Here is a 136,808-nt window from a genome sequence, read left to right on the forward strand (position 1 = left end):
AATTAACTAAACAAGTTGTTACTGTGAAATTCAGCAGATTTACAAGTTGGTTTTGAGGGCCATTCAATTTAACCTTATTAAATGGTTTGCTTCCAACACAGCTGTACTGTGCATTCATGCACACCCACCCACCTTGTGTCTGATGTGTTGCAAGGTGGGGAAGCCACAGAAGTACAGAGCTGAGCGGTCGAAGCGCCTGCTGACATGGTCTAACTGCACTTGCCAAGCATCCATAGGGATGTTTGCTTTCCTGTAACATCCAAACACCACAACACAATAAACCTGCAGTGAACACGAAGCTTCTTGCGCACTGAGAAGGTACAACAGCTGCTTTTCTTTGCCTGTGTTTGGGTGACTCATGGGCAAATAAATAAATAAAGAATCTCAATGTGACATCAATCCAAACACAAAAATAACATGGATCATTTAAGAAAGACAGAGCGATATTACTGTGTGTGTTTCTACAGTACCTGACATGACAGTGAATGATGTCAGGAAACAGCTGAGGCAGGGTGGAGTTGTATGTGAAGTCTAGTTCATGGTCATATGAGTAGACTGCACACTCTGTGTGACGGTTCCTGGCCTTCTCTTCTTTCGTCAGCTTGTCATTGCAGGGGTCCATTGCCGCTAGTAAGCACCTCTGCTCAACACACACAAAACACATACGTATGCACAGGAACAAGGTTATCGAGTGCAACTTTTGTGACACAGCTATTTTGCACCAGGTGTGTGTGAGTGCGTGTACCTCGTCTATGAACGGAATGAGTACCACAGCTTCCCATTCTTGCTGCTTGCCATTGAGGTCAGTTTTGAAGTCAAGAGGATAGTACTCAATAATGGGTGACCTTTCACTGGTCATCAGGTGCTGGAACATTAAAAAACAACATTAACATCTATTATTACAGAGACAATGCACAACTCTTACAAGTTACTACATTTTTTGTCTTTAAATATGTTTCTACATGTAGGCAAGTGTGACAGCTGCCCAAATGCACTCCAAGCACTAAAATTAGTGTTGAAAGAATAAGTAGCTTTTATATCTAGTTAAGGTCTAGTGTAATTTAAACAGATTTGTAATAAATTGCATGTGCACCTATCACAAATCAGTCGTATGTGTGTGGGAGTGTGTATTTGGACATGAGTTTGTTACCCTGTAGCACTCGGGCAGCAGCTCCATGCTGGCAGCAGGCAGGACTGCCAACAGCTGCTGGAAGGGCATGAAGGGTTTTCCAAGGTCAAAGGTCAACTTTAACCCAGCTATATTCCTGATGTCAGACAGGAAGGGAGCGTAGTGGTAGGGGTAGTACCTAGAGAAATGTATTCACAAAAGCATTGTATTGTATTATAACATTCAACTCTTTCCTAGTTTGGTTTGTTATGATTCTAGAACACTGCTTTACTCACTAAAGCTACACATTTCAGACATTATCGCTTCTCAAAAGACTACATTGTATTATCTGGCTTCTCCTTGAACGAAAAGAAACACAGAGCAGTTCGCAAATGATGTGAAAGCGAGAGGGACTCACCAGCTCCAGGACTGAACTCCATGGTAATAGTAGTGCAGAATCCACTGGATACCTTCCACATAACACTTGGCTTGCTTGGCTAGAAACTCGCTGTAAATGGGAGGATGAAAACAGAGTTTAAGGTGCCTTATGAAGTGCAAATTGATGTGATGATGTGGGCAATAATTCTGTGGTGTGGCAGCACTTGGGCAGGATTTTCCTGACTTTGAAATTCACTTTGCCCACCTGTGTGCCGCTTCGGTGCCAGGCAAAGGGTACATGGTGCACAGGTAGGAGGAGAGGAAATGAGTTGTTGCTATTTTTAGTTGTTATTACTGGGTCTTAGAACATACTAAAAATAGGCGGCTCTGAACCATGTCTGTTACTGGCACAATGTCACCTCCAATCTGCCAAATGTGATGATTTTGTGAATAAGATTAAACTAAATACTTTGAATAAATGAATATCCAAAAGGCAATAATGCTTAAAATGTGAATAAAATCGTATTATCATTATTATATTATAACTTCTATAACCTCTCCTGGTTAGTATAATTAACCAGGACAGAGTAGTGTGCCACAGGTGCTACAAATTAGCCACACACACGTCTACACAACAGACAAGTCAACTACAACTGCGTGTTTTACCTTTTGATGCACAAGGAATTGGATTACAGGAGTTGCGTCTCAACAGTTCGTATTCAATTCTTGAAATACATTAAGGAGTAGATGCTGCTGTTCTGATGTATTTGTTTACAATGTGAATTAAAATAATCATTCAACGTTGCATTGATTCGTTACATAAACTGCCTCACCAAACGATTATTTTTTTTTTTTTTTTTGTAATACCTAACGGTTAATTAAACCATCTGCCTCAAGGTGCAGATTTGTTGTCCTGAGTGCTCACGCTGTGGCAACAATACGATTTCCTGGACATGTGTCTTCATTAGCTAAGCTACTGTCCTCATGCATCACTGTGATTGGCTCCGATGTTTCAGAGCTGTACGATCAGTGATGTAAATTGGCTGAAAGTGCGTTTATCACTCACATTGTTAGTTAATTAATCCGATCTATATTCCACTTCACCCAGCTCTTTGGCACTTTGTGCTGCTGCATCTCCATGAAATACAATAGCAGGTGCATTGGAGACACCCACACAATACTTGTGCCAAGACCCACTGCTTTGCCTGATTAAAACAGGGCCAGTAATCTTTCTCTGACCTGCTGAGAGTGAATACACTGAAAAGATACCAGCCAAAGATATTTCTATCAACATTAAAAGTAAAACCATTAATAGAAGTGCCACTTTACTAATTCCAAATATTTCTTAATGTATAAAATGCTGTAGAAAAGTATTGAGGAGCTCCACCACTAACAAAAATGGGAATTTCAATTTGACATGTGCTCAGTCAAATAATGAACCATTTCTGGTTTAGTGAAGGCATTTAGCATCAGTTCAATTGGCTCACTTTGAGAGTCGACGGTTGAGACCATGACTGAATTCCACAAATTCAAGCAAAAGGCTACTTTGGTTACTTCTTGACACGGATGCTGATTCAGAAAAGTGAGGATGCATTTGCAGACTCGTGCATTTTTATGTTCATCCATATGGAGATCTAGAAGCAATTAACTTAAAAGTTTGTGATCTATGCTTCATCCTGTAATTATTATTTTTATGTGCATGTGTGTTTAAGTGTAAATATACTCACTCAGACACCACATCCACACCCATCTTGGTCATGTAGTATGTGCGTTTGTACTGTCTGAACTCAGTTTCAAACATGTCGTCCTCCTCTTCCTCGTCATCTGCCACCGCTCCTTTTCCTTCTCCAATCACTTGTTCTGATGAGGTCAGGGCTGCCAGAGAGAGGGCTGAATCCTACACACGTGGCAAAACATCAGAGTTATCAATTAAAGGAAATACATATTTTATACAAGAAAGGTTAGGAAGAATGGTTTCCTTTAGTCACTGCATCCTTACTTCATTCTTGTTGGTGTCTTTGCTGGCTGCTTCCTTCTCAGCTGCCAGTCCGGCTGCCTCATTCAGATATTTGTTACCAACTTTACTCTCAAACCACTTTAGGTCCACAAACACTTCGCTAAAATGTTCCCGATCAAACTGGAGGTACGGAGGAAAGAAAATATTCACGTTAGAAAATAGAAACAGCAACGATGACTTCCTGAAAACCAATGTGGAACATTTCATGCTGGCCAGTATTGACAGACTTCAGTTTTTTCAAACATATTTTCATACACATAATAAAAATAATGATAATAGCAGATTCATGTAAAATGTATTCATACAAAATGTGACACTTTTATACTTTATGTATGAATGTCTTACCTCAGCAAGCTTCTCCATGTATTTCTCAAAGTTTCTGAGGTTTAGGTTGCCATTCTCATTCAGATAACCTACGTTAGAAAAAATAAAGCATTTAGATATTTTTAAATGGACATATTCATTATAAGTGCAGGACAGATTTCTATATTATAATGATTAACATGACAATTTGACCAGCTGGATAGTACAAGCCTAATACTTGAATCCAAAATCGCACCTTTGAAACCCTATTTTAAAAATGTACACTAAAATACTCTAAAGTACTACGACTGTTTATTTCTGCATGCGTCTGTGTGTGCAGCTCACCTCCCAGGCTGGGTAGAACACTGATATAGGTCTTGTACAGCAACGGCAAAGCATCATGATTGATGTGAAGGTGAGGGAGGTGAGGGATGAAATCATTTCCGACCAGGAAACCCATTAGAATCCAGTCGTCTATTACTCGCTCCAAGTCATAATCAGAACCCATGTGAGTCTGAAAAATACCCACAGATATAATAAGATTACACGATGCATGTCATACATTCAAGTAAACACTTTTTACCAACGCCTCCCCTGACATTAAAATCTTTCATTTGTTCTAATGATTTTTCATGAGAAGACATCAAACATGTGCACGCATCTCACCTTGAGATCAGAGAACTCATAATCTATGTATTCCCTCATCAGTGACAAGTGAAGCAAGTGAAATGTTGTCTCCTCTGGAGCTGTTATCCTGGAAAAGAAGGAGAAAAAAAGCAGGTTTTACAAAAGAAAATGGCAGAACAGACTATGACAGAATAGACAAAAACGATAAGTATTCAAATGATTTGAAGGAAAAGAACCTTTTCTGGGATTTCTTCCCTCCAAAGCGGACTTCCTCCCTGAGCAGGGAGAAATTTGGCTCATGGCTGGTCAAACCCAACATGATCTACAACACAGAGCGAAAGACAGAGTGAGCATCCACAGAGGGTTTGAAAAGTAATGTACATCCATATGTAAGTCTCAACCATACCAGATCAGCATCCAGGCCATACAGACAATGTCGGGTGTTGGGGTCGTGACCCGGCTGGCTGTTCTCAGACCGAATAAACTCCATGATTTTATGTTCTCCTTCCCCTGGTGTCTATTAGGAAACAACATTTCAAACTTAATACAAGCAATACTGACATAGCTGTCACAGAATCCCATTTACTGAACATTGTCAAAAACTGCATGCTATCAATGAAACACAAATGTTCAGTTGCTTTCTATCGATAGCTGTACAGACACACACACACACACACCTCGTGACCAGACAAGTAGACTCTGACATTCTGCCACAACTTGTCATTGGAGATCTTGTTGTGGACAAAATACTTGAGCTGTTCCTGAAGTCTTGCCATGAAATCAGTGCCTGGAAACAGAATATGATATTAAAGAAGATGCTGTTAACTTTCTCAGGAAAGGAATGTTTATAACTGATATGTTAGCATATTGCAAAACACATCCAAGGTAAAAAAAAAAAAAATTATGTAGTTTTACTGACAATGGTTAACAGTTACAGTTAAGAGTTCAGATGGGTTCCTTGAAATTACTGAGTCTGTTTGATTTTGGTGAGAGTGAAAGCCGTCAATCAAACTCACTAAACAAGCAGGCTCGGAGCAGAGATGGGGAGTGTTTTAATAACCCTAATGCCATTCTGTACAACAACATGACGAAGTTGTATGTTCCTATTGCAGTATGTACTTTCTCAGAGCAGCTGCTGTATGTACTTACAGAAAAAAGAAAATGTATGTGATGTGTAGTGCAGGGAGAGTCCAACTGAATGAAGCACAAACGTACTGAAATTCATTCCTCAAGGCAGGATATGTGCAAATGCAAAATACCAATACAACACCAGTGCTTCCTTTCAACACTCAAAATCTGTAAACCTCACTGCAATGAGTTTGGTGAACAGATTTTACACCAACTCAAACAAACAGAACCAAACAGGCAGATGCACTGGGGTTCATTTGTACTACACTCAACACATTTGCATACAAACATGTGAGGATGGAATAATCTGCTCCTGCAATGTGTTGAATAGCTAAAAATAAACTTACATGAAACCAAACAGTTAACATATTTGTCGTAACCTTGTAATGACTGACTGTGTCAAACACACACGAAAAGAAACTAAAGAAAAAACGTAATTCCACTCTAATGTATGATGTTAATTTTGCTTCGCTCCAGATCATCCCTACCAGGAGTGATACAGTTGGAGTCGAAGCGAGCCTCTGTGGGAAGCACCTCTCCTTTATCCAGAGCTTTTTTTATCTTGTCCTCTGCTTCTTTGGCGGACCTAGACACACAGAGACCCACCCACGCACACAGGTAGAAATAAAAGACAGCAGGTCAAACTCACAGTCTCAGACTGGCTGTAAGCTGATTTCTTCAGTCTTTTTGACCAAAGCAGAAAATGTAGGATTCTGGCTCTAGTCCATCTGAGGCTTATTCTACCTTATAAGGAAATCCATACAGAACTTGGACTTCAGATTGTACTACCAGACATTGTATAAATATATTTGCAAACAGAGCTGACACTTTAATCAGATAACTAAAAAGAGAATGTGGTATTATTTACAGTTTGGAATCAACATAATAGTTCAGGCATGTAAATAAAATTCAATTTCTTTATTTGGTCACCTCGAGAAAAACTACTGCCAACATCCTACATAACGTATGTTTTTTTTTTTTTCATCAACAGTTTGGGTTAAAATATTTCTGTAACAATTATTAATACTGATCAAACGAAAACATTTTGATAACAAAGCCAGAGAGAGACAGACTTTTAGCATTAAATGGATCCTTCTCAACCTGAATCTGCGTCCTCTCTGCTGGTTCATCTTTGCTCTCGGCGCCACACCGTCCACAGCCATGAAGAAGACCTTGCGAGGCTTGATGATCCTGAAGAGCACTTCCAGGTAATGGAAGATGTCAGCAAAAATCTTTTCCTCTGAAATGCGAAAGTGGACATCTTCGTCGTTGGGGTGAGAACACTGGTGGATGATGCCATTCATGTCCAGATAGAGATTGTCAAATTCAGGAATCTGAGGTGGGAAAGAAACAAAAAAACAAATGCATTAACTGCGAATAATACACTTTCTCACTGATCTATTAGGCGAAATGGAATGATATCCATTACAGCAATTCTGTCTTTAGTTTTTGTTGACGTCAACAAAGGTGATGAGTCTAATACGTTTAATACAGAGGTCACAGCGGGTGGTTGTGGTGATGTGGTTTAGTAAACACATTCTGTAATATTTCTGTAAAGTGACAAATTTGTGGAATCTGTTATTTCTTAGTTGTTTGAAACACATCTGTTAACAACAGAAACCTCCGTGTGTGGAGTTTTTCGTGGTTAGTGATGAGTGTAAGGATCGACTTGTATATGTTGGTCACCAAAAGCATCCTTGTGTGCTCCTCCAGCCTGATATACAAACACACTCTTATTAAACAACACCAGACATGCAGAAAAGGGGAACCTACAAAGGTTTTTGGTGTTTCTGAAACTGTCCCTGTAAGGTGACTTTAAGGGTCAAAGTCTAGCATACAACATAGCTCCCCATATCCAGTGTGACCTAATTCAAAGCTACTAGCATAAAAGCTCCATTTATTGCTTTCATACACATACCAAAGCTGTCTTACGCAATGAGAGCGACACTGAACAACGTCCAGCTGATGAAACTACCGCTCAAACACTGAAATACGAGCCTCCTTACTACACAAGGAACTAGGTCACTCAAGTCTCCTCCAGAGCCCGTAAATTACCCTAAATTACTGAGTAATACAAGGGTAACTAGAATCAACGACACACTAACCGCATAATCAAAGCATTTTAAACTGCTTCTCAAACATTGTACATCACAGTGTCTGTAAACCAGCTAACAACAAAACATTACCAGCTATCAAAACTATCAACATCACTTGTTAGTATAAAGTTACTGAGCTAGCTGGCTATGAGGGGCTGATTGTAGTTCAAAATGTTCTTGCCCAACAAAGACGTCAACTATCCGGAGGTAACATATTTGCTATTTCACTTTGACCTGTTTAACGTGAAGATGTGCCTGCAGACGACCAAAATAGCCCGCAAGATAGTGGTGGAATCTGGTTAATAAAAACACGTCTATTTCATGTTTATTTAAATTATAAAGTAAAAGGTGTTTGACAACAAGAGAGCTGCCCACTTGCCGGGAAAACGTTGATAAGCTACGTGGAATAAAAGTTCCACGGCCCGCTAGACTTAGCTTGCTGCTAGCAAACAGCTAGCGGCGCTAACGCCGCGGCTATCGGTAACAGTGTTGGTGAAGCTAACGACAGTCAGCGCTGTTTCCTACCTGGTGCTCCTTCACAACTTCACTGAGACACGGATAGCGCTCCGATATCCATCGGTAAAATTTCGGTACTCCCATTTTCACTGCGAAACTTTCAGCCTCCGGAAGAAATTAGCGGACAGTCTAAAATGAAAAGAGATGCTTAGCTATGTGGGTAACCAGATACTGCCGAGGTTTCACTGGGTAACATGAGAACTTGCTTTAGACTCCGGTTTTGTTTCCAGCGGCCGCTAACTAGCTAGTTGTCCGTTGTCCGTCAGCTAAAACAGTCCGCCGCCCCTCTGAGAACAGTGGTTCCATTTTTGCTGGGAAGCGTCCAGATGCTGCCTTGTGTTGGAGTCCTATTGAGTCTGCTGCCGTCCCGATGGAAACCCGTATCCACCAAAGTTAAAAAAAAAAAAAAAAATCATGAGGCCTTTAAAAAAACAAAAAAAACAAACAAACATAATTTAGAGCTCATAGCCACAGCAATGCTTTTACTTATACTATCTTATTGCTTTAATAAGTTCAAGTCCATTATTCTTATTCTTATTCTTATTATTATTGTTGTTGTTGTATATCCATGTTATTAATATTATTCTTATTCAACATGCATTATTGGTATGAATGTGAGGTTAACATTTTATTGAATGGAATAAACAGAAATACAACAACTGGCATTGTAATGTGACTTAACATAAAATAATTATCATTACTTTTGTTTTTGTCAAATTCCCATTTGAAATTAATTCCTCCACATCAGTCTGGATCTGGTCCAGTTACTTTCTTAGCTTTACTCCAGGCTTAATTAATCATACAATCACTTAATCAGACTGAGACACAGTCCTCTCTGTCCTGCTGCACTGTAAAAAGGACTACCTGTAGAATTCTTTTTGACATGTGTTGAACTTGTTGTGCATTTTAAATCTGAGTTATGTCTGTTTTACAAGGAATATAAGAAGAATGGGGCATATGCAGATAATTACAAAAAAAACCCAAAAAACTATAGAATATAAAGCAAAACTTTTCACATTTTAAACAAAAAATCACAAGACAGAACCATTTGTTTATAATATCACTCAGCACACATAATTACAGCATTGTTTTTGTTTACTATCTCATTGGTTTAACAGATACAAGATGTTGAGATTGTTATTTTGAGCTGATGAAAGTCATACATTTATTTTTAGCAAAAAGCACCAGGCTTTGATTTGGTTATTTTTCATTCTTTCTTTATTGTTTACTTAACCAGAAAGTCCCTTGAAAAGAAATTTTTTTTTTTTTTTGAGGGAGATCTGGAAAAAAAAAAGGTACATTGTTATAAAGCTACAAAAGATTATGAAATCAGGCATGACAATAGTTAATATAGGACAAAACTAAGGCACATTATAAAAAAAATAAAATAAAAAAGGGAGGGGGGGGGGATTAAGAGCCACATATTCACAATTGCTGAGGAACACCAACCCCTGCAATGCCCCATGACACATACCTCTGAATTATGATACTTTTTTTTTTTTTGCATGCAAAGATCTCCTTATGAATTAAATTGATGCTATTTTTAAGTCTAAACTATTTATTTCTCAAAATGTGAAATGATCAGCCAGCACAATGACAACATTTCCGCTGTTTCAGATATTTTCTAAAATCTGGATTCCTTTTTCTTAATTTTTAACTCCATTGCAAAGACCCACCTTTCCTTTCTTACGTCATGATATCACCCCTTTAAATGGGCTCTTTTCTATTCAAAACCTATTGAAATATTCTTAGTGCTTAGAAAACATGGTCTTCACGACCAGATTAGACCCAGATTGAGGCTACTGTGATATGAAAAGACTAAACATCCCAACAGAACATATAGTTTGAGCTACTTCCAGCTTGACCTAACAATGTATATACTATAAAACGTGCCCTTCTATAATACGTTATTGGGTTGCTTTAACATTTAGCTCATAATATGTCTGTGTTCATTGTTGTGCAGTTACTTGTACGTTCTGATCTCAAGTGTTTTGACAAACTGATGATATTTTTCAAGCCGCTAACATTTCAGCGTGTCTTAAGTAATCATTTCCAACCACAAAAACTTATTGCAGATAAACATGTTTATTAAATAAGCAAACAGTTTAAGTAGTTTTTGCAACAGGGAGCATGTAAGACAATAAAAGACATTTTAAAAGATGACGTCCGAGTCTGTATATTTCATGTAGCTATGTCCAGGATTTAAAAATGAGATCCATGCAACTTTAAAAACAGTGTTAAAAAAGACATCCATGCATGCATAACATTCCATATGGATCTGCAGTCAGTACAAATTATGGCTTATCATTCCATGGGAGGGTGCGGGGTGCTCTGCAACTTCTGTTGTTGGGTGTCATCTTTAGCCTACAAAAGGAGAAAAAAAAAAAGCAATTAAAAAAAAACAAAAAAAACAACCCAAAAACAAATAAACAAAAAACACTTACAAAAATATAGGTGTCGAGATCCACAGCACATCACTTACTGCTGATTTGAAGTGGTGTTGACACCCCACACAAACGGAGCAGCATTATTGTCAACCTCTGCAAGACAGAATCCTCTGTTACCTTTACAGGCACTGCACTTAAAACAAACGCGTTAGGTCTGGCTAAGGGGACGCTTGGGAAGAAAAGTAATACATAAGAATATTTCTGGTGCATTCAATGTCTCAGTCTCGAGACATAACTGTTACTTTAATGCAGAGGTGGGCAATCATGGTCCTCGAGGGCCACAGTCCTGCATGTTTTAGATGTTTCCCTCTTCCAACACACCTGATTTAAATGATCAGCTCATCATTAAGCTCTGCAGAAGCCCAACAACGATCCTGATCATATGAATCAAGTGTGTTGGAAGAGGGAAACATCTAAAACATGCAGGACTGTGGCCCTTGAGGACCAGGATTGGACACCCCTGCTTTAAGGGAACACTTAAGGCCACAGACTTTTGGTTTCCATGAAGACAGAAGACCAGAAACGGATGTAACATATCCGCACCTTGAGAAGTTACAGCTTGTTTGTTTAATCTGTACAAAAGCTAAACTGTAAAAAACAAAAAGTTGTGGTTGTCAGTCATACCTTCTTCCCAATCCTCAGTCATGTTTGGGTTAACCGAAGTATTGACTGGGACGTGCCATTGACAATTTCTATCTGCGTTTCCAGCTGTAAAAAGGAAATAAATCCACTCATTCACAGTAACGACACACAATTCTAAATCTGCAGATGAAGAAAAAGAAAAAAAAAAAAAAAAGAGAGACAAATGATAATCTCACCGTCCTGAGTGTCCTGGTCCTGAGATATTTTGTTCTCACAGATCTCCATGTGGTACGCCAGCTCTTGCTTGGGGAGCATGTGGCGAGCATTGTAAGGGCAAGTCTTCAGCTCACTGGCCAGTTTTGGATGATTCTGCATCAGTGAGAGACGAGATCAAAAGTTAAACTTACACTCACGTCTTGGTAGGATTTCTAAAAACTAATGCCAATTCATCCCTTTAGGTACAGTGGGTAAGGATCATGGGGTTTAAGTCGGGTAAAAATTCAATTAAATAGCAAGAAGTTAATGCCATTTCTTCTGCTTCGTAATGTTTGTATGAACAGCACTGCACTGAAACTAGTAGTTACACCAGAGCCTACTAAAAGCCACTACCATATACGACTACTGCCCCAATCTAATCAAACAGCTAGAACATTTAGCTAACTAATAATAGAAATATTTCTTATTGGCCCAGAAAACAAAATCACAACTTTAAGGTGACAAAGACTGTTATTCATTTAAAAATTAATTTTAATTTTTTTCTGAAAATTAAATCTGAAAACTTGCATTATATTCTGGAACTAAACAAGTCTACGTTCAAAACAGTAGGTGTCCTTCTGTAAAACCAGATCTTACAGAATGTGTTTGTAGTCTTTAGTTTGCTGGCTTTATGGTTTTCTTCAAGTTTGTTCACAGCTTTCCTTCTTTCTTTTTTTGTTTTATTTAGTTACATTTGTGATCAGTAAAAAAGTTAAAGTTATCACCTTAAACCTTAGCTACAGAAACAACATTTGCATTTTCAGGATTAGGAGCTCGAAACACAAATCGAAGATAAAACAAAATGACACCATTCAAACAGAATTGTTGGATTTTCAACTACTCAGCAGTCTCTAAATGAATCAGGTCCATCAGGAAAACAATAAAATCTAAGCTTAGAATTAGAATATTTCTTTAAACCACTTTATTCTGCAGGTATTGTTTTTGTTTGTTTGTTTTTTTAAATCTGAGTTGTACTAGAACCTGTAAATTTTAAAGTTTGTTGTTCTGTTGAACTGCATTTCACTACACTGAGGTGTTTGACTGATGTGGGCTAAACATGGAGGTAGAAAGCAGAGCTGCTGAATTAGACTACAACTGTTTCAACAAGGTGTACATACATGCACAAAATGCCATTACACACATGTTCCAGCTGCTATACTTTCCCCATTCCTGTTAGCTGTAGTGTTTGACTCACCTTCCTGCACTTTAGAACGTGGTAAGGAAAGCGTTTGCTCCGGATCTGGTGGTTTTTGTCATAAGGGCATTGCACGAGCTTATTTGGATCATTGTCGTCCATCACATCTTTAAGAACAGACCAATCATTTCATTAGTCAACATTGGGAGGAAAAAAAACTGCTTTAGATGTTTAAAATGTAGAAGAATATCTTTAGCTTTACCGCTGTCCTCGTCCACCTCCGGCCGCGCGCTCTCCACAAAGGCCGTCCTGCTGGGACCGCTGGTGGTTCCAAATCTGATCGTCGACATGTTGTAGCTGAAGTTTGCTGTGAAGGGGCCCAACTGCTCAGCTGAGAGGAAATACAACTCGAGTTAGCACAAAAGCCTGAAAAACTAATTTAAAAAAATACGGACAGGTTGCCAGATGCATGTCATCTTCTGTTCCCATGGTCAGCGAGAATAACAGGGCTAAATCGCGTGCATTATTTCCAGCGAGTTGAATCACTTTTATATCACGCGGCTCTGGGCGTCACCATAGCAACGCGCACATCAGCTGGCGCAGATCAGGTGTGTCTGGACATGTGAATGAGAGAAACGCGGTAAAACGTGGATCTCGTGGGTAATACTAATATTTTTGGCCAAATAAAAGCGTATGAAGAATGGGGAGAGGAGGAGAGCAAACGAGAACAGCAAAAGCAACGGACGAGCTGGACAAGATTGAAGACGACAAAGAAGAAGAGAACGCGAATATTGCGACTTGCATAAAATAGTCCCAAAAATGTAGCCATTTTTTGTTAGCAAGTTCTATGAATTAAATAAATATTCTGTGTCTTTGCTCGCTGTGTGGGACCATGGTATAAGCGGATTAAACGACGAGGAGCCGTGCATTATGCGGTTTGAATGCACTTAGCGGAGTAACACCACTCCGCCAGACTACGCTGTGTGCATTCAAACCGTTTAATGCACGCTCCTCGTTGTTTAATCCTTACTAAAGTCAGATTTGTTCTTTTTTTTTTTTTTTTTTTTATTAAAAAAAAAAAGTCAGAACCATTAAGTTTTCTTAGAGGCAGATAAGGTCCAAGTCACCTATTAGTATGTTCTTTAAAATCATGACGTCATAAAACTTAATTAAACTTTTTTTTTCTTTTCTTTTTTTGCAGTCTGGTCTGTAATTAAAGAGAGAGTAATTTAATGTTCATGTAACGTTTATCTGATGTTCAAATTTCGCCTTTTAAAGGTGCTTTGATTTGAACATGTTTTCAGTCGGAGGAGCCCAAACACGGTGCAAAAATACTCCAGAAACTCTGCGCTACATTATTTTCCCGCTGTGCTCTAAACACCTCCCCGCAGTCACAACCTGTTCACAACCATCCTCCACTTAAAAAAAATAAAAACTACCTGGTGTGCTTCATGTGGTCAGTAAGTGAGACAATGATGAGGATGTGCACGCAGAGAAACAAGACTTGGGCGTTGCCCACTTAGTTAAAGAACTTCCATCTAAGTCAACTGGAAGTACAAAACTTCAACATGTATTTTAAAGACTTGAGCATTAACTTTATTTTTGCAAATGGTTTACATACAGTGTAGAAAATGTGTCAGAATACCAAGAAACACATCTTACAGACCTCTCCTCGTGATGCAGCTCCTCCTTGTCACCCACTGATTATTAGTGAGCAGCTCCGCCCCGACGTATTTAACGTTGTTGGAGGTCACGTGACTCACAAATGAACAAAATGAAAACTTTTCTGAAAATGTCTAATGTGGTTTATTCCATCTCCAGTCATCAAGGACCATCTCTGATTTGCTTGAAGCTTTTATTATTGTCATAAACTATGAATATTTAAAATAATGTGTGGAAAAGTTTTGCTTGACATATCAAATATCTTCCAAGTCATCTTTTTCTCTTCCATCCATCCATCATCTATACACCGCTTAATCCTCACTAGCTGACCTAGGGTGAAGGCAGGGGACACCTCTGTTTGAAAGCACTTTGGATCACAAATTAATTATTCACAAATTTTGTCACAAGTCAAATTTGCTTCACTGAAGCACAAAAAAATGTAATCTTGTGGCTTTCCTGTTGCAGAAGGACTCTGTCAAAATTCAACTCAGAGTCCAAACAGAAAACCTGCTTAAACGTAGTACTTTTTGACTCTTAAGGCAAGCCAACCAAAGTTTACACAGAGTTTGACTTGAAAAATATGTCCACCATAGAAAATGCGTCTCACAAGCCCTATCCATAACAAATGTACGATAATTTTATACCCAGAACACAGTTGTAATTTAATTCCGAGTTCCTGACATGAAATAAATACCTAAGAAAAATACACCCAAAGGTGACGAAGTTGTTTCGAAATAATTTATTCAGTTATACAAATACAAAACACCTCTCTCACTCAGTTATCATAAAATAGGCAGGTCTTGGTGGTGTTTCCCAAACCCTCTCGATGCGTCATCATGGATCACCACTCCACAGAAACTGACAGCAGTTTGCCTGAAGTTTACAATGTAGCTCAGTTCAGAAGATACAGTTTAAACCTACAGTATGTGAAGAGTAATTCCATTGCTACTTTAAAAGAACTAAAACTGATTCTGCGAGGTTTTGATTTTTCAACAAGCAACAAACAGCCCACATATGTCCAAAAGAAACAAAAAAAAACAAAACTCCAGTTCCATGTGGCACTGCAGATCAATGCCTTAAGTTACATGAGAATAGCTGTGATTACAGACAAACGTGTCGAGTCTCGCTTTGTTCTAACAGAAATATTAGCACAGAGAGGAGTTTCTCATCATCTCCACAATTCATTGGTCTTCCTTGACTTGCGTACACTACTTCACATTCTGCACTCTTAAGCCAGAAGAGGAACTGACGATACGCATGACAGAATGAAATTCAAGTCATATTTATTAAAACTGGCTTCTCCCAATCTGAAAAACATAAAAACTACACATAAAGAAGGGGAAAAACAGGAGGCTGACAAACAACGAGGGGGTATTAAAAGCTTCATGAGAAGACATCATTTTTGCATGTCATTTTGTCTTGTGCTTTGGCCTTTAAAAGAGAAAATGCATCACACTAGTAGCGTTTGGCTGGATGTACCCTTAAGAGCAACAGCTTAATTAAAAAAAAAAAAGGTACAAGTTTTGATTTGACCTAAAACCATAAAGAGGTGTTCTATTGTAGCCAGTATAACTTTACTGAAAAGGAAACAAAACAGCTTTCTGAAGTCTCTTGTTCCATTTTGTGCCCAAGCTAGGTCCTCATTTTGTTGCTGTAAAATAGCAGCACATCTTTCTCCTTCTATGCGGATGTACTGGTGCGAAGTCTTTGCCGCTGTCCGAAAACTTGTAGCTCGTTAAAAAATAAGACAGATTCAGTTTATGTCCTCCGGTGCTCAGCAGGCGGCCTGGAATCTCCCTGCGTCAGACTGATCCGACCGCGGAACAAACAGAGGCTGATGGTAGTTCCTAACGGCCACTGAAGATGTGGCGGGTCTTCAGACGAGCTCAAGTACCTGTACAGAGACAAAAGATTCACCTGTGATGTTATCTGGAGATCACAGTCACTAGAAACAATGAGCTGTAAGCAATGAGGTCAATGCTTTGTCGTGTATTTAACAATAGAAGCTGAGTTTAATGCTATATTAGGTTGAATAAAGCACAAAAGCATGAAACTACAACATTTTTTCTTTAAAGTGTTGGTACTGTACAAGGCTATATGCTATTTAAAGGTACAGCACTCCTAGATCACAAAAATTGATTCTTTCCCAAAGTAATCTAGTCTAGTGTTGCCAGTATATTGATATACCGTAATGTCCAGACTATAAGCCGCTACTTTCTTCACACGCTTTGAACACAGCGGCTTAAACAATGATGCAGCTAATTTATGGATTTTTACAAGTTTTATGAATTTGCCTCGAGACGAAAGTGACATCGAGAGCGACAACGAAAGAGAGACTGAGGAAGTGTGTGATGAAGTAATTCTGAGGCTGTTCAACTCCGACACTGAAGAAGACGACTTTAGTGGTTTTAGTGCAGGAGGAAGATGAAGATAGCGATCAATGACTTTTCCTGGTAGGCTACTGTATGTTTTATTTTTTTAACCAGCCATGTTACAAGCACTGTTGGGGAAAAAAGCATTTACGTATTTGTGTATGTACCGGTATGTATTTAATTAAAAGTAAAAAAATAATCTTTCCGTGTAAATATCTCATGTTACAACGTGGACACCTGCAGCTTATAGACAAGTGCAGCCTGTATATGCACAATTTTCTTTTTAAAGTTAGTGGGTGCGGCTTATATTCAGGTGCACTCAACAGTCAGAACATTATGGTACTAAAAAAATTATCACAATTCTAAGAGAATAAGACAACTGACAGAAAATTAATAGTTTGATTGTGCTAATTTGGGTTTTCAAAACAAGCAAAACTGTCAGATGTCTTTCATATGATTACTTTTCTGTCAACTGAGCGGCAAACCAGGCAGGACACTAAAATCTATAAAAAAAATCATGTAGAAACTCTGTGATTAGCATCAAATGTAATGTTTCAAAGCACAAACCTTGATTGTTCCTTGACTGTTTGCAGCAATCAGCACATTTGACTCCTGAAACACAAAGTATCACGAACAAAGCATAGGTTACAACAAAATAATACAATTTGACAAGAAAATGCAGTTTCATATTACCCAGTGTGAAAACTCAAGGCATATTTAAAAGAACAGAATTCGTCTTTTCATGGCTCAAAGACCTTTCAAGCTTTCCAAAAGTATTAAGATGTTACGAGGACAAACTAGCTGATGTCGTTTATCATAATCAGTAACAATATAACTGAGCTAAACTCACTCCATCAGGCAGAGCCCTCCAGCAGACAGCGCTGACGAACTCGTTGGTGTCGTCTTCCTTCTTGTCCTTGTCCAGGACACTCTTGACTGTGTCGAACTTGAATGTTAAAAGTGTCTTGGAAAGTCCTTTGTAGTATAGATACAAGGAGTTGTTCTCACTGCCTGTATACACACACACAAAAGGTGATGTTATATTTGCAAGAAATTCACATTTGTATTCAAAAACATGGTCGTTGTAGTCTCATTCAAAGGATGTGCTTACCACAGGCAACATAGTCTCCGTTGGATGCAAGGCCCACGAAGTTCTTCTCATTGATGTGACCCTTGAAGGAGCGAAGGCAGTGAGGTTTGTTGACGTTCCACAGCTTCAGCTGACTGTCTGTCGAACTGTTGATTACAGAACCCGAATACATTATGAGACATGAGCATGTGGTGATCGTACATGTTAACACTCATGGGGCTTGGCAAATGATTTATTCAATAACAATTCTGTACAACAAGATTAGTTTTTTAAAACATGTACACACAAAAGACTTCTGAGGTGTGATTTCAAACTTGCAGTTCAAGGCCCGTATATTTTTCAGGAATTCTAGTTATTTTTCGTTGAAGATAAGTAAAGAAAACAAAAATAGAGCCGAGAACATAGAGTATAGAATATCTTGGTCATGTCTAGTTAAGCAGTTTGTTTAGGGAAAGCATAAATACATAATGCCATACATAGTAAATATAGTTTTATTGGCATGACTATAAATTGTAAATAAAGGTGCCTGGAACATGTAAGATTTCAAAATTACATAAAAAAGCATTTCTGACGTTACGCATTATTGTCTATTGTCACACACTACAGCTGAAGATAAGACTGATTGGACTTACGCAGAAACAATTTCCTCTCCGTTGACAAACTTGGCGTAAGACACAGCTTTCCTGTGGCCTTTGAACACCATGATTGGCTGCTTAGTGTTGCGTAGATCATAGTAGTGAACACAGTGGTCTGTAAGCAAAAGGGAGATGTATTTAGACGACAAGCACTCAAGACAAGGGACTGTTGTATATCCTTCATCGATAAAAAACAACCCAGTGTCAGCTCTATCCAGTAACCACCGAGTTGTGGTAAAAAGATGGTGCAATGTCTTTGTTGGCTTTCGCTGAAATGTGTGACTCTAACAAGAAATGTTTTCCCCATCAGTTCTGTCTTTTAGTAAATGGTACACTGTGCCTGCTTGCTTTTACTTCGAATGTGCTCGCTTTGCTCCAGACAGTAAACCAACAACTCCAAGGTCAAGGAGGGGTTTCTTTTTCCAGGCTTAGTGGACTTGGTCCTTAGAGACATGGGGGAATGGGGTAAATACTCGTAAGCCAGGGCAATTCACCGCTGTTTCTGCTCTGCTAGTTCTGACCTCTGTTAATCCAATGTTAGTTACGGGAAAGGACCGTTTCTGTGTACAACTGAATATTTCTTATAATTCCTCTTTCTCCTTCGGGAGAGCAATAAATGAAGTTTTCAGAAGTTTGTCTGGACCACCAGAGTCTGGGTGACCGCAGAAGAAATTTAGTAGCCTATGAGGAAAATCTGCAGTGGTGCGAGCTGAGCGCATTGATGATAATAATACGTCACAATGAGAGAAAAACAAGGTTCCCTGCCTGTGATTCTGAAGAGAGACAGCGGGGTGCGCTGACAAATTTCTCAACTCCTGTTCAATTTAGTATGGACTTTTAACGGCAGAAAAATAGAATTACTGCAGGCCTAAATCAGACCTCATACTATTACATTTAAACTTGCTCTTAGACTAGGTTTTAATTTAAAGTATAATCTATTTGACTAACTGCCCATTTGTCCACAACTAACACTAAAACAGACTAAGACAAGATTAACAGGACACACAAAACCTTAAAGCAGTCTTGATCTTACCTGCACAGCCGAAGGCCAGATGATATCTGGAGGTTGGGCTGAATTTAACACAGCAGACGTTGGCTTTAGCTTCGATGCTGGCCACTGAGTTGTCAAGATTGGTTGACCACAACTTCACTAAAGAGTGAAAAACAGCACAAAAACAATTGACCATGGATAAAGAATAGGGTGTGGCAGAAGCTGAAATAAAAATCTGATTGATGTCTGTAGTCTTGTGTTACCTTTAGCATCATCAGAACCAGAGGCTAAGAGCTTGGGGTCCATTAGGTTGAAGTCAACACTCCAACACCGTTTTTCATGTTCCTGAAAGCGATTCAGAAGAAATCTTTGAAACCGATGGTGGAATTTAAGCAATCCTTGAAGACCAATTTTAACATACATAGAATTCTAATAGTGAGCCTAAATTAACTCCCTCATCACACCTGGTAAACTTTGGACCTCTGGCCCGTGAATCCATCCCACAGAATGACGGTACCCTCGTAGTCGCTGCTGGCCAGAAGGTTCTTGTGGTAACTGCTCCAGCTGATACAGCTACAACAAACAAACAAGGTCGGCTCACTTTACATGAAGATTCGAGTTCATCATTGCTTGAGAAACTGTACAAGCCATTATGAGGTTTAGTACTGGCCATGAGAGCAGAAGGATGTGCCCAGAAATGTCCTACTGCAATCAATTTGACAGTAATTGCAACATGATTTTAAGACTCCTTCCTGTTCCATCATGTCTGGAGAAAATGGTGTATAGGATGGGGCATCTCCAGTACCATAATGCTTCATTTACAATTTAATGTTGTGACACGTTTTAGCTTTATCAAAAAAACTGAACATCTTGAAATGTGGACATTGCACTTGTCCATGTTGCAATTTCGACAATATTGCAATTAATTGTTCAGCCATTTCAATAACTATTTAACAAATGTACACGACAGAGTGTTAAAGTTTGACGTGCACAGACCTGTACAACACCCAGCCCAGGTCCAATTACACTATTGGGAAATAATTTTTTGTTAAGGTAGGGCTGTAAAATTGGAGGGCATCATGTGATATCTGGTCACACCAAGTAGATTTTGCATTCATAAGCATATCTTCTGAATAAATGTGTGTGCAAAAATGTTCTCACATGGATTACGAGGGATCAGAAATTCGCCCTGTAGGTATTTGGTCACATGGTCTGAGAGGATACGTCCTGTTTCTGTTGGTAGAAGTGATTTCCCTCACCTGATTTTTGAATTGCAGGTCATTTCGTTGACTGGGTAGTGGATGTCCACGGCATCCTGGATCACAGTACCGTACTCAAACACCTTGATCTTCTTGGTCACACCGGCGATGGCAAAGTAGTCACAGTCACGGTCAAACTCAATACTGAAACACAGGTGGGAATAAAGTGGGAGATAGTGAGCAGAGGTTACAAGTACGAAAGATTCTGTGTCTTTATGGGAGGAATGGATGAGATCAAATGCTATAATCTGATAAAATTAAAACTTGCAGGACAACACAGATTTACCAAGACTTATGCTCCCTGTGTAGGATGCCTGAATCATAATTTCTTACAGAAATACAGAAAAATAGTTTGTCTTTGGTCCAACAATTTTGTTCAATTTTATTTATTAGCATTACAGTTTAAATAATACAACAATTTACTATATATTGATTATATGCAGAGTGTACAGTGTATTCTTTGTGTGTGTGGATGCATGTATGTGCTGTGTGTATCTATGTCAGTCACTGTCCCTCAATGTGTTGATACATACTGGGTAGGAAAATTTGCCCTGACTCCTTATCCCTGGGAGAATGTTTTAAGTTAAAAGCTCATAAACCTCTTTAAAGCTGAAAATACAGCGTTGAATTTGTAAAAAAATAAAAATAAATAAAAAGTTTCTTGTTTCAGTGAATGCTTTATGTTGTAAGGGGAACCGGACCTCTGTTTCAGTCTCACCTGTTGACCTACAGCACTGAACATTCACATTGTGCTTTTACACAAAAATGTTGATCACAGCCTGACTCATTACAGAGCTGTACTTCAAAGAGTACACAAGCAATATGCAAGTTCAAGGTTTCTCCTACCTGGAGACAATACTGGAGCCGTTATAGAGGTCGCTGGCGTAGGAGAGGGTGGCCAGCGGCCGCACAGAGTTGTAGCGGGTGAACTTGGACAAACACTCCATGAAATCATCCAGCTGGTTCAGGTTCCTGCCCTCGTCTGAAAACACCAGAAACACAACGTCAGTATACCCACACCTGTCAAATGTATGTTGTGAATAAGAGACAACATACAACCATAATGCATGTTAAAGAAGGTTCATGTCATATCTCAGTATTGGTTTGCTTTGCAGCTCCAAACAAAATAATGCTGTCACTCTTCCAGTGCTATGAGCCGTAATGAGGCCTTAAATCAGAAACATGCATCCTGAGACAGCAAGCAGCAATGGTAAATGTCTAAATGATAAGAAAAAGTTGTGAAAAAGCAGTGTCCTGTTAAGGGTAATATAGTTTTTCCTAACTGTAGTCCAGTGTCTCTAACAGCGTATAACATGAAGACATCTAGATAGCAACCTAAAGATGTTCAAGCAGCCACCATTAACAACCTGTGAAGAGTACCTGTGATGCGCGACATTTTATTGGAGAAGTAGCACTGCTCCAGATCCTCGAAATGAGCGGTCAGCCTCTTTCTTCTTGATGCCAGAGTGCTGTTGTACCAGGTCTGTCGTTTTCCCTGGACAAACAATCCCCAGAGTGCAGCGAAGTCAGTGCTGAGCTCAAACTGACATCTATTCTGTGAAAGTTCATTTATATCTTCCCTCAGAGTATGCCTGATTATTTTTGTGGTAACATTGAAACCTATGTCTAAACTTGACAGGCGCTTTGTTTAACACCTGAAACATGGGAGAATGTGTGCACTGTGCAAAGAGATTTTACAAATAGCTGAGGATCCCACCATCTGTGTTATAAAAAAAAGCATCTTAACAAGCTGAATTTTTACCAAGACTATGAAAATTAAATTATTTATTTTAAAAAAACAGAAAAGAAATGTCTCCTTTACATACCTGGGTTGTTCCACCAAATCCTGGAGGCTGGTTGTAGTCCGTTGGCTCGATAATACTACTACAGCTATCCAACAAAAAAACACACAAGCAGACAAATAGTAAGATGCACTATACAATATGCAGGTTTGTCTATATGTAAGGATTTCTTCTGCTCGCTCACAGTTGCTTTACAAGGATAACTTGGATATTATAAAGCAAAAGATTTTCATCAGTCAGCACACATCTGTGTTTGGAATGACTTTCTATCTCGGTAAACAAGCAACTTGAAAATCCGGGATGATGAATTAATTTCCTGTACAGATATAATTTATTTGGACTCAGAGATCGGCGGTACCTGGGTGCTGGAGAGGGAGCCTCGACGTTAGGCACCGTACACTCTGCCTCCATCATCGGAGAGTACAGCCCGCTCATTTCCTGGAAAATGACACCAAAATAGCTTGTTTGTCCATCTCAAGCTGCGTTGATAAGTGGGTTCAGTCGCTCACAGTGTTATATGGTTTCATGAACGTACATGATGCTCCTCTCTCGCGCTCCCATGAGAACATAATGTGCATCGGGGTTTGGTAATGAGTCTTTAGCCTGTGAAAGGTGAACTTCGTTTACTTACCTCAACGCGCTTAATGTCTTCTTCAAGAAAGTTGAGCTCTTTCTGTAGTTGCTCTAGTTGCTGTTAAAGAAAAAAAAACACCAATAAATGTGCTTGCATGTGGACATTTTGTACATCTTTTTTTCTTTACATACACTAAGCTTTTTCTATTTTTTTTTTTTATCTTGCTTGTACAAAGCTGAGTTTTCTCCTTTACAAATACAAGTACAAGAGCTCTGTATGGCAAACCTTTATATTATGTCTGTAAAAACAGCAGTACCTCTCTCTTGTTTCTCCTGGCTTCTTTAAGGAACTCCATGAGGATCTGTCTCTGAGCTGCTTGGGATTCCTAGCAGAGACACAAACATCAAACACATTGAAATACAAGTACAACTGAAGCCACAGAATACTTTTGTCGATCCGCTGAGAAGATTTTAGGATAGATTTTTTTCGCTCCCTCAGTGGAAAAACAAGTTCAACACTGACATCTTTTTTTTCTAAAAAAAAAAAAGAAAAGAAAAGAAAAGAAAAAAGAAAATGCTTTAAGTAATTCTAAAGATCACAGTTTATGATGTACAATCATTTATTCTCCAAAAGTACCTCCATTAAAACGGAAGAACTGCGAAATAAAGCAATGTTTTGCAGAACGGGGCAGTTGAATTTAATTAAAGTTTCATACCAAAAACAAAAAAACAACACCAGAACAACACCTGAAAATGCTCAATAATCCCAAACCCAAGGGTTTCTGAGTGTGAGGCGACAGCTGTTGACAGCTGTGGTCAGAAGTATCTCGTGCTTTGAATGCCTAGCACAACAAAATGAACCAAAAAAGGCAGAAAAATCTAAGTTTGGACCAAAGCTCACATTTGTTCGTTTCCATTTGGATTTACTTTAAAGCCGCAGTTGTTAATGAAAACCAAAGAGCAGCCCGACCCCTAGAAACTTAAAAGCAGGACTAGAATCTGCTATGATTCCCACACTGACTGACAAGTTGTTTAACACACAGTCTAACACTGGACAACTCAATCTAAGCTGTTAATATATTTTGGATGATGCCAGAGGTTTAGTTTCACAAGGAATGACTGTACATACAGAAGTAGTAACTATACGTGCAATTTATGTGATTAAAAAACATCTGGACAAACATCTGCATTCCTTGACTCAGACGTCAAGTGAAATATCTACATGGGACCAAAAATGAGGAGTTCGCAAATAATTAGGTAAAATGAATGACTGGTGAAACAAATGCATGTCCAATCAGATAAAAACAGCAAAACTAAACATGTTCAGAGCCAAATCATCCAGGAGAAGTGAGAACACACACATTACTGAATGGAGGAATTGGTTGTATGTCCTGTTCATGGATGAAAGCAGCTGTTAAATTCAGCCGCTGGCGAGCAGAACATCTCCAGAAAGATGAAAACTGGGATGACCTGAAACTAAATCAGTGGAGTGGTTGTTTCAGCGATGAGCAGTGGTAGCTACACTTTAGTAAATGGCACTGTCAATCAGATATTTGACCTGGCTTTATTGCTTTAGTAGAAAAACCAAAAATCTGGCCAAATACGAAATGAGGCTGTTATTGGAAGGAGCTATGAGACAGCTGATAAAAGATCTACTGGCAGTTTAGGAAACTTTTGATTGTCAGATTCTAGATCCCAAAGTTACAAGAAAAAAAAGAAAAAAAAAAGATCTCTCTTCATACAAGGACAATTTGACAGCACAACATTTCTATGAAAGCCACGGCCAGGATATCTGATTCAAATGATTTCTCAAGTGCCTCGCTTCAGAAGCATCAGAGGTGGAACCACACACGGCGAGACAGCGAGAGGATGGACACACATGAAGCTACTGTTGTGTCAATTCAGGACACATGTAGAAGTTTGTCCTCATGCTACTTGTTAGCCTCTAATTTGCCTGCAGCACACTTTAATACTGTGGGTGATAGAGTGGCAGTCCTGTATCACAAGGCTGTACCTGGCAAATTACAAGAGCTGCTGCCAAGAAAACCAACATTGACTGTAATTGTGCCACATGATGGCCTCATAAACTCAGCATCAGGACAGCAGTTAAGGCTGGCATGGAAAGATATTCTGGAAAGATTATTCAAGTCAAATAGTCTTTTTTTTAAATTGTCAGTGTGTATTAACATAACATTACAATGGAAAATTATGAATAAAGGGAGTCAAACCCACGAATAAGTTCACTGGACTACAAGTATCCCTGGATAACTGATGGCAGAAGCTAAAATCTGAGCTGGAGTAGATGATAAACTGGGCTAGCCATGTCTCATATTAAGTGTGGCAAGATTTTAAACTACTGCAGGACAAACCTAACGGAGATAAACACTGCATGCAAAAAAATCACTTATCATCCAACACGGCAAATAACTGAACGGTTAAGTTAATGCTAATTGTTTCATCGTGGGCTAAATATTTCATTTCTTTATTCATATGCATATTGTTTTTAATGTTTAATACAGTAAAAAAAAAAAAAATAAAAGGCTATAAGAGGTTTCATTAAACAGAAATACACGTGGGCTGTCTGTCTTATTATTAAATAAACAGCCATGTAGTGACTCAACATTATATGTCAGTAATTCACAACTGCAAAAAAGGCCCCGTTTATTGATTTTTAAACGATTCTATTGAATTAAACGACGTTACCGTGATCACAATCATCCCTGACACTCATTCCTGTACATTTCCAGATATTATGCATCCTGTCTTTATGGTTTCACCCTCCATTTCTTTTATTTTCTTTTTCCTTAATTGGATATGGCATTTATGGTGCTTTTATTATTTTATCTGGTGTTGTTGTAGTGATCTATTTTGTAAATCATTTACTATGTGTCACTATTACTTTACTTCTGCCTCTCTGGTCCTTTTTTCCTTTCTGTTTGGACTGACTGGCCTTCTGTTGTTCAATGATCTTCCTGAGTATCCTTCTGTTTCTGCCCCGTCAGTAAAGCACTTTGCTTCAAATCTGATTAAACTGACAGGATTCTGAGTTGGTACGGCCACTAAAAGCAACCGCACTTGTGGCCTCGTCTAACAAAGATGACATGCAATCTTAAAAATGTTCAGCTCTTCTCGTAGCACAAGATGACAGCGACACCATGACGATGTCGAAATTGGTCCACGGTTGACAGAACGATGACTACTATGACTACTACACCAAAGGCTAAACATACATGACAGTTTGGCATATGTTGGTTGGGCAATTGGCAAAACTGTGTCTGCGAAAAGTGTCTCCCTTCCAACCACAATCATTGGGAAACGATCACTGAGGCTTCATAAGACTGTTTCAAACGTACATGTACTTAATTTAAGGAGGAATTACAGATGAGAGATTTTACTCCCCAAAGAGTCACAAATCAGTTTCGCTGCATTCGTGAAACTTATGTCAAGCCTGTATGCTTAAAAAAAAAAAAAAAAAAGACAGTTAAAGTGAAGCCACCTAGAACCCCCTGATGATTGTGTTTCTATGAGCAATATCATCATTAAAAATGTAGATCTTTGGCTTCAGATCACACAGGTTAACGTCAATGACGGCAACAACAATGTGAACTGCCCCACGCTGGGTTGTGCTCACTCTGCAACAATCAGTACAGTTTTGCCACTACTTTGAAGTCAACACTCTCTAAACTCCGTCAGCAGGGCAACATGTGCTGCAACACCACATAAACTGCTCAGGAAATGCTCGAGGAACACAACCAAGAGCCCAAGGTGTTGACCCAGCCTCGAAACTCTCCAGATCTCAACTTGGATTGTGCACCGGAGAAGGCCTGATCCATTAAGGCCCCACCCCACAGATGGTTTTAAATTTGTTCTGTGTAAAGTTGCCAGTGCTCTCTAGTGGACAAGCAATGCAACGTTGCCAGCATTTCAGAATTACTCCTTTTTTGCACTTTCTCACTAACTTCCATATTGACAGATACCAACATGCAGGCAATAGGCTAATCTCAGCTATTGTATTAGCTTAAGGATTTGACGGCCCTTGTGTGTGTATGTCAGTGTGAAAGCCAAACACAGAAAGTGAGAGAGAGAGACTGTATGTTTTTGTATTCACGTGAAGTACAGAAATAGAAGAAGAGTATGTGTTCCACAGGGAGAAAGCTAAAGGACTTGTGTAGCGCCTCCAGAAAATCCTAACAAAACTGACACACTGTTCCGTACTAATCTTGCAGCGAGCAGGATTGCAACTCAAAGGCAGAGGCTCATGTGATTCCAGTTGAAAAGTGATAGTCTATAACGCATGCTCACTGTAACTCTAAAACAGTGCTGATGTGTCAGAACACAAGTCAACAGGGTAGGCTGTGGTTCTTACTTCTCTTTTCAGACCACACAGACTGACAAAAACAACAAAAAGGGGATGTGTCACAGTGATCGAGGAGATTACTGTGCACCAACTTTCAGTGTCTTTACTCAGCGTCATCCTCTGAACTTCTGACAACCAGAGAGACTGTCTAAGCCATCCATTAGCTGTACACTGCCTAATCCTCACAAGGGTCATGGGGGGCTGGAGTCTATCCCAGCTGACTTAGGGTGAAGACAGGGGACACCCTGGACAGGTCGCCTGTCTATCACAGGGCTACACTTAGAGACAGACAACCAAGCACACTCACATTCACACCTACGGAGAATTTAGAATCACCAGTTAACTTCAACATGTTGTCGGCTGAACCTGGAGAGAACCCGTGCTGCACAGGAAGAACACGCAAACTCCAAGCAGAGAGAACCGGGGATCTTCTAGCTGCGAGGCGACGGTGCTAACCACCGATCCACCATGCAGTCCCTTGTCTAAGCCAGAAAGAATAAATACTGAAGTTCTCAATAAATGTATTTGTTAATATTTCCAGATATAAAGGACTCCTTGTGTTGAGCATTTTTCAATGTAACCTATGAGCATTAATTTATCATAATCGGCACTTCACACAATTCTTTGGTAAATTTTAGAGGTAAACATGAACTGATGTAATGATGAAGTTTTGGTGCCAATGGAAATTACCATTTACCACCATTTACTCATTCATAACAGACAATTTTGTTCATCAGTTGGGTCAGACATAACAGAAGAAGGTTTCTTTTAAGTAAGGTAAAACAGACTCGTTTCCTGAGTGTGTACTTTCAATTTGGTAAGCGATGCTATATATTGTCCTCCTTTACCATGGACCAATACATTATGAATAATCTGTGGCTCAGATAATCATAAATATACCAATTTATCAAGAAATATTCCCCAATCCTAGGTGAAGCTTAAGAGCCAAAAAGCAGCAATGCAAGACAAATTGCAGAAAAAAAATCTATTAATTACAATCCCTTTTATATGATTACTCACTGCTTCCAGTTGCTTCTTCTTCTGAACCAGGAGCTCCAGCATTAGGTTGACATTTGCCAGGTCCAGATTCTCCTGATCAGGACTCAAAACGTCCTGGAAGACCTGCCACCTCGACCCGTTCTGAGGGTTAACAGGCACTGATCAGTTATGAGTGACAGATTTCTAACACTGCGAGAATGAAAACACAAGTGTGCCAGTTTCACATAAAGAGAATAAACAAATTGATTAAAGTACGGTGGTGTTGTACTTACAGGATGATCTAGTTTTAGTCTCTTCTCCTCCGACCTTTGTTTCTGTTTAAGGATCAGTTCATTTACTGGGGAGGTGGGATGGAACAGGTGGTGGAGAAGGGGTAAATGAGAGAGGTGGAAAAGCTATGTAAGTATATGACAGAAACATGACCAGAGTGTGACTTCAACAGTAAAGCAGTGATACATTGGTTGAGCCAGTTTAGTAGTTAATACATGAGAGACAGCAATAACATCTTTACCAGTCTAAAAATCACTGAGGTCTATTCCTTCACAGGATAAACATCATGTCGAAACTGTATTTTACTGACATTAAATAACTGTCAGATAAAAACCATTTCAATAATGTGATTTTAAAATCATAACACAGCACAATATGAAGATAACACAACTGCACCTGAGCATAACAGCCAATGGGAGCAACACTGTGAGGGCAACAAGCTGTTTTTTTGATCACTAGTGAAAGCAGAGAAGAGCAAACTGCAAGCTTCCGATTCCAATGACCTACCGAGAAAATTTGGGTAGAGCTGATCCACATTATCGACGATATAGTTACACTTGGGACATCTGTTGCTGTCCTCCAAGCTCTGGCGGATGCACTTGAAACTGCAAGGAGGGAGAAAACAAATGGATATGTACGTGGAAATAACTGAAACAGTCTAAGGAAATGAGGACAAAAACAACACTGTGACAGTCTGAGCTCCCGGTAATTAAGTTAAGCCGTAGCATAACTGTGTTGACAGTGCCATGCCAAGCACAGACAAGTCGGACTGTTCAATTCTCATACTGCCTGTGCATGTTTTACGCCTTTGAAACTGGCTGGTACTTTTGTTGTTTCAGTTTGCGGACAGCGCGGCTGCGACTAACGATTATTGTCTCGATTAACCGAGTTAGTTGTGCGTTCATTTGTGTAAAATGTGGGAAGATGTTGAAACCTGCCAGTGTTTCCCAAAGCCCAAAATGACATCCTTTTGTTTAGGTCTTGTTTTGTACACAACCAAAAGACACACTTAAGTAGCTAGAATCAGTGAAGATTGACTTTTATCTCTTAAAACTTTACTCAAACCAGTTAACTGATTAGCAAACTAGTTGGAGAATAGATTAGCAGTTGATACCTATCTGATTAATTGTGGTGTACAACTTTTGTTTGACAGACCACCTACATGCAAAGTCTGATCAGTGGCCACAGAACAAATACTGGCAAATAATTTGCAAGGACAATGGCTTTTGGCAATGCAAAAAATGGAATTGGCTTTGCATTGTGGAAAAACTGCAAAATCTAGTTGCTGTTTTAAATATTGTGCATGCATTTTCTTGTACACAACACAAGCTGCTTCTTGCCGTAAACTGCTCTGTTGGGGGGCTAAACAGCTCCTCAACAGGTGAGTCACTGTCAAACTATAAACAACTTCTGTGCAACAACTCTACTACATCTGAACACTTACCAAAAACTGTGGCCACACTTGGTCATGTGTGCCTCCTCAATCATTTCGAAGCAAATGGGACTGAAAAACAAAAACAGAGCTGCGTCAAAGTTTTGCAACACCGACACCACCAGGCTTCCAAAACCCTGCAATGTGCATGACAGGAGAAACTAACCAGACAAAATCGTTGCTTTTATCTTCGTAAGAGTTCAAGAGGCCGTTGTACAAGGGTGCTTGATGGAGGGATTTCTTTCTGCTGCCCGAGGACGCAGACGGTCTGCTCAGGGAGGCAAACCCGCCCCGGGACGACGGCACGGCGGCCAAACTCGGCACCGACAAGCCGCCCTCGCCGGTCGCTGTCGGAGTCCGGGAGGGCACAACATTTCCAGAATTGTTACCATTACTCGTGACGGCGTTGCTGCCGCCGCCACCGTTCGTGTTCCCGGTGCCTCCGGTGCTGCTGCTGCTGCTGCTGCTGCTACTTGTGCTGGGCACTGAACTCGCCCCACCAGCGCTTTGCTGTGGCCGGTTGCTTGACATCATGCGAGGCCGACTAGAAACTCCCCAAAATCCGCTGCGTTGCTGTTCAGAGCATCCGGACAGCGCTGCTATTCGGCTACTTTAGCAGCTTTGCTAGCTAGCTGGCTCGCTTAACTGCTAGCATCCTGGGAGAAAGCAACAGTGGCCGAACATCCAGCTGGTTTAAACTTGTCCGTCGGTGTCCGCCTCGCGTCTGCTCACTGACGGCGTGTTACAGAATCACCGGATTACAACGGGCAGAAAGACACGAACACTGAAGCGGACAATAACATAACCACGACTGCGTTGTCCAGGAGATTAGCCGGCTAGCTACTGTTAGCTACGGAGAAAAAAAATCTCTGGAGTTTCCTCGATTACCCGGGTAGTCGCCGTTCTTCCGGCTTTCACGTAGCGCCCCCTGGCGAGGAGGAGTTTAACAGCAGCAGCTAAAAATACCACAGACGTCCATTTGTCTTTCAGTGTGTTTCTGGTTTCCATGACAGCTAATTAAAGAGGAAATTTTTCTGTTAAATACTCTTTGCTTGTTTAGAATCATTCCTACAACCACTGAACAGAAAAACAAAAATCCCTGTTTATTATTTTATTAATGCAATCCGATACAACAATCGTGCAATAAATACTATCTTTGGTAAATAACTCTTCCCCGGAGAGATTTTTACTACAATCTATGGGGCTTTGTGCTGTTACTTTTTCAGCTTTTTGTACAAAAATCAGTTCCCCCTCCATTTCCATATAAGTAAACTGGATAATGGACTTTTCAGCACTGAGATTACCTTCTTTCTTTCTTTCTTTCTTTCTTTCTTTCTTTCTTTCTTTCCTTCTTTCTTACCTGAGAACCACTGAGCATAAAGCAACAATAACTTTCTTCAACTTCTTAACATTTCTACCACATCTGCCTATGATACTGCGTCAAGCTCCGAAAAAGCAAGTAAAATATTTGAGTTATTATGAAATACAGCCCACAGCCTTCAAAGTGAGCACAAACAACAAAAGCGTTTCAAGTAGGAAAGCACATGTAAAGGCATTTTTACACCGCTGGTGAATCAGTGTATTGACGAGCGTTGTATTCCTGTGAACTAAACCATTTTACTATTCATTCAGCTTCCTTTATTTTGGCTGTATGCACTTGTTGCACCATGAGATTGCATCTATGCACATTTTGTAACATTTAATGTCACTTTTTCGTACTTTAGCTGGATTTCTTTCTGCTTGAACAGTGAGCAGCTCCTGCTTAGGGGAGGTGGCATTGTTTGTGGGTTTTTTTTAACAAAAAGAATAAATCAGCTCTTTTTTTTTTTTCTAAAAGCAAGCAGGCGTACAAGCAGGTAATATTTTTAACCTAATTTCAGGACAGATATGAATTAATACAGACATACGTATAAAGAAATAGATCTGAACTTAATAGGCTGACAAATTAAACCAACAAGCACAAAGCAGAACATTGATGTTTCAAACTTGAAATAAACAATGACACAAGCTACTGTGTAAGGTTAACCAAACACATGCAATTCAGTCCAATACAAAAAAGGAACCCCTTTAAACTGAATGCAGCCCAGTGCATCATCACCGCTCACTATGACCTCAATAATACATGTAAAGTAGAATCATCACTTTTTTGGCAGAGGTGTTTTGGATTGAAGTAGATTTTTACAAGTCTTCCTAATAGAGAGGCCAACATCTGATCGACTTGTCACCCAGTATTTACTAAAAGACCAATATTAGCTCACTGATGACACAAAGATTCAATGGGATAATGTGCAAATATCAGCTTTTAACTCACTCTTGGAAAATTTACAAAGCATGAATTATATCCCAGGGATTAAATATATCTGACCACACACAGACACAAACGCTCCTTTTTCGATATTCTAAGAACATTCTAAGGATTTCAGCCTATGTTCAAAAACACAGACAGCCTCCTCATACTTGTCATGTTTTTCCCAGATGATATTGCCTTTACATCAAAAAAACAAGCAGGTAGGTCACATCCACAAAGTGCAGCCGGCTGCCGAGCCAAGAGAAACAGTGTCATGTCATCCAGGCATCCACCTGCAGCTTCGCAAATAAAACTTAAGGAGCAATAACATATTCGCGCTCACAGTTTATCCAGCCTGCTACTTGCTTTTCCATTTTTACCTCCACGTGGGCAAATAAAGGGGGTCCTCCGCCGTCGGCACGCACAACATGGATTTTCCCATGTTTTTGTTTGCGGAAGAAGTTTATATGTATCATTATGAAGCTCAGTTAGGGCGTGAAATAAGGTTTTCAGCAAGAGGAAAGTTACTGGATACATCCAAGAGTAAATTAATTTCACTGGAAGGGACCACCGTGTTGTAAAAGGTCTTCCTCTGTGCTGCATGAAGTCAGCGTGTTTACAGCACTGAATACATACAAATAATAGAGATGCTTTTCGTGACTATAAATTTAAGATAATTGTATTTTTCTCACATTTTGAAACTGCTATTCAGATTGTTAAACATGACCTTTCCAGTGCAGAGAGCAAGAAGAGATAAGAAACCGCATCTCGTGTCAGACATAAATATCAGCTTTATCTTAAATACTCCAGATACTCAGCATCTGAAAACACCTGCAGTACAGTACTGTATATACACCATGTTGCATTTGTCCCCCTCCCTCCCTCTCCCTCCTTTCTATTTTATACCAGTGGTGTTGAAAAGCTTGCCTTCTTTCTTTATCCCCTTTTCTTCTTTCCTCCCCTCCTCATTTGTCTTGCACATCAGCCTGGATTTTCTCCTATTGGGTCCCCCTCTTTTGCATGAGGATCCAGGTTGTGTGTGTGTGTGTGTGTGCGTTCGGGGAATGTGTGTGGTGTCGGCGGGGTGGAGCTGGAGGGTCAGCGGATGATGGTGTGTTGGATGTTGGCGAGCGGCACGGAGGTAAGACAGAAAGAAAGAAAGAAAGAGTGAGTGACACGGGGGAAACAATGAGGGTGTGTGTGGATAAACAATCAAATAACATTTTAAAAAATGAGCGATCGAGGTAAAGAGTCTGTGTGACAAAGAAAGAAAGAAAGAGAGAGAGAGAGGGAAGGACATGGAGCGGGCCTCAGGGTCGGTGGGGTCAAGACGGACAAGCTCAGATGAAGGATAATCTGTGGAGGTCCCTTCCAGTGGGGGGTGAGGCCCCGGTGGTGCACGCCCATTCAGACGCTCTCACACACTCCAGCAGACACCGCACACCCTTCTGTTGCCCTCTTCCTCTCTTTCTCTTCTGTCTCTTCTCCTTCATCGTCTCTTTCTATCCCGTTTTTGTTGCATTCTCTGAAACACCCCCCCTCCTATTTCTCTTGTTTCTTTCTCTTTTTTTTTTTTTTTTTTTCTCCCCCCCCCCCCCAAACACAGTTGCAGCTGGATTTCAAAGGGCACTTTGCCAGCAGAAAAAACTGAATGTTTAGCAGGCAGATCCCTCAGTCAGGCAGGCTGGGATTGTGGAATTCCTGCCTCCCACTCTTTAGGAACCGTTTTTTGCCCCTTCGGGGGCCCCTGCCATAACTGCCAGTGGCCTCCTCCTCCATCTCCATCTCCAGCCTCGAGCGAGGGCCGTGTTTGCAAATTGAGCCTGACAAAAAATAGCGGGGTCTGGCAGGGGGGAAGAAGAAGAAGGGGCAACATTTCAGAAGGTGTGGAACAACAGCTGCCTGCAGTAGCCAGTTTTTTAAAAAATTTAATCACCACTTAGGGAGTGAATAATGAGCGAACGCATGAACTCGGCTACGTCTCTAAATCATAAAAACTGCTGCGCAAATCACAAGGGTGGAAGCTTTGAAATCATCAAGTGGTGAAACATAAAAGTCTACAGGCAGCTGACAGTGTAATGCAGTTACAAAGGTTTATTGCGTTGTCAGAATCAGTATAGATTTTGCTCGCAGGGTCTGGAAACATCACAGTAAGTACACCTGTCTTTTGAGTTAGAGGGCCTGCACAAGTTGCCAAAAGCCATTTTTCCATTTTTCAGGGTATTTCTCATTTGTCAAAATATTCATGCATATATGATCAGCTGCTGTTGGCCTGAAGAGACAAAAACAAAGATAAGAAATGAGTATGTTAGGATATGCTGCAACACTAAACGCATGCCTTTTACCAAACAAAATAAAGGATAACATTGGACTCTGCAAAACTCAGTGTAAGGTATCACTGAGATTCACTTGCACTCTTCTGCAGCAGGTAATATTTATATTTATACTTTTACACATACAGAAAAGTTAATTTAACCAAAAGAAAAGGTTCTCTTATTTGCTTTTTTGAGAGATTTCAGCCCTATCGCTCAGTTTTCCTCAGAGGAGGATGTTTACTTTCTTATGTGTTTAAAAGCTACAGAAGAAGTAAGTGGACCTCGGGCAATTATATATATATATATGTATATTTTTTGTCAAACAATACAAAATACAGAGACTAATATGATTAGGGCAAATAATCATGAGCATAAACAGTCTTTTTTGATGTATTTTATGATGCATTATTCACACATTTGCATCTCTGTTTGCAGACGCACATAGAAAATACTGCATTTTTCTGTGATTTCTTCATTAAAGCAATTTGTATTCTGTTGTGTTTTCATTTTCACTCGTGCCCCATTTCTACCAAAACTTCCCTCGCTCTTATTCCTCCCTCTCGCTCGATGTTTCCTCTCCCTGTTCAACCCTTTTTCTCAGCCCCTGCTTGGCCCACGCAAGCACAAGAGAGTTCGGCACAAAGCAGGTAGCATATTTGGATGATAAAAAACCCGCAAAAAAAAAAAAAAACCTTTTCATGTGCAAGACAGATGTTGTGCCTGTCCGTGTTGTACCACTGAAGAGAGCCAGAGCGTGAGTGAGTGAGATGGATAGATCAAGAGAATAGGGCAGGGAGGGAAGGAGGGAGAGGAGGGAGGGTAAAAGGAAGAGAAAGGGTAGAGAGGGTTACTCAAACCTCACCTCATTCACTTGGGGTAGTGTGTGTGTGTGTATATGTGTGTGTGTGTGGGAGGGGAAAAAAAAGTGAGGGGTAGCAAGGGAGAGATCAAACACACTTATGTTACTGTAGCAGGAGCAAACACCCCTCCACCCCTATCGCGGCCACATCCACCATCATTCATCCACTGCCAGGTTGACAGTAGAGCCTCCCATTAAGAAGACATGGACAGTAGTGGAAAATAAGTATATTTTCTCAAGCAATGTACTTTAGGTTGAGTTATTGTCATTGAATTCCAATTTATACTTCACTATGTTTGAGAAATGTTGTATTTTTCTCTCTATTTGAAGACAGTTTACATTGTAAATCAAGACTTTTCACACGAACTAATGATGAAGATGCACAATATGATGCATTGTTATGGTTCCACCAGTTTCACCGTCACAGCAAAGTAAAGCAGTAAAATGCTGCTCATACAAACTGCAAGCACAAGGGGAAATTTTCCGGATGAAATCTTAAACTTTTAGCATTCAGAATATACTTGCAATTTTGATTTACAGCTTTTTACAGAAATGGAAGACGTGTTCAGATTGTCACTCAAGTAAAAGTTGAAATACTGTAACATAAAGACGACTCCTTAAGAAGCAAAAAACACCTGATTTTAAAATGTACTCAAAGCAGCAAAGCAAACTGATGCACAAGTGCTCATTCAATGCTAGCTTGAAAGATGTGGTTCTGGTTTGACTATTCGGTTGTCGGTTTGTTCCGTAACAGATCACACATCTTGCAAAGCTGCATCATATCTAACTCCGAATTTGCAAAGCAACAGGTAAGAAAATATGTCAAATCTGACACGCAGCGCATCAACATGACATGACAACACACCTCTTGCACACAAGAGCTGTTCTGACACTTCTTGAGATGCACTTGGTCACATTTCATCCCTGCAGTTTCTGTTTATTTTTTTTGCTGGTGAACGCACAACCGATTTGCAAATGAACATTTTTACACTCTTGTATTGCCATGTTGACTCAAGTGAAGGATCTGGATACTTCTTCCCCTGCCAGTGATGGATGGATGGGTGGATGGATGAGGTCAGGACAAGAATAATAAATACATAAATATACTTTACAACCCTTTTCCTGTCTCCACTCTGGATCAGAGGGATGCACAGCGCAGGACTGGGCAGGAGACAGAGAGAGAGAGAGAGAGAGAGAGAGAGAGAGAGAGAGAGAGAGAGAGAGAGAGAGAGAGAGAAGAGGATTTCCCTTGTAAAACTCAAGTGTGAGGCAAGGGGTAGGACGCCTCCTCCTCCTCCTCCTCCTCCTCCACCACACTTCCCCTACCGGTGATGTCAGGGCGGGCAGGGGCTCCCTGATAAAAACCTTTGGACTCGGGAGAATGAGAGAGAGAGAGAGTGAGAGAGAGAGAGAGAGAGAGAGAGAGAGAGATGAAGGAGTGAATGGAGGAGGATAGTATATTACTACTACTGCATGGACCGGTGCACAGGAGCAGCAGCAGCAGCAGCAGCAAGTCTGAGGCGCACAGAGACGCACAACAAAACCCAAAAAGAGGAGCTGACGCACAACTCTGATTTAATGGACTAATAATTTTTCGTCCTCTCTCAGAAATTACAGGACAGCTCAACACGTAGAGTAGCCTTTATTTTAGTTCAGGCACTTTGCACTGCGTTTCATTTTTGCCTTTGGAGTTGGTTCTCTGATTCACCTTGCAGTCATATTTTTTTTTTTTTTGGATCAGGACGCACTAAATGATGCCGCAATGGTCAGGTAATAAAAGAACACAGGAGGTCTTGTGCAAAGTCAGAGTGGAGTGAAATCAGACTTTGAATGATTTATTAATTAAAATAAAAAAAAATCTGCCGTATAGCATCCAGTAATAAAACACTCGTGTTTATGATCATTTTAATCTAAATCAGTGCGTAAACGCTTCAAAAGTGTTTCTTTACCTCGTGGGTTCACTGAAAGGCTGGTGGAAGTAGTTCTTTCTTCTACCTGTGAACAGAAACAAAGTGTCAGAGATATTTTTGCAGACTGTAAACATGAATGGAAAAGAAGCAAAGCGTCGCCTCTGAACGTCCGCGCAAAGTGCAGCAGGAGTGTAGAGACGAACTGCACATCCAAGAAAGGATTTGGGCGAACTTAGGAGAGATTTATGTTTGCTGTGAACCTTCAAAATTAACTTCACCTACCAAGAACCTCAATTTGCAATAAGTGAGAACTTTGGATGCGTTTTTGCTTTTTTAATTTGACCTCTTTGGAATGCACTGATGGTTTATTGCCTATTTAATTAGGCTCTTTTCCTAATTTGTTTACTGAAATAGATTAATTTTTAAGACCAAAAAAAGAGACAACCTTAACAGCACTTTCTTTATTGCTTGGGGAAATATGCGCAAATAAATCTTGAACTAAAACACAGTCTGTGTGGGACTTCTTGCTGCTGACCTGGAAAAAGACTAAAATCTTTTTTTCCCCTTCTTTATTCTCAACAAATCCCCGCCAAATACCTTCCCTGACGTGAGAAAATGTTGTTGATCAGACTACTGGCTATCTTCCTCGTCCTCATCACTAACACGTGGCTGCTGAACCCGGTTCGCTCCGATGCATTCAGCCGGTACAAACGTGCCTTGGCCCGGCGGGCAGACAGTGAGCTCTCCAGGCTAGCAGGTGAACCCTGCACCGTCTCCGGCGCCTGGAGGTCCCGGCGGCAGCCCCGCTCCCTCTCCCCGTCCCAACACCGCCCTCCAGCGGCACGTCCGAGGACGCACACGAGCCGGAGAGAGCTGTACACTGTCAAGAGCGCTCCTGCGGTTTGCGCAGGAGGCTGCAGGTTCGACACCGGGGCGCAGCGGGTCGCTCCGGCGGGGGAGGAGAAGTTCGTCTGGGGAGACGCTGAAGATGTGGCGGTGGGAGCCGGGGATGGATTTGTTACGTTGCCCGGACGGTTCTACGAGAAACGCTCCAGAGACGACGACCCAGATTATGCGCGAAAAGACGCCTCGCAGCAGCCCGGGAAGTCTCTCCCGAAAGACGCCGGGCAGAGCGGCTCCTCAGCGGCGCGCACGGGGCCAGACCACCGCTCCAGGTTCGCCCGCAGCCTCGGCACGACGTTTCCTTACGACGACGACAGCAACTCCACCTGGGAGAAAGTTTCATCTGACAGCTCCACAGATTCCAGGGGGCTCCAGATCCTCCACAGACTGCAGCAGGGAAACGGAGACCCCCAGTCCTCCACGGGCGCACCGGAGGACGTGACGGTGGACTACTCCGGGGAGCTGGAGGACCGGGATCCTCCCGGGAGCTTACCCGGAGGCAGCTGGGGGAGCCCCATGCCGAGAGTGCCCCCCTCCTGGATGACCGCCCTGTACTTCAACGGACGCCGGGAGCAGCTGAAGGTGAAGCTGGCAGCAGGAGTGGAGCTGCCTCGGGCCACGTTCAGCCTGGAGCTGTGGGTGAAGCCAGAGGGAGGGCAGAGCAACCCTGCGGTCATTGCAGGTGGGTGTAAACGGGTCATTCTTGCATCAAAAGCACCGATGAGTGTAGAATCTATTTCTGGCATGTCACACAAGTTTTCCTCCTGAGAGTTGGACGTACAGGCTCATGGCCACATTCTGGGGATAGACTCTTCCATAGATTTATTTTATTCACTCATTCTGGCCCAGTCTGTAGATATGAAGGGATGTTTTTCTTTTTATTGCAAACAGCTTCAAACTTGTGTTTGTGCATTTGCATATTTACATCAAAACTATACTGAAGAGTTCATTTGCAAAAACAGATAACTCCATCTTCACAAACCTTCAGAAAAACCACTTTCCCATCATCTACCTGAGACAATATCAAACTTAAGTTGTCTCTATATCTGTCATGCCATTTCTGAGTCACATCCACTTAACTTCAGTTTGATTGATGTTATCTCATGCAAACAACAAAAATATAAGTTTTCTGGAAATCTACAAAAATGGAGTTATCTGTTTTTGCAAACGAACGCTTCATATTTAAATCTTAATTTCCTCAGCTTCCAGCCTCTTTCCTCTGCAAGCCTGCCTGCTCACTTTCACGCCGCTCTCTCCCAACTTGTTTGATTCTGAAGAAATTCTGATACATAACGCCTGTGGTTCCATGCAGCTTGTGTCCAGTAATCCTTAACAACATTTGGGTTTACCCTTTTCAACAACAGGCTCTTGTGTTGTGTAAAATCCTCTTGTTAAATGGTTTCTAAGAAAAAGAAACTGGCCCCAGGAGGCCGGTTTTCACACAGAGGTCACTCAGGGTTTAGTCTGTTTGGTGCAGACGTGGTGACAGTGACGGCTGAAATCACAGTTATTATAGGAAGTGGCATTTTATCAGTGATAACATTTAGTGCTGAAGCCACGAGATGAGTAATCAACTGACTGAAATGTGGTAATGAGTCCAGCAACACGACCGGTCATTCTTCAGCATCTCAAATGTGAGGATTTGCTCAGTTTATATTTCTAATCCATATTATTGATTTCTATGAGACTGGCAGCTACTAGCGCTGGCACGGAGGTCATGTTGGACTATCAAACGCAAGACGGGTTCACTTCCGAGTACTGCCAGACTCATAAAGCGGCTCGGCTGATGATATACAGGCTTATATTAGCTCACTGCAGGTATGTTTAGGTTTTTGTGTGTTGGAAAATGAGCAATTGCATTACAGAAATAGGTTTGAGGTAAATTAGAATAAGTGCAATCATTTCAAAGTTTGTTCATAGTTTCTTTCCAAGCGTGAAATGTGCAGCTCTGTATGTATTTTGGTAACAAAAAAACATGAAAGCGTTAATATAAAGACTGATTTATTAGGTCTTTAAGTTTGTAAAAAAAATCAATATGACCAAATATTGACAAATTCCAGCATCACTATTTTACATCTCGGTGCATACTTTGCTAAAATGACAGCACACGCACACAAATATGCACTTATGAACTCCAAAAAAAACCACGGTTCAGTGTGGTTACATAAGTTAATACCGCCGCTGCACGCACTGTAACAATTGTTTATTTTCTATAAAAAGGAGGAGAATGACATTCCTCTGCTGCTTTGATTGAGGCTTGTTTGCCAAAACGTGTCAGCGTGAGATATGAAATGGTAAACTGAGTATGCTTTAACACTGAGATATTTTTGTGTCATCCCCTCTGCGAGTTTGTGTAATTTATTCTCGGTAAATTCCATTTTTTTCCACTCATGAATAACAATGAGTGGTGTTTTTCTGGAATTTAGGCCTGACCTTAATTCATATATACATTTATCACATCCCCCCCCCCAAAAAAAATGCAAGTGCAGTCGAAATATAAAGACACAAAATATCCCAACATAAGCTAACCTAACCTAAACGCGCACCCCTACCGTAAACCAGTGTGACCTCTTGACCTTGGCATTTTTTAGGGTCTGGTTACACCCCTGCTGACAACAATGATAATTATGATGACTATAATTGGATAATGACAGCGACAAAGATGCAATTATGATGAGTGTGGTCGGATAATGTTACTGACAGTGATAATGTGATTATAATGACAATGATAATTCCTGGGGCTGAGGGCTGCTATTGATGATGATGAAGATGATGGTCGATCACGATGGCCACAGTAAGGCTTAATGCTTTGTTTCACTCTTTATAAAAGCACTGCTTCCTTTAAAAACCAGAGCTGTGCAAATCATATGACCATTAAACCAAGAGGCAGGTACTAAATTCAGGTGACTTAAGCGTCTACATGAAGCTAAAAATCTCCCCAATATTGTCTGAGTTATCTAATGACGAAAAAAAATAATTGTTTTTAAGGCATCTTTCGTCAAAACAAACTAAATGGCATTTTCATTCAAAACACAGCCTCTACATCTACAAGCACGTGGTTACATAACCGTGAAAATTCCCAGGGTGTGTTTCATTGAGTCTCACTCCTCATAGTTAACTCGCCTGTGGCTTCCCATTGATTCTGAGCGGTGGCTGCAGACACATTGATCCAATGAAACCTTCATTTTTGCAGGCTCCTCACATGAAGACAAACATCACTGTTTTTCCAACATCAAAAATGTTGCATTTGAAACGCTGCACACTTGACAGAACAACACATACATCAAACAAATTGAAGAGGATAAAAGCGCTATGGTGCAGCACCACAGCTGTCCAGATAGTGAGGGAGACCACAAACTGTTACGTCCGCTCACATTTACTCTGATCAAAGATCCGACTCCATTACTCAACTTTTTTCCCCTCATTGCTTCCTTATGTGCAGGGCGGCATTTTGTGGCATGGGCCTTTCTCTTTGTAGTGTCCTGAAGGAATTTGACAAATACAGTGAAAAACAAACTCCTATTGTTTCTGCTAGACATGACATTGACATTGGTTTGACTTCTAATGGTTACTGATGATCTTATAAATCTATTTGTTTGTACATTTCACCCTTTATTGCCGTGTTGCTGTATGTGTAACAGTCACAGAATGTCGTAAACAGTACAGTCCGGACTGGGCTGCTGGACAAACAATGTAATCATGACACTGGTTATACATTTTCATAAGTCCAGAATTGTTATAAATTCTTAATTATAGGTATTTTACTGGATTTTGGATTATGGAAATACTAGTATGTTATCATATAATACTGGCTGGTTATGATGACCAGTATTGCCCCATATAATGGCACAGCACTATCAAATTCAACAAGAGTGCATTGATGAGTGACCATCTAATGGTTTTTGTCTTTAAAATTCAAATGCGTTTTACATATTTTTTTTTTAAAAAACAGAATTTTTTTTTTAAAGTTTGGGTTTGACAAGAATCTCTGTCTTAGATTCTTACTGTGATACAATGCAATCTTTGAGAACAGGAAACAACTACTTAGGCGCATATCACGGTCAGTTACAAAATTGATTACATTTAGATTGTATCTCATTTATGAAGAAATGTTGAATATTACATCATTTAAACCTAAGACAGACAGTTTTTTGGCATAATTGAACACAAACCTTTCAACATATTGTAGTTTAAATAGTCTGAGAGGAAACTAGACGTCTGCACCTCCTCTTGGCTCCATTTACAGGCTTTAAAAAATATAGCCTGAATCCAAACACTATATATAAAATACTGACATAGCCACTGGGACTGAAAATAAAGCCAATGTGGAAGTGCCTTAAACCTGCATTTTTTTCTATCAACCAGCAGGGGGCGACTCCTTTGGCTGCAAAAAGAAATCTGATTGCATAGAAGTCTATGAGAATATGGATCTACTTCTTACTTGAACTGTTTCCTCACTAAACATTTTTCTAATGAGTTTAAGGTCTCCAGTGCAAGTTTGAAGGCTTTTTGAAGACAGCATAATGTCTTGTAAGTTATGGTCACATTAAAAGGAAAATAAATAATAAAGTGTAGTATATTTTAGGGTTGCGCTATCTTATGATTGACAGGTCACTGCTTTGTTGCCATTGTGTCCTCGAGTTTTCTGTTTGTTCTCAGTCAGATCCACCCCTGGTTTGTTCAGCCCTAGTTGAAAGGACCAAGATGAATCAAAATTCCAACTTTGACACTTGAAAACAGTAGTCCACAAACCAACGGGTCATGTCACAGCTGCTATGTCCATCTTTTTTTTGGTTTTGTTTTACAGTCCGTGCCATAGCAAGACCAACAAACTCACAGCAGACGGACACAGTTAGCAGAACATAATGAACCATTTAGCAGCCAAAGAACCAAATTGTCCTCCAGAGTTGTTTGAAAGTGAGTTTTGAATTTGCCATAAACATGATTCCCAGTAAGCACTTACGCTACTCGCACTGTGAAATATGTAAATAGCCAATTATTGCAAACATGTTCTTATTTGCAACATTAAAGATCCCTTTCATCCAAAATTGAATTCCTATACAACTAAACCGCACGAAACTGTAATCGTGTTTTGAGAAGAACATATTTTGTCCTGGATTACGTTTCCAGTCAACAAATCTTCCCCATTTATTGTATTGCTTTCCAACTGCTGTTCTTCTTCAGCCAACTAATCACATATTAGAAAATGGACGAGAAACATTGAAGATGTTGTGAAAGGGTCGTATTTCAAACCCAAACCGTGATATTTTCCAAGTAGTTTTGGTGCCTCAACCTAACCGCACAGTGAGTGAATGTGAAAGTAAAACAACAACTTAAGTGTTGAAATAATGCTACCACAAGGGGCATGAACGCCAGTCTCCATAGACAAGGTCCTACTTCAGACACCTTTTTTAACCTTCTAACTTCATGGATCTTTGAAAGTGGAAATGTTTCCCACTGTGTCATTCTGGTGCATTACTGGGAGAAAGTCAGTTCCTTTCAAAATGTAATTCAATATGCAGTTTAGTTGTACTGGAACATATATTTTGGGAGACGGGTTGCAAAAAAAGGTCATGTTATGTTAATGTTGTGATCATGGCCGGTTCTGCTGCCCCCCAGTGGCCAATCAGATACAGCTTGAAAACATCAGCAACTCATTTAATTCAACAATAATCATGTTAAGCAGACAAGACCGCAGTGAAGATGAATGGTAGCCTTGAACTAATATGTGGTAGTGCAAAATGCATCACAAAATAAAGACCACATTTGTCATAAACCTCATTGTTTTTCAAGCAAAATGTTGTCAACTGCTGTTGCACGACACGCTAAAAAACAACACCCTTTTCCTGTTGTTACCATTAAATAACGTAGCCACAGCGTAATGTAAACAACAGATTTTGGGTAGTGCAGTGTGAAGGCAGATTGACTCAAAACGGCTTGATAATTTACAATCGCTACACAAGCACAGACTGATACCGATGTATTCATGTTGCTGCATTTGGTAGTGCAGTAGAGCTACATACGGCTTAATTGAAATCGCTTGGCAGATCTATAGCCTCCTAACCGCTGCTTTCTTTAACTGAATTAAATGCTTAACCATGAAACTGGCTTACCTCCATGGGGATATTTTGCTACAGCTGCCCACTTTACACACACGCACACATGTAAGCGTACACTCATGCACGCACACATACAGCACCGAGGAGGGTGAAGGGGTTCCCTGACCCTTCGCTGTCCCAGTGTTCGACATCTGGGGAGCAGATGTGGGTCTGTGTGTGTCTGTTGCAACAGCAGATGGAAACATCAGGGCCTTGCCTTGGCTTAGTGAAATACCTCCTTCTTCTCTGTTCTCTCCCGGTGTCTCTGTGTATTCTCTCTATCTCTGTTTAACTCTCTCTGTCTGTGTCTCAGCCACTATCTTCCTCCTGTAACCACAAGTGGATAATCACTTGCTTGTTTGTGTCTTTAAACTTGATTTCCTAGAGAGAGAATATTCCCCCTGTTTCTCCTCCTTTTTTGCCACTGGTGTTGTTTCGCAAAATTCATTTTTACTTTCCGCCCTTCGCTCTGTGCCCCAGGTGTGTTCGACAACTGTTCCCATTCGCTAAGTGAGAAGGGCTGGTCCGTGGGCATCCGCACTGTGGAACCTGCGGGCACCAAAGACGCCCGCTTCTACTTCACGCTTCGTACAGACCGAGCCGTGAAATCCACCACCGTCTACAGCCACCAGCGGTACAGAGCCAATGTCTGGACTCACCTGATGGCCACTTACAACGGCCACAACATGACCCTGTATGTTGATGGAGCTAAGGTGTGTGGTATGGGTGCATGGATGAACTTTGGTTCAGTTTGGTTATTTATTTAAGCCTTGCAGTCAGCTTCAGAATCCCTGAAAGACAATGAGGATACTTCCATAAAAATAATACCAACTAAGGGTCCACTTACTAGCAGCCTTTTCACAAAAATCACTTTAATATTCATTTATGTCTAAGGTCATGAATGGTCGTGATCTTTCGCCAAACATGGACAAAAAGCCCTAAAAATGCTATGAATGATATCACAACAGCAACTGAGATCATATCTTCATGTTAACTGAAATCTGGGAGTGGCTGAACAGACTGTTTTGCTCATTAAGTTCCTAACCTGTTAAATGTCCTGGAAGTACGTAAGTGACGTTCTATGCGCTGGTTGAATTTTCTAAATACTAAGAATGGGAGCATGAATGAATCCTTATTAAAATGTCCTTTAGCAAAGGATACATTGGTTCATACTTTTTAGAAAGAAAGGCGATAATGCAGCATTCAAGGTGACGCACCGTCCAAAGCAGAACCTTGTCAACAGAGTTTACCATTGCATGATTTTGTAGCCTAGTGTCTTACTGCTGCGGTTTTCTTTTCCTAAGTCCTCATAATTCTCCTTCACATTCTTTCACCTCATAACGTTTTCCATCAACGTCAAGGAAAAGTGTTTAGGAAAATACATAGGATCTAGCTTTTTTTTTTTGCTGATTCAACTGCAACCAACATATGATTAAGACTGTGCGTCTCATTACTCCTTCTACCCCTGCGGTGTCTGCTAAATGACAAATTTCAGTCCAAGTTTGTTTAATTGTTGTTTCATGGGGTTAGAATCTGCTGAAGGATGTCCACCCCGTTGTGTATGTGATCATTTTTAGTTGAGATTGTTAAATTTTTGTGTACATCAGCTCCTCAATCAGGTGAATCATAGTGAAAAAAGTTTGACAGCATCAGTCTGTCCTCTTAGCAGCCACTCGCTGCAGCTTGAGCACACCAGCTCAGCAGCAAATCTGCTCCAATGCTGTAAAACTACTCTGTGCTACACAATGGCAGGTTGCAATATTGGAATAATTCAGCCATATTGGTTTGAATCAGAAACCAATTCCCAAGGATATTGATAAAGAAAGCACCAACCTGCAAGTGTACAGGATTGGTTCCGTAGGATTGTCACATATGAATGCCCGGAAGTCAGAATTTTTTGAGACTGCCATCAGTAAACTGCAGTTCCAAGGCAAAAATACTTATTCATGCTCATTCTTTTGCTTGCTTTATCCATGAAAAGCACCATATGGACATGTTAGGTCTTTAAGATTTGGTGTGGACACAACCTAATTGGTATGCAGATATGCCCACAGGTAAACAGTTTTATCAGCAGGAACTGAGATATCCGCTATCAGTGTCTGTTTTATTGTTTGGATGCCTTGCCACTGTTAAGCTACATTTTCCCGAGTAGATGGCAGGTAGCAGATTGGTAAGGACATCTGGGATTTTTCTGCGTGGATTTTCCATGTTCTCCCCATGCAGCGTGGGTTCTCTCCAGGTTCCCCGGCTTCCTCCCACAGTTCAAAAACATGCTGAGGTTAATTGGCGATTCTAAATTGTATAAAACTGTATTCTTAAAAATAATCATTAGACCATTAATCTTCATTTATACTGACAACATAATGAAATGAAGAGAAATGAGTTCATGCCCCTCTTGTTACTTGGTGTTTCTCTTCTTTTTTTCCTCTCAGGTGGGAGAGAGCAGTCTCCAGTCGGGGAATCTCTACAGTCCCTTCATGAAGACCTGCAGAACCCTTTTCCTAGGCAGCAACCAATCGGATCAGGGACACAGCTTCAGAGGCCACATGGGAGGAGTGGTCTTTTGGGGTTATGCCCGCTCCCATGAGGACTTGCTGAAACGGCCACTTCAAATTGACAAGAGCGAGCCCGTCCTGGCGATGTGGGCTGACTTCACTAATGTAACTGACTGGATTTCATTTCTACACTGTCAGTTGTTGAGTCATTGTAGAGATGAGTTGTTTTAGCTGTCATCAAATTAGGCAAATTCTGTATTTGGTAGTTTTTATTTTGGTTTCCTGCATTGTTATACACAGTCTATTGGAATTGGATTGGAAGTAGTAATAAAGGTATTTGAAATATCGCTTCTGCTTGCTTTAAGGTGGAACAGCTTTGGATGCCATATAAAGCTGGCCTTCATCCAGCCATCATCACCACTCCTGTTCCTGAACAAGAACTCGTCTCTGCTTTTTTGCCACCACCCTGCGGCTTGACGCCCTGCGACAACACAGACATCATCTTCGGCTACAACAACAACTGGCAGCTCCGTACCACCAAGCGAGTTCGCTACCGGATCGTCAACCTCTCCAATGATGATGGCGGGAACCCAACTGTGACGCAAGCCCAGATCCAGCTCCAGCACCAGGCCCTGACTGATGCCTTTCGCCCTTACAACATCACCCTGGATTTGAGTGTCTACAGCGTCAGAAACTCCAGCCTCCGACAGAGGTTCATCCTCAGCAACTGTCGAATTGGCAAGATTGGGAACCGGCAGTGTGACCCTGAGTGTGACCACCCAAGGACGGGCCACGATGGAGGGGACTGCCTCAGGCTGGGGCCCTGCTACAACTGGAAGAGACAGGATGGGGTTTGTAACATGGAGTGCAACAGTATACACTATGACTATGATGATGGAGACTGCTGCGATCCGGAAATCACCGACGTCCTCAAGACCTGCTTCGATCCTGAATCTCCTGACAGGTGAGGTTAATCATTTTCTCTATCATTGTTCTTAATGTCTCTTTCCTTTCGAACAAAAATACAAGATTGTAGCACTAATTGATATCTACTGCTTCCATTGTTGGATCGCTGCTAAGCTACTGTGAATGAAGCCTCCCACTTTATGTGCTTTTCTCACTGTAAACGGCTACCACTAAAGAGGTTAAATTGAGCTTCTGGAAGATTTTTAATGTGAAACATTTAGGAGGTGTTGATTTCAGGTTTACGGTGACCCAAAAAAACTGTGAAGTAGAAGCAAATGGAAATATTTAGTGAATGAAAACTGCTTCAGAAGAGAAGCTTAGAGCAACAGAGCTGTGAGTATGACATTACAGTGCTGCTGTGCTAATAGAAGTAGTGCTGTGGAAGGTATTTTAATGTGAATTGATCAATATTACAGCTGAGTTTGTATTCATCAGTTGACAGGAAAAATTAGATGTATGTTTTTAGGAGGAGGACAATGGTCAGACCAACTATGTCCTGCATTATTAGTTTATGTTAAGGCAGCAGAGACATCTAAAAGGGATGCATTATTGCAGAGACACAGCAGACAGAAAACCAGCAGCATTGGGCTTTAGGTCGGTAAGGACAAAATATTTTCCAGAGAGAAGAATTCTTTGGGTATAAATGGGCACTACTAGGAACCTACGTCAGCATACTGCAGTGCTTCAGCAGGGCTGTGCAATGAACAGCTCAACATGCTACATGTACAAATTGGTACTCTCACTTTCCCCAGTGGTTTTAGAGAGAGCTCTGTGAAGTGGGGATGATGGGTTAAGAGGCCAAAGTACACACTTATTTTTACTAAACAACTTGAGCGGCAGCCCGCTGCCTTCCATTTGGTCTGACAGACAGGCTCATGCAGAGTTCCAAATAGCTTGCATGAAGTCTCGCCATGAGGTCGTCGGCCCAGGTTCTTAAAGACCTGATGCTTTGTCCAAACTGTGACCACAAGCTTTACACTGCGCCACTGGGAAACAGAACATGGGAGCTGAAGTTGTTTTTTAAAATGACAGAGTTTGCATTTGATGTCTGGAGCTGACAGAGTGTGACAGCTTAACACCAGAATTAATAAATGTTTTTTTTACAGCAGTAAAATGTGGATTTTTTTTTTTTTTTGCCATTTATGCTTCAGTGGGCCTCTCTTTACCAATACAGAGGATAGGGAGCTAAAGCAAAGTTACTACCTCCGTATTATGAGAGACTTGTTGTATTCTTGTATTAATAGTTCTGTGCATTATCTCAGTATTCACGTAAAACATATATTTAGCTGACAGAGTTTGGAGGCAAGGCTGTAGCAAGAAATTTCCAAACACTGAAGTAATAAGTCTCCAACATGTTCCACCATGCAAATATTTGTTTAATTCTTTTTGAATTGTGTAATTGCAGCTATCCAAAACCTGATAAATCAATTTTCTGATTTATTTTTACTGATTCTTTCTTCATTCTAGAAAATACCCATTGTGAGTTAGGTTTTTTCAAGCTGTAGAATATAACCCAAATTCACATAAAAAAATACAGAAGACATCATCCTACTATCCTCAGTGGTAACTACTGTCTTGTTTAAAAAGTGGTTCTTTAAGATAACCCTTTGTGCGACGTGCTTTTTTGTTCACATCATCACATCTGACTTTGTGGCGAGCCTTTGTGTCCCACCTCAAAGCTTAAAGATGTTTCCAGTAGATATTGGATTTGGGGATTTTTTTTGTGTCTCCGAGCCTGTTTCTGATGTTGATTGGCAGGGTCTCAACGGGGTGAGGAGGGTGTCTGGTCTGGGAACCCCTGAGTTGCAACTCTTTTTTTTGCAGATGAGGTGGTTGTGTTGGGTTCATCCGACTACAACCTTCAATTTGTACTCGGTAGGTCTGCAAAGTCATCACCTCGAAGTCTGAACCCATGACAGAAATGAATGGATTGCTCCCTCCAAGTTTAGGGTGGGCTACTGATCCAAGCAAAGTAGTTGAAGGAAAATGGACAGTTGGCATTGCAGGTATTCTGTCAGACCATCGTGTTGAAGAGGGAGCTGAGTCAGAAGGCAAAACTTTAAATTTACCAGTCAATAAATGTTCCAACACTTACCTATGGTCATGAGCTCTGGGTGATGACCGAAAGAATGAGATCACGGATACAAGATCCTGAAATGGGTTCCCTCCTTAAGGCATGCTGGGCTCAGTCTCAGAGATAAGGTGAGGCGCTCAGACATCCACAAGGAGCTCAAAGTAGTCATTTTTCTGGCCCTGTTCAACTGAGAGAAGTCCGCGGGGTAAACCAGAACTTGCCGGAGGGATCGTACACCTCATCTCCAGCGATGTCTTTCTAGTGGAAGAAAATAGTTGAATGGATCATCTTTAAGAAATGACTGACCAGGATGTTGATAGTTGTTGCACTGTGAAAAAAAGTTAGACAGAACTGGTGGATGGCCATATCCACAGACAAATGCTGATTGAAGAAACTATCAAATACTATATGAGTCTAATTATCCAGTACCTGAGAAGCTTTATAAATGATGCCATTTCTCTCATTCTTGAAGTTTTGAAGATTTCTATCTTGTGCCAAAACAACAGCTTATGGAATAAAGCCAGTGAGTTTGCGAGTAGTTTTGCTTGTCGCTGTTTACAAAAATTTAATCTCATTTATTTTCGTTGAGGACAATCAGATCTGGCACCAGTCTGAGATTAGTTCTTGATTCTGTGTCCAAATTAGAATTTTTATGTTAGGTGAATGTAATGTAAATTTGAACAAGCAGAAATACAATTTTGCTATCCTGTTCCAGCACTGTGGAGCAACCATAGCTACATTTAACAACATTTTCCAGCAGTGTCTGAGTGGCTTCGCTATTGTCAGAACGTTTCCAGTAGCAAGCTCTTCTCTACATCGAGTAGCATAGTCACACAACCAAACTGGAAGATGTAATAGGAACTTGAATCATCTGTCATTTCTCGCAACTGTGATCTCTAAAATGTGTTTCTTCTTTGTGCTGAGGTGGTATCAGTAGCCCTGCTTCTTTAGTAACTGGAGAAATCTTGACTTTCTTTACCTGAAGCACAAGGTGCTCTTGAGCAAGCAGCAGCGTCTCAGTGGCCAGCAGAGGAAGACAAGTTTAACTGGACAGCTCCCAATGGCCAACAGATGGAGACTGTGGCTGTACTGTGCAGCTCCCAGGTGTGAATTTGTGCAGCTGTACGAATGTGAAACAGGCTGTTGCTGGAAAAGAACACAGTGCTTGGTTTACTTTCCCTGGAAGACGCAGGTTAATGTTAGGTAGAAGTGAAAAAAAAAAAAAGTATGTGTGTGGTCTCATTGCTTGACCATATGCAGGAAGTCCTTCAGGTGTGTCATAAGTAAATGTTAATTTATGTTGTCCTGTCATAAGCTTGGTGGGATAGACACAGGGAGACAGACAGGAAAAAAATGTGGCTGGTAGTTGTTATGGTCAGATGTTCCCTATCTCAGCCGGAGCTCTCTACCCTGCAGAGAGAGTTCTCTACCCTGCAGAGAGGAGATGGACACTAATGAAAAAAGTTGGACAGCAGACAGCACTCTGCTCTGTTGTTTTGCACAAATACACTGTTATTCAGGGGTCTGTTCCTTGGCCTCGGTTATATAAATTGCTCTTTGATTTATTCAAGATTTAATTTGACGCTTATTGCAAAGAATATTTCAAAGACAAAATGAAAAAAATGTCCACTGCACTTAACTTTGGGTAAGAATTGGAATCTGTTATCGTTTGATATATGACAGAATTGGAGAGATCAGCGTAACTTGTTGACTTTGATGTTAACACGCTTTTATGAATTGTGTCTCTGGATCTGATCTGCTTTTGTGCAGATTTATTTATTTTATTTTTTTTGCATGAGGCTTATGTAAATAAAGACTTCTGTTGTTCAGATACTGAAAACAAAATTCTGAAGTCACAGCATGTGTGTACTTCAATGCAGAGAGGTAACTCCTGAGTGAATTTTGCCAGAGTTCCTGTCTATAAGCTCCTGACCCTCCACTAAAAACAACATGAACAGTCAATACACAGGAGGCTGGAGTGTCGTAAAAACTGGGCCCAGCGGACTAACAGTAGTGTAGGTCTTCTGGAAAGGTCCTGACCTCGGCTTGTTGAAAATGCTTGTGTGAGTGAGCGCTTTGACATGCCGGCATGCATGTGTGCATCTGCGTACCTGGATCCCAACTCGCAGCGTTCTCAGGCAGAGAGAGAATTAATGTGAGGATGACATTTCGCTGGCATTTGTGGAGCACTGAAGCATTTTTATGTTTGGGATCTGGGTTTTTGATATTCCCCTTTCCCCCGTCTCTCCCAGCTCTTGGCCAGGTATTCAGATTGTGGGACCCTATATGTGTGCAGCTGCTGCTGCTGCTGGCCAGTACGGGGCCAGAGGTTTCTGAAGCCAGCTGCTGTCACGACACAAATTTGTTGTCGAGAGCCAGTTCTGGAGCGATGGCCAGGTACACTGCAGATTCTGGCATCACAATAAAGAAATGGGAGCGGGAAGGGGGAAGATGGAGAGGGAGCGAGAAAGGCGAGGGTGGAGAGGGAGTGATGGGGTGCAGGGGGACATCATGTCCATTTATCCTCAGACACATGTCCAGGATTTGCTAACATTTTTTGGTTAGTTAATCCTGGACAGTACACTCGTGTGCAAAGAGCTCCAGGCAACTCCCTGAAAGAACTATTCCGTTCCAGCCTTGTTTGATGCTTAATGCACCGTGTGCATGCGAATCTCATGCATGGTGTTGTTATTTTAGATCAAGTTTTATTGTGTTCATGTTTTACTCACCAATAAAGACTCTGCTGCAATGTTTCCCAGAACAGTGAATGTGGATCTACATCTGAATGGGGCCGATTTGAAATCCGTCTCACGATGATCCACTGATGTTGCCAACCTTATGCCTGCCTTATGCTTCCTATACTTTTGAATGTGTGCCAGAGCATGCATGCTCATTTGCTAAGCCCTTAGTCACTGTTGCCTCACCTGTCAAGCTTTCCATTCTTGCACAGCAAATCGCGTGTGCAGTTTAGAAAGATCCCCATGGTGGATTTATCAGAATTCTTAGTAATTTTTAAATCAGTGGATGCTTGATTTCCAGCTGCGGTTGACAAAAGCAGCTTCTTTATTTCAGCCCATGACAGGTGATTTTTGCAGCTGAAACGCCAGGTGTCAAAAGCAGCCCTCTAACTAACTTTATGTTGTGATCAGAGGTCTTGTTAAACATTTGAAAAGGTTTTGCGGAAAACAAACCCTCCTATATTAGCGAGTGTTGCTCTGACTCATAAATGCATATAAAGGTGGATAAACCCACCTGTCAGCTTAGTTATGCCTAATTTTAAGCTCGAATACAAATTATTTGGGTAAATTATACAAAACTTCACCTCCCCATACAGTCATGATTTGGGATCGTAGACACAAAGGCCAAAACCGTTTTTTGTTTGGAGATCTGTGGGGATTGACTCGCCTTTGCAGCCAGCATCAAGTGACCATTCAAGGAACTGCAGGACAGTTTGTGGCACGTCCGTGATGACTTCACTTTTCAGCCTTGGAGGTTGCTTCTGGCTCTTGCTATAGCTGCATGCACATTGCCTTAACATTGCTTGACAGACATTTAATACCTAGATACAGTTGCTAAGCTATGATTATACTATTGCTGTTCAGGGAAATAGCTGTCCAAATAGTCAGATCAGTCAAGGTACTAACCCGGCAGACGCATGCTTCTCCAAATTGAATTTTTGAAGTAGATGTATTTGCCATATGCAAATACATCTACTTGGAGTTTTGTTGCGGGTGACTGGTCAGCAGCGTGTCCTCGTATGCTCCTGCACCAAAGCAATTAAAGTGACTTTCGTGAGGGCAGGTATCCACTCTTAACACTGCATCCATCAAAATCTGAACAACTGTTTAGATTGTAAATGATTTGTATTTACTTTATTTCAACATGCAACATTGTTCAGAAAATATTAGCGGGTTCAAAGTAACTGACTTGTCAACAATAATATTGAAAATGGATGCACATCCACAGTTTTACATCATGACACTGCTAGTGCTGACGCTGCTGTTGATTCACACAGTGTTCTTCTTGCCCGCAAACTTCGTTAATTCATAACCAGAGTTTTCACTTCAATCATGTAGAGCCATTTATTTTTTGCCAGGTTGGCTGTAGTCTTCCATTGAGGCATCCTCTGAGTCTCAGAAGTCGAAGAGCCAACTCTTTAGTGGTCAACTTTCTGTCACTTGTAATTGCACAGCTTCGGGTGATGGATACTGCACACAGCCTCGGCTGAACTCAGCTTCAGTAATGTAGTGAGAGCAGGGTTTCCCTGAAGCATTTTAAATCTTAAACCTTATTTAGTCAGGCAATGTGCCTGAGAAAACATCTTCTTATTTACAGTACAACGCATGCACTGGGGGAGGGATTGCATTAGGGGGAGGATTACCCACATGCGGGGATCTTGGCTGCTGAACAACACCTTTGGAGCAATTTAGAGGTGAAGTGCCTCATTTAATGATACATTGACAGTGGTGTATGGGACAATGGGGATTAGTGCGTTGTTGTTTCATCCATCTAGATCTTTCCCAGCTGAAAGCCGACGTCTTACGGTCACAAGCTCACCTGTCTATCCTTCAGGCTGTTGGAACAGTGCAGGCATCACCGAGCCAAACCTGAATTGCATTTTTAATGAGCAATTATATAAACGATATTTCTAATGGAAAAAAAGTGCCTTTAAAGCTTTTAACATTTAGGGATGATTAAGTAATATTAATAAACATGGCTCCACAGCTGATCTTGATCATAACCCTTAACTTCTTGACTGAGGTAAAGGTTAAATGATGTCTTAGTAATTTTAACAAAGTTAGTGCCACAGCTGAAATCGATCAATCACATAAAACCTTAACCCCCTTGCTCAAGAAAAACAACATGAAGCAATAATCCATTACGTTATAATAATCAAAAAACACTTAAATCCAAAACGTTGCCTATACGAGATGAAAGAAAACAAGACTTCACCAACAATGTTGTGCATGATTCATACATTTACCAGAATGCATTTTTAGAAATATGAAGTAATCTGACCTAATGCTGTACTTACACACGAGTGCGAGGAGCCATACACAGAGAAACACAGTCCCACACAGCCAGATTTTTTGTTTTATTTTTTTTATCAAGCACGTGTGACGCCCCAGAAAACCGTAGGAGACTCAACTAAAAGCCTAAACTGTCTGGCTTGCAGGCGTTGAACAGTTGGTGAGACCCCACTGCACAGCTCTCAGACCCAGTAGGGCCTAATGGTGATAGGTGCAAAAGGTTTCCAGCTATGAAAGCAAAGGAGAAAAATGACATGTGACATCACCGCAGCCGAGGAAAAACAAACTCGGCTTCACACATCAAAGTGCCTCTGGGGTAATTTATCACAGGCACAGAGAGAATGATGTGGGAATGGTGAGCTGTGGGGGCGCAGCGGTTTGAAGTACCCTGACCAATTCAAACAATTACGATCTGAAGTTATGTTCGGGGCAGAAATGGATGCTGATGGACTGAAGCAAACTGTTGTCTACCGACGAGACGCCTTATGCTGAACAGCACAAGTTCCTAAACCTCCTCTCATAAGACTAATTTGCTAATCGCATCAAGCAGAAATGATTAGGGGTCGACAGCTTTTTGGCCTGGTCGATTATCAGCTCCAATATTCAGCGTTTTTTCTGATTTAGAGCTAGATTATAAAATGAATTAGTTTAAAAATGTGCTGCTTTGGTTGTGGTGCAGCCTCCTCTCTCTGTCTGTAGTCACTCAGGGATCTTTAGCAATGACCCACCAACTGCATTATCTGATTGTCTGGTTATACGAGGTGTGTCAGAAAAGTTTCAGGACTGGTGTCACAAAAGATGTATTTCAAATACAAACTACGAACTGCAAGATTTCCCCTTCGAAGCAATCCCCCTGGAGTCTTACACACTTCCCCAGCCTTCTCTGCCACGCCACCATGCACTCCTGGAAGGATTCTTCCAGGATCCTCTGCAGCTCCGTGGTCACAGCCATCTTGATGTCGTCCACGTCTTCAAAGCGGGTCCCCTTGATGACCCCCTTGAGCTTTGGGAAGAGGAAACAATCCCATGGAGCCCAGTGGGGCGAGTTGGCACGGCAATGTTCTTCTCAGCCATGAACTGTCGGATGCTCAGGGCATTGTGAGCAGGCGCGTCGTCATGGTGAAGCAGCCACGACTTGTCCTGCCACAACTCTCGCCTCTTCTCTCGCACTGAACGAAGCAAAGGGCGCAGGACGTGCTGGTTGATCGTTTGAAGGGGAAAACTTGTCGTTTGTAGTTTGGGTCATCCTGTTAGCTAGAAAGGGTAGGTTAAATTTGTACACCATACTCAAAGTCTAAAGCAACCTTATGGTATATTTAGCTGCTTACCATCAGTAAACAGGTAGTTTCTGCAAGTGTTTGCCTGAAGCATCATAACCATTATTTAAGATAAACTAAGCTAAGCTAAGATAGAACTCAGTTAATCTCGAAGGCAATTCTCGTACCCAACATTATAGCTTAAGAATAACAGGAATACTGCAGCGGTAAATAGAATAGCAGTAAGATAAAAGTATAATGCAATAGAAAAAAAGAAAAATAAGCAAACTAAAGTAAAGCCACAATAGAAAAGTAAGAATAAATCCTGGAAAATATGCTGATGTAATAAAATAATATTGCACACGATAATTAAATATTGCAAACAATGCTGAAACTGATATTGCACAAGATATTGATGCTATTTTTCAGTGTTAAATGTCCCACGTGTGAGTTGTTCTTCCTGCAGAAGAGTTATACAGTTTAATGGTCAGTGGTAGACTACCTCTTTTTTCAGATCCACTTACTTCCACACATTATTTTCCACATTGCATTAACATTCAGCTGTTAAGTCTATAAACTACAGCATGTTTTCTCTTTGTTCCATTTCTGCAGGGCTTATATGAGTGTGAAAGAGCTAAAAGAGGAACTACAACTGAGTGGCACAGACACGCTCAATGTTTTCTTTGCCAGCAACTCGGTGCGTGAAGAGTTGGCAGGCGCTGCGACCTGGCCCTGGGCAAAGGAGGCTCTCACACACCAAGGTGAGTTGATTTACAGCCAAGCTATATTACATATGTTGTCCATGTTTCTTGCTTCTGTCTTTTACTGTCCTGATTAATTTCTCCAGTTTTGTTTCTTCCTCCCATTCTCCTCAATTTTCAGTTTTGCAATTTTTATTCTTTTTGTTAATTTGTGCTTCACTCACAATCTCCTTTTTTTTTTCATTTTAGTTATTATTTAATCTTTTTCTTTACTTTTCATCCTTTGCTTTCTGCTTTGACCATATACAAATGACGGGGAGAACAATTGGAGCTGGCGGAGATTTTTCTGGCACATTGCCTCTTTCCTCTTCCAATCATCAGGCCCCTTTCCACTGGAAAATGATAATTAACTCAACAACAACCAGACAAACAAAGGGCATTGTGGGCATTGTACCAGTGTTGCCACCCATGCTCATTTGCCAGCCGTTCTGTACTCATTCATGCACTTTTTAAACTTCATGTGCAACGAAGGAAGTGGAGACAAAAATAGGAGACATATGGAGTAGATATATCTCTAGAGGATGCAAATAAGAAGAAAACTAGTTCACAATGGCTACTTGCAACAACAATAAAATCTATAAAGTGTAATATCCACACACAAAAAGTATAGTACACAAGGACAAAGAAGACTTGTTAAGTAAATCTTGGGAATCTGTTCTGTAAACTATCATTCAGAAAATTAAATTGGTCAAAAATGAGTTTCCTATGGAAGTCCTGAAGCATGTGAGGAGCAGAGTAAGTGAATGCAGTTTTTCCTAATTCTGTTGGATATCCAAGGAAATACATACCTGTGGCTTATTTTGATAACCCATATTTGTAAGTCCTAAAAAAAACTGATATGTTCAATTGTAGTTTATTTAGGATTTGTATTTAAAAAAGTCAAAAGCTCAAAAGTGTTATTCCCTGCAAGTGGTGTGTGACATCCAGTCTACCTTCTCATTCACAGACGATGCGATGATGAATGCTGACGGCACATCCTAATTAAGAATGAGGGAAAAAAAACAAGTCAAAAAACACCTTTTCTCATTCTCAGCATGCATTTCTGATCTTGATTTGGCATCTATCGGCATTTTCCAGTGCTGGCATCAGAGACTATATAAAATAGATGGCTACAGTGACCTGTCAATCACAAGGTAGCCCCGCCCTAAAACATACCCTGCTGTGGTGTGTATTTTACTCTAAATGGAACCGTAGCTTATAAAATGAACATAATGCTTTATTTCAAAAGTCCTAAAACTAGCAGTTACCACCATAAAATCATTATGAAAATGTTTACTGAGGTAACAAATTAAGAGAGAAGTAGAACCATTTTGTCAAAGACTTCTCACAATTTGATTTCTGTTTTGCAACCAGAGGATTTTCCTCCTGCTGGCTGTTAGAAAGAATGCAGGTTTAAGGTAAATCTGCATTGGCTTCACTTTTCAGTCCATCTTTGTGGGATAGATACCTATACTTGGAGGGAACCAGACTCTTCTAGGGCTTAGAGTGTGTCAGAAAAGGACTGGTGTCACAGAAGATATACTTCAAATCCAAACTACAAACTACAAGTTTTCCCCTTCCAAGTCATCCGCCTGGAGTCCAAAACACTTCCCCAGCCTTCTCTGCCACGCTGCCATGCTGGAAGGATTCTTCCAGGATCCTCCACAGCTCCGTCGTCACAGCCATCTTGATGTTGTCCACGTCTTCAAAACGGGGCACCTTGATGACCCCCTTGAGCTTGGGGAAGAGGAAGAGAATCCAACAGAGCCAGGTGGGGTGAGCAGGGAGGTTGCTCCAGCACGGAGATGTTCTTCTCAGCCAGGAACTATGGGATGCTCAGGGCATTGTGAGCAGACACGCTGTCATGGTGAAGCAGCTACGACTTGTCCTGCCACAACCTGTTCTCGCGCACTGAACGAAGCAAACGGCGCAGGATCTCTTTGTAGACGTGCTTGTTGATCATCTGAAGGGGAAAGCTCGTAGTTTGGGTTTGAAATATATCTTTTGTGACACCAGTCCTGGAACCTTTCTGACACACCTTGTACACTCTATGGCCAGCATACACAGTAAGCCCTAGAATATGGTTACCTCAAAGTATAGGTATCTATACCACAAAATATCAGGCTGTTTGTATTATAATAAGGGTTTCTTACTTACTGCCACACTGGTATAAATAAAGTGAAGACTGAGTATGTCAAAGAACTACTACATTCAGTCATGGAAGTCTGGTCATGCTGCACAAGTTAGTGATGAAAAAAACAAATGAAACAATGGATTAGGACTAATACCTCATATTACTTACTGTTGATTGTACTTCAGGATTCATTACTTTAATTTATTTCATGTAGTTACATTTTTTTTTGCCTGCTGCTCAGAATAAATATGCAATTACATGATTTAATTTTAGTATCACTTTAAGCTCTGGTAACTTCTGTGACGCATTTGCTGTTTAGAAATATAACAGATTAAAATGGTTATTGAGAAATCAAAAACATAACTGGTTGATTCAATAAAAAAATAACTCTTGCCCTGTAGGCAAAAACACTGCTCAAGTTTTATGTCCACAACACACAATCAAATTGGCTGACACAGATAATTTCATCTGTCTCCCAGAGAAATGCTCACACAGCATAATAGCAGCAAAACAACAACTGTGCTGCTGAGCAAAAAGTTAATATTCTCACCAGCACTGAGCAGGCGAATAATTGTTGTCAAAATTGATTCTGAAGAGTGGACGCAGAGAAGAATATTTGTACAGATTTTTTTTTATTTTTTATTCTTTTTTTTGTGTGTGTGTGTTTTGAATTTCTATGCAGATGTGAACATTTAAAAGAGTTTTTTTTTAGAGGAGGAACAGCTCTTTGCCAAACCATATTTATTTAAAGTTGTTTATTTTAATGCATTTGAATAATGGACGGGCTGCACATCCTAAAAGTGCACTGAACAGCTCCTTGTGATTACAGGATGTATAAAGTATATACATTAAAATTGGTTTTATTGCATCTAGCAGAGGGATATATTCTAGCGTTTGTTCTGAAACATTCGATGTTGTTGCCTCAGAAACAAAAGCAACTGATTATGTAATTGTCCATGCTATTCTTGTGTAGATTTGCGGGATTGAGGTAGCTATTAATTGTCAGAGTTGTTGTGATATTTGTGTATTAAACAGTTGAACTCAGTTCTCTCCTAAATGTCCCACACATGACATGTATTTCAGTTGCACAGCATCTGTCCCTGTTTAAAAACAAGTTAGCGGATGACAACTTGTCTCCGGAGGCCCTGTTGTTTAGTGTCTACGTATTTAATGTCTTCATTGCTCCGTTCGCTTCACCACTGAACATACTGTTTCTAATTAGACAAACCAATAACTCTTGTCTGTCACGATTATCTGCATGCTGCAAGAAACCTGCGTCCCCACTTAGAGGCCATTTTAGTTGTAGCCCCCAGACCAAGGCTGATTTTAAAAGTGCTAGCTTTTGCATACTTTCTCGTGGATTTGGATTTTTATTTTGTCCAATTTTGCAATGAAATGGTATTATTTTAATGGTACAAATTGTTTTGTTTTTTTCTCTTTAAAGCCACATTTGGATCTGCATTAAAATTCACAGTGACATACGGTGCTTCTTTAGGTACATTATCAAAAATGGCCAAAAATGTGTCATCTTGACCTGTTATAACATTTAAAAAAATGAACTTCCTGCCCCTGTAACCACTCAAAAAGTGTTTTTCCCCGATGAAAGTCTTATTGTTCTCCAAAAGCAAGATGGGATGAGAAGCAGTCGACCACAGTGAAGAAGCCTGAGCACAATGACATCTAAAATTATTTATAGCCACCTTACTGAATCCTGTTTTGGGTTAAAGTATGAAAGGTTTACATGAATTTGAACTGTGGTACCCTGTTTCTCATCTTATTTTGCTTCAAATGCCAGCCTGTAGCAGAGTTGGAAAACGAAAACATAGCTGGTCGTTAGAATCTAGACTTTGACCACGAAGCCAAATCTTTTGGCAAATCAGCTGATTTGTTTGGTGCCAAATCGGTTGATTTGTTTGGTGCTCCTGGAATCTAATCAAAAAACAGTCTCCCACTGATGATGGATCTGGTGGTTCATCGTGATCTCATGTTTTCAGATACAGAACTCAGTTTGGATCAAGCCTTGATTTTAGAGGGCAGTTAATATTATTTATTGTTTTGCCAAAGGGCACCAGTTCTCATGTCAAAATCACAAATCATCAGATCCTTGAACGGAAAAGCAATCTTCACCATCTTTATTACAAATACGTTTTCTCGCTTTTTTCCTGTCCTCAGGTGGGATGGTCCTGAACCCAGCCTACTTTGGGACGATGGGCCATCACAACACCATGATCCATGAGATGGGACACATATTTGGACTGTACCATGTCTTCAAGGGGGTGAGCGAGCGGGACTCCTGTGATGACCCATGTCAGGTAGGACTGCTTTTGGTGATGAATATTCCTGATTGGAAAATCCTCCATAAAGTTGTATTTGTTACCTACATTTGTTCAAAAAGAAAATAAGACGAGGTTTTCTGGGTAACATGTACCTGGATGGGGATTGTTGCTGCACTGTGTTCATGTGGTGTTTCATACTCTCATATGTCTTTGTCATGTCCATTTACAGGAGACCACGCCGTCCATGGAAACAGGAGATCTGTGCGCTGACACTGCCCCAACGCCAAAATCCAAAGTCTGCCACGACCCTGGAGCTGTCAACGACACCTGTGGAGTCACCACCTATCAGGACACCCCGTATAGCAATTACATGAGTTACACAGGTACAGTGAATGGACGCTTTCTTCTTGTCTTGGTGTTGGGAAAAATAAATGGCAGATAAGCCAGTTATACACCATAGCAGAACATACACAGAACATTAGAATAGTTGTGATGGAGAACATAAAATAGATATACTCTGTAATTAGAAATATTACATTTTGTTCGAGGCAAAATTCAGAAGGAAAACAAACACTTAGATTTTGGTTTAGGAATCCCACCATTTACCTTCTGACATCTGTTGTACAAAGCCACACATAAAGGACTTTGGATAATAACTACAATGCCTCAACTATAGACACTGACAAGTTTACTATTGGCTCACTTTAGTGTTGTAATGTCCTTTCCATATAAAAAATGATAGTATAAATAGTTATCATAATATTTTAGTCATAAAGCCATGTTTAATGTTCAATAGGAGACTAAAAGTCTCTGATTATGTCTAAACATCCTGTCTATCACTGTATCTTTAAAGCACAGTGAGAGGATTGTTTTAGTCATTTCCATCCAAAGTAACTCTTAACTATTGGAGCTGAATCTTGCCTGATGTACTCAGACTCAGGTTCTCTTAAAGTTCATTAAGGACATTGCTGTTTAGGCATGTTTTTTTTTTTTACACCTCCTCTCAGCAGATGCCTGCAGTACACTTAATTATTTCCAACTGTGTGTATTAGCACTGCAGTTAAATAAAATCGAGTGTTTGAACGTAATCCACAAAGATTAATTGGACTTTTCTCTAATTGCACCACATCAGATGACAACTGCACCAACCATTTCACACCAAACCAAGTGGCCAGGATGCACTGTTACCTGGACTTGGTCTACCAGAAGTGGATGACGGACCTTCAGCCGGCCCCGATCCCTCTGGCTCCCATAGTGACTGACCAGAGCACAGATTCTGTGTCGATCTACTGGCTCCCCCCTATAAGGGGGGCACTTTATCAAAGGTACGTCTGCATGGGGTCTCAATGGGATTTCTATATCTCTGTCAGAATCACACCAGATTGAGTTTTGCCCGTTGTCTGCATTTATGTTGGATCATTTTTTCTTTATGAATGGACAGAGAATTGGTGCCACAAGAACAACAAGGATACTATTATTAGAATCCAACAGTGCACTATTAACACATGATTGCAGTTGTCATGAGTGACAGCACTGCCAGCAATGTGTTGCTCTTGTTATCTTCAGAATGGCTTCATGGAACATAATTCAGTTCCCAGATTTTTGTACTTTAGTCTTTCAGAGACTTGAACCTGATGTGCATGAATGTGTCACCAGTACGTTGCTTCCAACTGGACTAAACAATAGATCAGCAGTTATAAACTTGCTGTTTATCAGTGCAATGTATATGATTTTTAACGTGTAACTTGTAATGTCCTCACTGGTGATTTAAAACATTTTCTGGCTGCTATCAAGAACAGTCAGTGGAGTTAATATCTGGTTTTACCCTCCAGAAACTGTTTAATTTTTTGTATTTACCAATGAATCATGGCCACCTGATCACAAACACTTGTTAAAAATAAGCAGTCATGTCATACTTAGAGATTTTATGGTTTGACAAAGATTACTTGTGTAAATAAATGATACAAACAATTGGCCAATGGATTATGAAATTCTCAACATATAAAACTGGTTGCATCGCCAAATTTGGACAAAAGGCTGCATTTCTTAACCTTATTTGGAGTGTTTAAAAATGACATAGACCTTGTTGGCTTACTGTAATGCATTTAGTTATTGTTGTGACTATAGCCTCAAATAACCTCCTCACACAAGCCAACAAACTGAGGGTCAGTTTTTCACCCTCAACTACAACTCCGTTTTCTTGCTTTGTCCATCAAGAGTAAAATTAAAAGCAGGCTAGTCCAACATTATTTAGCTCTGCTCTGGAAAATACATCTTGCCTTAATGAGCAGTTTGCCTGTTTCTGTTTGTCCTAGCACCTCATTCCACCAGTCTGGTATCAATTGTGGCGACTGTGAGAAAGATGGCGTCTTCCACCAGTACGCCTCTGAGGCCACCTCGCCTCGCATCTGTGATACGTCAGGCTACTGGACACCTGAAGAGGCAATTGGTAAGTCAAAAAAAAATGTGTATATGTGTGTCTAAAAGAGACAAAACCCCGGACAGTGTTTCATAACCGCAGCCTTTTACTTTTTGGAGTAACTATATATAAAATAGATACTCGACTGGTCATATCTCTGCTTCAGATCAGTGTGTATATATGAACGGAACTGAGGTTTGCACAAAGCAGACTATAAATGTTTGAGATTCCCATTATGAAAAAGGGTGTTTTTACTGATATAGACATTATTATTATCCCACTATTGGAATTTAAGAGTATAACCAATGGCACTTTGACCTGAATATTGGTCGTGGTAATGTTGATCTTGCTCATCTTTTCTCCTCAAAGCTACAGGTCACTAATTTGAATGCTTCCCTTCATACCTTTTTTCTCTGTCAGTAGGTATTGAGGGGGAAGAGTATGGTGGTTTCAGGTTTGAGTTGCAGTTCTGTCTCTTGTTTCCACCGACACACACACACAAACACACACATGTCTCTTCCCTGTAAATTTTAGGTGCGTGCAAGGCTAATGGCTCCTGGAAGAGGAAAAAGCAGAAAATCATTAAATGATAATTGCCCTCAGCTACAGACCTCTCTCTGTGTCTGTCTTGTTTTAGCCAAAGCGAGAACAAGGATTATTAGGGTAAGCGTCTACTTTGGGTAATGTTTGGGTGCTGTTCAAACATTGAACCTCCATCATAAACCAAAGAGAGTGTATCCTGTAGCACTGTACTTTGAAACATTACGCGTCATGTAGGCACATGGTCCTGGTTATTCCAGTCATAATTTTCTGGAGGAGCACAGTTTCCTTTGACATGACATATAGAGTGAGGAGAAAGAAACAAGAAAGAAAACGGAACACAAGGAAGCAAACAAGACGGGAAAGAGAGAAGAAAAGATATAAGATTGAATGTACGAATACAATAACACTTTCCTTCTCTGCCGTGGAAACTCTACCCAAATATGTGGAAATCCTCTGCTGGAATTTATGCTTTGAAAACAAGCGGCGAGGAGGAACAGGGGGATTACGGCTCCCTCTTTCGCTGTGGGATCATAATGATGATAAAGAGTCAATTACAGTCTTACTCTAAACAGTGGTATGCACATAGCTGAGGAGACAGCCAGTCTGCTGGCTTCCCTGGCTCCCTTTTCACTCTGTCCCACTTCTAAAGACGATGATGCGTGGGTCACTTCGTCAGCCAGCGGAGATGGGCAATATCGCCTTCAGCAGGGAAAGGGAGAAGGGGAAATTGGACAAATTGAATGAGGATATCATAGCTGGCAAGTCAAAACATAAGTTTTAAGGCAAAACACTGCTGGCTGGAAGAGTTGGAAAAAAATGTCCATCTCCTCAAAATGTTGCCTGTGCCAGTATTGACTGGTTTTTTAGGCTGAGGAAAAACACCAAATTGTTTTTAAGCCTGTGCTCCTGTTGTGAGGGATTACATATTCTTTATACGCTGCATCAGGTTTTAAAGAGGGTTCTGTTTCAAAATGAGAAAAGTTTACAGTAAGCTTAAGGATCACGTCGTTAAATGAGCAGAGAAAAGAGATGAAAAGCTAACAGTCCGTACAAGCAGGTAAAGCAGCGTTTAAACTGATTGTATGAACAAATAATTAGAAGAATCTATAAATAATGCAGTGGAAGAACATATCAGAACATAATAATAAAACAGTGCAACAGTAGAATGAGTGCAGATCTTCAAGTGGCTACACAGGCAGTGTTGCACTCTTTTTAAAAAATATATATTTATCTATTATGGGTCTTTTTGCCGTTATTTAGAGCAGTAGAGATAGACAGGAAAGGGGGAAGAAGAATGGGGAAAGACCTGCAGCAAAGGGTCATGAGCGGGAGTCGAACCCCACGTTGGGGAACTAGGTGAGCTATAGGGGCGCCCGGCAGTGTTGCACTCTTACTGCAGACTGTATGCTGCAGGGCAGGGGTGCACACACTTTTTCTGGTTGCGATCTACTTAAAATGACCAAGTCAAAATGATCTACCTACTCTAAAAATGCTAAATATATATTCATTTATATATATATATACTGAGTACACTTTACACTATATACTTTGCATAACTACGTGAACCCTTATGGCTCAACACAATTCCGTACATTTTTGGTCATTACCTTCCTCTGATGACTTGCCCTGAATGGAATCAGCCAGGGTTGCATAGTCCGGACAGTAGCTGCTGGTAGCTGGCCTCAAGCAGACTTCTAAATGATCATCAGTCATGGTGGATTGGTATTTGGACTTAATCTTCATGTGGGAAACGGCTGACTCACATAAATAAGTGCAGCCAAATAATGCAGTCAAGGAGGCAGCACATTTCCTACTGTTTGGGTACTTTTCCCTCTGTGAGTAAGTTCCATTCCCATTCCGCGTGGAGGGGTACGTTTTTGGTTTCTTACTTGGTCCAGCTCCCCCACTCATTTTATACCCTTTCTTTAGTAGAACCAAATTGGAACTAGGTGATTAGCTCGCTGGAGTTTTGCAGTAGCTCGTGTGGTTGAGCGTGCATGTGTGGGGACCCGTGTGTTAGAAAACACAAGATCTCAGACTGGTTGCCCTGTACGTCAATCAAATGCCGTAGGAACTCTCATTCCAGGTAGTGGAGCTGCAGCGCTGGAGCTACACCTTTCACATTGCACACTCGTTGGATTCCTTACATTCTTTTAAAATATCATTTAGTGCAGCTTGAGATATCATAAAATCTCATAGATTTGTGATTGTCACAGATATTTGGTATGTTCACTGCAGCAAAGAAGTGATGTTTGGATGAACTTATGGGCTTATTACCAGATTCAGCAGCCCATATTGAAAGGCAATTTCTATAGCACAATTTAAGCACATTGGTAATGCAAAGTGCTTTACATAGGAGCAGATTAATTTATGTACAACCTTACAAGACCTCATAGAGTGATGGAGAGAAACCCAATAATTTCCCTGTGAGAAAACTCTTGGGGATAGTAGGGAGGAAAAACTCCCTTTTAATGGGACAAAACTTCAATAACACTTCAAAAAATAAACAATAAACTCTTTGAGAACAGGTGAGGTGAATAACCACAGAGCAGAAACATGCATCTTTAGAAATACCTGCATAAAGGTACATGGAGAGACAGGACGGAGAGGGAAGACACAAAGTAAGTGGCATGCCATAGTGGCATATAGATGCATGGGAAGTGAAAAAAAGATAAAAGAACACAGAAAAGTAGAATCCCCCCAAAAAATGAAAGTGCATTGAAACAGGTACACGAACACAGAAAATAAAAGATTAAAAAGGAAGAATGCATTAGATCAAAGCACACTGGAAGAAAGTAGATCTGAGTAGTAGCATCTGAGAACTGTTGGATTTTAGGTCTAGATTTGCAGCAGGCTTCATTTGCAGCACCTTTGATGTCATCAGGACGAGGTTGGTTCCAGAGCTGCTCCACCATGTTTCGTTCTGGCAGCGGCTCTCACTGGCAGATTTCTCTCCAGTGATCTGAGAGGTTTAGCAGGTGTGTACGGCTGAAACATATTTCAGAGGTATTTCGTCCTGCCCCATTTAGTGATTTCTTTTATTTAGTGATTTATTGCAGGGCAGCCTCAACAGTTGTGGCAGAATGAGCTTATCCTGTGCCAGAAAGGTATTTTCAGATTAACAACTCATCTTTACTACCCGCTGTGTTTGCCGTGCCAAATCCTGCCATAAGCTGGCAGACCGACTCCACAGTAAATCCACCTGTTCCACACAGACAGTCGCTCCAGTTCGATTGCAACATCGTCGATACTTTGCGCGTGCTGTCATTGCAGCTAGTAATTATTGTTGAAAATAAGATTAAACTTTAAAGATTTTACTAATATACAGAAGAGAATAGTTGGACCAACTTAAATGAATTGCGTCAACTGGTAACACACAGCTAATTAAAGTTTATCCGAATTAAGTTAACAAGTAATTTTAATGTCACTGGTTTTAGTTAGATCTGTATAAACCATTTAATTCTTTTCAAATGAAGTTTGCATTGCTTTCAGGGAAAGTCAACCTGAAGTTTTCTTTTTTTCCGAATTTGCTTCGCCCAAATGTGAAATGTAAAACATGATTTTCTCATTACACTTCTAGCTCTCTGTCCTTTTCTTTGCTGTCTAATCCTAAAATAACAACAATGCTAAATGACTAAACTTACTGACGTACTTTCACTGAAATTTAAACACTGCTTTAGGAGACAAAACATATTTTCAAGTTCATAGGATCCAGAAAAGTGAACAACTATCAACACGAAACATCACCAGAAAGCTAAATGAGAATTTTTCCTTCAACCACAGCTCAGCTACACTTTTTACAATGCATCTATTACTTCAGCAAAAATATGGTGACCTTTAAATAGCAATTTACAGCGTATAGTTCATTTATACGCTTATTTAGAGGCCAATCTTCACATCATTTATCTGCCTTTTTTTTTTTTGTCTGACAGTTTGGCCATTCGTTGTGCTTCCACACATGGGTGATCATAGCGGGTGCGAAATATGTAACACCTCTTTAACATGCTGATTTTATTTGGCTTTCACCCGGGACACAGCTGATAATAACTCCACCGTAATGTTATTCCATTGTGCTAATCACTAACGCTGTAACAATTAACAACTCATTTTGCCTGCTGTAATGATGCTGCTACTGAGTTTTTGAACGGGGGCCATGTTTAAGTAAGGGGAGGAATGACTCGTAACTTTCAAGACTGGAAAATTCAGCTCGCTGTTACAAATGAGCGTGCTGGTAGTTGGTAAAAGTAATGCTGGGAAATGTATTTTCAGTCAACAAATCATGTTGAGGAATAAGTCCACAAAAACTAAATTCAGAAAATACATCCGCACTGTAGCTAATATTTATCTGGACTAAACTAGAGTGCTTCATCTGACAGTTGCATCATCCTGGCAACATAAAGAAACATAAGGCAATGCATCTCTTCTCATCTGCGCCTCAACTCACACATTTCCAGGTTGAAATGACCAGTACTGTTCCAACTTTGGCTGAAAATTGTGTAATAAATTTAGAAATCCATTGTTTGTACGAGGATGCTCAACAAAAAGTTTGCAGGTTGTTCAATAGGTCAACTTAATACCATGTTTTGCCTGTAAATATTTTGACATGTATCCATTTTAATCAGTGTGACAGAGACATAGTAATTCTGAATTATCTGACTGACTGCCCACTGATACGCAGATGAATGTGTACTAGGCTTCAGTTGCTTCGGTTTAACTTGCACAAATTCTCACAGTTTCAGTGGGAAAAGAATGCACACAAAGTGAAAATAATAGACAGTGCTTCAGACAAAACAAGTAGCCTATATGTGTGTGTGTGTGTGTGTGTACGTTAACAGACAATGGATCGTTTTAATTCCCAGCACAACACTTTTCCTAGATCTTTATGCAGTAGAGGGATTCAGAGCGCTCCAGTGTGCATTCTCACACCAGTTAATAATGAATGGAGAAATATCAGGATAATCTCAGATTCAATCAGTAACTGGTTTTTCTATTTTACAGAGTCTGCTGTATCCTGTTTTTAATCATTACAGTCTGCGTATACACAGTGTGGTCCCAGATTTAGGGTTAGGATACAGTTATTGACAGCCAGAACATGTGTGTCTGTCTGCTGCTGTTGTTGACGATCCCAGGACCACCCGATGTGGAGCAGCCCTGCGATCCCAGTCTCCAGGCATGGAGTCCTGAGCTCAGCCTTTACGACACCAACGTGACGTCACCGTGTCCTGACACCGAAGGCTGCACCCTCACACTGAGATTCCTGCATCCCATCGTTCCGCACGCACTCACCCTCTGGGTCACCTACGTCTCTTCAAGTAAGCCTCACTCCATAGCGAATGTATTTGTATGTTAGACATGTCTTTTAGTGCTACAAACGCCAGGCACATAAAAGAGCAATGGTGGTGTGCAGGATGCAGACAGGAATTAAACTGAAAAGGTGGAGCATTAGACTTAGAAACACTTGTGGTGTCATCTTAGAAATTCCGGAAAGGAAACCATTAGGTTTAATAAGGAATTCAGGCTTATTTAACCAACCCTAACTCTGTAGGAATAGAAATAAGTGCTGATATGTGTTAGTTGGAGATGTGGTGCATTACTGTCCAGGACTGTAAGAAAATCCCATGCATTTGGAAATCATGAAAAAATAAAAGGTTTGCGTGATTTGCGCAAACAGCGATCAAGCAATGTGTGGTGAGGGTTACTAAGATATGCATACATGGCAAGTGATGCAAATATTAGTCATTGATATTCAGCCAAGACATACAGAGACACGAAGACGCAGATATTTTTTTGTCTCTCAATAATTGTATAGTACTTATGCTTTGGGTTTCTTTGACAGCAAGTATACATTAGCTCTGCTATTTAACATAAAACAAAGCTGCAGTTTGTGTCTTTTTCTTTCTTTATACAAAAGTGATAGCTAAACATTTTAAAATCAAACCAAATAATATTTAAAAGAACTACAGAATTAATGGATAACACATCCAATCTTTTCCTACCCCCTCTTAGACAACCCAGCCATAGCCAACATCGAGCTGATTACAGACGCGGGGAAAAGCATTAACCTCGGACCGCAGCACGTCTTCTGTGACATGCCCCTCACCATGCGCCTCGACACCCACAACGTTGCCATCGCTGCCATAAAGCTGTGCACCTTCGATGAGAAAATGGAGATCGATGCGGCCATGTTGTCGTCTGGCCCTGGCAGCCCTCTGTGCTCCGGCTGCCAGCCTCTGCTGTTCCGCATTCAGCGTCAGCCGGCTTTCACCAGTAAAGCCCCCTCACCTCAGACCCAGCAGACGTTCACAGACAGGTAAAAGCCAAATGTTGTCAGGTATTTGTAGAGGCACTGATACATTCACACTCACGTCAGTAAAACGAGTACAATTTTACAGTGTTGTTTTTTGATAGAAATTTCATTGACCCTTAAAGGTCACAATGTAAGTAGTTCAATATTGACCTTAACAGGAGAATTAACACACCCAAGCTCCTGAGTTTGGTTTTCTCTCAGATATAGATGAGCATCTATATTAAGGAGGCACTTCTAATGCCACACACACACACTGCACTGTCAGACATCAGCAACTCAGAGCAAAATTCAACAGAGGTTAAAAAATAAAACGTTATTTTAGGGCAGCATGGAGTACAGATTTCACAGCATACCTCTGTGTGTGTGTGTGTGTGTGTGTCCTCAGATCTACTAATCCACAGATATCTGTCTCTTAAAAGTGTTTGGGTCTGGTTCTGTTTGAAAAGCTCTGAACACAAATGTTTCCAACATGGGGATGCCGAGTGTGGCTACTGATCCAAATCTGTTTCAGCAACCATATACTTAATCAAAAACTTGCTGAAGTTTCAGGGCTATGTTGAATCAGTTTGTATCCTGTCTCATATTGTGGGGTGTCCAAATGATTACTGGAATCCAAATGTAAAGCTGCAAGCCAGTTTTTTTTTTCTGTGTGTGTTTTTTAAAATCTCACCAACAGGAACCCCCTGAAATATCCCAAATGTCTCTCCTCTAATACTTTTTTTTTTTTTTTAAACACAAAAAAAGCTGATAAGTACCTGCCAGCATGTGACAGATGAGTCACATGATTGAAGATCATTTGGGGCAGATTTCAAAAGTAGGGGCACTCTGACTTTCTGAAAAGCTGTTGCTGTTTTACAGAGGAGGGCGGATGTTAGGTGGACACAGCTTCAAAAACAGTTTATTTTTCAGGGAACACGTCTCCTATGTTACACAAGCTGTGTCTAAGTGCAAAAAGATGTAAGAACCAGTGGGAATTGAGTTATGTGGGACTGAGGAGGGCAGAGAGGGGTTGATGCGAGGAGACGAAAGTGTTTGAGAGCAATGAGTTTGGAAAAGAAGGGAGAGGGAACGAGGGAGGGTGGGATAATGGAGAGTAGAGAAGATGAAAAAGAAGAGGAGAGAGCAGGAGAGACGAGGGGAGGCATACAGACACAAAAGAGAGGTGTAGATAAAACCGAGGATTAAGCGAAAGAGCTTAAAGTGGAGGACACTGTTGGTGAGGGGGTAGGAGATGACAGCACAGCAGAGGTGAAGCAAAGTATTTTTCATTTTTTGAATATGAACCAAATGTAAGCAACAGAGGCCATAAACACCAGCGACTGCTTGGATCAGGTCCTTAACCGTTTCCTCCTGCTGAACTTGCATCATGGTCAGCACAAACTGCCTGAGAAAAAACATAGAGTGAACGAGTGCAGAAAAAAAACAACAGCTTCAAACCACAACATTAATATCCAGTGTGATGCTTGAGACTACAACGTTATACATGTGTTCATTAAAGGAACCAACACAAATCTGAGAAGAAGATCATCTTGGCTTCAGTGAGGATGTGTTGTCATCAGTTTATGTTTTATCAGATCTACTGTAGTACACAAGGCATATTGTCCAACCATGAGTAAAGTCTGTTCCAAACAATCTGCCTTGAAGTTTGTTTCCTCACTGATATCGGTTTCCCCATACTTAAACTTTAACCTAAGCTTAAGTCTAACCTCAACTAGTTGTTTTTTTGTAGTGCCTAAAGCTTCTGCGTGCAATATTCAGAACCACTGGATGTCGGTAGATCACCAGCATCTCAGATCACACCTAACCTTTTTTTTTTTTTTTACAACCAGAAAGGTTGTGTATATGAGCGATAGATATTTAGCTACAACCGTGGTTCATGAATGGACTGGAGCAGATCTGTGTGTGGAAACAGACACAAAAAGACTGGAGACACAAAGGTGTAGCAGAGGAGAGCCTCAAAACAGCAGTAGACTCTCATGGTCAGCTAAAACCAAGCACATGCACATAAATTAGGTAAATAACAGATTAAATATTAGCTGAACACATTTACTTTTCATATGTGGTGTTAGAGGACACTTTATGTCTGTTTATAAGTGTGGGAAGAACCAGCAGTTTCAAAGGGAGGGGCTCATATGCACTAACATATATGCATGGTCAAACTAACAATGCAGAGGAGTTTGAGTTTCAACACACATAAAGCACGACTCTGCTAAGGATGCCATTACACCACTATGTCTTAACACAACAGATTTGCAGCTACGTAAACGCATTATTTATGTTCAAAACCTTGCATATTGCACCTTTAACCTGACTCCAGCCTTACCCTAATCCCAGACAGCTATCTGTTGTCTAAAGCAAAAACTAACTTACGCCCAAACAATAAAAAAAAAAAGCTAGAGAGCGAAGTTCAAACTCTGTCTCCATTTCACCTCCGCCCAGCTGTACAATCAAAGTGGGTGTGAATAATAGGGAAGCTATTCAAAAATCCAGCAAGTGCTCGTCAAATGGTCGAACAGCATCTGTGTCCACAGTGTTCTAACATTTGAATGGGTGAACTACATTTGACCAGTTTTTTTTGTTTTTTCTTAGAAATTGACAATTCTGCCTATTTAATGCAATATTAACCAGGTTTATAGGGGAGAGGAAGTGTGCAGGATTTGAATGTCTCCCTCAAGTTCTCTCTTTCATTCTTTACAGAACTTTTTCTATCATGACTTAAACAACTGTGCAACACGATGAGTAAAACATGTCCCATAAATGGATTGTCTCCTCTCTCCATTATGTCAGCCCAGCTTTGGAGTGTGACCATTTGGAACAACAGTAAATGCCTTTTGCTTCGAAAAGGTTGCGAAATCTTTGTACAGAGCAGCTAATTTAGCATAACCCAGCCTTAAAGTATTACTTGTGTTGCCTTGTCACATTGTGCCTTTTATCATTTGCACCAAGTGTTAAGTCTAATGAGCAATTGTAGATCTTACAAATCAGTGCAAATGCAATTGTTTCTGTGTTCATTATGTGTTAAAAGAAGTATCCCAGTGTCATCTACATTTACTAAGTTTGTTACAAAAACGTTGCTTTGCCATTTTTAAAAAAATTGAATTGTTGTTTAAGAGAGATCTATACATGGAAACAGGAAGCAGAAGCACAAAGATAAACTACATACTTATCAAGTGTCATAATTATCATAATATTGTGTATCATTAAGGTAGAATCATGAGAGTCCTCTGAGAGTGGAGAGGAAGAGGGAGAATACATTACGACAGAAGGGAGGAGGATATCGCCAAATATAGACACCGTACAGATAAACAAGGAAGGGGGGAATTTGTCATATTCTTCAGTTCCTCTCTGATACATAATTAATAAAGGAAATTTCTAGAGTCTGGAGAAATTGGACACACTTTAGAAACCATGGTGGTGTGCTCCCCCTGGTTAACTTTCACACCAGGCGGATACAAGAGAAGTAGAATTTGCACTAGGAAAACAGGGAGGAGGCTCTTTTTATAGACACAGCCCACCATAACAGATCAATAGTCCTGACATTGGAGCCAAGATATTGGCACAAACACTCCCTGCAATGGGGCTCTAAGGTCACTGGATAGTGAAAGGTTACAGATAGAAGCCACTGTGAGTGATTTCCCCTTTTTTTCTGCAATACCATGGCCCCTGTTTGGAGAATCCATCAGGATAAATGCAGAATTAATTTGTCGGGGGTCAGAATAAACACGGTGCTCACCTCCAGTACAGTCTCACAGCCAGACTGATATCCATGGGACTGTGTCATCGTTGGAGAGCAATCTGGCTGCCCCTCAATCACAAATGTCTTTGGCGTGAAACAGCAATAGTACAAACACTAAATAGTGTCAGTGGGAGAACTTTTTTTGAGGAAACAGCTGCATAGATTCGTTATCGTATCTTTTCAACAATTCATCAAACGAACCAAGCAGTCCTGCCTTAATGCACAATTCAAATCTTGCTCAAACTTGCCATTTTCAGCATGTACGCGGCTGCTCAGTTGGGATTGTTTCCCACAGTGAAGGAGATTTTGAAATGGTAATATACAAATAACGCAACGGAGGGGAGAGAGCCACGTGGAAATGACAGGCTTTTACCCACACTCCACATCCGGTGGGTCAGACTACCTCCTATACAGCACAAAGCAAGCAATAATGTTTTCAAGACAATTAGGTCAGCGTGCAGCAAACTGGAACAAATACTCACAATATTCCTGTTTTTTCAAACATCAGATGAGTCACTAGGGTTGGTCAAGAAGCCTATAAAGATTATATAATCAGTTTGTACCACAGAGCACGAAAGATCGTGTTTACTGCTCCTCTGAAGAACACAACAAACTTACATAATTTTATTATGCCAAAAAATGTGAATTTTACTCATTTCTCCTCTCTGTTCTGATCCCCTTCAGCTCTGTTACGCATGGAGTGAAGTACCAGTATACAGTACAGGTGGAAGCAGAAGGTCTCCTCAGCGACCCATCCCCACCTCTCGTCTACACACATGGGCAGCCCTACTGTGGGGATGGTCTCATACAGAGGTCTGTGCAGTTTACTGTGTACACACATGACGTGACTAGTTTCTGGCTGATAATGGAAAAGGTATAAGAAATGAAGGCGATGTTGACGATGGTCCTCTCTCTGTAGGACAGAAGAGTGTGACGATAGTAATCTGCTGGACGGTGACGGCTGCTCGAAGAAATGCCACAAGGAGGTCGGCTTCAATTGTAATGGTGAGTCTCATTCACTCCACTGCAGAAAAAAACAAGTCTCTGGTCCATGTTGAGTTTACACACAGTTTTAATGCTGAAAGCATGTCAAACAGTGGGGGTTCTTTCAAAACAATGGCAACACTTTTTTATTGTCATACATCAAACCCGCCAACTCTGGCCTCTGTCTTACTTGAAAAACATGAATACCATATAAACTTTTGGTGTAAAAGAGCCGTCACTAAATGGCTCGAAATCTCTCATTTGTGCACGCAGCGGCATTAAGAAAAAGAACTCAAGCCAATCAAATTTAATTTACAAGACATAAAAGCTTCTGGCTTGAATGGATTCCACAAACCATTAATGTAACATCACAGCAACATAAGAGAAAACAGATGAGCTGAAGGGTAAGAAGTAAGGTTTTGGTTTGCTAAGTCACAAGTCTTTCTTAAGAAAAGTGTTTTAACATCAGGCTGGCAAAGAAACACCAGAAAAACACTTCCGCGGTAAAGTACACTGTTCAGTCTCAGAACATATGTCAGGCATGCTTCTTTAGTAATTTCATTTTGGCCTTTGTAAGATTTCAGGCTTGGGAATATTGATAAATGTTGTTTATTGATTGTTATCAAAGATTGTGTTGTGGTTTTAGATTGGACACTAGCAAAGATCAGCTTATAATAGCAGCTGTGTTTTGGCCATGTTTCATTTGATTTGATATCCTTTCTCAAAAGAAAGTAATAAGTTTATTATCAAGTCACATCTTCTTCACTTGGCCAGCTTTCTCAAGTCCGATTAAAAGTCTTTTCTGCTAACGTTTGTTGTACAGTCACCAAATAGTCAAGTGATTGGAGGCCACCTCGTAGTTCTGTCTGCCACAAGCAAATCCTGAAAGGGGTGAGGAGTGGGGAGTTAGTGCAGTTCATTATGTCTCATCCTTTGTTGGCAATGTTGTTTTTTTTTTTCACCTAACAGGAAGCTCAGTATGAGGAAAAAGCCCCTGTGGTTAGGGTTTAGGGCAGGTTAACCTTTGGTGAGGTTTAGACAAAAATGCAGAATTTGTTCTTAGAAAAAAACAACCAAAGATTTATGGTAAGATGAAACCTTCAGAAACACTTAATTGTGGCTCAGTGAGTCATGTGGCTGCCAGAAAACAACTTGGTGAATGTTTAAGAATTACTTCCTCATACAGATTCACCTGTACAGGCTTTCAAACTTCTACATTTTGAAATTCCCGCTTGTCCTTTCTTTAATTTTTTTTTCTCAAGTTTGCAATGGCTCTTAACTTTGCCATTTTCTATACAGAATAACAGTCTGACTTAAATGAATAAGCATTCTCTTCTAAACATCAAAACAAGTTCTTGTATTTTAAACAGTCAGTATTTTTTTATAGATCCCAGGAATACCGAAGTGCCACAACATTAAAATCACTGACAACATTGATAATCTCGTTACAGTGGCACCTGGCAAGGGGGCGGATATATTGGGTAACAAGTCAGCAGTCAGTTTTTGAAGTAGATGTACTAGAAGCATAAAAAACTGGCAAATTTGACTCGAAGAAGCAGCAAATGCACATTCAAATAACATTTTCTTAGGTGCAGGACAAAAAGCAGCAAGTCAGAAAATGTTCTCTACACTTTCAGGCTCCAAATAAGTAATTCTCTTCAAATCTTCTATGCTTTAAAAGGAAATTAAACTTGTTATTTGGAGCCCAAAGTTTGCAGACATTTGTCTGACCTGCAGCTGTGATGTCTGGAAGCATCTCCAAAATGGAGCGCAGTGTCCCTTGTATCCAGTGGTTAGTACCTACCAAAAGGACAGCTTGATAAAGCAGGAACAGGGGAGCGAAGGCTGGCCTTTGTGGTCTGATACCACAGAAGAGCTACTGTTGCACAAACTGCTGGAAACCCCTAATGCAGTCCATGATAGGAAGGTGTCAGAACTCATAGTGCATCCCAGCTCTCTGTGTAGCTGCAATCCAGTCATAGTTCCCATACCGACTCCCGCCCAGTGCCTACAATGGGCATGTGAGCATCAGACCTGGAACACTTAGCCATGGAGGAAGGTGGTCTGGTCTGATGACTCACGTTTTTTTTGCATCAAGTATATAGCTTGGTGTGTGTGCATTGTTTACCTGGCCGACAAAAGATGGTGGCAAGATGCTCCACGACCCCCCCAATGTGAAGATGACTTATGTTCATAATATAAATAATAATAAACTTGAACTGGGAAAAGTAGACGTTGCTTTGGCATGTACCACCTAAACATTGTTCCAAACCACGTACACCCCTTCATGGCAACAGTATTCGCTGATGCCAGTGGCCACTTTTTGCTTCCTGTCACACTGCAAACACTGTTCAGGAATGGCTTTAGGAACATGACAAAGAGATCAATGTGTTGACTTGGCCTCCAAATTCCCCAGATCTCATTCCAATCAAGCATCTGCTGCTCTTGCTCTTCGTTCCTGATACCACAGGAGTTCTTGGGGAGTCCACAACATGGGTCAGAGCTGTTGTTGCTGCACAAAGAGGACCGACACAGTATTCAGCAGGCGGTTTTAATGCTGTGGCTTATCGGTGTAACATTTTTACACACAAGACCAGGGGCCAATAGATGCTCTGTTAACCCTGGGCCAGGTGGTTAAAAAGCAGTATAAAGTACCAGAAATATGCAGCATAACATGACAAAAGACAAACAAAGAAGCCACAGAGAGTGCCCCCATCGTTTGTAATCCCACCACAGGACAACAACACTTTGTGTCTGCACCCTGCCCAGTCTGAAGCACGCAGACAGGCCACAACAGAAGCCTCTCGACACAACATGGAAGGGAGTTTACCCAAAACGCTCCATTGTAAGCAGACGGCTGAAGCCCGTGCCTCTGTCAACATGTGTTTTTTGGTCTTGATATTAGGTAAACACATTGAAAACACGAAAGAGTCAGAGAACATGACCCCCGCATCATTTCATGATTTCACAGTCGTCATACATTTACTGGCACACGATGAATATTGTGTTGCAAGAGGACCTCTTACACATTAGACATTTAGCACGTTCATGTGTCTCTGTTTCTCATTGAGCAACTCGGTCCATATAAGAGCAGGCATTAGCCTCTGTGACACAAGAAATCAGCTCTACTGTTGTGGTATGTGGTGTTTCTCCACAGCCTTAAAATTAACCCTCCATATAATGGAATGTTCGCCCGAAACGCTATTCAGTGGCCTGAAGCTAAAGCAGAAAAAGTACGGCTTTGGTAATCTCCAACTTTATAGTGGTTTCATAAAAAAAAAATCCCCAATATTGCCATGAAGGTGCGACAGATCAGCTGAGATGAAACAGCGTTGCTCTCTTTTCGGGCCGTGTATTGTTTCCACTGGCAGCTGGATGGTAGTTATTCATGTGTGGTGGAAGAGTTTGTGTTACGAGAGCTTGTTACAAGGCTAAAATTTCCATCATCCAGTCAATTTATTTGTCAAGGGGAAACAAGCGAAGACCGACCCTCCTCCTCCTCCTCCTCCTCCTTCTCCTCTCTCCCCCCTCGTCTCCCACCAGGGCTTGCCATGCCGTGACTGAAGCTATTACATGTCTTGTTTTACAATAAAAGACATCATGACTAGGAAGGAAAACAATTTGGCAAAAACAGGTTTTCACAAATTGCAACACTTAAAACCAATTATTCAGTTGTACTTCTTAGTCATAGACAGAATATTTGTTGGGGTTTTCTTGCCACATTTGCTCGACCCAGTTCGCTCCCACTATGCTCTGTTTTGTTTTCTTTACGCAACTTACCGTAGCCTTTTATAGTCATCTCATCACCCATCAGCTATGAACGAGACGTATTTGTCATGCTTGTTAACATGCGCTGCTCTCAGGTTGTTTTCTTTTATAGATTTTATAGAATTTTGATGCAATTATTTAACTTCCTGATTAGATAAATGTTAAAATGCAGACTATGGTTACAGCATGCAGACCTTAAATAAAAAACCGATGGCCTTAATAGCTAAGTCAAAGATTGTCAATCAGTCCCTTTTTGTGAAGCTTGATAAATACAAGACTTGGAATGAAAATGACTTAATCATTTTCCCAGGTGTTGTCAAAGCAGGGGTGGATGTTTGTTGAGTTCACTACGTGTAGCGTTGCCAAATGAACTCGGGAAGACAATATGGCGTTGAATTGTCGAGGCTTAATTTGCTTTTTATCAGAAACATGTTTCCGCTGGCTAATTCAAGCCAATTGTGCAGCACTGACTGTCTGTCTGTCTAACCTCTGCAGCTGTCCAGATGTTAATGAGGCCAAGCGTCTGAAGTGTCTGATGTTTACCGCCTTTTTTTTTTATGAATAACTGTTGCGTTAGAAGCTTTTGTTCAGCTCACGCTTCCCACTCTTTTTGTGGTACACTGCCATAGCACATTATGTCACTACCTTTACTCTGCCTGCACATGTTCATTACTCATCATCAACTAAGCTGTATAATAGCCTATTTAAAATTATGTTTGTAGTAAATTTTAGTATTCCTCGCACTTCCCCTCTGAAACGCTGCACGACCTGGCCGGCCAAGGAGCGCATTTATTTAATCTTTGGGGAAATGAAGAGTAATCACAGTCTGATTTTAGTGTAATTGTTAAACAGCATATATTATCTTTACTTTTCATCAAAATCCTAAGGCATCTTTGAGCTTGTGCCATGGCAAATCACTTAAGGCTGATATTAAAAACCTGCTGCGCGATAACTTTGACTAAATGAAACAAAAGTAAGCCAAAAAAAAAAAAAGTACAGAGTTCATTCTTGAACTTCAAAATAGTTGTTTCACAAAACAAAACAGCCTGAATGTCCACTGACTTACTTTCAAGGGAACTTTCAGCCTCACTGTACATCTTGCTGACCTGCCTCCAGTAAAGAGGACAATGAGATGTGACCTAAAATTCTGGAAATGCCAGCAGATGGACCTTGAATCATTTTGTTTTTGTTAAGCCACTTACAAGCAAAATGAACTGAACATATCCTCATATATCACAAACAGCCTTTGGAATAATTGAATAGTGTTGACATGCCGTGTTAGAAATCATGTAATTCGCTTAAACTTTGACAAATGTTTCTCCTCAATATTCTCTAATGCAGAAAAATCTACCAGAACATATTTGTCCATTGAGAGCTTAAGAATGAGTCGGTTACCTAATTGAGTCAGAGGCAGCCTGAGTTGCTCTACTGTTAACTGTTCAGGAATGATGGTATGAAAATAATGATGAAAAGTTGCTATTTTCAGTCTTCAGCCACAGTTTAATTCCCCTTTACTTGTTGTTCCTGAATTTCTGAGGGTTGATTTCATAAAGAAACTAATTTTTAAATTTATAAGGAGATGCAACAAGAGAAAAAGCATAATCTTCCTGTCTGTATTTTTATTTTCTACTGGACTAGGAACAGGAGTTTGATCATTGCTTTGACAGTTCTTTGTAACGCATTATGCTGGCCCACTTAGGCACTTTGGGGATCAAACTCACTGGCCAAGTCACATATCAGGTTTCTGCTTATTAATATCAAAAATGTATTTTAATCTTGAATAATTAATTGGAGTCAAAGTTCATTTCTTAGCATAATTTACAGTCTGTTGAAAGCACAGAGAGTCAGATATGGTTGAGCTGACGTGGCAAACATTAAAAGTGGCCAACAAAAATACAGAATGCATTTGCTCAAATTTGGTTCACTGACAAACAGATTTGGATGAGAGTCTTAACAGTGGGGGATGAATTCGTACCCTGCCAGATTAAGAAACCAGGCTTTATATTCTTTCATAAATCCTCCTCTCTCATTCACTTCCCTGTCTCCCAAGGTGAGCCCAGTCAGTGCTATGTGTTTGACGGCGACGGTGTGTGCGAGGAGTTCGAGCGGAGCTCCAGCGTTCAGGACTGCGGTTACTTTACACCTTTGGGCTACACAGATCAGTGGGCATCCTCTGCCACGGCTTCTCACCAGGACCCCAACCGCTGCCCTGCCCACGCTGCCACCGGGGAGCCGTCACTTACCAAGGTATGAAGTATGAACCACAGGGCACATAAAAGACTTCCAGATGACAATAAACCCAGCGTGAAGGTTCTCGTAGAAATCCTCAACTCAGCTGGCTGTATTTCTAAACAACTTTAGTTTTCTCAACACTTTTAATCTCTGTGCTATTTTTGTCAAGGAGGACAGTTAAAGTGACTCTTATTTATATGACACTTAATTTTCTACCAACGCAAATGTTGTAAAGCAAACTCACCAAACATCAGCTGATCTTGTGTGCGTCACTACTGTAGACTTCACATTAATTTCAGGCATATATAAAGTAGAAAAAACACACAACAGGGCCTGTTAAAGTTGCCTGATTCTAATTATTTGAACTGAACGCAACTGTTAGAACAATTTCCATCTACCTTTTTAACGACAACTGGATGAAACTAACAGAAATGTCATATTTCAATCCCTGTTTTGACCATTTGCCATCTCCTTCTGCTGTGGTTTAGAGGCACAAACTGTTTATCTTGAGGTGTACAACTTCTAAAATGTGACTGACTGCGTTTTGATGAACATCTATTAACATTATCACAATGGATTTAGTGGAAAACGTTTCAAGCTCAATGAAAAAGGAGAATCTTATAACTTGGCAATTTGTTGGATTTGCAGCAAAAAGGTGGCTTTCAAAGATGCTAATCACTAATAGAGGCAAATATTAGCAGAAAAAAAATCCTGAATCACAGGTATTTGCATGACAAATTATCATTAATAACAATCTGATGATCATGACAGCCCCAGTTTAGTAAAACCCATTAAAATGGAGAAAACCAATGTAGGACCAAAGTAAAGCAGAATTTCACTTACAACTGGAGCAGCATTAACTATATGAAAACTATATCGTACCATCCTGTTTTCAGATCAGTATTTCTTTTAGCGTTTAGTTATGCAAACACTGTGTTGAACTAGGACGATTTTGGACTCAGTGAATCAAGCCTTATCTATGCTCAGGCAGGACATGTCAAAAAAAGTGTCAAAAAAAAAAAAACTCTTCACGTCACACTGACGAACACCAAAGAGCTGAATTTCAGGCCTGTAATGAACCACCGCATCATTGGTTAATGTGCATGACTAAAAACCACAGCTGAGCAGCAACTGCTGAGGTAAAACCTGAGGAAGAGGAACTTTGCGCAAAACTCTAGAGGACATCTTGGCAGAACTTTCTATGGCACCACAGCAACTTTGAACGCATCATAGCTCCCTTTTTTCTTTTTACAACTTTAGTACAAAATGCATCAATCATTCCCGGCTCTGACATCTCCCATAAAATGTCTACAATCTCCTGAGGCCTCTTAGGTCCATCAATGCTGATGAGCCAAATTATGTTACAGTTTTACAAGTGTTCTCACATCCACCTTGTTCCTCTAGACAGAAGGTCACACACAAAATAAAGATCATCAGAAAAAAAAAAAAAAAAAAGTCACAGAGTTCAGTAAGCTCTGTTGAGCAGGGCGAGAACCATGATTTAAGCCACTTTTATCAAGGGAGGATTGCTGGCGTCAGACACGCTGGTTCCTCCGTCTCAGAACTGGCAAACCTTCTGGGACATTTTTATCCTACAGAGTCTGAATGAGGCAAGGTGCAATAAACAAAACAAATCAAAGTGTCCGGAATAAAGTCAGCATGACCGGTCAAATGCTTCGCTTAACAGAGGATTTTCAGCTCCCCTCAACTCACAAAGGGGACAATTATAGTTCAGACTTTGTAAGTGAGAATCTATGAACCCTTGTTCCAACGTACTGCAAACCAGAGCATGTGACATGTCAACAGATTGTATTGTGTGGCAGCTTTCTGACAGTAAATTCTGTAAGAGCAGCACAACACGGATAAAAGGTGAGGATTCGGTCATGCATTGACAGAAAAGTAAAACCAAAACTGGCAGAAGGATAAGAAGGAAATCTCGATTATCTGAGGTGAACGAAATGTTCATTTGCTACCTCTTGACACTAATCCGCATAATTTCCACTGCCTGTTTCTGTTATCTATTCCTATTTTTAAACTTCTCTGACTCAAGTCTTACATGCACGTATTTTCCTACAAGGACAATTTTATTTGCGTTACCTTATTATTTTTACCTTTCGTGTGAAGCTCTGCAGGTACCAGCACCTGGAGGTGAGTGAGAAATCGCCCGCCGACGCCTGGTTCCCATGCACAGCCCAGTCTGACACAAATAATGCCCTGGAACAATCATTCTGGCTGAAGGTACGTATGTGTGTGCGTGCTCATATTGTGTCTGTTTTCCCCTCTACTGAATGACTGTGGGTGGCTACTCTGACTCTAACAGCTTCCAGCACTTTCCAATACTTCTTTAAATGGGGTTGAAGGGCTTCTAAAGCAGACCGCTGGCTCATAGCTCCTCACACGCACATATTTCTAACTTTCTAACAATTACATGATTCATACAATGCACTGGCGACTGTAATTGCTTATTTTCCAGGTCAGCTGTGAATTATGAGTTCTAATGATGTGTAGATGATTAGCAAATCATGACTAACGTCTTACTTACTGTTTATTTGCATTTGATGATTTCATTTTTTACCCACTCAGTAGTCACCATTACAAGTGTATTAACAGTGGAAGACCAAGTGTTATATAATTAACTCATCATTCATAATTAGATACTTAAAAGGTTCATAAGTTATTAAAATACTGGCATCTGAAGGAATAATAAGAATTTTCCAATATCAGAAAGAGATCTTAGTCATCATGGATTCATAATTTCTAATTATAGTTTATTATGGTTCCATAAAATGCAGAGCAACAGAAAAGAAACAGTAATTACCAACTGTGTTTGTTAATAATTCAAGAATGATTCACCAGCATTATGTATCATTAACTAATTGTTTATTTGTAATTACATTGCTAGACATCGTTGTGTTCAAAGAGACTGACGGAGAAAGTGATTCATCTGAAGTTAAAATGATTCGTCCTGCTTATCTTTGTAGCTGCATCGCTTTCTAGCCAACAGCGCTTCACGTAGATGTCCTGGTTTGTGTACAAAACTCTATTTGGACCTTGCTTTTCCACTCCAGACCTGTGTCTGGTTCTCATATTTTGTTTTCCTTTTTTTTCTCCTATTATTTAATCTTTCCACAGCCACAGTTCCCACAATCAACTCTGCAGGTCCAGACTAAGCGTAGGCTAGCTGTTGATTTGACGGATAGTTTCACAACCTTGCCTCTCATTCTCTGGATTATAGGGTTCTTTGCCGTCACGAGCTCGCCTCTTTCCTCCCCTTGCTCACACGTAGTCGTTTCTTTCTCTCCGTCTCATCATTTCCACTTCTTTGTTGAATGACTCATCTTTCCATCCCCTGTTTCTTTTATGGATGCCCTCTTTATCAGCCACATCTCTGCAGCCTCTCTGGAAGGCAGCCTTCTCCCGAGACTCTTTCACCGTCTGAAAGCCTTCATTATAACACCCATATATGCCAGCTCTCCCTGAAACATCTCTTTTTTTCCTTGAAGTGTTCTTTCGGTCTCTGAAAGGCCTCCCTCTTCTTAAATGTCTAGTCTCGCTCCATCTGAAGAGCGTTCCTCATCATCACATCCATGTCTACAAGCTCTGTGAAAAGCCTCTCTCATTTAGCAGCTCTGCATCTTCATTTGGAAGCATTTTCTTATTTCTACAAGACTTTTTAATACTTTCCTTAAAGTGATGCTCTTCCAAAATGTATATTTTAAACATGAAACACCCTCAGTCTGTTGGCTTGACAGGTGGCTGTGAAAACTTCCAACAAGAAGAACATAGATTAGATTTACAGCAGCTACATTGAACTTTGCTTTGAACATGGAACATTTTATATTATTTCTGTGGCATAATTTTCTACTCTCTGTTTTTATGCTCAGAATGCTCTAAACAGTTATCGTTTCACCAAAATAGAATGCAGTGCTTCTTATGCCTCATGTGTAAACCTCACATATAGAACCTTTTTCACCTGTCAGGGGTCGTTGCTGGCAGGGTTCGGCCATTTACAACGATAGTCCTACAGACAGCTGTGGCTTAGAAAACTTCTACAAAAAGAGCAGAAACCAGAGATAACTATTCATTTAATTAATTCTGGTCTAAACTGAAAACTGTAACAGAGAAAACAGATTTGGGACTTTACAAATTAGACATGAGATTTCTGATTTGTTCATATGTGAGCATGTGAGAAATCTAATGTCCCCATGCAGTGAGGAAGGTGCATGTGCTATTTTGGCTCCTAAACTAACACAGATATGTAGAACTGCAACACAGATACAACGAGATCAGAATCTAATTTGATGAATGCATTACACAGTAACTGATTATTTACACTCTTCGGGCTTCCTCCCACAAGGTCCAAAAACATGTTGAGGTTAATTGGTGATTCTAAATTGTCTGTAGGTGTGAATGTGAGTGTGCTTGGTTGTCTGTCTCTAAGTGTGGCCCTGTGATAGACTGGTGACCTGTCCAGGGTGTCCCCTGCCTTCACCCTGAGTCAGCTGGGATAGACTCCAGCCCCCTGCGACCCTAGTGAGGATTAAGTGGTGACTAGATCATGGATGGATGGATGATTATCTACTTATTGTAGACGTTCTTAAAATCACAAATAACAATATTGAGGGTTTTTTGCTTGCCTGAATCTTGACATATCCAGTCCAGCAAAGTTGCAGGTTGTGTAGCCCAATGGTCCGACCTGTTTTACACATCTGAACCCTATAGCAGTGCATGGCTAACCAATAGACTCACTATGGAAACGTGACCTTTAACAAAACCATTTTAGTTTTTTTTTAGGATCGTTAAAAGTGAGGTATGTAATTTTGCAACCGTTGGCCTCTCAGGGATAAACCCATTGAGCTTGTCATTAGTGCTTCCATTGGCTGTCACCTCTTAGTTTAGTGTACTTTTAGTGTCTATTCATAGTTTCAGATCCGTCTCATTCCTTTTTTGGAAACTTACCATTATCACCTTTGAAACAGGTGGGATTTGCCCATTCGGGAGTGGCAGCCTCTGTGATGGTGTACTTGGCTTCAGACGGGTCGTGGTCTGGGGAGCAGTGTCGAAGAACAGTCACCATCTTCCTCTCCGATACTACTGGCAAGAACCACTCGCTGGGTACGTTTCATTTGTCCTGATTTGTGTTTGTAAAGTTTGAAAGCAACAGACAGCAAAAGCAAATCAAACAGCTGACGATCTGAAACCCTTCCGTCTACTCAGGCACACATGACGTCTCGTGCCATCGGAACCCGTTGGTGGTGAACGTGACCCACGACCTCTCTCAGCCCTTCTTCCTCACGTCCTCCGTCGTCCTCCTCTTCTCCTCCCCCGCTGTGGCAGTGGCAGGGGTGGCTCTGAGGACCTCCTGCCACTTCAGCACCTTCGCCCTGACCGGGTGCGCATCAGAGGGTGGGCTCTCCCACAACTACCTACTTAGCACACACGCAACTGTTTCTTACACTGCTTGGAAAAGGGGAACGCACTAAGTTATTGCTCTGGTTTATGCAAAAAAAAACCCAAAACAAAACACGTGAATCTCAAATTAAAGATAATGAAACCAATAAAAGAAAAATGTCAAGTGGGAGTTTGACACATTGGTTGTAAAAACATATAACTAACCCTTTGAGAATATTGACTTCAAGAATGCATGTTAAATCTTTTAGGAAGTGCTCCACTTATTTAGCATTGTGCTCCTATATTGTTCTTGGGTCATGATGAAGAGTTAAAAATGATCACAGTCAATGCAATTCATGCCTTTCTTCTTATTTGTCATGCCTTACCTACAGCAAAACTAGACTGTTATTAGAGTCATTTTAGAAAAAACTACACAGTGGCACACTCCTTTTAACTTCTAACCCTCATCTCCAAAATGACAACCTCCTGCTCCATTAATCTGATCTGATTTCAATTAGCTAGAGCTGCAATAGTCATCATTTCAGGCCTCCTAGTTTCCTCCTGGTCCCTCCCTCGCTCTCATCCCCTCTGTTTATCTCTCTTTCCCTCCTTCCTCCCCTGCAATAGCTGTTTGCGGCAGCCGTGTCAGATGGACAGCTGCAGTCCTCTTCAGTTAGAGCACGCCTCGGTCAGGTAAGCATTTTGGAATGAAGCACTGACAGATGAGCGAGCTGAAACAACAAACAAAAGAACTATCTATATATCAGTGTGTCTCTGTAGGTGTACAGGAGGAGGGGAGGCCTCTCGCTGCTCCGTTCAGTGTCACCGTGGTTTCAGTATCACTGTGCTGAACGGCAAAGGGACCCAACCCCACCAGGTAAACTGGATGTTGGATTATGTGTTGCACGATTGAAATAGCACCAAATGTCCTTTAAATGTTTACTTATCCGTTAATCTATGTGGATACTAGTGACACATAGTGGGTCAGCAATTTCTGTTTAGTGATTTTCGTGACATTTTATAGCATAAATAAAATATTGATATTTGTTAAGCATTTAGTGAAATTTTTAGCTTGATATGTTGAATACTTTCCAAGATTATTTCATCTTTAAAAAATCCCTTTCAACCCACTTTCAGCATGTTTTTTTCCTTTTTTTTGCACGTTACCTACCATACCTCAGAAACTATTAAATATAAAAGCCTGATATTTTTACAGTTATTTCTCATCTTGTCACAAACTCATAATTCTGCAGTATAAATCAAATGGTCACTTAACATGGATGAGTTGAAATATATGGAAAAAATGTAAGCCTTCATGAAAAACCCCGTCTTTGAGCACAGAATAACAAAAAAATGCAGTCATCAGCTGGGGATTTTTCTGAACCACATGTAGTGACACGTCACACTACAGAACACATTGAATACTTTTTAATGTGAAATACTTGTTCACAAAAAGGAAAAACAAAAGTTATTTTTGCTTAACTTTCATACCTGATTGAGCAGGTATGACAAGCTGTACCACAAAAAACACTGATAGATAACCTGATTCAAGTAGACCAGAGATTCCAAATGGTTCTGAGTTTTCTAAATCAATGACATGATGAGAAATAACAGTAACAATGTCTTTTATCTTTAATCATTCCTGAGATATTGTTATTAGACATAGTCTCAATTTTAATGTGAAAAAATGGTGCTTAAAGTGGGTCGACTGGCATTTAGAAAAAAAATAAAAATCTTGGAAATCACTCAATTTATCAATCTAAAATTTCACAGATAACATTTTAAATATCCATCATTTGTGATTAAAAATTTTCAGGCAAATCAAAGCTGGTCTAGCAGAAGGCCTGATGATTTGAGATGGAACAACTGGAGTCTATTTTGCCTACATTCATTCACAGTCATTGTGTTAACAGAGCTGTAGGAAGGACAGCAGTTTCATGAGAAAGACACTGACAGATGTGGGGCTTTGCAGTGTTGTAGTACTACAATAATTTGTTCCATGGGGCGACCCGAGTGCCGAGCGGTTAGGCTGCATACCACACGGGCGCTAATGCCCTGAACAGTGAGACCCCGGCCTCTTTGTGACATTTCCTCTCTTTTTTTTTTCTTTTTTGTCTCTCAACATTTGTGGTTGCATCCTATTTTTCCTCCAAGAAACTCGGGTAACCAAATTACATCTCATGTGAATGATGAGGAAAAACCAAACAGCTTTTATATCTGTTGCACTCGATTTCACTTAAGACTCTGCACGTCACAGTCGAAGAAAGTGTCTTCATTATTCAAAGACAGAAGAAATGATGTTTGCGATGGTATAAACCCAGATGTGTAATAGAACAAAATCCGCCAAAGTGTTTTTTACACGAGCTGACACAAGAAATCAGCATAGGCTCCCCAGTACATTCTTAGATTGATTCCCAAGGAAATGCAAATGCAATATTTCAATTCAGTTGAAGAATTGGTTGTAGTTTACGGTTACTTTTAGAGTAGTTAACGATGAAGAAAAGATGACTGCTACTTTCAATGATCATTGGTAAGATGTATCTGAGTGTCTGTCTGCGCTTCTCAGACCATAAAGGCAGTCTACTGTTCAGAGTTTTTGAAATCCTATTTTCAAATAGGATTTCTCACATGACAAGTTTCAAAAAACAAGTTTTCAGTTTCATTCTATGAGGTGGTTTCTTTAATTTTTAACAAACAAAGTATTTAATTTCGAATCTGAGTTACACATCCTCTATTCCGCTGTCCACTGTCAGTATCTGCTGCACTTCATGCTTCACCCTGTCCTTTTCATACAGCAAAAACAAAGTAAAAACACACCTCTAACTCTTCTCTTTTTCCCTCCCGTCCGTTCTCCTTCCAGAGACAGACCGAGCTGGAGTGTTTTCATGGTTCGTGGGATCGTGTAGTTAGCTGTCAGCCTGTAGACTGTGGCCTTCCTGATCAGTCTCATGTCTACTACGCCATATTCAGTTGCCCCTGGGGAACCACTTTTGGCAAACAATGTTCCTTCACCTGTGGATCTCCAGCAATATTACAAGGTAACTCATGGATTCTGTTCTATTCTAGTGAAATTTTGTCTTAACTGTAGTCTTCGTTAAACCATAATGGATCAGTCGTCATGGCACCATCAGGCCAACCAAAGACTCCTTAAAACTTTTCTCAGTGTATCATACTCACATATTTTTCTTTTATCTTTCTTTTATTAAAATAGCCGTTCATGCCCTAAAATTGCTCGGACGTCACTTTACACTGCAGTTACAGCTCACCAGCTCACCTACATCTTCGTGAAAACACAGTAACACGACTGTATACTACACAATGTTGTAATACTGCATTGATGCAGCCAAACATGTTCGAGCTGGAAACCATCCATCCATGGACACCCTGGACAGGTCACCAATCTATCACAGAGCTACGCTTAGAGACAGACAACCAAGCACACTCACATTCACACCTAGGGACAATTTAGAATCACCAATTAACCTCAACATGTTTTTGGACTGTGTGGGAGGAAGCCGGAGAACCCGGAGAGAACCCACACTGCACGGGGAGAACATGGAGACTCCACGCAGAAAGATCTCACCGAGGGATCTTCTAGCTGCGAGGCAATTGTGCTAAACAACAAGCCACCTTGCAACCCAGCTGGAAACCTATTCAGACAATAAATAATGATGCAACAAGCTCCACTCCACATTGCAGGACATCAGAATCCGCGTTTATGAGTCTGTCATCGCTATACTGCAGTTTCAAGGCAAAAATGTTCAGTCATGACGTTGACTGCTTACTTCACACACGTCTTCTGGCATACAAAAAAAAACACCATATGGACACGTTAACAAGGTTTAAAAACTTGATTTTCACCAGATGGGGTCTTTAAAATTTCTCCCTAAATGTGCCTTCTTGCTTCAAAATTATGACACTAACGATTTGGCTGTAAAACACAAACGACGCTAAATGCAAACCATCAGGATTTGCAGCTTAATTCCTTCACATTAAACCTTGACTTTAAACAGTTACGGGAAATCAAATAAGGAGTCACCGTCTCAGACATGTTATTGATTACTGTTTCCAATGAGAAGAAAAGTATTAGTTACAATTAAACTCCATCCATCCATCCATCCATTATCTATACACCGCTTAATCCTCATTAGGGTCACGGGGGGCTGGAGTCTATCCCAGCTGACTTAGAATGAAGGCAGGGGACACCCTGGACAGGTCACCAGTCTATCACAGGGCTACACTTACAGACAACCAAGCACACTCACATTCACACCTATGGAGCTGTGTGGGAGGAAGCCAGAGAACCCGGAGAGAACCCACGCTGTACGGGGAGAACATGCAAACTCCACAAATTAAGATCCCGGGTGTCCTCACTTGGATAAGAATCGGCGACCTTCTTGCTGCGAGCAACAGTGCTAACCGCTGATCCACCTTGCAGCCCTACAATTAAACTGGCTCAGCCATTTTTTAAATACATTATTTGATGAAAAATGGGAAATTCTTGTAAGTGTTCACTGTCACTGAATGAGAGTTTTGTATTTAGAGGGAAGTTTTCAAGAATCTATAGAAGCTCACAAATGATTCTGGCTTTACTTTTGGACTTCTTCATTTTTAATCCAACAATGGGACCAGAAAACATCTCTGGAAGCTTCAAATTTGGTGTGCCAAGGTAATCTGTTCTCAATTGCAATGGCAAGATGAAACAAGCTTCATGTTTCATTGACTTTGTGGATAAAATACACTTTTGTATGGATGCCTTCTCAAGTTAAAGCAGAGTCTACAAACTAAAGCAAGATGCTTCTATCAGCAGCAGCCTATAAAATGAAAATTAACATTACACAATGATTTTAAACAACTACAGCAGGACTCCTGTTATAGTTAGTGACAAATACAGCTAATCCACAATGTTGAATTAAAATCACGTTACCACATCTTAACTCCACAACGCTTCCTTCTCTGTTATTGAAATCAGGATGACCTCTAATCAAAACATCTACATGACATTTTCTTGTCCCTTTTACATACACAGACAGCTACTCAGATGTCCACAGTGTTTTTAAACAGTATCATAACCATGAAGAACAAATACTGCCCGTGGCACCCGTAATTAAGAGTACCACCACCACCACTCATACACAGAAACACTCACACGACAATTCATAGCCACACACAAAACTGAAAAAAAAACATGACCCCTCTTTAGTAATTCAAGTTCCGCAGTACAATAAGGAGCTTCTCGCATGATTGAACGGGCCGAGCGTGATATCCACACACTTGCGTTCGCGGTCGGAAAGCCACAGCGAAATGTCGTAGTAGAGTCAGCATGTATTCCTGATCCAAATACAGATTGCGCAGAAATAATTCTATTTGTGGCTTTTGGTTCAGTGAAATATGTTTGAAGGCCATCATGCGTCACTCAGCAGTAAAAAAAAAGCACATTCTGCAGTTCACAAAAACACACGTTCTTTACACATCCGTACAGCTGTGATGGATTTCGATAATCACAACACCAGCACAACGTTTAAATAGCTTATAAAAAAACAAATCTGTGATGCCATGTTAAAGATTCGTTGCATTTTATAGGCCCAATAAAAATTGTGAAAGGTTTAGGGTCTTATGATTCTCCATATAGAACAACAGTCATGCTTCATGTGGGGCCATACAGGCATGAAAATATTAGCTTTGGGCAACGCTGAAGCCGGATTCTCCTGCATAACTTTACAAGACAGAGCCATGAAACAAAACCAGAACATTCGGTGGGATAGAAATAAATCCACGAGTTTGACCTACTTGTGCTTCTTCTATGAACTTTTTTGTGTGTTTAATGTAAAGTACAGATCATACTATATACCTGCATTGTCCTGTGCCAAGGTATGGTGTTATGACTAGCGGCTTAGAGGCTAAAGATAGATAATAGTTGTAAAGTTAAGTTAGATATTTCATTTTGAACTGACTTTACTGAGGTTATGACTCCTTGTGCTGTTGGCGTTTCATAGATAAACAGTTCAGGTGTTATAAATAAAACAACAAAAACTCACCTGAACATCCTGCAGTTACCACGTGTGTTTACAATTCTGATTTCTCGTGATCAACAATCTGTGGAGCAACCGTTTTGATAAAATAAACAATATGAATACATGAATGATACATAGCTTTAGAGAGAAAACAGTTTTTTTGCATTCCGAAAAGCTCCAAAACTATAAGAATTGAACATTTAAAAACATTATTGATTTATTAAATGAGGATTTCATTCGCTGAAGCATAATACAATATTGTGTTTACCAAATGGACATAAATAACAACTAAATGCATGGATATCTGTCACATAAAGTCACAAAGACTCATTGCCTTCACAGTTAGTGGACCGATCATGCTTACTGTTGTCTGTAGTTGCCCTCCAAGGCCTATTCTGAGCCCAAGACAACCCCTGGAAAGTACTTTTATCCGCGCTGCACAATCGTCTTAGAGCTCTTTTGTTCTCCTTCACTTCAACTGTACTTCAAAAATTCTCTTGAAACGCTCTTGAACTAAAATCCTCCTCCCTCTCTCTCCTCTGTCCTCCTCAGGTGACAGTGACAGGCTGGTGTGTTTGGAGGACGGGCTGTGGTCTTTCCCAGAGGCCTACTGCAAGATCGAGTGTCCAGAGGTTCCAAACATATCCGATGCCAAGCTGCTGACAGCGGACTGTCTGGCTTCAGGGCACGACGTCGGCTCTGTGTGTCGGTACAAATGCAACCCAGGCTTCTATGTATTAGGGAGCCTCAAAAAGAAGACGCCGAAGTGAGTATGGTTGGAGTGTTGGCGTGTAGTAGACAGACAATACTGCTGTTGATTAAGGGGCACCTTAACTTATCCATAATGGTACCAATGCTGTATCTCTCATTTCTTTGCAATATGTTATGTGTTCTGATTGACACCTTAAGTTATCAATGAGAAAATCAGTTATTTTAGGCATTTAATGTTATTTTTTTTCGTACAAGTAGGTTGTGCAATGCCTTTAAATCCCAGTCTGCAGAGACAGCAGACCAAAGTAAATGCAGTGTTTAATTACGCATGCCTCCCTGCGTAATGGAGGAAATTCCTTCTTTTCCTTTATTTTACAAGATTCCCATTACGCACTGCTTAATAAAATTAGGATCTTTGATTTAGGTATTTTATGCGGCAGTATAACAACGGATCACATGAATCCCCAAAGGGCAACATTTTAAATATCGATGGATACAGTTTTAAGAGGTATTTTTCGGCCCATCATCTGCATAACTATATTCAGTTTCGGAACAAACTCACAGTAGGGTCCAATAAAATATGTACCGCCGCTAACTTGGCCTCGTCATTACTTGCCAGTTGTATTCACTGAGCAAATGCTCATTACTGAACACAGTTCCCATGTTTGTAATGAGATGGAGGTTTCCTAATAGGAGACACAGCCTCTGGGGTGAGTTTATATAGTCAGCTCTCTCGCTTCACACATTTCAGTCTGTATTGTTAGCAGTCAAGTTGTTGAGTTCATGTAAACCAGACTGTTTATCGTAACGCTTAATTTTCCTGCCTTGAATTGAATTGTGGTACAGTTTAACAAATACCTAACAAGCTGACCTTTACCATCACATAAAGCCAGTTAAAATCGACATTTTATAGATTTACATTACTTTAAACAAATAGTTTTTCACCCTATTGGATGGAAATTTAAAGATCCATTTGCAGCTGGGTGTCTTTATGAGTTACACTTTCTCAAACATATGTGTAAACATTTTAATAACCCCTGATGCTTTATTAGTCCAACATGTGAAAGTGAACAGCAGCTGCTATTAAAGAGCTTTAAACAGGCTCTTTTACTCTTACCTTTGACACATGTACCCACATAAATATATATTATAACACATACTGTTGCATTTACACACTACGTGCACCACACAGGAGATCTTTTTTACGGTAGAATGGGCAGTCCTCTGCGCTCAGTGTGTTTTTTGTTATTGAAACTGTAAAAGTAAAGTGAAGTTAACAACAGGGACGGTGAGCAGGGGTATGGAGTGTGTGTCTAGAGTTTGTTGTAACGCATCACAACATTTTTTTTAATGAATAAATGCCCATTTTAGTTTTATGTATTGAACAAAAGACACAACTCAATACTAATTGTGTAGTTTGTGGGGCTGCAAGGTGGCTCGGTGGTTAGCACCGTTGCCTCGCTGTAAGAAGTTCGCTGGTTTGGATCTCAGTGAGGACACCGGGATATTTCTGCATGGAGTTTGCATGTTCTTCCCATACAGCGTGGGTTCTCTCCGGGTTCTCCAGCTTCCTCCCACAGTCCAAAAACATGTTGAGGTTAATTAGTGATTCTAAATTGTCCGTAGGTGTGAATGTGAGTGTGCTTGGTTGTCTGTCTCTAAGTGTAGCCCTGTGATAGACTGGTGACCTGTCCAAGTGTCCCCGGGGATAGACTCCAGCCTCCCACGACCCTAGTGAGGATTAAGCGGTGAATAGATAATAGAATGCTTTTTTTATAGAATAGAATGCTTTTATTGTCATCATACACAAGGTATAATGGATGAATGGACATTTAGTTTGGACACTCTCTAGTACAAATTTACAAAAAAAACTCATCAAATGTAATTTAAACTTTTGAAAAACCTCATGTGACTTAAAAATATTTGCATTTACTCTTGTTGTCTTTAGGAAGTATTTCAGGTTGGAGTGCCTGGAGGGAGGGCAGTGGGAGGAAACTGGCTGTGAGCCGATCTCCTGCCCAGCACTACCGGACGTATTCCAGGGGATGTACACCTGCACCAACGGCTTGTACTACAACACCCTGTGCACCCTGCAGTGCCCAGACACAACAGAAAATGTGAGATTTCAACAGACACTCCATTACTTTCCCAGGCCAACGATGTTTTAGTCATACAGTAACAGTATCAGCACAGCTATGTGACCATCAAGTCAAGTTTAAATCAGTTGGTGAGGGAGATTCACTGAAGTCCGATATTGGATTTTGTTATTCTTGGTCACGGATGGTGCCGTTAAAAAAGAAACTAATCAAATATTGTTTGACATCGGGCATTAAGGTTTGCACAATAGTGGTCAGTAACAATAGCATTTCAAGGGCTCACTTTTGGTATAATCCAGAAGTATTCATGCAGGGTAAATGAAGCGAGAGGACGCTTCAACAACGCCTGTCACTGTAAATGTATAAAAATGTGGACAACATCACGGTCAAACCAGTTCTACAGTATAATCATTCTTACAAAGTCCCTGGAGAACATTGCTCTGAATGTCTGGGCGCCATCGTTTTTATTGAAGCCACATTTAGCATGTGTGTGTTAAAAATTACGAGACAGAAGCATTTCAAGTGTTTTTGATATGCCATTTGTATCCATTAAGTTAGAAATGTATTCGTTTCATGATTGACTTGTTTTGGTGTCGAGAGCTTCAAGTTCATCCGTGTACTTGCAATTTTTCAACAAAGTAGAACGTACACTTTTCTTTCTTTTAAGCTGTGGGAACATAGTGCAGAAAAAGTTTAGACGTCACGTCGGGAATTTTATTATCTGTGCTTGCTTCCAGAGTGAAATTCGCTGCACTAAGGACGGTGAATGGACAGCACAGTTCACCATGTGCTCCAAGCTGCAGGGATCTTGCTCTACTCCTCCAGACCTAAACTCTGTGGAGTACAGCTGTGACCAGGGGATGGATGTAGGTGAGTGTAGCCTCCCTCTGGGGATGCAAGTGTAAACCATCAAATAAATAGTCCTCATTATATCGTAATTCTTCTGTCAAGCAAAACGTAAGCCGCAGACAGTTGCCTGGTGGTTTTTGGCTTATTGGGTTACACGTGATTTGACTAAACAGACCAAACAATCACGGCAGTAGAGCATCTTTTTTTTTTTATCAAGACTTATTCTTTTTCCTTTATTCTCATATTTAAACCTACTTTTTTTTTTTACTGGCAAACTTTGACTACCTACACCAAGGAGGCAGGGCTTCTGTCTGCAAGAATATGCAAAAACTATCAGGCAGAATTTCATGAAACTTAGTGGAGAGTTGGAGCATAAGCAAAGGCAGAACATGTTTAATTTTGGTGCAGTTGCAGACCGTTTTCTTTAAAATTGCAAAATAAGACATTGACCTTGGTGGTGGATGTGCGTCCTAATCGGTGACTGTTGTAATCGACTAAAAGAAGCAAAATGCTGAAGACATTGCATTGCAGCATCATTTGTCACATGTCACAACTGAATCTTTAAAATCTAGATGGATTTATTGCTCTCCAGGTGTCAAATAGTCTTATTTACGCAGCCAATACCAGCGCAGTTAACAATTTGAAGAGTATACATTAAATATAGTAGATTTGTGGGATGAATTCACAAAATGATGGTGTAAACAAACAGATGTGACCAATTACACCACAGTGTTATTTCCCCTAACACTCCACTGACTTTCTACGTGTGCATTTTGATGCAGATCCAAATCCGGATAGAAATACAAGAATCTTTTCTTTTGTTAAAAAAAAAAATCAAGTTTGAAAATGATGCAGTTTTCGCTGAGATTGGATTCTATAGTAGGTTGGCAACGTCAATTCGAGATGACGTGCTCGCTAGTAGACAAAAGCAGTTTTTTAAACTGATACGTCCGTTTATTGAGTTACTGTTAAAATACACTTACGCATTGCTGTAGAAATGTTTGTTATAAAATGCCAGAAGCAGCTTTGTAGGAACTTGAGCCTACAGAAAGACAGCAAACGCACATACAAACAAACACACACACACTAGAACCCCTCACGCAGTGATAGTTGCCAAGCGTCTGAACCACAGATGACTGACGACGGCGAGGTCTGAAGTTTTGTGGTCTGTTTTCCTCTCACTGTTTGTACATGAATAAATTCAACAGATGCTAATTAGAGTTAAGTGTTATTTGATTTGTGTTTTTTTTTTTTTTTTTTCTTCCCTCTTCCTCGCAGGTGCTCTGTGCTTCCCAACATGCATTGTGACTCTGGACATGGATCTGCGTGACCCAGTGGTTCTGCCCAACGGCACCACAGCGGACTCTTTGAAGCACTGGATGCTGCCCACTAAAGTCGAGGTGAGAGGCCTCAAGAGACGAACCAAAGTACTTGAGTTTGATATTTTCTCCCGGGATTCTTTTTGAGTTCAGTCGAGGTCGCTTCAGTTCTTTTTCTCAAACAACTCACAACCAATAGTTTTCTCTACAAGGTGCATAATTAAGATAATCTCTGTATATATATACTTAGATTTAACCGTAATGTATTCTGTAAACTCTTCAGTCAATGCTATAAGCAGAACTAAACACTAACAACACATTACCACTCTACAAAAAGTAAAAAAAAAAGAACACTATGGGGAATGTTTTCTATTACAGCTACACAAGTAGCGTTGCCACACATACACCAACATGAACAGGAGACACATGCTTTAGCAGCGGATGCTCTCGTCTTCTCTTTCGCAGTCTGACATTTCGCCGATGACTGATGGTTCGAAGACAGTTTTGTCCTTTTATAACATGCTGTCAGTCCCTAAAAATTAGTATGAAAACTGCTCCAGCCTGCATTAAAGTTTTATACTGATGTCTTATATACCTTATGTTGCTGTTCATGATTGTCCACACCGTACCATAGGTTTCTAGATCCACGTACTTCTTTCTTTTTGCACTAAATAGTTATTCATAACATCGGGAGCCTTGAGAGAAATTTAACGGGATTTAAAAAAAATGAATGGTCAAATTTGAAATTGTAGGAGCACCCTGGCAGCGGATTGGTTACACGGCAAATGACTGAAGCGTCCCTAATTCGATTACAACAAAAGATCTGTCTGTGAAGATGCTGTCCACAAAAGAGCTGATTTGCATGCAGTGACTGTACAAAAAGGCGGATAAAGTGACATGACCCATGTGTTTCTTGATGAGTGGTTTTGAAGCTCAGAGTGGTGGCTCCGGCCGTTGCCATCTTGGAAGCGCTAATGCAAAAATTAGCAAAGAGGATAAAAGTAAGTGGAAGCATTCCATGCAAGTGTCTCTGGGCCGCTGACTGAACAGGGAAATGAGCTCTACGGGCTGTAAACATGTTTATTTCTGCTGTAAAGTTAGCATGGAGGTCACTTTTGAGACTACCTCAAGTGACCATTTCATGTTCTACAGTTTTCTTCCCGGTTGGCTTCATTTTCCAACCCTCGAGGTTGCCACTTGGTTGCATGTCATACCCCTCACTTTCACCCCATATTTCCTTTCTGCTTCTTCACTTCAATTATCCAATGGAGGCAAAATGTACAAAAAAAAATCTTAAAAAACAAACTCAAGCTGCAGATGCCAAGATTTTATGACGTGGAATGCCTCAAAACTCCAAAACACAGGGTCCTTCCCATCATGCAACCCCAAAAATGTCTTTCACCTCCTTGTTCCTGGCAAATGCAGACATCTTTCCATTTTCATAATGCATGTTTTGGTTTTCTGTTTGCTGTGAACATGCCTAGGATGAGATTAGATGTGATCTCGCTTGAGTAATTTTTTGTCAGACTTAGCAGACTTTTATACTGTAATTGTTTTCACAGGTTTGGCAGAAGTAGATGCGACTAAGTTGACTTTCACCTATAAAAAGCAGTTTAGTATCCCCGTAAATACCAACTTACACAATGTTGAAAGACTACTCTTTTACAAAGTCTCTGTGCCATTGCTGTCTCCAATGACATGTAACAACTGAAGAAACATCAGATACTTTACTATTTTTACCTGTGACTTTGGTTTTTAGGCACAACCTGAGTGTTAATGTTGTATTAATACTGGGCATCTTAACATTTACAACAATAGGTTTAACTGAATCCATCCATCCATCCATTATCTATACACCGCTTAATCCTCACTAGGGTTGTGGGGGGCTGGAGTCTATCCCAGCTGACTCAGGGTGAAGGCAGGGGACACCTGGACAGGTCACCAGTCTATCACAGGGCTACACTTAGAGACAGACAACCAAGCACACTCACATTCACACCTACGAACAATTTGGTTTAACTGAATCAATCTTGAAAAATCCTTATTTGTCAAGCAACAGTTTCGCTGACTAATACACACATCATATAGGTGTATGTAGAGGAGGAATACTGTACAACACATATTGCGAAACTGGCTACACCTGTTTCGAAGATGTTTCATGTTGCGCGATGGGGGCTGGATATGGTAAAAAAAAAATTTAACATTTGAATGGTTTAAAGAACCACAACACAGCAAGGGATGGGGTGATTTTCCTACCATTTGGAAACTCTTGGCAGGTATTATAAAACAGTTGTTGTTTTGCTCACTTGCAGTGACGAGTCCAGGGCGCTGTGAAAGCCAATCCATTGACAAACAGCGCTGAGATTTTTTACACAAAAACACCCTTCAGAATGAATAATGCATCCAAACATCTGGTGCCTGGAACAACAGCATGGAGTAGACGGAGCTACTGGTCCAGACTGACACACCTTTACTGATAAACACAGATCTATGTTCATTCACAGCTTAAGACCTAAAGTGTGGGACAGTCGACACAAAAAGAAATATAGGGTTTTTACTGTCATGGATGCAACAAAAGTCACACCTCGCTTGATTTTCATTTAAAGTTGAGTTTTATAATGAGCAAATGCAACATAAAAAAGGACTACCCAGGGGGTCTGAGTCAGTGAAGCCTCTTCTCAAAACACACTTTTATAGGAGAACCATTCCTGATTTTATTAGAGTTTTAATTTGAACGATTTTTTTTTGTTCTTTCAATAATATTCTTCACCCTTTCTTATGCTGTGCGGCTTTTTATACACAATGTTCTGTTCTTATGTCTTTATATTTGGATGGTATGACTTGTGAACCATTTTGGAACTTGGGTTTTGAAAAGTGCCCTGTAGATTAAGCTGATGTATGTTATTATTATTCAGTTTATGGAGCGACAGTTCCCGTAGTTAGAGGTCTTTGTGGGATGTAGAGGAAGCCATGGAGTCACTAACTGATCTGAGGATGTACTTCAACATTAACCGGTTAGAGAGCCGACCTGTCACGGAGGAGGCTGTACTTAGACTTTAGGATTTCTGTTAGCTTTTCTTGATGATACTCTATATGTGAGATACAGATTCTCAGCTGAGGGAGCACATTAAATCTGCAAACCTGTTGGGCTGTAATGCCACTGACCAAAGCCATGCAGTTACAGTTGCAAACCAATATGCTTTCATTTGATGCAGAAAGCGCATGATGATGTTTGACTTGTTTTGGTACTGCAGCTCGTACAACACAGATGACAAAATATTCAATCACTCACATTATTTTTTACTTTGATTTGGTCAAAACTAAAGTGATTACCACGTATCCTTTGTCATGGGACAGTGTCAGACCTAAATGGGATTATCAGGGAACACAGATAATTACAATTGTCTCTCTCTATAATGTCTATTGTCTCTAATTGGGGTTTTACGATTAGTCGAGCCATTCTTACTTTACTCGATGATTCAAAGATGCACCTCGCAGATTGAAAACCTCTCCTTTAGAGCTAGTCGGGTGTGATAGATGGAGGGAGATGATGACTTCTGACTGTTAGTTTTTTTCCCTTAAAGCTGATTTGTGGGATTTTTACATATAAATGAACATCCACTACATTTTGCCAAACGGGTTCACACAATGATGATTAAGTCTACCAGAGGCAGGCAATACTATCTGTATTTTCTGGTCATTTTAGATCGGTGTTTGTGGGGACATTAGGACACTGTTAGCAGTGCTTTTCACCTAAACCATCAATGATTGGTTTGCCACAAGAAAAGAAGAGCAATCACAGTGACAGAGGAGGCTACAGCCACCAGGATTATAGTAGAGTCCACTGAGAAACACCACAGAAGTTTGTAATGCTTCAGATTAATACACTTTCAGAAGAGGGACAATGGGGAGGCCAAAGTGACATGAAGTACATCATTACAGTAGCTACCACACAAGGCATCACCATAGATTGATGAGTCCTGCTTATCATTGTTTTTTAATACTAAAGAAGAATGAACACTTCCAAATTTAAAAGGAGGAAAATATTATTAACAAATTATGATTAATTCAAATTAGAATTATAATTGTATTATGATTTTAAAGAGTCTTTAACAAATGTAGTGTAAAATCAGTCAATGAGCTGAGATGTTTTCAACCTATTTCTAATACAGCATCAAGGATTCTGGACTCAGGTTTCGTTATTTACTGCCAACATTTTATTCACAGTCTACAGAAACTCTGTGAGCATTTTTGTTTATAACATCTTTGAATTTCTGTAATAATTTTAAAACTCAATATTAAAATAAAAACATTTTCTGAAATTGTTATAGTTTTCTGTGACTTTAGTAAGTAAAGAAGACACTAAAATAATTTAGTTTTTAGCAGAAATGATTTCAAGTCTCCCTTGAGTAACTGAGAATCCCTAAAAATTAATCCCTCGGTCAAACTGCAGCTGAGATTTTTGTGGAATTTATCATATTATGTGCAAATGTGTTTCATATCAAATATTTGATTGAATCATTGGCAAGACAGTATCTTTTAGACTTTTTCCAGAAAAACATTTTTATTCCCAGCTGCACCAGCCAATCACACAACAAAATCCACATCATGTGTATGCGAGTGCGTGTTCGTTATCATTCAAGTGTTTTTGCGTTACTGGAAACCTCAGGCAGATAGCGAGAGTAAAGGTTCCAGTTGACGTCAAGCCTTTTAGGAATTACACACATCTCTCACACACACAGTGTATACAAGTCACCGTGAAAAAAAAAAAAAAAACCTGTAGGAATGCCAGATCTTGGGTCTGAGTAACAGTGCTGTTGTTTTGCTTTAAAGGTGGGTCATGTTACTCAATATCATATCTGAGGAATCGCTTCTACGTTAATGCTGTTGCAAACACTGCTCCACTTTCGCCTGACTTTTGGGTGGTCAGTCAGCCAGCCAGTCAGTTAATCCGCCCTTTACAAGGTCAAATAGTTGGACTGAGGTCTGGTTACTTACGCCATATCTCTGACACTGCCTTGTGATTTCAAGGCATTGTGTTATCTCAAATACTTCAGAATCAGGCCTCCATCTCTGGGTCAGGCTACACAGGAAATCACAGGGGAGGATCCACTTTCTCTGTCCATATTTGTTAGTCAATCAGCTGTCTACTAGCCACCTTGTAAATTCCCGGGGTCAAATAAATGACAGGAGACCACAGCCTCGCCCAAATTTCACTACAAAATTCTGCGATTTGCATCTGTTTAAGTTATAAAACTGTTATTTTTTCTTCCATCATAAAGTTGTCTTGCATAACAAAAACACATCAAAAAGGCAATGAACTGTAATGTACTGCACATGTCCACAAAAACAAGAGGAGGTCTACGGCTTCAGAAAGCATGAATGATGTAGTTTTATTCATTTTTAACAGTTCACGACAAGAGACGGAGGCCAAATCGATGGATTACCGGCAAAAATGTTTCTGTAATCTGACTACAGTGTTGGAAATGTAACTCCATTTTTTTTTAATCATTGAAATACCAATTTGTCACCTTAAACTGTAAAAAGTAACAAGTGTGTTTGGCTTAAAATAATTTGTAACCTGCTTTATAATAATTACTTGGAACAACAAACAGTAAGCTGACAAAACAGTCCCATCAACTTTATATTTTAAGTTTAATTAACAAGTTTTTAGCATCAACAAGAAGACCTTTCATGTTGTATAAACTTAAATCCTGGCTGAGACAACACAAAATGACGAGTAAAAACAACACATTTCTATTTGTGTTTTGTAAAAACACAAAAATAACTGTTTGAACTAAGCATCTTGTTGAGTTAGTTAATAGTTTTAATGCTTTTTTATTTCAGTTGTGTGAACAAAATAATAAAAGTTAACTCAAAGAACTTGAAACTTGAGCTTTTTATCTTACTTGAAATATGAAGTTAATTAAAAAATCTGAACATTTTGATCGCCACAACACAACTTGCAGATAAAGTTTACCACACTCATTGAACATTAGCGCTGACTGGACACCGTTAACCACTATACAATTCTATCAGGGTGGCCTGTTGCTAGCTAAGCCTTCCCCAATGCTCTTGGCCACTCAAACACCGAAAACCACAACAATCAAGACTCAAAGACAACACAACCGAGATACCGATCACAAAAGTAGTCGTTCAACAATTTAGATTTGAAAAACAAAAGTCTTATGGATTTTTTGTGCTGCTAACATGTAGGACTGCTGTTGATTGCCTCCTGGGATCCCCACAGTATCAAACACAGCAATGCAGTTTTCCATCTCATTAAACAGTCAGAGGCTCCACCTGGTGACACAACCAGGTACTACTGCTAATGGACAGTATTTTTTTCTGCTAATCAACAGCCCTTAAACTAACTCCAAAAGCTCTAAAGGAAAACAGCTCAAGTACATATAATAAGACCTTGTCGTTTATGCATTTTTTGCAGGGAAAATCCATTGTTTTGGGGTTTCCCAACACTGAGGTGGATTTGGTAAAAAGTGTTGTTGTTTTTCTGTTCATACAATAACTGCTGCACAGATGGTTGCATTGCCCCTCACACCGCACACAGAAAAACATCCTGTGGATGTTTCTGAAAGGCTGTGACTTTACACCTCTTACAGGATATTGCAGCTGGTTGCAGATTGGGGCTGTAGCACCATGTGAATGTGATTATTTCTGAGGTATGCTAAGCACAGTGGGCGGACATAGCACAGGAGTTCTGGAGAAGCTAACACTTCCTACTGTGTTTGGGCACCATCAATGGAAAGCACATACAAATCAAACACCTCCAAAGTCCAGCAGCACGACTTCAGTTACAACTCTTTTAAACAATAAAGGTGTGGATAATGGAGAATCTCCTCTTACAGCCTCTTCTCATAACAATCGTTTGTTTAAAGCACCGTTTGTTTTCCTGGCACACGTGCAGTCGGCGTGGAGGTCTGTAGAGAGAGAAACCATCACGGTCTTGGGTGGATGACAAAATCTACACCATTCGTAACTTTGCGGACATGCTGACCTAGAAAGCATGAATTGGCCTTTAGGAGCTGTTCAAGAACTTTTGTTGACTAAAGCCTTGATTATACTCCCATGCAGACACATGCAGGGGCAGCTGCGGACACACATTGGACACGGACTTGTTGAAATTACACTACTTTTCTAGCCTGCAGGAGTCCGCTTGAAGGACTTTGTTCCATACATGGTCAGTAGCTCGTATCTACATGTTCTGCGCATGCAGACTACTGTTGAACATGCACACTATTGCTCTGGTAGCATAGTCGTATGAACAAAACGTTTAGGTTGAAGATGAAAAAACTTATCACGCATGGCCTCTGACAGACTCTTGCGTACTTGTGGAAGCAGGACAGGATAACACTGGCCTTAGAAGCTGAGATCAAAAGTTCTTCCTCATGTAGGAATCAAGAGTTTGCAGTCTCATCATGATGACCAACCATTAGGGATTACTCTGTGATCTTTTAAAAAAATTGGGGACTCTAAAAATACATTATGAATATATTTATTTTAAAATATTGAAATACAATTTGGACTATTATTTAAGTCTCCAAGTTTTGTGCAACTTTCTTACAACTTTAATTCTTACAATTGTATTTTCAAGGGGTACTCTAAAGTCACCTTAAAAATATGAAATCGCTGTTATTTGATATTTCACAATAAAAGAGCTAATACAGTTTCTCTTCTCTGCTAGCAAAAGCCCATACTAGAACAGTACTTTTTGAATAGACAGGAAAATGCTTGGATAGACTGTTTGATATTCCAATCCTAAATCAGATTCTCCATCTCCATCTATGGCAACATCAACAGATGTTTTAAATCAATGGTTCTACCTTTGCTGCACCTACTTTGGAGCCTAAAGCTTACAAAGACTCCTATAAAAATGTGTTTTTTGTGTGTGTGTGAGTGTAATATTGTTTTCCATGTCAAAAACAGTGTTTATCCATTTCCTGTGGCTGCACTGCTTAACTGCAATCCTTATGTGCTTTGTTTCCCAGAGCATAGTCTGCACGGGGATGATGAAGTGGTACCCTGACCCTCAACACATCCATTGCATCCAATCATGTGAGGTAAGAGTGACAACAGGAATTTGAAGGTACTATTTTATTTTTCCTTCAGTCAGTTCATGAAGGCCAGCACAGGAGGAAAATACTGATCCATCCAGATATCAGTCTCATCCAGGTCTTTGAAACTGTCGACTGAGTATCTATTTTAGGTATGACTGATATACTATTTGGTGAAGGACTCGAAAGTTATTTATAGCGGATGACGTTTTTAGTGCAGTCAGAGGAGAAAAGTTCAAAGTAGTGAAAGACTCTTGTCAACATGGCTGCATTTACCTTTCGTTGCGCACATTTGGCGACTTCTACGATCCGCGGTGTCCATGTAAGAGTAATGCTGCTCTTACATAACGCGTCTGATATGTGCTTATGGGTGCGATGAAAGGGTCACAAGGGTCTCAGTTTGGCTTTTATATCGTATCAACATTGAGATAGGGAATACTTACTCCATAAAACAATTACACCATTTCTACTCATAACCACATTAAATTTATTGTTTCAGCCAGACATTTCCAGTAATATTAAACATGAAGCAAAACATGTTATATCCCTGTTGTCATCACCGCTCAAGATACCAGAGCCAGTGTGCAATGTGCTTCACATTTCATGATGACAAATCTCAGGCAGAAACTGATATTCTAACACTTCACAGGAATCCCTTTCAAATCTGTCCAAAGAAGCCTTTTTTTTTTCCTAGGAAACCTGGCATTACCAAATGCTGTTTTTCCTGCCAAGCCTAATGGATTATCTGATAAAGGAAAGTAAATTAATCACTGGATTATCGTAGATGTAGATTAATTATTTAGGCTGACACAATGCTTTTAAATCTTTCTTCCGAGTTCAAAAACAGTCTACCTAATGTGTGCTTTCAGTGGAGCAGGATAGCTTCCTCTGCAGTGACGAGGTAGTAACGTCAATTTCATGTATGTTTACAAGGAAAGCGTATTTTCTTATTACACCAAACAATAGCTTGACAACCTGTAGTGGGTTCAGGTATTCAAAACCAAATATTTTTCCTCATCAGTCACTAAGTAGGGCATACATAAACAAACCAAAGAAAAACAGGAGAAAACCCAAAGTCTGCAAAGAACCTTTATAACCACATTGCTATGGATAACATCATAACTCACTACATTGACAGCGGCTGGTTGACAAGTGAACAGTCTCTTGCAATTAGATACACAGAAATTGTAATTGCAATACACAGAAATAAACTCATTAAGTTAGAACCTAATTTTAGCTGTAGGATGTTTGAATATTACATATGGCTCCAGATAGTTTTAATTTATAAAAAACTATTTCAGACGACAGTTAAGCCACAAATGATCAACACTAATGCCAAATTCAGATTTACAGTAAATGTTTATTTGACCAGTAGTTTTGTCTTGACTGGAAACGATGAGTGATAAAATATGATCGACACTGTGTTAAAGACAATAATGATAAGTTTAAACTATTTCTATATTTTTTGTACATTTCTGCTGAAAAAAAAGGCAATTTTCAATGCATTCATGCCCTCTTTTTTTTTTTATTATTGACTACTAAATCATTGTCAGAACCTCTATTTTCCACCACATCAATCAAGCAGTTCTTCTATTTGCTAACAAGCCTCCCTCATGTCTCCGCTGGGATTGTGGACCGCTCCTCTTTGTGATGATCTCCAGGTCTTTGAGGTTGGAAGGCTTCCTTGCCATCACTCTGGTCTTCAGTCTCTCCACAGATTCTCGATGTGATTCAGATCTGGACTCTGGCTGACCCACTTTAAAATGTTGATATTGTTTTCTGTTAACCATTTCTTCACCACTTTGGCTGTATGTTTCAGATCATTGTCTTGTTGGAAGGTCCAATACTGTCCAAGGCCAAGTTTTTCTGCAGACTGCCTGCTGTTTTTTGCCAAAATCTTAATGCAATCGGCTTTTCTCATGATGCAATTCACTTTGATGAGGTTGCCTGGCCCATTGGTTGAAAACTCCCCCAAAGCATTATGTTCCCACCACCACAATGCTTGACTGTGGGGAAGATGTTCTTGGAGTTGAATGCTTCTCCGCCTTTCACCAAACAACTCAGTTTTTGACACTGAATTGATGACCAGAAGCTCCCTTCTTTGTCCAGGTGAGCTTTTGCAAAGTCTAGGTGACTTTTTTTGTTTGCCTGTCTTGAAAAAGTGGAGTCCTCCTTGACTTGTGTCCATGAAGACCAATCTTGTGCAGCGTCTGCCTTGAGATGTTGGTACCAGAATTGCTCAGATTCATTTGGATGATCTTGTTGTTGATATGTGGGTTCTCCTTGGCTTCTACCATTCTTGCCAGTTCAGAGGTCACGTTTGATTTCCTACCACAACCTTTGAGATTTTTCGCGGTGTGGAATTCCTTTTACTTTTTGACGATGCTTTGCACTGCGGCCACTGGCACTTGAAAACATTTGGATGTGGCTTTATAGTGTTTTCCAGTCTCCGAGCCACCACAATGCACAACTCTCTCCCAGTGACAGACCTTAATAATAAGCTATTTAGTTATAGCCATGACTTGCAGTTGACCAGTTATTCTAAATTTATTGCGTATTAGAATGCCGTAGAACATTGTTGAAATTACTGCGATCATTTGGAATGAAAGAGAAGTCCCATTTTCTCATGAATCTACAACAATGTCAAGGGGTAGGTGTCATCAAGATCATCACTTTTCATGCCTTCTTTTATTCTCTGCTACAGATTGTCACTAAAGAGGAGAAAATTACGTTCCTTTTTCTCAACACCTTTTTGTTGACTTCACCCTAAACACAATCTACCTGCACTGAAAACTGAAAACTTGTAGCCATCCATATTGAACTCTCACGGTTATCTCTTTCAGAAGAAGCTTTGTTTCTTTGAAATTATTTTCTCATACAACTGAATTTTCAATTTCTGGTGTCGCGGCCTTCCCTCTAGTGCCACCATTAAAACCAACTCCTAGTTACTCTGATCAGCACTACTGATAGGAATATGGTTCTTGTTGTGGTATAATGAACATTATACTGCATCATTATACCACAACGTGCTACAGTGCCTCTAGGGGCCACTGTAGCACGACTGAACACTTGTGGGCTTGTATAATATATTGTGTGCCCTGCAGTGTGTATCATAAATGGAAGTTAGTTTAATCTGCAATTTAACATCCATCTCAGCTCAGTAATATTTTAGCAGTGACAGTAAATCATATAAAATCATAAACCCAGATAGTTTTTATTTGGCGTTCATCCGCTGGGTTCAGAAAAGGCTGGAACTACCGATGGAACACATAAACTGTTGATGTCTCACGGTATTAAAATATTCTTCCTACCTGCCAGCACTACATTTTCCCCTTCCACCTTCCCGTGAATGTTGCTAGGCAAAACAGTTGCTTATAACCTACTCCTCCATGACAACACTGTAAATTATACCAGACCACATGTGCTGCATGTGCTCTATGCCAGATCTCATCCAGATGCCATTGCGCTCCCTCTCTCTTACTGTTGCCTGTGCTTTCATTCGTTCTTAAAACCAGTTTACAAGACAGTTTAAAAGTCAACGTAGACGTCTTATCATCGCCTGAACGATTGCCAGACCGAGACTGTTTTTCGTAACGCCGTTATCTAACTTTTAGAAAAGAGTTGCCAACACAATACCTGTTGTGTCTTCTGAGAAGTGTCTTCACTGCTTGATTAAAATGTTTGCTGGAACAATTTGAGCAAATAATGTAATAAGTGTGTAACGGCAAGCCAATTAAATGCACCGACTTACGCTTCAGTTCATGAAGCATTCAGGCAGACATCACAAAATGCTGTACAGTAGCTTTACAAGCTGAAACAAGTTACAATTAATGGAGTGTGAAATCAAAGTTTTACACTGAGGATGTGGGATTGTTGTGTTAATTTGACAGTAGCTGTGCGTGAGGCTGTGTTTAGACAAACAGAAGTGATTCTAACCTCCATCACCCACATTGGACTTCTTAAGTTCTGGCTGACTGGCTGCTGTTTTGTCTATCAACACCTGCTGGGAATGCACTTGCAATACCTCAAGGTTATAGCTTGAGAAGGATTTTATTGCTACAGAAACATTTTTTTTTCTATAATTTATTCTGACACAAACTGTAGTTTATTTGAAGAAAAACACTGCAAAAGCAAAATAAACAAAAGCGTCCCTAGAAAAAAAAAAAGTCAGCCAGTAGAAACAAAGTTGTGAGGATGGATAACCAGACAGCAGGATATTCTGTGATTTTTCTGGGGTAAATTTACAGGAAGTGGAATTAAAGTAGTTCACGTTGATTTCCACTTATTCTCAATAACTTATCAAAGTTTAATTTCCAGCAGCAATAGTCTAAAGAGAGTTGGCCAGTGTGCTTTTCCCCAGCTGTAGCTTCCAGTTGTTCTGGGGAAATTGGTTGTTTTTGCAGGCTATTCTGTGAATTGTATTTTTTCCAGCATGTTCTGGTGTTTCCTGCGGTTTCTCTTCATCTTCCACTCGTAAGCATCTGGAACACCTTCACTGGGTCCTTCTATCAGCTCCTCTCTCTTAAATTCTCCTTTTTGTTCTGTTATTACATTTTCAGAAATTCTCTTTGTGTCTGTGGCAACTAGTGCCTACATGACTACATATTTCCCGTCTACTACCAAAAGTCATGGGCTCGCTAGTAAAGAGCCAAACACCCAAAATCCCTTTTTTTTTCAGCAGGACATACTTTCCGTTTGCAGCAGTTCCTGTTAACGAAGGCTCTGAATGCTTTAGCGCTTAGAACCAACAACTAGTGTACGCTGCATGCACAACACTAGGGACCAAAGACCAGTCCTCTCAATCTGCCATCCTGTAGGGAAACCTAACAGTGACATTCATAAGAATCCAGTTATTCAAGACCAGTACACATCTCATGGAAGCATTGTTTAATAGACTATGTGCAGGACAAAGAAGAGCTGACTGGGGAGACAGCTGGTGTCAGATTTGAGCCTTCTGTATTTGTCAGTTTTTTGTTCAATTCTTTTCTGTCTTTGTCAGTAGCAATTAGGAAATGTGTCCAAATATCAGACTTGCCTTTCTTTGCTTTTGTATTGTAAAAACCTACTGCACTTGTCTCTTCAACTTTATTTGTTGACTCCATCCTTGTGGTTAGCTGTCAGCTTTTTTGACCGCATGCTCCTGATTTCCATCTCAACCTGCTTGATTCCAATCCCAATCCAATCCTCTAATCCGGACCCAAGCTATACCTCACCTTATGACAACAACACATTATGAAGAATATCCTTCATTCAGAATAAATGTTCTATTTTCTCCATCAGTAAATTCTTAGCAATGTTGAATAAACAGCCTCACTAAAGATTGATCACAGTGATCCTACCCCTTCGATGAATGTGGCTTAAATGTGACTCATTTTCCGATCACTGGCATTGTTCTCATGGCAACGTTAACTGCTGAGAGACAGTGGTTTGTTTTTCCTGCTAAGTCCGTGCGTCAACATTACACCACAGAGTCAGCTATCAGCTCTTAAATCAAATGTGTCACGTTTTGCGTAACAGTAAGATGAATTTGTCTGAGTCAAAGTTCAATATGGACCACCTATATAAGCCGCGTCTGTCTTCGGTTTTGTGCTGAGATGTTTGCTGTTGTAACTTGGCATCAGGGGTCACACTGATGCACCAGATTGCAGGCAAACATGGCACTTTTCACACTAGACTTTTTTAACTATCTTAACTGCATTGACTGTATGTTGCTTAAAAGTTCTACGTGAGTTGACTAAATATAGGTGTGTTACGCAGGTATCTGATCTTAAATCAAAATCAGATGCAGACATTTGAGCAATAAGTTACCCTATAGTATGACACAAAGACATGAAGTCCTTGTGACCAAGTGTTCTTCCCACGAAAAAGGAGTTTTTATAGGTGGCCTGGTGGCACATCATGTTTAAAAATGGAGGTAAAAGCAGCTAAAGTTGGCAGTCAGCTAGCAGTACGAGGCCTTTTAAAGTGCAGGCAATGAATGTCTGTGTACATTTGACTCATCTGTTTATTCATAGATTTTAACATAATTGGGTATAAATGTAAACAACAAACCTGGGTTTACTTTCAGGGTTAAACGATTAAGAGTAACACATGTAACTGAGCTAGATCAGTGAAACCTGATTGCTTGGCCATAGATATAGTTAACCAGGCGTTTTGTGTGTGTGTGTGTTTTTACATTTCTGTGTGTAACATAGATCTAGTACTAAACAGGTTTACCCCTTCACATGCCTCTAACAGTCACATTAACTTGTAATAAACCTAAAATCTGCCAATCGTAGCTGTAAAAGAAGACTGACTGCATGTAAACTGTGCTTGTAGAATACCCAGTACTTCTTTACTTTTGCAGCCGGTACTTTTGCACAGTACATTTTCTGCTTTTACCAAGTTCCTGAAATATTTTTCTATGTGTGCATGTGAGTGATTGAGCAGCTACTATGACTCATATCCCATAATGCCCTGGCACACTATGGCAGACAATGTTTTACAATCCCCCACACCAAGGCTACATCCACCATCAATACACACACATGCTTCCCCTGAACTCCTCAAACAGTCTCAGGTATCTGACAAGAAAAACACTTTGAATCACGTGGAGAAGAAATAAAAGGGGCAAACATCACATTTCCCTCAAACTGTTTTCAGAGAGGTCTGGGCAAGAGGGGTTATCCGGGTCACGGAGGGAAGGTTGAGGGGAGGAGGACTTGATGAAATGTCTGCTATTAAAAGAATGATACAGATACTTGGTAGGAAGTAAAAACTGAATATATTACCGCTTGACAGGAGAGTGCTCACTAGAATTCATATCTGTGTTTTATAATGTTCTGATGAAGAGCTTGGCAGGTGCCGATGACAGCGCATGCTCCTCTTGAAATAGCCAGCGCTGAGAGGGGGAATATTTATGTTAGCAAGGTGTGGGGTTGGCTGCTGCCGCTTTGAACGTTTGTCTCTTTTACACTGATTTGAAGGGAGTTGCTGCATAAAGATAATATACAAAGCAGCTGACCTTTTAATTACCCATGGGGGACCAAGGTGTGCAGCCAACTCTCGCTGCTTTAGTACTCTTCATGGCTCTGTGCATTTTCTTTTGAGGGTAAGCTATATGTTGCCTGGAGGGGAATGTAAATTTAAATTAACCTCAACATGAGCCCTGGCCCTAAAAATTAACCTCATGCGGGCAAAATATGAGGTCTGCACATTTTAACAGTTTTCCGCGTGGAAGGATAAATGTGTGAAATGACGATAAAGCCCAGAAAAAAAAAAAGAAAAAAAGAAAAATCTTTACATTTCAAATAAAACTTGCATACAGGCTTAACAAGTCTGTGTTATGCGTGACTGCCTTATAAAGGTAATTCAAAGATTTACATACAAGTAGCGATTTGGGTGAAGCATCTGGTGCAATTGCTGTTAAAGTATTTACTCAGAAACAGAACGATTAAATAGATTTATTTATGCCACAGCCATTTAGTTGGGAAAGGCAAGGGGATTCGTCAAGTAGGGAGTTCTTTGAAGTGAAGAGAGAGAACTGCAGAAATCTTCTCTGCAGCTGCTCTCTCCCCCTGCGCAGGATAGGTAAAAGCCTGAGTCTTTGAAATGTCTCCATCAGCTCATTGGAGAAAGCCAAAAGTATCTTTGGCACTCGGCACTTATTTTCATATTGTTGGCACTTCAGGGAAGCCCTCAAGGTTTAGTGGAAAACATTAAAAAGGCTTTCATCATGATGCATCCGAGAATCTATGTAACTTAAATTCCACACATTTGCGTGCCACTCCAGAGTTTCTCCAGAAGGACTCCCACGCTGGCCAAGGCATTGCGAAATCTTTGAGGAATTGTCATCAACAGGTATTCTAAGCAACATGAAGCATACCTGAACAGTTATCGCACGACATCTGTCCGTCTACTTAATGTGTCCTGGTTTAAGTAAAAACTCAGACGACAGAGATGTAAACATAAAACTCTGTGACTGATTAATGCTAAATGAATTTATTCGTCACAAAGATGAAGCCATTCTTACTTGTGTAGCAGGTCTCAGGTCATTAATCAGTGTGTAATGTTTCAATCACCTGTGCCATAATGTAATTCAGACTTTAAACAAATGACATTACACCACCCTAAGTGACTGCCATAACAAACATCAGGCCACACAATCATTATTGGGCTTACCAGACTTGAATATGTGTTATGTGACATGAGGCTGCACCTCAAATAGGTGAAGGCTACTATAAAGACCAATACAACCAATCATTAAGGTTGACACCCCAATAATTAGTCAGTTCTTGGAATCTCAGGGTCTTTCCTCAAAAGGAGACCAACCTATCCCGTCGCTCAACAAGTATTTTGATAATGAAACAGCGGCATTGGTGTTTACACATTCATCCACTAATAACAGGTTATTATCCTGACCAATTAAGAGAGTAGGTGTCGCCAAGGTTGTCCAATAGCCCTGCCGTTTATACACTCTTTATGGAAATTTTAGCTCAGTTGACAATGCAGGATCCAGAGATTATTGGGATTGTAGTCAATGATGAATATGAAACAAGCCTCTTCTTCAACCACAAGAACAAGAGAAGTTTACCAACCTTGAGGCCCTTCTTACATTTGTTTGGCTCACACTCAGGGTATAAACTGAACACATGCAAGTTTCAAATACCTTCTTACAGCTACACTAAATGCTGATTTGTGAAGTTCACTTCAGAAGGGATTGAATGAAAGTAATTGTAGTTGTGTTACTCAGACAATTAAAGCAGACCTTGACCGTTGTTGCCACTAGACATGTTAAACCAAACTGAAGCGATAAAAACAGATGTACTCCCCCAGTTCCTGTATGTATTTCTGTCATAGTCAGTAAATGAATTAGGATGATCTCAGGAGTTGTTGAACATCAAGAGACCTCAGATTAAATGCAAGAATTTACAACCATCTACAGATAAAGGCAGGCTTTCCCTCCCAGACACTAAAGACTATTTCATTGTCACAAAACTAGAACCATTGATGTGCTGGTACAGTTGAGGCTACAGAGCCAGAAATGAATGCAGCTTAAAGTAGCAGCACAGTCTTTTGGTTAATTATCCACACAGGGATCCTTGTCTAGATAAGTCAAACCAATGCACTAAGGTAGCCTCTATGGTAAACTAAAGGTCTCACCTTGAGAAACATGCAAGAACACTCAATAGGTGTCATATGATCCCAAGTTCAAACCGTGTAATCAAGATATGTAATTTAGGCTGAAAGGAGCAGGAGTAAGAGCTTAGAGTCTTATTTACTACCAATGTCAAGCAAAAATGAATCTGAGGATGATTGTAATGATATTTGGAAAGGCTACAAAACCAAACTGAGATCATTGTGAGAGTTCTGTTGGAAGAACATAACACGATCTCAAAATAAAACAGAAATTTAAACATCCAGGTTTGCAGAGACAGGATAAATGTTGGAGACAGTGTGGTAAATCTACGGCGGACCATTTTCGTTTGCAATATTTGGTTGTTTAATTCATCAATTCTGGCAAGAGATTGTTAAAGCAATGAGGAAAATCTTTGGAACAGAAGTTGATTTCTCTTTATACCTCGACTACAAATGGACGACGTACTCCATGAAGTCCTGGAACCCGTATGTGGCCCACACCAACCCATATCTTAATCTGAAAACAACAATAAAAATGAAGAAGGTTCAGTAGCATGCTACCTGCCTCCTCTGTGTTTCATTTTAAAAGATAATCAGAATCAAAAATGTTCTAATGTTTTACAGAGCTAGTGTGAAGGATTGGCAGCAGATTAATCTAAAAGCTAATGTAAGCTTTCGGTAGCCTGTAACTATTTGAAGCCCAACTTATTGACCAAATATGCTAATAAATGCTGATAATTCTTAAACTTGTGAAAAGCTAAATGCCCATCTGAGGGTAAAGCTAAAAGAAATCTCAGGGAACAGCAAGCAAACAGAGAAGTCTTATCATAAAACGTACATTTTTTATATGTTTTATAATTTTCATATTAATTCTAATGGTAGCAGCAAAGTATCATAACCACAGATGAAATGCGGCCATCTTTAATCTAGGAGACCATGTTCATCTGCTGGCTGCTTTTCTTTACGTTGTCCATCAATGATGAGCATTGCAGCCACCAGCGTGTTCAATGGGCAGAAGTTGATCCCTCTCATTGGCCACCCTGTTTCGTAAGCTTTGTTATAGCTGCCAACGACCACACAACAGATTTTCCGGTACGACTGAATACACAATTTGACTTGGATTATTCCACATGAGTGTTTATTTTGATTTGTTTTACGGACATGTTGTTCTAAACAACTTAATTGTATGACAATGTGTGCCCCTTACTGAAAATCTGTTTTCTGGGAAGATGTTGAGTCATTTTTTTTTTTTTTGTGTGCCCTTCCCGGCCTTTCATGCTGTGTGAGGTAAAATTATCATTTGGGGGAAGGATTACTTTCTTGAGCCGTAACCATGTGTCTTGTTTTGTAACTTGTGTCTAGCCTTTTGGAGCGGACGGCTGGTGCGACACCATCAACAACAGGGCCTACTGCCAGTATGACGGAGGAGACTGCTGCCCGTCCACACTCTCCACCAGAAAGGTACACAAACAGACATTTCCAGCACTACACCTCCTGTCTGCCCTATTTACGCTCTAAAAGAAAGACCGATTTCCATTACTTTTTTAACCATTTGGTTTGTTTTCTTCTTGTTTTTTTTTAATTATTATTTTTATAATAAAACTTGATTTTCAGTTTTTAACAAAACCATCTTACAATTTCCCTCCACTTCATTTCAAAAGTGGCAAAGTGTTATTTGGCTCCCGTCTCGCAATCAAGCTTCGAGCTCAGACGCTGAAGCTGGATTCAAAGCCAGATTCTTCCTGTTTACAGTAGTAGAAATCTGTCTCTTTTGGCATGAGCACTGTGCCGCTAAGCAGGAGACTTCTGCTAAGCAAACAAACACTGATCCCTGCTACTTTCCTCTCTCTCCTGTTAACGGCTGCACCTATTTAGTCTCCCTCATCTGTACTTAAAACAACAGAGGAGACTTGTGCCCTCTAGCTTTTCCACTCAGATTGTAAATAAGCAGGTTTTCATCACCCCATGCTGCTGTACACTTTCTCACCTTTCATATTGAGCCATTGCTCCACTGCCGCGCTCGGGGTTTCGGGACATCAGAGCAGCCTCATAATACAGCAGATGTGCATTAAAACCCCGCTGTATTACTACGGCGGCGTGTCCACATGAACTCTTAATTTAAAGCGTTGAGAAACATTTTTTTGTTTCTCAGCTGGACACTGCGAATCTGAATGCACGTTAAAACGAAACACTCTGGTGCAGGCCTAATCAATTTGAGGACTATGTTGGATGTCTTTGTGTTTATCCATCCTAACATGCTCTCCCTGGTGACAGCTTGTCCGTGCTTGCTACAAGATGCAAACGTATCACGTTGCACTAATTGCTCTAAATGATTGCTGTATATATTGGGTGGCTAAGAGGAATGGTATGAATAATAATGAGCAAACCCAGGTCAGCCAGTGGTGGAAACCCGGCCACTCATTCCCTCAACTGCTTCTATATAAACACATCTTTTTTTCCTATTTTTCTGTGCTTTCATGCGAACTTCTCTCCCATGTAGACATTTGGGAAGTCGCCTCCCCCCTTCCTCCCTTCTTTGCAATATACCCTATTTGGCTACTGTACAGCCACATATTCATGACACTCATTCAGGGGGCCCTGCCTATTAATTCCAATGGCCTACAGTTGGCTGAGCCTCCGCTGTCTCCTTCATGTCCGCAGCACGCCATGACTCACTGGCAGCTCCTTCCTAAATAGAGAAGGAGTTCAGCGAGTCTGTAGCTGCCGTCATAATAAATGAGCTGCCAGACTGCCACTAACTGCTCTTTTACGGGGGAAGGGGGAGGTGAAGGGTATAAGTGTGGGAGCAGCGAGGTGTCTGACGGTCTGCGGTTTGCTCGGCCACTGTAAAACAGCAGCTACAGCGAGCGGGGGTCGTTCGGAGGAAGTGAACTAAACCGCCGTGAGAGTCAGCATCCTGACTGCCACCGCGGCTCCAGCAGGGCGATGGAGCGGAGGGGGTATAACGAATGATTAGTGGGCTTGTTTACAGAACTCTCTGTTTCTATGTGGCTCGACCTATGCAGGTGTAGGAAATTACAGGTTTTAACACGGCGTGACCCACATCACATATTTTCTTTGCTGCCACACAAGTAAAAAAAAAAAAAGAAAAGAAAGAAAGAAAAAAAAAAAAGTTGGGCTGTTTCAGGCCAATTTGCCTCAGTTCCAGTATTTATTAATCGTAAACACACACAGATGATGATGGGGTGAGCTGAAGTTTTACTTTATTCTGCGCCTAACATGGCCATGACTTTACAGATCCAGCAGGATAACTCACCCGCATCTGAACTACATCAAATATTTGAATCCATATTCATATCTATTAGTGTCTGGATCGGTCCGATGGGGCCAGCTGCCTCCTTTTTATGGAGCTCAGGCAGTATTGGTTTTATTTACAGGGGTAGCTGCAGCGATGACAAGGTGGGAGGGATACACGAAAGATGATTCAGGTGGGATTCAGTCATTGGCCAACAGGGAAAAGCTCCAGAAGAAAAGATCTGAGCTGATGCACCATCTATGGAAACACACAATCTAACTTTGATTTGTTAACTGGAGTCTGTGTTTTAGTCCCACAATGGGGCCAAAGTGTACGAGCAGCAAAGACACAACAGAAGGGGAAGACAAAGAAGAAGCCAGACTTGTTTTGATTACATCCGAGACCGAATTCATCGCTTTGAAAGTTCTTCGTCACTTGAATTCTGTGAATGTGTTGCAGTAAACATGGGGAGCCAAGTCTCAGACACTCAGAAACAGCCAGAGGACTTGGCTTTTGTTCCCGTGGATGAAGCAAAAAAAACAAGGCCGTTCTCTCCTTCCAAAGGTTGTTAGAAGGCATCAAACGCGGAGCACTCCTCGGGCTGCTCCGTGCCTGCATCAATGAATCAAGATGAAGCTGTTAGGGAAGCATTTAATGGCCGCGCCAATTCGTCTTAAATGGGACTGCTGGCATTTTCAGCGGGAGCTGGGCCTTCAGCAGCTCGTTGGGAGCCCTCAGTGAAACCATTACCCTGCCATCAGCACCGTCTCCCTCCAAAAGCGGGTGCAATCAGCAGTGAAGGCCGACAAGCTGCTACCTCCCACTCTCCTTCTCGCCTTGCTCGCCGTCATCCTTATTTTCTTTCTCTGCCTCCCACTCTGCTTTCTCCCTCTCCCTTTTTCTTTCTCTCAATCTTCCTCTCACTCCTTCTCTCCAGGAGCGAATGTTTACATTTCTTGCAACAGACTGCTTCGCGGGGCACCAGAGTTTATTTTGCAACCTGTGGTGATGGCTCGCTTCCTAGACAAGAGCTGGCAGCCTCTTGTTGTTGATTCTTAACATGTGTTCATCCGTTCACCTCCACGGCGGTGCGTTCTTCCCTCCCTCCCTCCCTCCCCCCCGAAGACCCTGAAGGTTTTTCTCGCCATTCAAAGGCCACGTTGAACCATTTGACATGCGCTTTATCGGCCTCCTGGGGGGGCCGTTTGAGAAACTGTGAGGAAATGCGGGGAGTGCTTAGCTTTCAGCACAAACACAATGCTGCTAGGTCAGTTCAAGCAAATTTATTTTTTATTGTCTGTTTTTGCCATTCAAAGTCGTGCTCTCTGCTACAGTTGAAATGTAACAACCCTGTTGGGAAGCCTTCTCGGCGACTCTGCTTTTACTAAAACTCCTCATGTAATGTCTCCTTTTCATCCCACTGCTTTTCATAATTCTGCTCGATGATTCGGTTCCACTTACTTGCAATGGAAAAGGCTTAAGATTTAATCTAATTTCATGAACAACCGGTCTTAAACAAGAAAACCAAACTAATGGAATGTGTGTTTTCTTGGTTTAGTCATCCATCAAAAATGACATCCGCACCACACAGGCCTGAAAAGTCACATCTTGTGCTTTGCTTTGAGTCCAGCCACAGATTGAAAGATCTATAGCGGGTCTGGGGAGCCAAGCGCTGAATGTTGTGTTTATTTACTGACAGGTCATTCAGTTTGGGGCAGACTGCAATCAGGATGAGTGCACTTGCCGTGATCCGGACGCCGAGGAGAACAAGAGCAAAGCCAAACACTTGGGAGGAGGAGGAGGAGGTGGAGCTGGAGGAGGAATGCAGTAAGATGGAGGGATCAAAGAAACTGAACTTGTGTTAAACAGAGTCAAACCACAGAATATACACCACAACAAACAAACAAAAAAATATCAGATTTTTAACATTTTGTAATGCAAAGAATGCGATTGAAGTCCGACTTCATACAATAAAAGGCCACTTTTATTTCATCATAAGAGATTTTACTGTTAAATTGCATCAAATATGAGTCATGTCGGTTTAAAACTTTAATCCCTGCGTTGAGTCCAGCCAAAATAGCATCCGCACATGGATATAATGTTTTGTTTTCCTGTTAAGAAGTTAAAGGTTATCTTCACTGTTGGATTCATGAAGGAGCAGAAAATTATATTTTGAAAATTGGAGTCTAACTGCGAAATAAGTGAGGTGTAGTTCAAGTGGGGTTAAACTGTTTATCCTCTTCTCTACAAATCAAGGCATCATAATTGGATCAAATCACTATTGTAAATGGACTCAAGTACTTTTCTGGACTTGATTAGTCTCGGGACAGAGAAACCAAAAGAACTGGCTGTGCCTAAAAACTGTCCAGCGCATGAAAAATCCTCACGCGAAGGACTACTGAGGAAAAATATTAGCACAACATTGTCCATATTTAGATAATACTGCGGCACACGACGGCTGATGTTTCTCCCCCCTTATGATGGATGTCAAATCAGTCACTTGATGGCTACTCAAAACCAAATAAGCAAATGAGGACGAGTCGGGTTAAATCAAAGTCAGTTGAACAAAAGGTAAAGACGCATAACCTCAAACAAAAGAAAACTAACTCATCGCCTCTGTCGTCATGGCAAACCAAACAAATCCTCCCAAAGACTGAAATAAACTCAAATCTTCATGAACAGGCATTGAGTCCTTCTCCAAGCAGTTGTGTCTGACATGTAGGTGTTAGGAATGTAAGAGGATACATATCTGTAAAGACTAACATGTATAGATAATATATTTGGATCACCTAACATATCTACTAGATCACTTATTAGTCACACAGGTCAATACTCTATTTATATCACAAACCAAGTAGTCCAAACATGTATCTGTACCATACAGCATATGCACAGGGCTTCCCAAAAGAGCCGCACAAAAAACACTAAACTACTATAAATAATCACAACTACATTTAAAAAGAAAGGTCGGTAACTTCAGATATTGAGTGTACAACACGAGCACTGTGTCAAAAATGATTGTCCTAACATATGTAAAACACTTCCACTGAAACAAATCTGCACATAAAGCTTGGGGCAAAAAAAAAAGAAAAAAAAAGACAAACACTTTTGGGAAACCCAGGCACATATTTCACTCTACACAGATATCTGCTTGCATGTGTGCACGTGAGAAAGGTTCTGGAGTTCATTAGCCAGAAATGATGAAGTACACCATCACGATATTGTATCTATAAAAGTATAATCATGTTCTTTGTGATATTTTACAGTACTTTATACTCTATGAAATAAATAGCAACTTTATATCAACCCCAATATTGTGCCTCTTGATTTGTGTTCCTTCACAGCTGACGTGTGTTTTGTGGGTTTCTTTGCATGTAAATTGTATCTTAAATAAATCAGCTGGTTTGATAGTAGACACACACAAACACAGTCATGTTTTCATCAGTTCAGAGCACATTACTTTGATTCAGATTTATTTCTCGGAGACTTAATTCTAGCCTACACTTAAACCAAATCTTCACCCTTAAAGCTGATGATGCATGTTTGCTTTTTGTCTCCAAAAGGACACTGAGTTTTTCCACGATATAACTCTACAAACCTTGGTTTCATGGTGTTAAGTTTCTTTGGTTTTATAGCAGACTCAATTGTTAAATAAAAAAATAAAGTCATTATCTGTTATAGTATGCGTCATCATCACGTCAGGATTTGAGGTTAGTGGGGCAGCTTCAGGCTTTCAGAGTCATGATAGTCGTTTTTTATCGGGTACATGACCATGACAACTTATGCTGCACACCTGACCTACTCTGGAGAATGTTGTGTTGAAGATGACAGATCAACACAGAAAAAAATATCACTTACTGATCAATAAATGAAAAACAACATCAGTCCTCCTGGAAGAAGTTCACATAGTAAGAGGGTCTCTTAGCAAGGCAAATTTTATAAGGATGCAAACAATTTCAAAGGCATTTAGTTGTTCTATAATCCGCTGCATGGTGATTGAATCCTAAAACATGATTATTAAAGAGCTTAAGCCTTGTACATGCTGACCTCAGAACAGGGTGTCGAACTCCGGTCCTCGAGGGCCGCAATCCTGCATGTTTTAGATGTTTCCCTCTTCCAACACACCTGATTCAAATGATCAGCTCATCATCAAGCTCTGCAGAAGCCTGATAACGATCCTGATCATTTGAATCAGGTGTGTTGGAAGAGAGAAACATCTAAAACATGCAGGACCAGAGTTCGACACCCCTGCCTTAGAAGATCTGCAGTAAGCCTATACTTACTAGTTCGACTATTCTATGGTTCTTCACTTGTTCTCAAGACTGTTTAACACCACCAGCTTTGCAACTGAAAAGGCAAAAATATTTTAACATACCACAAGAATATATCAGAGCAGCAACTCAATTAATGACAAGCTCATCGACTTACACATTCACACAGCTTCTGAACTGGTTGTAGGTGTGAAGGACTGGCGACCTGTCCAGGATGTACCCTTCCAGTACCCCACTGTCAGCTGGAATACATCTGAATCCCCTGTGACCCACTACAGGATAAAGTGGGTGAAGTTAATGGATAGATGGGTGTTGGTTTAGGATTAATAGTTCATGTTTGTGATTGGTCATCTGGTGCCAGCACTACTGCTTTTACGTGATCACATTCTTACTGTAGCTATATTCAGAAACCCTCTTAATCTGTTGGTGAGCATTTGTGACTTCAAAAGATGGTCAGAAGACAACTATGGTCACCGTTAAAAAGATGTTCAAAACAGGTTCAACAGTAGAACTTGTTTCATTGATTTAAGACACTGACTGAATATTAATATTCAAACATATTTTACCACAATGTGAAATCATGAACATCGTTGTCTGCTACTGTGCAAATAGCAGCAATCAGAAAAACAATACTCCCCCAGTCCACGTTATCGATACCCTGTGAGGTTCTTACTGAGCAAACCAGCTGCTGCAATGAAGAAACACACGCTGCAGACTTACATTGCTCATATTGTAAAGGCAGCAGGTGTTTTCTACATTGAAAGTGGACGAAGCTGCAGCTCCAAAGGACTTAATGTGCCATGTTGGACTTTTAAAGGCGATCATAATAAACAAGCAAAAGGTAGATGTGACTGACAAAAAGAGAACGCTACAGCAATACAATAAAAACCTGTTAAATCAAATGCTGACCCTGCTCTAAAACATACTCTATCACCTATTTTCCTCTAAATGGGACCATAAATTGAACATCCTGCTCTATTGAAGAAGATGTGAAATAAGTGGTTGAGCTCCTAAACTCATGAGAACAATGTTGACGGAGGTAACAGACCAGGTGAACAGTAGGGTCACTGACATCTCATATGAACCGTGTAAAAATTACATCTTCTACAGACCGTTTGTCGCCTAAAAGTGCAATATGACTTTGGAAAAATACCGTCTGTCAACCAACAACTGAACAAATTATCATAGTGATTACACATATTTGTGTTCGGTGACACACCGATGGTATAACTGCACTCTAGCTGATTGAAAAGAGGGCGAAAAAAGGGCCTTAAAACGAATATCGGCAAGTTTTCAACTAGAAATCGACACTGAAATCCCATTCGGTGCTCACTGGGTTGCCTTAATGAGTTGATAACCACTGTCATGTCACAACTTAGCGTGATTGTGGTTGTTGGGCTCAGTGAAGCCAGATAATGAAAAGATATCCCGGGTATGTTGAACTTGCTTTGCAGGTACTGACGTCCTGATATCCAATGTTTAGGCTCTCTCGGGCTTTTTCCATTTCATTATAGCGCTGAGGGTTACACAGACACCAGAATCTGCAGCAGTATTTTGCTTGACATGGTTTGGCTTCGTGTGTGAAATGCCAGGCCAGCATTTATCCCAGACAACATTTTCCTTCTCTACTCAGACTAAGTGCAAAATTGTCTATATCCTTGTCACAGATATAGACATTAGATCTGTCCGTTCGGTTGGCTGACGCCTTAGTGAACCCTCTTTTTCGAAATTCCAAAACAGGCCACATTTTCTGACAACCATTGGACTTAAAAACCTCTTTAGCACACCCCGAAAACTGCCTGTACAGCCACACATTTATAATATATTCTTTATTGTTCTTGGAAGTAGCAAAGATCAAAGTGAAAAAGTGGAGTTTATGATGCCACATACAGCAGGAGACAGTATATCATGCAGATAGTAGATGGTTGATTCACATATTTCTCAAAGGTCAAATGGGTCTCTATCTTGTTGCCTTATTCATTTCATCTTCGAGTTCGTTTTACGACAAAAGTTCAGTCAGGTTCCAGCTCATAGTTGTTGCCTCTTTAGATCAAAGTCAAACCTTCTGGAATCAGTGCATTCATCTGCAAAGACTAAGATACACGGCAGGTATTACGGTACAATATTGTATCTACTAAAGCACACGTAGATGTCGTAAAATATCACCTGTTGTACATTTATATACAGAAGTAAAACACTGTACTGTGCTCTAATGTGATGCGTTTATGAAATACTTTGCTGCCTATACAAAAATCTACAAGCGTTCATTTTAGTATTCACATATGAGCTTCGTTAAAAATTAACAGCTAATATACATTTGCATTTCTTTGACATCAATCTCCAACATGGCCACTGCACACAGCTAAAGGAACATAGAATAATAGAACAACTCAGGTCAGATGAAAGTAAAAATACACTCACGGTAAACACACTGGATTAGTGGACATTTTCAAAAGGATCTTTTCAAAGACATGTTTTTCTATGAACATACAGAGATGCAGCTGAAAACATTAAGTTAAATTACAGTTCCAATACAGAATTATCACTTTCAAAGCATTCATTAGTTAGATTTGATGTTTTTAAATTGCATGGGAGCTTTAAAATAATAATGATAATAATAAAAAAAACAACAGTTTTTGGCAGGTTATTTAGTACAACTCCTTTACAGCATTTCTAAATGCAATCAACACTACATTCAGCAGGTTAATCACTAAAACCTTATGATAATGCTATGTACAGGTTTCCATTTGAATGTCTAAACTACTAAAATAATTCTCCTCAGGCGACCCTGTTTTCTACCTAGTTCTACCTTTCTTTATATCGCTTTTCTGGTAAAGCTCCATCGGCCTACATGCTACCTCTTCTCCTCAATAGAAAAACACATAACTCTGTAAAATACTGGCTTTTTTTTTTTTGTTCTCCCTCCAGCGTCGCTACATGACAGCTCCTTCAGTACGTTGCACTGCATTAACTTCTCAACATGTTCCAATGACAAAAGAAGAATCTGGTCTATAACTACTTGTTCACGAGGCATCCTTCATTCAAAATATGTACAAGGAGAAGTTAAAAACCGCACGTCTTGATGAATAAGCAGCGAAGCAACCAATGCCAGGACCGTTCACAGATACTTGATGTCGAGCCCGAGTGTTCACCTGCTGGGTGTGCTGAAGTTATTCATAATAAATGTGCGCGGCAAGCATCAGAAGCTGTGAACCAGTAAAATATTTAAATATAGCAGTGGCTGGAATGTGCCGGCGAAACCGAAGCTACAATGAGTTTTAACTGGAAAATCTTTATAGGACGCAGAATCTCCTGAGTCCATTTTTCATGTAAACTTTACAAGAAACTGACTTTAAGTTGTAAATCAGGTTTAAGAAACAACTAACTGCATCCAGGTTAGCCGCTTGCTCAACGTCAGGAGGTGCCTTGTGCCACGTCCTACCAAAACGTCTAAATATACGACAAGGTTTGGGTTTAAACAGGCACAAAGGAGCCCACAAAAGAGTCCCAGATTTGACCTTTTAATGTCTGACTGAATGCGTCAAACCCACAGAATAGAATTTTGTGATACAGAGTAAAATAAAATAAATCTAAAATGGAGATTGTCAAGTCCAACAAAAAGTAAAATTAATTGCATGTTTAGTTCTATGTTTATTAGCAAACACAAAATAAAGGAATACTGTTTATTTAGCTATTTTACCCAATCATATTATTTTTCATTGCTAAACTGATTAAAAAAATAATAAAATTAACATAAAACGGGGGAACTATTATCTTGAGGGTCACAGCTGTGTTCCAACTGGTGTTTAGAGTTTTCAAAAACCTACTCAGATACCATAAATTAATACAGATTTTGTATCAATCTTGGGTTTCCAAGGTGTAAAGGCTCATCATTACCTGTATTACAATATTCCATACTGAATACAAATTTAAAATGTTAAAATTTAGACAAATCAGCCTCTAATTGAGTGAAAACTTAGTCTTAGGCAAACAAATTCATCTCATGCTGCAGCTGCTTCATATACTAGTGCTTTGTCCATAAGAGTCTGATTTACATCAAAGAAGATATTTATCATTGTAATGCAGCCTTATGCAGGAATGACCAGTGAGAACTGATCAAAGTCATGAAGGACAGACAGCTTTTACTGTGAAGCTTATATCAAGAATTCTTGTGTCAAGACCAAATCAAGCCTACATTCATTTTAATTCATCATTGCCAGAGAGGAATGAACTTCAAACTGCTCACAAAAGTTCAGCAAAGAGGTTTGAATTAACACTCCTCCAGCTTATCAGATGACTAAACTTTACAGACCACCAGGTACTATAATACATTAAACATATTTACTTCTGGTGCCGGTAAAGCTAAACAAAGCAATGGCCATTTCAAATGAGTAGTAGTAGTATTTGTGTATGAGACCATAAATGCATATAAGTTGGAGAAAAAACATGTAAAACCTGCATTTTATTATTTTATTTGTTGGATTTGACAAATCTCTCACACTCCTGTGCACATCCAAAGTGAAACTGAAACCTTTAGAGCTCCTTGGGCTCACCGTAGTCGTTATACATGACAGCAAGTGTCTGCTCGTCGCAGGCCTTGTGTACGTCCTGGCCCATGTCTGACCAGTTCAGCCCAAAGGCCTTGGTGTCAGTGTAACGGCAGGACAGGAACTTGAGAGACATCCTGCGAAGGCCGATCTTTTGCTCCTGAAGGAGACCCTTACACCACAGGGACAGTTCATCGAGCTGGGAGAGGATCAGGCCGGCCTTCCTGTTGGGACAAACGAGATAGAGGGTTGAGGTGTGTTTGTGTCACCGTGATGGCATCCATAAACTTGTTGGAGAGAACAAAAACCAAACACAAAGAGACACAAAAGACAAACACATCGATCTGAGTACGTACAGGAGGTAACGTGAGAAACAACTTGTGCAGTCCAGTCTACTGTAGTTGTCCGTTAGCAACTAGTAAATGCAGTGAACTGTGGGAAACACTTGATGCCAAGCAGATGACGGTCTGACACATTGGCCATACATTTCACATGGGCTGTGTCCGAAATCCCCCACTATACCCTATACAGTGCACTATATAGGGTGTTCGCCATTTTGTAGTGCTATCCGAATGTCAAGTTACAAATGTTACACCCTATACAGTACACTCAAAATATCCCACAATGCTCAAAAGTAGTGTACAGCCAATGACCAACCAGCAATATGGACCATCATTGCATTGCGCGAAGGGAAACTCAAACTAGACGAACGAGGGCGTGAAAACTTGTCATTAAAATGTAAGCAATTTCCCATTAATGTTTTGGTAAATGTTATTTTACCCGTTTCTTAGCTATGCAATAAAATCTGAACTTAATGTTTGTACTACACTGTTACGGCACATATCGTGGCTGGTGAGCGACATGATTAATAGCTCGAGTAGTGTCCGAAATGTTACCTTGCCGAGGTGCTCCCTACAGAGTTCACTACATAGTGGTCCCTTTATAGTGAGGAGGGAGTGAGTGGATGATTTCGGACACAGCAATGGTTTCCTCCTCTTCTTCTGCTATCTGAGTGTAACCCTTTTCAAAATCCCGACCAAAAACAACAACAGTGACCTCTAGCAGCAGGGTACCACACTGAATAGCTCAAGTTTTACTCAAGTGTGACATACCAGCTCAGCGAGTAATCGATTCTAATGAAAGTGGTCAGCTTTCGGCATGCCCGTCACTATTTTGAGTGAACACCATCAGTGCAGCCTGTTGTTACCCCTCTCCATAGTGATTGTGATAGGTGTAAAGACAACTTAACTTTTTTTCCCCTGATCCCCGAATGATGGCGTGGCGCAACCAGACCGTTCTACACACCACTGTGCCAGCATTAGAGAATGGTCTGACTATGTGAGACTATAGTGTTGATTCACAGCAGCCACAAGACACATTTGACTGTCTGCAGTCCATAAATCGCACCGTGGCTCTGCCGTTGCTTCAGAGTGACATCGGTGCATGGTAGAACCTAAAACCAACCTATCCATTGCTTCCTCTCGTCTGAAGCCGCTCGCATGATAAGGTGCACTGTTACTGACACATTCCGACTTTGACCCAAAGCACACAAGTGGCTGCTGCAGCTCTGGGTAGGAATGGTGACAGTGAAACAGTGGAAAAATGAATGAAGAAAGAAATGAATGGTCGTGGCAAATGAAGAGCTGGTCCTGTGGCAGCAAAATCGGCTAATGGACAGTTCTGATGCTGTGGAGAGACAGCAGAGAGACTGTGAAATGCTCAGACCTTTCTTTTGGCCAAACCAAACCATCTGAAAAATCATCTCCACCAGTAACACGATGCACATAAACACATCTCATCGGGACACTGAGTGCAATAAATAACCATTTAGCCCGATGCAGCCTGTTTGGCCCTTATAGTGAAACCTTGTCAAGTGTTTGTCTAAAGTCAGAAAATGGCAGTGGGAGAAGATTTCATTCATTCCACACACAGTTTCTCCTCATTCTTCAGCCAAACCAGCACTTCTACGGCGCGGTGTCCCCATTCTGCCAAGCCACAAGTCTGCTGGACGCATCACAGTCACCAGAGCCACAGCACTTTGTGTTGATGAACTGATGACACATCCGCGCACCCAGACTGCACAGTCACTCTGTATCCGTTAAATGAAATTAATGATCACAGCGAAGGAATGAAGAAAGGGCATTAGTTCAGTGCTAAATGTTTTTAAATGTCAGAAGTGCTGTCTGTTTTAAAAAGTGCAGGTGAAACGGAGAAACACATTTTCTACTGATCATCACTCACCTCGTTGTTGTGGAGAAGATGTGATGCTGCTGTGGTGGTGATGATGATGATGTTGATGATGAAGTCATGCATGCAGGGAGAGACGGCGATGGAAAAATAAAAATGATGACAACACAGATGACACAAAAATAAATGGGAGATGACGGTGGAGAAAACAATGACGCTGATGATCAGTGGTGACATGAACGATGGCGAGGATAAACGAAGAGGTGGTGACGCTACATGCATGTTTGTATGATGACATTCAAAACCAGTTTTGCCATAAAGAATGAGTCCGTCAAAATACACAAAAAAGGCTACGGTTTAAGTTTGTCATTCTTGGACTCAAAGAAGCAGATCAGATCAAAAGCTCCAAAACAGCCGCCTTTTGAACCTTGTTAGACGGTTTCCTCACATGCTGTATTCAAGGTCAAGAATGAACAAGTTTTCAGTCCTGAAAGTGCATCTTTTCTAAAATGACAACTGAGAAAGTCTCATATGCTGATAAAGATGATGTACGCTAACTTTAGGATGCATTATTCATCCCGTAAAGGTTCTTAGATCCTCGAAAACAGACCAAAATTCAGACCTTGGGACACATGCAAACACTTCACCCTGCAGCAGGTGATGCGTATGCAGATGTGTTCACATCTGCAGCTGCCACTTGTGGTCTATTTTAGGCTGCAACTTGGAAGCTCAGAGACATGACCTGAGGACACAGATACATAGACGGTCATACTAATCAGCCACAAAATTAATACCCCTGACAAGTAAACTGGAAAACATCGGTTCTCTTGTTGCAATGTAATGTTCTGCTGGGAAACCTTCGGCCCTGGCATTCATTGACATGTATCATCCACATAACTATTGTAGCAGATTAAGTTCACCCCTCCGTGGCTACAGCCCTCCAAGACAGCAGCCCCCTCATCCAGCAGGACCACACACCCCATCACACCGCAAAAGAGAGCCCAAGGTGTGGTGAACAGGCCTCCAAACTCCCCATAGCCCAATCCAATGGAGTATCTGCAGGTTGTGTCTGAAGTATAGAGGCCCCACTACCCACAGGACGAGGGATGTCCCAGTCAAGTTTTATATTACTCTGGTCCAGGTCTAGACTAGTACCTGGTGATGTCACCAGTATTACTGGTAAAAACTATAGTGACCAGCGGAGGCGTCCAGTTCAGTGTTGGAAAGCAGAGAGCATTCTGGGGGATTTGACGAATAAAAGGCACCATGAAAAAGTCTTATGTGACGCTTAATGAACTCTGCTTAGAACTCTAATATCAGCAAAGGGTAAGTGTCTGGAGTGCTCACTTTGTGGTATAAATTCACCAATTATTGGTTGATATTGATGCATTATTTAAGAAATGTATTCAAATTTAAGACACGTAAATGACAGTGGATGTAAACAAAGGATTGGGCACAGACTTCAGTTTAATAGGCTAATATTGTGTTGACTGGACAGCCCTACTCAGGACCAGGGCCAGACACCAAAGGACATGTCCACATTTTAATCTCTATGGTCCAACAGGTCTGAGGTCTGTTCGCAGAACACGAGAACCTAAAAACAATTAGGCAGGTGGTTTTAATGTTGTGGCTGATGAGTGTGTATTTGAGCTTCACCTCTTTTAGAATGTGTTTATGCAGATCTGACCTTTCTCTCTGCACCCGTCTGAGCACACTGGAGTCAAACTAAATTTGATTATTTGTGCTCAAAACACTAAAAAAAAATATCACATTTTACTGTCACCATTAGTTTGGATAACCCACAGACCTCAATGTCAACAGTTTTTATAGGAACTCCTATTTAGCAAACAAACAGGCCCCCATGCCAGGGCTTCTTCTGCTCAACCACAGCCTCTGTGGCAACATGTGATAATTACAGAGTAATAGTAAAATGTTGTGTAACAGTAACAGAAGCAGACAAGAGTTATAGAGCAAACATACTTTTTTATGTCAGCTGCACCGCTGTAAGGATCGAATTTCAGCCATCAGGAGCTACTGATCATACTGATCATTCTTTGGTTCCACTTTGGAGGTAAAAATATTAATTTCAGATTCGGTCAAAGGTCCAAAACAAAGCCGGCACCAAGATAAACAAAACTCAACAGTTGTCCACGATGGAACAAAAAATAGAATCATTCAACAGGCAGTCATGTAGTTGAACTCAATTAATAAGTCTTACAGTTTAGCTCCAGTTGGACGGCAGCAGAATGTATCGCTTTCTGTCATTGTTTATGTTCCTCTCACCAACTTAACTGTTCTGCGCTACATTTGTGAACAATATTTTTCTAAAGCATTAGTGATAACATCTGCATGTCACTGAGTGCACTTCTTGTGGCTGAACCAGAATAATCACACTGATGCCAGACCGACAGACACACACAGACAACTGTACATGCACAAACTCATATGTATGCAAGTGTGTTGTGTTATAAAGGACACACAAGAAAACATATCCGCATACAGTATATACAATATACTTGGTGCCAATTTGAGCGACTTATTTATCTAAAGATGTGCTTTATTATCTTTTGTCTGTCTCTAAATCTTGCCACAGTTCTTTATCGAGGCCATACACACATCTGGCTGTGTTACATCACCTCGCTGAACACAGTGTGTATGTTTAAACGAGGTAGTGAAGGCTGTAGAAATGTAATCACAGAAAAAAAGCATCGGCTCATAATGCAATAAGTGGCACATGGTCCGGTTTGGATCGATCCGCAGTTTGATCTGGATCCGAACTTTGGCCCGGGATAAAACCAGCCATTAGACGTATAAGCAAGAAAAGATGTTTTATATTTGTACCTTGTGTGTTCCAGTCTCTGTGGCAAACTAATATCCGCTTGTCAGACTCCTGTTCAAATGATAAGCCGCAAGTCTTTCCTTTTTTCACTTTTGATTTTGCTGATAAGCTGCAATTTTTTGAACTGACTAACACGCTGTAATAACACAGACACTGTGGCCTGTGGATTCTACTACATTTCATCTCCTGTCTGACACCACATTAACTGCTGCTCTGTAAACATATAGCACATCACCATATTTCCTAGTATGTGTTCGTGTTATTTCTGGAAAATGAGCGCCCTCTTTACGCCGCAGTTCCCCTCAAACGGGCAAAACAACTTCAGTCACACATATTTCTGCATTATTGTTGGCATTCCTTTTTAATTTGCAAATCATTTTTGCATGTAGAGATACATGAGAAGCGACATCCTCTTTGCAGTTGTGTGGCTAATACAAGCACTTTGTATATATTATTGGATTGTTTTTGGAGTCACGCTGTATTTTTGAAGTTACATGAACATGGACACCCAGCAGGGCAACATCTCCTTTGCAAATGCATGTCGACGGAGTCAAAACAACAACTTCAACAGCCTCGGTTATGTTTTCTGCCCTGGAAACTGCAGAGAGTCAGTTTAATGATGTCAGTCTCGTTGGACAGCCCGTCGGCAGACAAGAACCCTTGTGTTGTCCTGGTAGTCTGCTGCCATACTGTCATTCATATCATTTTTCTGAAACCTCTTTATGTTCCCAATATTTTGCCACAGATTTCAGCGGTCTGAGGAAATCGTGATATTTATTTACTTTAAATAAAGAAAAAAAAATGTGGTTTGCTATGCTTTCATTTTTCAGGAAAGCTGAGGAACGTTTCGCAGGTTCCAAATAGCAACGGTTGTCACCATAAATCCCTGTGCATGTATAGGAGTGGAAAATGGTCTCCAAGGTACGACGTGAGTTCCCCGAAAAAAGGACACAAACCCCAAATGTTTGTGTGGTTTCGACTGCGCACACAGAAGCAGGCATGAGGACGCATGTGCATAGCCACATGCATGTATATGCATAATATCTACATACAGTCACGGTTTAAATAGTGTTAAATTACAAAACTGAAAATCTTTAAAAAGTATGAAAATGTTCATATTTACTGTTGAATGACATCATTTTCCTTCAACTTACTGAGTGGGCTGATTTATTCATATTAAATGACCCAGAAACACGCAGGCTGTGTAACCATAAGGTGCTAAAGCAACAAATTAAACAGGAGCAGAAAAAAAAACAAAACTATAAAACAACAACAAACAAAACATCTTTAACCAATGAACGAACACTTGGAGATCTTCATGGGCCACCTGAGGACAGACTTAATCTAAACAATCCTGATTATAATTAAACTTGTTCCAAGCCCATCCAGCCAGAAAGAGAACACCAACGGTGACATGATGCACCGCCAGTTAATGAGCAGCTGGTTTGTCGAAACGCATGCGAAGGTGCTCTCCACGCAGGATCAAAACACAAGGCGATGATTATGTGATGATTATGATGCACCGTGCCACTGGAGCTCACGGTGAGTCTGCTCACATCCACTTAGGGATTAGACAAACTGACACACAAACACAAGACCAGCAATGGGTCTCAGTTACTGGAAACTGAGTGGATCTGTGAGGACATTCACTACAAATGATCTGACATGGAGGAAAGAGAGCAGCAGACACTGGGCGCAGACATGAAACTCATTTTCAGTTTAACGTGTGGCCATACTGTGAGGTTTGACTGTATTTTTTGGCATGAAAACTGCTAAAATCCCACACAGAGGACAATAATATCCACTTTCGTGCCAGTCACATGACAGATTTATCTTTAGGCCTATTTGCTCTTTTAGACATTTTTCATGATATTTCAGTCACAGGATGATTGTGATGACACCAGTCCCCCTAACATCTCTAATACTGCTACATTTTCCAACACTTCAGGCTCTGCAGTCTGATACTCTCTGGTACAGGGACTTGCAGCATTTTTTATTTTATTTTTTTTCACAAAAAAAAGCCACTTACCCATAAACAGTTTGAATCAGTTTGAAACAAGCCACTCAGGGCAGGTTTGTGGACCTTAAAGGACCCATATTAGAATTTTGGTATTTTTTTTCTCCATTTCCTTTAATGTGATATAAAGCTGCTTTTTGTTCATATAAAAGGTCTGCAAACTGAAAAAGCCCAACATCCACACCAAAACCCCTCCTTACCGACCTGAGAGTCCAGGCTCGTCTTCTGTTACTTACTGATGTCACCATGTAACACATTTGCATAACACCTGCCTCGCAACGACTTTGACACGAATGAGTAGCTGTCCACAGTTCACCATTATTTTCTCGCTACTGTTTGCGTCTGCTGGGGCTACAACTCTTTGCCTATCATAGATCTTAGGTTACTATACGTAACTATTGTTATCTTGTGTTCTTCTGGACCACTAGCTGACCAATCAGAGCAGTCTGGGTTTTTCAGGAGCGGGAACCTTAAAGAGACAGGAGCTGAAACAGAGCATTTCAGTCAGAGCGTAAAAAGAGGAAATGCAGCTATGTACACTATCAGAAAAATAACAAAATTTTTGATTATTAAAGCATCTAAACATATTCTAGTAGACCCCTAATACAAAATTATAAACCTGTAAATGGGCATAAAATGGGCTCTTTAAGTGGTTTGGTCTACCTGACTCATATGAAGAAATCTCATGGAAAAAAAAAAGTAAGACAAATGAAGGACTACAACAAAAAGATTGCCTGGAATTTTCCATTGATCTATCATTGATGTTTTGGCTTCTTCTTTTTATTTATAGTGAAGAAAATCAGTATTGTTTCCACCTCTTTCATATTTTTAAAGAGCATTAGGTTATTTGGATTTCAAATGATCCGTAACTTAATTTCCTACTTTTTAAACAAAGCAGATACCTTAAATCTTGAGTGCAAGTACATTTTGTGGAAAAAAAAAAAAACTTGACAAACTTCTAAAAATACTCTGTTCATTCTAAAACAACTGTATATTACATCTTAAAGGAAGCAGTCAAAATGGCACCCGACATCTCTCCTGGTGGCGCAGATGAGGTAGTTTTAATTGTTAAGTAAACTCATAACATTGTGTATTGATATTGGAAATGGGATATTTGTATTAGAAGTTTATATCAGAGTATGTCAATATTTATATGTTTCTGTTCACTCTTTGGTATCACAGAAACCAATAAATCACTGCTGGACGAACAGCGAAAAGGCACTCCTGCCTCAGCTGTGTGTATTTTTGTCCTTCTCTCAACTATAAAAAGTCAGAGAGCAAAGTAAACAGTTTGCTGTGATTATGATTATGATTTCCTGAGAGAAATCCCAACCATAACAATACTTATTATCGCAAGCACTCCTCTGATTAGAGAGACTGTCAAGTGAAAACAGAAAGAAAATCAAAAAAGGAATCAAATATTTTTCAGTTCATCAAAGGGTACGGAGTCCAACCAAGGACACGGTTAGGCCTGAGACGGCCAGGATGGAGGATTTTCTTTCAGCCCAGTCAAAACATCTTGCGTTTCTAAGTCAACAGGCAAGCGGCGTGCCTTAAATGATGGGTACTCCCCTGGCGATGACAAGGTCTGGCCCTCGGGAGGAGAAGTGTCAGGCCTTGGAGAGACGGCCTTTCGGTGAGTTTATGGTTTGAGTTAAAACGTCACGCGATGTTGCATGAAAAAGGCAATAAAAATGTCCTCCGGAGGATGCCAAACGGTCTCGTCAGTGAGATCCGATACGTTTCTAAAAACAGCAGATCTGAATATCTGCTGCCACAAGAAAGATAAAGCCACAGTTGTTCATTCATTTGTTTCCAGATATTGCTTACTTGGCTGATAGGAGTTTACATTGAGTCAGAGCCTGGGCACTGCTCTTGTTATCTCTATTTTGACTGGCTAATGAAAATCTAGTTTATTCTGCTCTCATTGTTTGTGACAGCGAGACTCTCTTCATAACAAGTTTGGCTGATCTGATGAAACTGCGTGCGTGCGTGCATTTGTGGTCGGCACATGCACGGTATGAATTCTGAAGTGAGTTTGTGTGTGTTCTCCTGTTTACTGTCAAAAGTACCACAGATCTGTGTTGTTTGGATGGAAGAGGTACATTCTCGTGCAAATGGGCAAAAAAAAAAAAAAAAATGGTGATTTAAGAACAAACTACAAACAAAAAAGGTTCTGTTATGGAGTACAAAAACTAAATTACTATAATATGTCCCAGAAAGGCTGACCACCTTTTTGGTACTAATTATGAGGGAAATGAATCAAGTGTTAGTTGCTCCAGATATCAAAAAAATAAAACAAATTTTAAAAAAAATGTTTTGAATTTACAGCTAAATATCATCACATTTACAGGAAATTATCTGTAAAGTTTCCAGGAAATTAGCTAGAAAAAGCAGAAAATAAATAAAGCTTTCGCCAAAATGTATGAAGTAGACAGGATGCAGAACAAGTGAAAAATAAATGCTGGCACAAGCAGCAAGGTCAGAGGATCACCAGTGTCAGTGGGATTCTTTCATTCCTGTGGCATCCATGAATGACGGGGAAAAAAAAATTAAGGTTACGGTTAAACCTGACCTCTAATTTTGAACCATAATATAGTTATATGCGGGTAAACTTGTTGATAATGAAGAACTGGTGTTTAGGTTCACAGGGTTCTATTGGCAGATTTGGAATACAATAATTAGAATTATGTCTTTATTGGTGTATATTCTGTTGTAGCTCCATTGTTTCTGTTTCCTGTTTCTTTCTACTGTTT

At 40.4% G+C, this 136,808-nt stretch overlaps 6 protein-coding genes across 6 annotated transcripts in view; 1 reads left to right on the forward strand and 5 right to left on the reverse strand.

The window, feature by feature from the left end:
- xrn1 (5'-3' exoribonuclease 1) overlaps nucleotides 1-1,786 on the reverse strand; it is an 18,043-nt gene extending 16,257 nt beyond the window's left edge. The window contains exons 1-6 of the mRNA XM_008278850.1: nucleotides 1,752-1,786; nucleotides 1,527-1,616; nucleotides 1,151-1,307; nucleotides 746-865; nucleotides 471-640; nucleotides 133-250 (exon numbers count right to left, since the gene is read on the reverse strand). Coding sequence (XP_008277072.1) covers nucleotides 133-250; nucleotides 471-640; nucleotides 746-865; nucleotides 1,151-1,307; nucleotides 1,527-1,616; nucleotides 1,752-1,786 — 690 coding nt within the window. The remainder of the gene's footprint in view (nucleotides 1-132; nucleotides 251-470; nucleotides 641-745; nucleotides 866-1,150; nucleotides 1,308-1,526; nucleotides 1,617-1,751) is intronic.
- A 1,423-nt stretch (nucleotides 1,787-3,209) lies between these two features.
- On the reverse strand, nucleotides 3,210-8,427 carry LOC103355155 (5'-3' exoribonuclease 1-like). The gene is made up of 11 exons (XM_008278846.1): nucleotides 8,183-8,427; nucleotides 6,663-6,895; nucleotides 6,050-6,147; nucleotides 5,111-5,220; nucleotides 4,840-4,950; nucleotides 4,670-4,755; nucleotides 4,473-4,560; nucleotides 4,152-4,320; nucleotides 3,849-3,916; nucleotides 3,486-3,623; nucleotides 3,210-3,383 (listed from the first exon to the last, which is right to left on the reverse strand). The coding sequence occupies exons 1-11, from the start codon at nucleotides 8,255-8,257 to the stop codon at nucleotides 3,210-3,212; spliced, it is 1,350 nt and encodes a 449-aa protein (XP_008277068.1). The 5' UTR covers nucleotides 8,258-8,427.
- A 1,880-nt stretch (nucleotides 8,428-10,307) lies between these two features.
- On the reverse strand, nucleotides 10,308-12,930 carry LOC103355156 (gametocyte-specific factor 1-like). Its single transcript, XM_008278847.1, has 6 exons — nucleotides 12,855-12,930; nucleotides 12,653-12,759; nucleotides 11,439-11,571; nucleotides 11,245-11,328; nucleotides 10,656-10,713; nucleotides 10,308-10,537 (listed from the first exon to the last, which is right to left on the reverse strand). Exons 2-6 carry the CDS (start codon nucleotides 12,752-12,754, stop codon nucleotides 10,468-10,470), a joined length of 447 nt encoding a protein of 148 aa, XP_008277069.1. The 5' UTR covers nucleotides 12,755-12,759; nucleotides 12,855-12,930; the 3' UTR covers nucleotides 10,308-10,467.
- A 2,048-nt stretch (nucleotides 12,931-14,978) lies between these two features.
- On the reverse strand, nucleotides 14,979-31,073 carry cop1 (COP1 E3 ubiquitin ligase). The gene is made up of 20 exons (XM_008278848.1): nucleotides 30,201-31,073; nucleotides 30,047-30,106; nucleotides 29,110-29,207; nucleotides 28,605-28,669; nucleotides 28,354-28,473; nucleotides 23,294-23,362; nucleotides 23,035-23,094; nucleotides 22,762-22,841; nucleotides 22,428-22,491; nucleotides 21,982-22,096; nucleotides 21,448-21,583; nucleotides 20,602-20,745; nucleotides 19,807-19,915; nucleotides 19,606-19,687; nucleotides 19,385-19,501; nucleotides 18,349-18,466; nucleotides 17,738-17,862; nucleotides 17,477-17,637; nucleotides 17,194-17,238; nucleotides 14,979-16,148 (listed from the first exon to the last, which is right to left on the reverse strand). The coding sequence occupies exons 1-20, from the start codon at nucleotides 30,566-30,568 to the stop codon at nucleotides 16,131-16,133; spliced, it is 2,154 nt and encodes a 717-aa protein (XP_008277070.1). The 5' UTR covers nucleotides 30,569-31,073; the 3' UTR covers nucleotides 14,979-16,130.
- Nucleotides 31,074-38,020: 6,947 nt separating this feature from the next.
- pappa2 (pappalysin 2) lies at nucleotides 38,021-121,503 on the forward strand. Its single transcript, XM_008278849.1, has 27 exons — nucleotides 38,021-38,990; nucleotides 44,887-45,119; nucleotides 46,839-47,066; nucleotides 47,267-47,865; nucleotides 56,840-56,988; nucleotides 61,274-61,413; nucleotides 61,607-61,760; nucleotides 62,510-62,702; nucleotides 63,693-63,826; nucleotides 69,469-69,651; nucleotides 70,346-70,649; nucleotides 75,067-75,195; nucleotides 75,302-75,387; nucleotides 81,185-81,381; nucleotides 83,491-83,604; nucleotides 86,346-86,481; nucleotides 86,584-86,758; nucleotides 87,385-87,450; nucleotides 87,538-87,634; nucleotides 89,618-89,795; nucleotides 93,324-93,537; nucleotides 95,431-95,599; nucleotides 96,316-96,448; nucleotides 97,706-97,827; nucleotides 105,753-105,824; nucleotides 116,298-116,396; nucleotides 119,891-121,503. Exons 1-27 carry the CDS (start codon nucleotides 38,021-38,023, stop codon nucleotides 120,020-120,022), a joined length of 5,406 nt encoding a protein of 1,801 aa, XP_008277071.1. The 3' UTR covers nucleotides 120,023-121,503.
- Nucleotides 121,504-126,995: 5,492 nt separating this feature from the next.
- The window catches only part of astn1 (astrotactin 1), a gene marked incomplete at its 5' end in the record, with an annotated part of 380,551 nt that continues 370,738 nt past the window's right edge, over nucleotides 126,996-136,808 (reverse strand). Inside the window, one exon of the mRNA XM_008278851.1 lies at nucleotides 126,996-127,233. Coding sequence (XP_008277073.1) covers nucleotides 126,996-127,233 — 238 coding nt within the window. The remainder of the gene's footprint in view (nucleotides 127,234-136,808) is intronic.

The sequence above is a fragment of the Stegastes partitus genome, unplaced genomic scaffold (assembly GCF_000690725.1).
Source record: "Stegastes partitus isolate 25-593 unplaced genomic scaffold, Stegastes_partitus-1.0.2 Scaffold134, whole genome shotgun sequence".
NCBI classification, from domain to species: Eukaryota; Metazoa; Chordata; class Actinopteri; family Pomacentridae; genus Stegastes; species Stegastes partitus.

What these genes read in the sequence shown, in the direction of transcription:
- LOC103355155 (XM_008278846.1), bottom strand. Translation starts at nt 8,257, where the DNA reads ATGGGAGTACCGAAATTTTACCGATGGATATCGGAGCGCTATCCGTGT. An exon ending in ATGAGTTCTCTGATCTCAAG is followed by an intron (nt 4,321 to 4,472) that starts GTGAGATGCGTG and finishes GGTATTTTTCAG; the next exon opens with ACTCACATGGGTTCTGATTA. An exon ending in AAGACACCAACAAGAATGAA is followed by an intron (nt 3,384 to 3,485) that starts GTAAGGATGCAG and finishes CCACGTGTGTAG; the next exon opens with GATTCAGCCCTCTCTCTGGC.
- LOC103355156 (XM_008278847.1), bottom strand. Translation starts at nt 12,754, where the DNA reads ATGGACGACAATGATCCAAATAAGCTCGTGCAATGCCCTTATGACAAA. An exon ending in ACGTTCTAAAGTGCAGGAAG is followed by an intron (nt 11,572 to 12,652) that starts GTGAGTCAAACA and finishes TCACTGATGCAG; the next exon opens with AATCATCCAAAACTGGCCAG. An exon ending in AACACCACTTCAAATCAGCA is followed by an intron (nt 10,538 to 10,655) that starts GTAAGTGATGTG and finishes CTCCTTTTGTAG; the next exon opens with GCTAAAGATGACACCCAACA.
- cop1 (XM_008278848.1), bottom strand. Translation starts at nt 30,568, where the DNA reads ATGATGTCAAGCAACCGGCCACAGCAAAGCGCTGGTGGGGCGAGTTCA. An exon ending in CCAGGAGAAACAAGAGAGAG is followed by an intron (nt 23,095 to 23,293) that starts GTACTGCTGTTT and finishes TTTCTTTAACAG; the next exon opens with CAACTAGAGCAACTACAGAA. An exon ending in TGGTTCTGATGATGCTAAAG is followed by an intron (nt 19,502 to 19,605) that starts GTAACACAAGAC and finishes TTCACTCTTTAG; the next exon opens with TGAAGTTGTGGTCAACCAAT.
- pappa2 (XM_008278849.1), top strand. Translation starts at nt 38,021, where the DNA reads ATGTTGTTGATCAGACTACTGGCTATCTTCCTCGTCCTCATCACTAAC. An exon ending in AGCACCTTCGCCCTGACCGG is followed by an intron (nt 86,759 to 87,384) that starts GTGCGCATCAGA and finishes CCCCTGCAATAG; the next exon opens with CTGTTTGCGGCAGCCGTGTC. An exon ending in TTAGAGCACGCCTCGGTCAG is followed by an intron (nt 87,451 to 87,537) that starts GTAAGCATTTTG and finishes GTGTCTCTGTAG; the next exon opens with GTGTACAGGAGGAGGGGAGG.